Genomic DNA, 119,971 nt, shown 5'->3' with positions numbered 1-119,971 from the left:
CTAAGGCCACAGCAAACCGTTGGAGAGGCAGCACATGGACCTGTTTTCTAATAGGGAGTCTCCCGCTCTGGCCATCAGCCTCTAGTTTTTCCCCTCGCATGAATTTTCAGACACTTAGGGCCCTAATAAAGATGTTCAAGATCTTATAACGGGGGGGGGGGGGGGGGGGGGGCGGGGTTTCCGGTTTGAGGAAAGGGTACCAGTGCTGGGCGATTCCCCTGCGAGTAGGGATCCTGTCTGGGCGTGCCTCGTGTTCCCGGCAGTTCTGAGGCGTTTGACCTAAAGGGGCTCATCCCACGTGGACTTTTTCTTGGCCCTTTAATGGTTGGCGTTTTCCAAAGGCCACCAATCTGCTACAGACGCATTAGTTAATGGCGGCCTCATCTGCCAATCGCCCCTCAGAAGCAAGATTCCGCCGTCCAATAGTGATGCGCCGGTGGGTGGGTGGGTCTAGCAGTTGCGTGGTGACAGAGCGCTGCGGCGCGCCCCATTGGCTGGATCAAACCCAAGCGGGCCGCTGATTGGCCCGCGCTGCCGGAGAGTTACAATTCAAACGCGGGCGGCCGGGTCCGCAGCCCTGCAGTTGCAGCGGTGTTCTCCGAGTTCCTGTCTCCCCGCCAGCGCCGCGCGGATGGCCTCCCAGAACCGCGACCCAGCCGCCGCCAGCGTCGCCGCCGCCCGTAAAGGAGCCGAGCCCAGTGGGGGCGCCGCCCGTGGCCCTGTGGGCAAAAGGTGAGTGATGCAGGGGTCACAGCCTCCGGGCCTGGCACGACCTGAGCAGTGGGGCCCAGAGCGAAGACTTCCGGGACCCCCACCTCCTCCTGGAGCGGGTGAGATCTGGGAGGTGGGGGGACACGCCAAGCGCTTGGGCCGCTCTTAGAGACCCTGCCAAGGAGGACGGAAGGGGTAGTCATGCTGCCAGGATCCTCCTCGGGTGAGCCAACATGAAGATGCGCCGGGGACCCTCGGTGGCTTGGCGGGGGCCAGAGGAGAGGGAAAATTGAGATCCGGCACGGAGACAGACGCCAGAGGAGCAGTAGGGGTTAACAACACGCCAGAACCGTCCGGCGGGAGCCTGGAATCAGGGAGGGTGAGGACTCAATAAAATCCTCCTATGGAAATGGCCATGAGGAGTCCCCAGCTGAATCTGACCTCTCAGGGTAGAGAAATGTCCCCATGACAACTGCTCCAGAGAGACTGGGGTGGGAGGAGATGCATCCCCCGAAGCCTTGGCCCATCCAGACTCCCAGGTGACCCCAAATGCTCTTTTTGCAGGCTACAGCAGGAGCTGATGACTCTCATGGTGAGTGACTACCTGCCCAGATCCCCAAGTAGTTGGTCCACCCTCCCACCTTCCACTCACTTATCAGTAGCCTCCTTTCCTACGTCAGGCTCTTTGCCAGACATGGGGGTAAAAAGATGAGTCCAGTTTGCTCTTTTCTGGGTTGAAGTTAATATACCTCACCTACACCTTTTCTTCCAGCAGCCTCTACTCCCAATCCCATCCCCCCACAGTGAAGTTTTCTCCAATACAGTTCCCAGAAGCCATACAGGCCTCCCCGCTGTCCTGCCCTGGCCCTACTTCCCTGCCCTAAGATTTACCCACACCCAACTCTCCACCCTTCTTAGTATTTCTAGTCCTGTCATATCTTGGAATGACTCCTTCCTAGATGACCTTTTCTACATTAACCCTGAATATTCAACTCAAGTTGAATGCCCATATTGTATATCTCTCTAGTCTGTGAATAGTGTCTGGGCTTTGTACATAACGGGCACTCAATAGCATGCTGAATTGAATTCCCAGCAACCAACAAGATTATGGGTACATGATCCCAGTACTCCCCCCCAGAGGCACATGTACAGCCCCAAGAGTCTAACCACATCCTCAGAGAAGCCTACCAATTTGGTCTGGTTGCTTTATTTTGAATCAAAAAGTGATGAGATTAAGGGGAAGGGGTTCACCCACTGACCCCCATTGCTGTTCTCCAAAGTGTACTCTGCAGCCCAGCAGGTGTTGTGTTTCCTCCCCAGATGTCTGGCGACAAAGGAATTTCTGCCTTCCCTGAATCAGACAACCTTTTCAAATGGGTGGGGACCATCCATGGAGCAGCTGGCACAGTAAGTGTAGTGTTGGTGACTTTGCTGGGTCTGGGGAGAGGTAGGAGGTGAGATCCAAGCGCTAGATCTGCTTCTGTCTTTAGCCTGGCAGGACGCTCCCCTGCGTCTGTTCTCCTGCTCTGAGCCAGTGGCCCTGGTCTCTCCCTCTGTACAGTAAGAAGGTGGATTTAAAGCAGGGCTCTCCATCTTAGATGCATAGAGGGGGCCAGACAGCACGGAAAAGAATGGAAGACCAGTGAGGACTTTGGCCAATGGGAGGGCACAAGTCTCAAGATGGCAGCTTCCCATTGCTGCACATCTGGTTTAAGATGAGTCAGAAATCTAGATCTACGTCTCCTAATTTTTACATGTTAGCAACTAATGATCTAACTGGACTAAAGCACAGCTGTGGTAGCCCTCAGGATGCTAATTTACAACCTTAGACCAGGGATCACTGATGTCCCCCAGATAAGAGAGAGAGCACCAGAACCAGTGTAAGACTTTGTCTTCTGTCAAGTCCCAGACAAACTTCAAGGTCCTGGCCAAGCCCCTTATGCGGGCTTGGGTTGGGATATGAGCCTCAGGGTGGGGAAGCTTACTCCCCGCCTCTACTTCCCCACCGCCAGGTATACGAAGACCTGAGGTATAAGCTCTCCCTGGAGTTCCCCAGTGGCTACCCTTACAACGCGCCCACCGTGAAGTTCCTCACACCCTGCTACCACCCCAACGTGGACACCCAGGGTAACATCTGCCTGGACATCCTGAAGGACAAGTGGTCTGCCCTGTATGACGTCAGGACCATCCTGCTCTCCATCCAGAGCCTGCTAGGAGGTGACTTCTGAGACCAGCCCCTCCCCTGCAACCTAGGAACCTGTCAGGACTCCCGGGGCCAGCCTCTTCTACCCCCTGACCATTCTCTTTTTCTCCCCACCCACAGAACCCAACATTGATAGCCCTTTGAACACACATGCTGCTGAGCTCTGGAAAAACCCCACAGGTGGGTCCTTTGTCCTTCTCGGGCACAGGGTGATCCCTCCCCAGTCTTCAAGGCTCCCTCAAACAAAAGGATTCCAGTGACTTGGGAATGTGTCCTGAGGACTGGGTCTGGAGGGGGCTCGGGGTTGGGTGTCAAGCCACATAACCCAGTTCTTCCTCTGCCCTGGTGATTCTGGTTTGCCTGTGTGCTATAAAATCAGAAAATTATCCCTAATGTGGAAAACATTAAGGTAGGTTGAGGGGCTTTTTAAGCAGAAGGCAGCCTTGTGCAAATGACTTGCTACTAAGTCTCCCCAGTCTCACTGGCAGCAGGGCCCATCCAGGAGACCTGACCGAGTGGGCAGCAGAGGGGGAATCTGTTGTGCTGGGAACACCCCTCAGATTCCCCCCACCTGTGCATCCCTGGTCAAGCTGCCCTCTTGCCCACCTTAACTCCTGTCCCCAACGCTCACCAAGACCTGCCTGTTCTCTTCCAGCCTTTAAGAAGTACCTGCAAGAAACCTATTCAAAGCAGGTCTCCAGCCAAGAGCCCTGACCCGGGCTGCCCAGCCTCTCCTTGTGCTGTCTTTTTATTTTTTCCGTAGATGGTCTGTCTGTGCTTTCCTTGATTTCTCATAGGACTCTGTATCTTAAGCTGTGGTGTCATTTTTGTTTTGTTTCTGTTTTTTAAGTTAAGTCTCTGGTCGAGCCCTCGTGATGAATATATTAAATAAATACATTTTGTTTTTGTTTTTGTTTTTACAAATTGCCGCCTTGTAGTTACCCTAGGGTTGGAAGTGCTCAGGGTGGGCAGAGGTCAGGCTTAGCATCTGGGCTCTTGCCCTGCTCCTGTCTCCAGGGAGTAGAAGCAGCTGATAGGCTGTAGGGCCAAGCCAGTGGGGTGACTAGGATTTGTTCCCTTGTGATCTTACTTATTTTATGACTCTGCATCTGTTTCCTTGTCCATAAGATGGGTGTGACAATAATGCCTGTTTCTGTGGAGTTGTGACATGCACCAGGAATGTTAGAGAATATTGGAGCTGCCCCAGCTGTGTTGCAGATGAGGCTGAACCAGACCCTAGGCTGAAACCGCTATTGCTGTGGAAAGGGTGTGTGTGTGTGTGTTGGAGGAGGTTGGGAGGGGAGGACCAGCCACCCTTCTGACAGTAGATGTTCTGGCCCTGAAGGAGGACAAAGAAGGCACAGGTCACCCTGCACAGGCCCAGGGTCTGGGGTGACAACAGGAAAGCCCCTTCCTTGTCGGAGCCCTCAGGACTGAGCTCTCAACTCGCCCCTCATCCCAGGTCCCCCACAGATGGCTCCACACTCCAAGGGGGGTACATTCACCTGCTCCATCTCCACCAGCAGTGCCTCCAGTTGCTGCACCCACTGGCCCAGGCCCCCAGCCCCTGAAGCCATCTTTCCACTGGCCCCGACCTTTGGGCCCCTGGGAAGAAACCCTGTGCTGACCAACTGTGTCCCAGCTGGGGGAAGAGCAGGCTGAGGTGATGGGCTCGGCTCAGGTCCTGCAGGAAGACCTCCAAGGTGGACAAACAGCACCCAGGTGTGCGAGGAGGAGGTTAACTACTGTTATCAACAGCCTGGTGAGCAATGTGGTGGCCTGAGTTATGACCCTGAGTGGGCACGGAGAGGAGGGATGAAATGGTAAGGAGATGGGAAGAAAGCAGCAGGGCATGGTAGTAAATTAGAGTCGGAAAATGAGCCCCAGAATTCCTGACTTGGGCCCCGCCCCTCAGGGTACCATCTCTGAGATAAGTACACAGGAGAACAAAGATGGAGGGGAGGGGAGTTATCAGTTTAGGGCAGAGCTAGTTTGAAGCACTCAGGACGTCCAGGTAGAACTGTCAACAGGTGGATGGTTTCATGGTTAAGAGCCTTGTTCCTGTCTCCACCACAAAGCAATATCATCTAGGTTGTCATCGTGTACCTGGGCACTTCACCTCACTATACCTTCGTGTCCTCAACTGTAAAATGGAGATAAGGACAGCATCTGCCTCTACGAATACCTGCAGGGCATAGGGCCCAGCACACAGCAGGCACTCAATAGCGATGATTACTAAACTCCAGCACTGATCCTGGCTGGAAATACAATCTGGGAAACGCGAACGGGACACGGAGAGGAAAAGAGAACATGAAGACATTTGAGAGGGACGGCTGTCCCAGTGAGGAACAGTAGAGTTCAATGTTTCAAGATGATGATAATGATATTGATAGCATCTATTAAATGCTGACTATGTGCCCAGCACTTTGCACACATTAACTCCTTCTAAGCACTTTGTTCTAAGCACTAATGTTCTAAGCACTTTGCACACATTAACTCCTCCTCACAACCCTGTGAGGTGAGTACTATCACCATCCCCATTTTACAGATTAGGAAACTGAAACCCAGAGTGGTTTGTCACTGGCAGTGAGGATTCAAACTCGGGAGCCTGACGCTGAAGGTAAACCACAGCTGCACTTAGTTAGCTTTGATCCGACACCTGCTATAACTGAGGTGTGTACAAAGAGCCACGGGAGCTGGAGCACAGCCAGTGGGGGCAGAGATCACAGGAGGAGACGATGGTATCTAAGCTGGGTCCTGGAATCTTAGAGATGGTATCTGAGCTGGGTTGAAGAATTTGCCAGGCTTATAAGAAGAGGAAGGGCATTCCAAGGAGGGAGAACAGCATGTGCAAAGGCCCAAAGGCTTGAAAGTGCACCCAACATAAATAGCAAGAATGATAAATTGTTCAGTGTGGCTGGAGGGGAGGGGTGGCTGTGGGAAGCGAGTGAGGAAGGGAGGGAAAGGAATTTGGATTCGATTCTAGAAGCAGTAGGGAGCCTTGAAGGACTTTCAACAGGGGAGTGGCCAGGTCAGATTTCCGTTTAGCTAGATTATGCTGGTGGCCCTCTGTTGAGCGCACTGCAGGCGGCCGAAGGCAGGGTGACCAGGCATTGATCCCAGGTCAGTGAGGTCAGAACCTCCTTTGTGGCTGTGTGCCCCCACCCTCCCCTACCATCGCCAGTACGGAGCACCTATAAGTGCTCAGAAAAACAGACCAAGTAGAAAAGGTCAAGCAGGAGTAATACTGCCTGGGACGGATGGACAACCACTCCTTCCACCCCTAGCCGGGCAGCCTGCAGACAAGACCTAAAGGCTCCAGAAAGGAAGGACCGTGGGGACGGGAAGGGGCCTCACTCCCACTTCCCCCGGGTTCGCGGCGCCCTCGCCCTACCAGCCGTCCCGGGCACCCTCCGCGGGCCGCCGCTCACCCTGACTCAGCCCTGACTCCGGCTCCCGGGACCCGGCGCCCTTTCGCATCCCGCTGCTCGGGTCGCCTTTCCTCGGAGGCCGGGGGGCGCTCGGGGTCGCCCTGGACGGTGGCTCAGCCTGGCGGCCCCTGAGACCGGCTCCCTCGGTGTTCCCCTCACTCAGGCTAGGCGCTTTGCAATGTTTGCTTTTATTCCTTCTAACTACAGACCCAGAAGGGGTCGCGCCTCCCTCCCAGGCGGGGAATGGGACCAGGCGGGGCGGCGCCGCCCACGCCCGAGGGACACGCGGTCTGGCGGAGGCGAGGGCCAACTTCTTACTGCACGCCCTCCATCATCTTCAGGAACTCTGCGGGGAGGGAGAGGGAGAGGCGGTCAGGGGGCCCCCTCGGGACGGACGCGGAGGCCTGTGCCAGGGGCGCAGTGTCAGGCGAGTGAAGCCTGGCCCGGGCTCCAGCCACGCGGAGGGGGTCCCTGTCTTTAACTGATAAATTACACAAAACCGCCCGGAGCTCCCAGCCCCGCCCGCAAGGCAAAGGACCGCGGCGTGGGTGCGGGCGGCACGAGTGCCAGGCCCCGGGCGCGCCCGCGTGGCTCGGTCCCCCGCTCCCCACGCTCCCGCGGCGCTCACCGTCGAAGTCGATGCGGCCGTCGTTGTTTTTGTCCCCGTCCTTCATCAGGGATTCGAGCTCCTCGTCTGTCACGTGCTCCCCAGAGGCCCTGAAGATCTCAGCCAGCTCCTCGGCGTCGATGTAGCCGTCTGCGTTCCTTCGGGGCGGAGGCACAGGATAGGGCTCAGGGCAGGCCGAGGCGAGCCGCTCTGGCCACGCTCAACGCCCCCTCGCGCACCCCCACCCCGAGAACATTCGTGCCCTGCCGGCCTTCCCTGGCTCCCGGGCACCCTGTGCACCTGTCGAAGATGCGGAAACACTCGGCCAGCTCCTCCTCGCTCTTCCCCTTTGCGTCCTCTTTCATCTGGCGCACCATCATGACCAAGAACTCCTCGAAGTCGATGGTGCCGCTGCCTGAGGGGAGCCGTGGTGAGTGAGCCTGAGCCCTGGATGGCAGCCCCTCCCCACCACCATCACACCCCTGCCTCAAGAGCTACCCACTCACCATCCTCATCCACCTCCTCGATGATGGCGTCCAACTCCTCTTTGGTGGGTGTCTGGCCCAGCATCCTCATCACCGTGCCCAACTCCTTGACGCTGATGTCCCCACCACCATCAGCGTCAAACATGTCAAAGGCGGCCTTGAACTCTGCAAGGGAAAAGAGGGCAGAGGGCTGAGGTGAGCCTGGCTGACTGACAGCCTCACATCTACCCTCCCACCCTGCCCAGACCCCAAACATTCCCCAGCACACACCTGCCCAACAGCCAGCCCTCCTGCCCCACTCACCAGCGATCATCTCCTCGCTGAGGTAGGACCGGGCCTCAGCCTGCTGGTCCGTCTGCAGAAGACACAGAGTCAGAGAGCAGAAGGGGCAGCCCTAGAGCATTCTTATCTTAACCCCATTCTCCTCAACCCCCACTTCTGGAAGTGCCATGTGGTCCTCCGGAAGAACCACTCCAAGCTTGCCACACCTTCTGCGTGCCCCACAGCACCCAACCCCAGTTGTGAAGAACTAGGGAGGAAACACAGGCTGTGCCCAAGACCTTCTCTCTTGTCAATCGGACGTCAGGTCAGGAAGCCCCAGTAACCTTGGGCAAGTCACTTAAGGTACCCTCATCTCTTAGCAACAGCTTTTCAGGGATGAGAGGAAATCAGGGGTGTGAAAAGGTTCTGTAAAGTGCCAGCACCATTCCAGTGTGATTTTCCAGTTTTCCCGAGCTCTTGATGGTGCTCCTTTAATAGGTGCTCAATAAATGTTTGTTCTCAAAATAAATGATAATGCAACACACCTACTAATGCGCACCTACTAAGTGTCAGGCTATAGGCTGAGCACTGGGACAACCAAGAAGAGTCAGACATCATCCCTCCCCTCTCAAGAACTTGCAGAGATGGAGATTTTAAGCTTCCTTCTAATGATTCAGTCATTGGAGTAAATACCACTCATGCTGGGCAGAACATGATGGAGGCCTTGTGGGGATGAAAATAAGATTTCTATAGGAGTTTCTGGGTCACATCCAAGCCAAGCTATGTGGGTAGGTGGCCAGCGGGGAGGAAGGGCTGAGGTGTCCAAGGGGTTCTTCAGCCAGCTGGCCACTGGGCCTCCTCCTTGTCCCCTCCCTCCTCCCTTCATGCCCTCCTCCCCTCCTCCTTGCTGTGCCAGGAGGGCAGGCTATTTTTAGTCCGGCATGGGCAACAGCAGCTGGCCTCTGGGGTCTAGTTACTCCTTGAAGTGAAGTAGGAAGGGGATCTCAGAGGAAAATGACAGCCCCAAATCAGAACCCCTCTCTGGGAGGCTGGGGACTCTCTAACTCTGGTCTCTCATCTTCTGCCCCTTCTCATCACCCTCGGAACCCTTGGGGTCCTGCACCCAAGCTGGCTTGAGGCTCTGCAGGCCTCCTATCTTCCAGAGGAGCCATTTTTCTCTCACTGGCAGTAGGAAGGTTTGGCCAGGCTTCTGGCCCATCCCTGCCACTGGTTTGCTGGGCGACTCAGTCTGGCCCTAAGGTCCCCATCTCTACCAAGCTAAGGCAGACACAAGCTAAGACCCCCTCACAGTTCTATGACCGACATTGCCGGAAGTCCCAGAAGGTCTACAGGGAATCGGCAAGCCTTGAGCATCAATCCCTGGAACATCCTGGCCCTCCCCTTCCAAGAGAAGTCCAAGGCCTTCTTCCCAGACTTCCTCCTAGCCACCTGGGTTCCAGGAATCTTCATGCTGCATCTTCAAACATCCAAGTTACTGCCCCATAGAGCACCCAGATCTGGCCTGAAGGAGGCCCAGAAGTATTTGAACAAGCAAAGGAATGAAGTCCTTTCTTGTCCTTACCATGGTTGCTAGTCACAGGGACTCCTCTGCTGCAGGTCACCTCCTCTGCACACTCCACCACCCAAAGATGCTCTGGCCTGCTCCAGCCCCTGGGATTTGTAGGAGCACCCTCTCCCCACCTCCCTGCTCCCCAGGACTGGATACCGTGGCCAATCGGATCCTGGGGTCAGCAAGCCCCCCCTCCCAGAGTCCTAGCCCATTACCTAATTTAGCCAAGGGCCCTTGCAGAGAAATTGAAGCCTCTGAGCAGGTGGCAGGCCTTGACGTCCTAGATTCTTGTGAGGAGAACCCGCCCCGCTCCACCGCCTTAGCGAGCCCCCCCTCAGGAAGCATAACTGCTCCAAGATGGGTCAGGACAATCAGAATAGAGAAAAGTGAGGCAGCATGGTGGAAAGGGAAGAGCACAAGCTTAGAAGTCCGAAACCCAAGATCCAAGTCCTGTCTCTGCAAGCTGTGCAACCTTGGGCAGGTGGCAATGCCACTCTGAGCTTCAGTCTCCTTATCTGTGAGAGGGGGATAGTCATAACCTCCCTCACAGAGAGACTGTGGTCAGCAGAGCCCAGGTATAAGTCACCTAGCTACATAGGCTTGGTGTTTGGCAAGTGGAATGTCCTGTCTTTGAACTATGATAAGGGGCAGGGGACAGGGGGAGGGGAAAGTGACAGCCACAGTTATTGAACCTCTACGACGTGCCACACACTGTGCTAAGCATTTTAACCACATGACCTCAACTAGTGGTCATCCTATGAGGTAGCAACCATTATCATCATTCCCTTTTTCCTGGGGAGCTTTGTAAATCATAAAGATCTATAGTCGTGTTGGTGATTCTTTTTAATCTTGATTGAGGGGAAGTTGAGACAGACAGTCCTCCGGGGACCTGTTCAGGAGAAATATATGGCAGGGTCCAGGAGACAGGGTGCATTTGGAGAAGAAATAAACATTGAAAGCTGATTCCTCTCTCAAGCTTACCTTCTCCAGGAAAAGGGTGTTTGGGATTCACTTTTTTGGGGGGAGGGGGACAAGGGGAAGCTTCTCTAAGTAGGAAGGGGCAGCTGGCCCCCTGTTAGAGCTTAGAGAAGTCTGGAGGAGCTCAGCTGCCACCTGGAGAGTGAAGGGGTGCGCAGATCAAGTCAAGTCTGAAAGGGAGCCCAGCCTGAGAATCCACAGGGTCCAGGCTGGGTGTTGAGGGGGTAGGCAACATTCATGGACATTGGCTAAGTCAACAGTAAGAGCACCGAGACGACTGAGCACAGAGTCCGGGGCCAGCGAAAGGGGGCTGGACACCAAGGAAGGCAGATGGACAGTGGCAACTGGGCTGCCCTCCTCCTCTATATATAGACATTCTCAAGGAAAGCTCGGTGGAGCCAGGCCAGGCTAAATAAGGCCTCCCCCAGCCAGGCAGAGGGCCAAGGGGCAGCAACACCCAGAGGATTCCAATTTGGACACAAACATTGGAACCACTTGATCTCTTTGGAACAGAAGGTGTGGAAGTCTCAGCAATCATTTGTTCATTAATCTGTTCTTTCATTTAAGTCCAAACTCAGTGTGGCCGCGCAAGATGCCACAGACCCCTGCAATCTCACTCCCCTTCCCTCCCCACCTTGTATGCTGCTCTGCTCTGGTTAGACTAAAATACAGCTCCAAACACCACCCTTTATAGCCTCCAGGAACTCCCATCTTCCCCCTTTTCACCTGCCTACTTCCCTATCATCTTTCTCAGCTTTAACATCACTTCCTCCAGGATCCCTTCTCCCCTACACCCAGGCCAAAGGAGTCTGAGGTGGTCTCCAGCAGTGTCCTGAGCCATGGCACTAAGCATGCCACATGATCATGACTTGTTCTGAGTTCCACGGACCAGAGACCGTTTCCTATTTACTACTGCATTCCACAGCACCCAGCACTTAGCTAGCAAGTGTCCAAAAATATCGTGTTCTTTGTAAGAATAACTGAACTGAATGTCACCTGGTTCAATATAAAGAGGAACTTCCTAACAGTCACAGTTGAACAATAATGGGAATAGACAGCCTTATAAGATGATGAGCTCCCTGTCACTGAATGTATGCAAGCAGGAATTTGATGACCATCTCTCAGGGAGGCTGTAGGGAGATATCCAAACAGAGTCTAAGAGTAGTGGAGACAAGACATCAGGACATCTCCTAGTTCTGGCCCTGTCTGTATGAGCCAGGGTAAGCCTCTTCCCCTCACTGAGCCTCAGACTACCCATCTGTAAAATGGAAGCTCGAGACCAGACTTCTGAGTGACCTCCTGCTCTAACAACCCACGGTTTTAGGAACACCTGCTCTGTGCCCAGACTTGTGAGGAATATGCCAGAGTTAATATTCAGCCAATGTTTGAGTGAATGAGTGAGTGTTGAATAAATGAGTGAACGAATGAAGCCAGTAAGCTGAATGAAGAGTAGTTAGAGCTTTAAAATTACACAGACTTTTGGCCTTAAATCCCAGCTCCCCTATTTCCCAGCTGTGGATTTTGGGAAAGCCAATATGCCTGTTTTTTCATCTTGAAAACAGACCATTACTGCCTAATCATGCCTTCCTCCCAGGGATGCTGTGAGGGTGAGATGTGACCCCACATAAAGTGCCTGGAACAGGATGCAGAACACAGTGGAACCTCAAGAAGTGAGAGCCCCACCCCTTCTGTACATGGGGGGGTGGGGGTGGGGGGCTGGAAGTGTGTTTTCTATTCTAAGCTATTTCCCCCCACCCCCTCTCCTGTGCCATTCAAAAAGGGTGGGACCTATGTCAGAGAGATTTTGTTTGTTTGTTAACTAGCAACATCTGTCCAGCTAGGGACTGATATCTAGGCCTTCTGACAAAGAGCGACAATAAATCCTTCTTGACCTACTGCTGCCCTCCAGATAGAAGATAAAGCACAGCCCTCCAGAGGAGTGGCTGAGATTACAGGCCTGCTTCATGGGAAAAGAACAGGCAGTAGAGCCCAGGAGACCTGGGCTGCAAGGACCCACTCCCAGAAACCTCTGGCAAGCTTTGTGACTTTGGGCAAGTAACTCAGCCTCTCTAGGTCACAGTTTCAACGTTTACCTACATCCTATGTGTGCCTACTTCTTATGAGGCTCAAATGAGATTGTAAAAGCCTGTGAAAACTGTAGAAACAATAATCATTATGTAACTGATCATTTTGTCAGCCCCTGCTCTGTGCCAGGCACTGGACCAGGGTCCTTACCAGAGCGGCAAAGTTAGTACTAATATTAATTGTTCCTATTTTACATACGAGAAAACCTAGGCCGAGCGAGGTCAGATTCCAACCCAGATCACACGTCTTCTCCCGGCCTCAGTTTCCTCACCAGAGAGATCGGCTTCCTACTGTCACTTAATGACTGAAATGTTAAAGAGTGCTGGGTGGAAAAAGGGGACAGATTGGGGCCAGCCTGGGTCTCCGGGCAGGGACGGGTAGGAGGATTCAAGGAGGCTGTGAGGCCCTCCGGATTGGGGACGACCCCGCAGGAGGACGACCCCGCAGGAGGCCTGGGGCTCATCCAGGCCTACCCAGGATTCCCAAGTCCCTCCTGGAGCCAAGGGCCCGGGATTCCCGGGCGGCTCCGGGAGCGGGCGGGGCCGGAGGCGGGGCGGCGGCAGGAAGCGGCCGGAGCGGCGTTCGGAGCGGCCTGGGCCCTGCGGAGCCCGGCAGAGCCCGGCAGGCCGTCGTAGTCCGCTGGGAGCTGCACCGGGACCCCTGGAGGGCGGCGCGCACCTGAGTGCACGGCAAGGCGCAAGAGGTAGAGACGCGGGGAGGATCCCAGGCCCTTCCGGGGAAGAGCGCGGCCCTAAGCTGCGTGGGTGAGAGGAGGCCACACCTGCGGAATCCCCGGGCTCGCAAGACCCCCAACCGGCGGGGGCGGGGCCTCCGCTGCGCCCCTCCCTCCCCCGCCCTGGGCCCCGCCCCTGCTCCTCCCCGCGCTGGGCCGGGGTCTTTCTCCGCCCCCGCCCGGGCCCCAGCGTCGCGCTCCCCCCAGGCTGCCATGGCCTCGCGGCTCCTGCACCGGCTGCGGCACGCCCTGGCCGGCGACGGCCCGGGGGAGGCGGCGGCCGGCCCCGAGGCCGAGCAGTTCCCGGAGAGCTCGGAGCTGGAGGACGACGACGCCGAGGGCCTGTCCTCCCGGCTCAGCGGCACTCTCAGCTTCACCAGCGCCGAGGAAGATGAGGAGGACGAGGAGGAAGACGAGGAGGGCGGCCCCGACCCGCTGCCCGCCGGGGACGGGGCGTCGGGAGAAGACGCAGGCGAGTGCGGGAGGATGGAGGCGCGAACCCTGGGCCCGATTAGGCCTCCACCCAGCCGCGTTCCCAAGAGCATCGAGAGCTTCGGGGGCTCTGAGTTGATCCAGCCGAAACTCCGATACTTCTTAAGTGCCCCAGCCACCTCTTGGCTTTGTGACCTTGAGAGAGTCACAACACCTCTCTGAGCCAAGTTTTCCCTTGTGTCAAATGGGGAAAATCACTCCCACCTCAGGGTTGTTGGGGGCATTAAATGTAGAGAGTCTGGTATACACGTGGTAATAACGTGCTAGGGGTTTTCGGGCGGAGATGTTTATTTAGCGCCTACAGTCTGCCAGGCACGGTGTTTGGCACCCGGCCCCTCTCTGGCCCTCAGTTTCCATTTATGTCAAATGGTGACAAAGCCTCTGTCACCTGTTGGGAGGACGAGCGAAGTCATGGCACGTGGTTTATGTTGACCCTGGCCCCTGGCCCACTGATGTGGCTGACTGGTCGTGTGCTCATGCAGAACGGAGCCCCCCACCTGATGCGCAGCGGGGCAGTCAGCTCCTGGCACGGCAGTTGCAGGATTTCTGGAAGAAGTCCCGGAACACCCTGGTACCCCAGCGGCTGCTCTTCGAGGTGACCAGTGCCACCGTGGTCAAGGACCCACCCTCCAAGTACGTGGTGAGTGATGGTCCAGGAACCCCTGGGCTGTGAGTCTAGAAGTCCAGCTAAGAGAAAGTAGGGAATACTCCAATTTCCTGGGGGGTCTGGCTATGTAGTAATAAATGGCTGCCCCATTTTACAGAGGGGGAAACTGAGGCCAGAAAGGGGATGTAACTTGAGCAAGTCCTCAGGCAAATGCTTTAGCTTCTCTGAGACTGAATAAAGAAGGGATTATGGACCTGCCTCCTCTCCTGATTTTGAGACTAAGAGACTTGGTGTGTGTGTTCCCCTCCCCCATCCCCAGGGTTTTGCAAATTGTAGCAAGATATATAGGAAAGATTATAAGATTATAAAATTATCTGTGTCAGACTTGAGACCCAAATTGCATTGGTTAGTGGTTAAAAAAAAAAAAGGGTTTTCGGGCCAGCCCGGTGGCGCAGCGGTTAAGTGCACGTGCGCTCGGCTTCAGCTGCCCGGGGTTCGCAGGTTCGGATCCCAGCGCGCAGGGACGCATCACTTGTGAAGCCATCACTTGTGAAGCCATGCTGTGGCAGCGTCCCATGTAAAGTAGAGGAAGATGGGCACAAATGTCAGCCCAGGGCCCATCTTCCTCAGCAAAAAGAGGAGGATTGGCATCAGATGTTAGCTTAGGGCTGATCTTCCTCACACACACACAAAAAAAATGGGTTTTGGATCAGACCCTAATTCAAATCCCACTTATTACCAGTTTTTTAGCCTTGGGTGAGTTGTGTAACCTTGATGAGCCTGTTTCCTCATCTAAGCAATGGGAATAGTGCAGAGGATTGTAGCAGGAATTCAGTAACAGTGCACAGAAAGCCCTCAGCATTGTACCTGGCATTATGAAGTGCTCAGTAAAATGGTAGCTATATCATTATTACTTAACTTTGGATTGTAAATGTGTGGCATTTAAGGCCTGTTGTGGCCTCCTTACAACCCAGGTGAATCAGTTCTTGAGCATCCAGAATCATCTTGTCCTAAGGGCTAGATATAGGGGGTTGGTGGGGCTGGGGTGAAGGGCAGTGTGGGGAGGGCCTTGGAGTTTCTGTTTTTCTCCCTGTGAAAAGGAGAAACTAGGGGCCGTCCCAGTGCCACAAGTGGTTAAGTGCACGCGCCCCGCTGCGGCGGCCCGGGGTTCATCGGTTCGGATCCCGGGTGTGCACCGACACACCGCTTGTTAAGCCATGCTGTGGCGGTGACCCATATAAAGTAGAGGAAGATGGGCACGGATGTTAGCTCAGGGCCAATCTTCCTCAAGGAAAAAAGGGGAAGATTGGCATCAGATGTTAGCTGAGGGCTAGTCCTCCTCACAAAAAAAGGAGAAACTGACACGGTGAATGTGGTCAGCCAGGTCCTGCTCCCGGCCAGGCCTGAAACAGCCTGACCTAGCTAGTCCTGGCAGTGGCAGCTCCCTGCCTCTCACTTCCCCCCACTTCCCCACCCTCCTCCCTTTCTGACTCAGCAGGAAGGGGGCCTGGAGCCCTGTCCTACATCTGGGCCTCTCCACCCCTCTCTGCTGCTGTTAGTAAACAAGGGCCACGCCCATGGGGTGATTGCTCCAATTTAAGCAGGGATTGAGTCTGATGATCAAGTCTTTTTTTTCTTTTTTGTGAGATCAGCCCTGTGCTAACATCTGCCAATCCTTTTTTTTTTTTTTTTTTTTTGCTGAGGAAGACTGGCCCTGGGCTAACATCCGTGCCCATCTTCCTCCACTTTATATGGGATGTCACCACAGCATGGCCTGCCAAGCAGTGCGTTGGTGTGCACCCGGGATCCGAACCGGCAAACCCTCTGCCGCAGCAGCAGAGTGCACACACTTAACCACTTGCGACACCGGTCCGGCCCAAAGATGATCAAGTCTTAAGTGGCAAAAGTCCTGGCCAGGGGTCATGCACAAGAAGGGGACCCCCAGGAGCAGTTATCACCTCCTTTGTCCAATAGAGACCCTAAATCCCAATTTAACTTCTTCTGTGGGTTAAGAGCAAAGGCTTTGGCATTAGATCAGCCTGGGTTTGAATGCCAGCTGGGCCATTTACCAGCTAGCTCTGTGACTTGGGGGAAGTCTTTGAGCCCTTTGCCCCTCTTTGAGCCTGCTTCCTCAGCTGTCAGAAGGACACCTTGCTTGCAGTGCTGTTGTGATGATTAAATGAAATAGATGTACAGTGCTCAGCACAGCCCGTGGCACAGGGTAGGTGCTCAGTTAATGGAGCTATTACTATCATTATTCCTTGCCTCGGTCGGACGCTAAAGGATCAGATGAGATAATGGATATAAAGTGGTTCTGTTGTCAAAAAATAAAAATTAAAGCGAGATGAACATAAGGGGTCCTTATAGACCAGTGCTTCCTGAAGTGTGTTCTGCAGAAAACTGGTTCCCTGGAATGTTAATAACTGTTCTTTTAAAAAAAAGCTTTTGCAGTCAATGTTCTGGGAATGCAGTTGAACGAGAGTAAAATAAGTTTCTCTATTGTTTAACTTTTTAATCCTTAATATTAATGTACACTGTGAATCTTCGAGAGGATAGAGCAGGCAAACCTAATTGACCAGGGTGGCTATGATATTGGCAGTTTCACAGGGCAAATTCAAGAGAAAAATCTGGGTTTGGTGTTAGTATGCCTTTAACATATAATGCTTGTTAATCCCCCTTTTAAACCTGTTGGCTCAGCATTATTATAGATTAATCCATATCCGGGTTCTCAGACCTTGGGGAAGCTTAGTGGTCATCGTGGTCAGTGTTTCCCAAACCTCAGTCATTCCAGTACCACCTTCACAATTCTTGTCCTATCCAGATGCTACTTGTACCTTTCTTTGCTTAACATTTTTCTTTAAATAGACCTATATTTTGAAAATAAGTTTAAAAGATAACTCTATACCCCTGCTGTATGTGGAAAGCCTCTCTTGCCATAAAGAAAAACTAACTGTAAAAATAAAAGCAGTGAAAATGAACCCATGTCATTAAACCCTGCCTGGATGCCGTTGCCTGAAGAAGGCCCTGACCTGAGATTCGCTTTCTGGCTCTTTTCTAAAACTGGAGCTGAGAAGTGTTGGAGAAGTGTTTTTTTAAAACCAAATTGAGAGCTTCTAAATTTGTACTCATAAAGATTCAAAGAGAATTAGGGGGAATCACCTCCGGCCTCTGATTTAGTGTTGTTTACTCTAGTACATACCACCCAAAAATCTCGGGTACCAACATTTGTACACGGCCCATACTTGAGTAAACAATGACCCGGGCCAACACGTCATTCACTAGAGAAGGTAGCGACCCCAAGAGGGGGACTGACTTGCCTGACATCACACAGTGAGGGAGTAGCTGACCTGGGGTTAGAACTTGAGTCCCAGTCTAATGCACTTTCCACAAAGATCACTACTAGGGCTGTCTGCAGACCTGTCCTCCAGGTCTGGATTGGAATAACCTGGCTAGGGATGTGGGGACTCTGTGTCCAGAGTGGAACAAAGCTCCAAGCTGGTCCTAAAGGTTGGCTCAGAAGCCCAAAAGAGGGGCCTGGGTTTCAGCTCAGCCCTGGTTTTCCAGAGGGGCTGTCAAAAGAGCAAACTACTCTACGGGAAGGGGGTACTCCTTAAGGGGCAGAAGGGGCAGCAGTTGCAGGCACTGAAGCTCACCTCTCTTTCTCTCCCCGTGCTGTCTTGGGCCTGGGTCATTTCAGACAAGCCTCAGGTAAGATGCGACCGGGTCCCTAGCTGCCGTCCCAGCAGCTCCCACCCTCCTGAGCCCAGTGTCAGGGGTGAAGGGAAGAGGTGGGGGAACAGAGCTGGAAGTGTGGGTGTGGGGAGGGAAGGGGCCCATGGACAACTTGCACCTGCCCTCACCCCCACCCTCCCTACAGCTCTACACCCTCGCCGTGATGGGTCCAGGGCCACCAGATCGCCAGCCAGCCCAGATCTCTCGCCGCTACTCGGACTTTGAGCGGTTGCACCGAAACCTACAGCGGCAGTTCCGGGGCCCCATGGCTGCCATCTCCTTCCCCCGTAAGCGCCTGCGCCGGAATTTCACTGCAGAGACCATTGCCCGCCGCAGCCGGGCCTTCGAGCAGTTTTTGGGCCACCTGCAGGCAGTGCCCGAACTGCGCCATGCCCTGGACCTGCAAGACTTCTTCGTGCTGCCCGAGCTGCGGCGGGCACAGAGTCTCACCTGCACTGGCCTCTATCGTGAGGCTCTGGCGCTCTGGGCCAATGCCTGGCAACTGCAGGCCCAGCTGGGCATCCCCTCTGGCCCAGACCGCCCTCTGCTGACCCTGGCTGGGCTGGCTGTGTGCCACCAGGAGTTGGAGGACCCTGGGGAGGCCCGGGCATGCTGTGAGAGGGCCCTACATCTACTGGGAGACAAGAGCCTCCACACTTTGTTGGCACCCTTTCTAGAAGCCCATGTTCGGCTCTCCTGGCGCCTGGGCCTGGACAAACGCCAGTCGGAGTCCCGGCTCCACGCCCTCCAGGAGGCAGGCCTGACCCCCACTCCACCCCCTAGTCTCAAAGAATTGCTTATCAAGGAGATACTGGACTAACCTTGCCTAGACTTAAGGCCACTGGGGGAAGAGGCACTGCCCTAGGGTGTGTGTGCGTGGGGCGGAGTGCTGATGAGGACATGGACAGCAGTTGGGAGGCTGTAGGGGGTGCTGGAAACCCCTAGAAGTTCCACAAAGAATTTGTAGCAGACCAAGGAAACATGGTTCTTCTGTTGAGCTGGACTCAGGACAAGCTTTGGCTGCGATGCTCGGGATGGGGCAGGAAGTCTGATGCAGATGCTCCAGCTTATGAACAGCTAGGGGCTGTGCCCCAGGTCAGGGTCACTGGTCCCTTTTCCGTGGGTCTCCAAGCCAGCAAGCCAGCCTGGCTGAAGGGCCAGGGACTCTGCCTCTGAAGTCCTAGAGTCGATGGCTAGAGGGAGGGCTGCAGTTCTGGCCCAAGGGAATTAAAGGCCAGCAGCTCCAGTGGTATCAGTCTCTTTATTAGACGCAAGGGACAGCAGGCCCAGCCCTCAACTGTAACTCCTGCTTCAGGAGTGGGGGAGAATGGCGATCCCTGTAGCCCTAGGCCAAGCTGGTACCTCTGGCTACAGCTTGCTCTTTGAGACCCGACGGTTCACTCGGATCACGCCCTCCTGGGCACAGGACACAGCCAGGACCCCGTCCTGACGCCACAGCCGCCCTTGGACCAGCCCCCGAGAGCCACCTGTGGGTGAGGAGAAGAGTGAGAATGGCCTTCTCTCCTTCAGCACAGCCAAACACACTCCTTGACAAGGGCCCAGGCCAGGTCAGGCTGCCCCGTACAAGGGCACACTGACGCTACGGTCACTCCAGATCTCCACATGCCCCTTTATGAGCCTATTATGGTCAGTCATTGGGGGGTAATGCCTCCCATGGGAACCTCACTTGACAGTTTAAAAGCACTTTCACATATCCACCGGGCTCCTCAAAAAGATCACAGCAGGAGGAATTCTGAGCAAAATCCCGGTCAGTAGCTTGGCTCAGCAGATCCGCCCTACCTCTGGCCACTTATGTTAGGAAACCCTTCAGTTCCTCTCATAATAAATCAAACCAGGCCCTCCAGGCTGGTAATTCATTAAAAACACCCTTCCCTCCAAGGGGAAATACGGGATCAGTGGGGAGGACGGGGGCCAAGAGGTCTGGCCACCCCTCCCTCCCACCTGGAGATTCTCTCTCTCTGCTAGCCTTGGGCCTCATTTTGATGTTTATGAAGGGAACTGCTGGTTTCCCTTACACATAATAGAGCTCACTTAGTTCTCACAGCAGCCAAGTGAAGCAGGCATTGTCCTTTCATTTTCCAGATGATGACAATGAAGTCCAGAGAGGCTCAGGAACTTAGCCTTAAGGATCAGGGCAAACTCAGACCCAAGTGTCCTAACTTCAAGGTTGTTGCTCCTGTACTGTGATGCTATTGGTACTTGAGAGTCCCCCTTCCCTGAGTATAAAGAATCCCTTGAGCGTTGTCCCTGTTGCACAGAGCAAGGCTTTTCTTCATTTGAAATGTACTCCTTGGAAAGGAACCCAGGACTCGGGGACTAGACGTTGCTGGAGGAGTCTGGGTTTCTCTCTGTCCACCACCAGGAGTGTCCAAGGAGTGGGGGCCTTAGAGGCTGTTGAGTGCCCTGAGCCCCAACCAGCTTAATCGTCAGAGTCACTTAGGGAGCTTCTTAAAAATAGTTTCCTGGACCTCATCCAAGACCTGCTGAGTCAGAATCTTGGGGGTGGAATCTGAGAATCTATTTTGAAAAAGCTCCCCCAAGTGGCAGTCTGATGGGCCACCAGGTTTGGATACCACTGTTCTAACGTGACCTTATTTGCTTAGATAGGGAAACAGGCTTAGAGAGGAGATGGGACTTGTCGGAGATCATATGGAGAATCTGAACTGGGTCTCTGAGATCAAGTAAATCTTCTTCCCAGCATGTAACAGAAATTAAGAGCTGAGTAGGTGTCCTGTCCTGCCTCTCACTCTCATTTTGAAGACAAGGATGTCAAAGCCTAGGAGGGCAGGAGAGGAAATGACCTGTGAAGTGCCCCACAGGAAGTGGAGGCTGCCTGCCACCCCAAGGTCAGTGCCCTTGTCCCACGTGGCCCCACACTCACCAGCCCAGGGGCTCTCGCACTCATAGAGCATCCAGTGGTCAGCTCGGAAAGGGGCGTGGAACCACATGGAGTGGTCCAAGGAGACCATGAAGTGCACCTTATGCTGCCACCGGTGGGGCAGCATCGCTGTGCCCAGGAAGGCATAGTCCGAGATGTAGGCAGCCACGCAGCAGTGCATCTTGATGTCGCCCTCCCCTGCAACAGGTTCCGGCCCCGTCAGCCCTGGGCTCCTGGGCTTTACAGCTCAGGACCTGCAGGGAGGCGGGAGAGAAAGGGGCTGCCGTGCACAGAGGTGCAGACTGTTCACTGCACGAGAGCACCTGGCCCAACGTACGTGAGGGGGGTAAGGGAGGTGGGGCAGGAGGGAGTGAGGACTGAAATCCAGTCTTCACTCCCCAAGTTTCCCACCCTGGACCCTGGAAGTGTCTTCTTCCAGTTTGCACAAAGGCACCTAATGGTTAGCACTGGACCTGGAGAAGAATCTCAGCAAGGTGCCTTGCCTTCCCCAGAAAGGGCCTATGTTAGGATTATAGTCACCTCCCCATTCTCTCCATGCAAAGAGCTGAGAGGGCCCTGCTGAGAAGTTGAGCCACCTTCCCCATCATGCAGGCCCAGAGAGGGGAAGTAACATGCCCAAGGCCACACAGGGCAAATGAGGCACAGGCCTAGACCCCTGGAGAGTGTTTTCTTCCAGTCCATGGGGTCCTCTTACCAATATAGCCCCGGGCTCGCACCCAGAACATCTGTTTGGGCTCCATGCTCTCCAGCTGGCTCAGGGTGGGTGGTTTTACCAGCTTGATCTCAACGGGCACCTCCCGGGCAGCAATTCGGTTCAGCCCCACTCGGTACTTCTCTTGGAGGTTAGGGTCCCTGAAAGTAAAGGGGAGAGGGACTGGGGGATACAGGGAGAGGCGGAGCCTCTCCTCTGAGCTGCCTCTCCTGACTCCCCTCATTCCTCCACAAGGACTCCTGACTTATCCTCCAAAGCTCCCCTCCCCTCTGGCAGGCAGGAGTGTAGAGTATTTGAATCCTTTCTTTGCCACTTATGAGCCATGTGGCCTTGTAGTAACCTACCTCATAATAAACATTGTGGAGAAGACAAGATAAGGCATATTAAAGCCAACACATCATAGTCATAGGCATACCCTATAATATGCACCGTTCTAAGCATTTCACACGCATTAACTCACTCCTCACAACAACCCCTGGGATAGGTGCTATTATCACCCTGAGCTGATGAATGAAATCAGCAGAGTCCAAGTAGCTTGCTCAGGAGGTGGAGGAGGCAGGATTCGGACCCAGGCAGCCTGGCTCCATGGTTCCTACTTTTAACTTCACTCTTCTACACATTCAGGAAATAGGCTGCCCAACTTGGACTGAGTTCCCTAACCCTAAGCAATTGGGAACACTGTGTCCCCCGGGGGAGGAGTCCATTTCCAGAGAAGCCCCTTCACCATGGCAACAACTACCCCTAGTGCTCTTCACTGGTATTTCCATTTTCATCCCTATCCTCTCAAGCACTGTCCGATAAAACTGTGATGATGGAATGTTCTGTATCTGTCCACCATGGTAGCCACTAGCCACACGTGGCTACTGAGTGCTTGAAATGTGGCTAGTGTGACTGAGGAACAGAACTGTTGATTCTGTTTAATGTTAATTAATTTAATATAGCCACACATGGCTAGTGCCCGCCTTATTGGACAGCACAGCTCTAGATTTAGGGAGCTTTAAGAACAATGTCTTCCTTTCATTTCAGCAAACTTCTGGGCTCCAACTGCATAAGCTCCATGCTTATTCAATAGCGGTATAACTACAATACCCACTGAGTGCCTTATTCTCTCTTAGCTCATTTAATCCTTAGCAGCGTTATGAGGTAGGAATTATGATCAGCACCATTTTATAACCGAGGGCACGGCTCAGAGTGCGAAAGCAACTTGCCCAAACTCACAGAGCTAGCAGAGATGGAGTCTAGATTTGAACCCAGGCCTTTTCCAGGTTCAAACCCACATCTGTCCCATCCCACCCTGCCGCCTCCCCTGCATGCAGCACAAGACAGGAGCTGTCCTTATGAGGACAGGAGCTGAGATCAGGCAGGGAAGAAACAACCATTCCCATTTTTCAGGTGATAAAGCAGGGCTCTGAGAGGCTGGGGAGTTGGGCAAAGTCACAGCAGGTGGGCACTAATGGAGGTACAGCCCCGGCCAGAATCCATGTGTCTGTCCTATGTCGGGACCCAGAGCTCTTTTCCCTGCCCCAGCATTTTCCCAACTTTATTAGCTGGGATCCAAGTAAATATATTTTACCAGGTGACATTCAAAACATCTAACACGGGCCGGCCCCATGGCTTAGCGGTTGAGTGTGCGCGCTCCGCTACTGGCGGCCCGGGTTCAGATCCCGGGCGCACACCGACGCACCGCTTCTCCAGCCATGCTGAGGCTGCGTCCCACATACAGCCACTAGAAGGATGTGCAACTATGACATACAACTATCTACTGGGGCTTTGGGGAAAAAAAAGGAGGAGGATTGGCAATAGATGTTAGCTCAGAGCCGGTCTTCCTCAGCAAAAAAAAAAAGAGGATTAGCATGGATGTTAGCTCAGGGCTGATCTTCCTCACAACAAACAAACAAAAAACATCCAACACACGCAAGGCAAGGGCAGCGAGGCCATAGCTCTGCAGCAGGGACCCTGCCCCCTGCCAGGCATTAATTCCTAGGCTGCTGGATCACGGGTGACCCCAAAGGAGGAAGGGGACCACTCAGGGACTGGGGAGGTATTTACCAAGGGGTTATAAAAGTATTTCAATATTTTAACAACCAGTAAAGCTGTAATAGTACCTGAACTGGCTGAATCATAAGCCCTGCACCTCACAGCCCGACACAATACACTTGCACATGCACACATGCCCACGCACACAACTGCAACTAAAGTTTCACAAAAGGATTCTTACTCTTGCTACATCAATACACTTCAATATCTTCTTTTGTAGTCTATATTTTTCAAATGCTGGTGAAGACCCACTGAAGGATCCCATGACCCACTAACAGGTGGCAAGTGCAGTCTGAACGCTGTCCTGGAGCCTCCAGGCCTCTCACCTTAGATACTGGTCAACGAGGGCCTCATAGTCAAGCAGCTCTTCCGGTGGAGGCACAGTGGGCATGGAGAACTGGTGCTGCACGGGGCTGGGCTGCGTCTGCTGGAAGGAGGCCTGGCAGATGAAGATGGGCTTGCCATGTTGCACGGCCTTCACAGAGCGCACAGAGAAGCTTGCCCCTGTTCGCGTCCGCTCCACCTGGTACAGCACTGGCACCTTCGGGTCCCCTGCAGCGGGCACAAGGGACAGAGTAAGCCCAAGTGAGCCCCATAGGCCCGGTCACCATCACAATAGCTGGACAGGCACCTCTGCTATTCATTCTCCATTCCTTTTCTGCTTGGTAGCTACTGACTGAGAGGCCTACTAAGGGGATAGAGAGAGAACACCAGATGCTATCATCCTGATGCCCCCAGTGCAGGTGGAGCTCCTCTCTGTCAACAGCACAGAACAGAAGCAACATTGCCAGATTCCCTGCATTCAAATCCCAGCTCTGCCACTCACCAGCTGTGTGCCCTTAGGAAAGTCACTTAACCTCTCCGAGCAATTTACTCATTTGTAAAATGAGGGTCATCATAGTGTTCATACCTCTCAGGATTTTAATGAGAATTAAATTAGTTCATAGTTGTAAAGTGTTTAGAATATCTGGCACATAGTAAGTGCTCTACAAGTGTTTGTTACATAAAGTAAATACTCCTAGCTTTTTCTTTTTAATTTATAAATTATTTCTAGAATTTTCCATTTAATATTTTTGGACTGTGGTTGACCACAGGTAACTGAAACACCAGAAAGCAAAACCACAGATAAGGGGGGGACTACTATATTTAGTTTAACATTTTTATATTAATTTTTTTTGTGTGTGTGTGAGGAAGATCAGCCCTGAGCTAACATCCATGCCAATCCTCCTCTTTTTGCTGAAGAAGACCAGCCCTGAGCTAACATCTATTGCCAATCCTCTTCCTTTTTTTTTCCCTTTTTCTCCCCAAAGCCCCAGTAGATAGTTGTAGTTGCACATCTTTCTGGTTGCTGTATGTGGGACACCGTCTCAGCACGGCCAGACAAGCGGTGTGTCAGTGCGCGCCCGGGATCCGAACCGGCGCCGCCAGTAGCGGAGCACATGCACTCAACCACTAAGCCACAGGGCTGGCCCCAGAAAAGAATTTTTTTTAATTAATTAATTATTTTATTTTTTTTCAGTGAGGAAGATTAGCCTTGAGCTAACATCCATTGCCAATCCTCCTCTTTTTGCTGAAGACCGGCCCTGAGCTAACATCTGTGCTTATCTTCCTCTATTTTATATGTGGGACGCCTGCTACAGCATGGCTTGCTAAGCGGTGCGTAGGTCCCAGCCTGGGATCCGAACCTGCAAACCCCGGGCCACCGAAGCAGAGCAGGCGAACTTAACCACTATGCCACCAGGCTGGCCCCTAATTAATTTACTTTTAATAGTCTAGTTTTAATCCGTCACCATATATACGTGCCCCTTTACCCCTTTCACCCACCCCCCACCCCCTTCCCCTCTGGTAACCACTAATCTGTTCTCTTTGTCCATGTGTTTATCTTGACATGTGAGTGAAATGATACAGTGTTTGTCTTTCTCTGTCTGGCTTATTTCACTTAACATAATACTCTCAAGGTCCATCCATGTTGTTGCAAATGGGACAATTTTGTCTTTTTTTTAGGGTGAGTAGTATTCCATTGTGTATATATGCCACATCTTTATCCATTCATCAGTTGATGGGCACTTGGGTTGCTTCCACACCTTGCTTATTGTAAATAATGCTGCAATGAGCATAGGGGTGCACAGATCTCTTTGTATTGTTGATTTCATGTTCTTTGGATCAATATCCAGTAGTGGGCTAGCTGGATTGTATGGTATTTCTATTTTTAAGTTTTTGAGAAATCTCCATACTGTTTTCTATAGTGGCTGCACCAGTTTGCATTCCCACCAGCAGTGTATGTGGGTTCCCTTTTCTCCACATCCTCCCCAACACTTATTATTTCTCGTCTTGTTAATTATAGCCATTCTGATGGGTGTGAGGTGATATCTCATTGTAGTTTTGATTTACATTTCTAAAGAAAATTTTAAAAGAGAGGATGGTCTAGCCGGATGGCATAGTGCTTAAGTTCACGTGCTCTGCCTTGGCGATCCGGGGTTTGCAGGTTCAGATCCCAGGCGTGGACCTACACACCACTTATCAAGCCATGCTGTGGCAGGTGTCCCACATATAAAATAGAGGAAGATGGGCACAGATGTTAGTTCAGGGCCAATCTTCCTCAGTAAAAAGAGTAAGATTGGCAACAGACATTAGTTCAGGGCCAATCTTCTTCATCAAAAAAACAAAATAAAAGGAAAATAAAATTAAATGGAGGATAAAATCTGTTTGCATCTGTCTCTGTGTTCATGTGTGTGTCTATGTATATGTTATAAACATGTGATATTTTCCTATCTCTGGATGGTATTATCAAGACTAGTTTATAAGAGCTCTATTTAATTGGCTTAAAAACAAACAACTGCTATATAAATTGAGTATACTCTTAAAAAAAATAACAGAAACTAACCCAAATGAATTTCAGGATCACATATTCTAAAGAAACTATTCAGTATTAGAGCTAATTTACGTTTGTTGGGTTAATTAATATGGGCACATCTTTAGCGTTATCAGCATTAAAAATAAAATTTTTATTCTACCTAGGTTTACGAAAAAGCCAAACAAATTCATCTTATCTCTCTTATAAAATTTGTCAGAAAAAAATTGATGGCTGACTTTGTCTAACGTCTCACGATGTTTTTGTAGGTAATCTAAACAGAATTATTGAGAACAGGTAAATTAAATAGATATAAGTAAGATAAAAAGGTTTTGCATGAACTTTTTAACAATAATTATGTGTTATGGTATATGTACTAATTTTAAAATCTTTTGGTAAAATCTTTTAGAAACCTTAGAGTTCAGCTAAATTAAGTAAAATGATAAAAATTTATTGAGTATTTCCAAATAAGATAAAATATTAAATATTAATTACTAAACATAAGTTTATCTACTTTTGCCTTCTTATTATAGAAAAGCTAAAAGATATGTTTGGGTCTATTAGTAAACATATCTTGTGCCACATTGTTCACTGCAGCATTATTCACTATAGCCAAGAAGTGGAAGCAACCTAAGTGTCCCTCGACTGATGACTGGATCAAGAAGATGTGGTATATATATACAATGGAATACTACTCAGCCACAAAAAGGATAAAATCGTCCCATTTACAACAACATGGGATGTGCAACTATGACGTACAACTATCTACTGGGGCTTTGGGGGAAAAATAAATAAATAAAATTATAAAAAAAAAAATATTACAACAACATAGATGGGCCTGGAGGGTATTATGTTAAGTGAAATAAGCCAGAAAGAGAAAGAAAAACACTGTATGATCTCACTCATATGTGGAATATAAACCAACACATGGACAGAGAAAACTGTATTGTGGTTACCAGGGGCAATGGGGGTGGGGAGTAGGCACAAGGGGTGAAGGGAGACATATATATGGTGATGGACAAACAAAAATGTACAACCAAAATTTCACAATGTTATAAACTGTTAAAATATCAATAAAAAAAATTTTATGCTGTGAGAAAATGTATGTTTTCAGTAAAAGAAAGTATAAGAAATGGAGATATTTTTGTTAAGAAAGTAAATTTGTCCTAAAGCAAAACTGGTTATGGGAAAAAAGAAAGGACAAATTCTAAATGTAAAAATAGAAGGTTTGTGGAAGAGGAACCCTGAGAAAAAAATTTTGTGCATGGTCAACTGGCTAAGATTGGAATAAATTTAATTAAGTAAAGGAGTCTTAATATCCAAAGTAAGCTGGTGCAAAATTAGAATTTGGTTTTCTCTTTCTTAAAAGGACAGTTTTCTTTGACTGTTGGTCTCCTCTTGATAAGAGACTGTAAAAGTGTTTTGTTTTTTTTTTTTGAGTGGGCTGCCTGGAAAATAGAAATTCTATGTTTTTTTTTGGTAAGGAAGATTTGCTCTAAGCTAACATCCGTTGGCAATCTTCCTCTTTTTTTTTTTTTTTTTTTTGCTTGAGGAAGATTAGCCCTGAGCTAACATATGTGCCAATCTTCCTCTATTTTGTATGTGGGATGCCTCCACAGCATAGCTGACAAGTGGAGTAGGTCCACACCGGGGATCCAAACCCGTGAACCCAGGCCACCGAAGCAGAGCATGTGGAACTTTAACCACTCGGCCATGGGGTTGGCCCCAGAAATTCTATGTTTTGTCAAAATAATTTCCTATGCTCAAAAAGCTGAGACGTCTCTATTAAGACAGCTAAGGTTTTTGTTTTTTTTCAACTGTGTAACTTTCTGTATTTGCCTGAAAGTCTTTGTTACTTTGGTTAAATGGATAACCAAGTACTGTTTCACAGTGACCTATGATCCTATTTAACCAAGTGTTTTATAACCTTTTGATATTTTTCACAAACCTCCCAAAATTCAAATCCTAAATAAAGTCTTTTTTTTTTTTTTTTTACCTGAAAAGTAACTTTGAGAATTTCCAGAGGGCCGCTAGAACTTCTCAAAGAATTTGTTCTCTCTTCTTATAAAAAGGGAGATATTGGGGCCGGTCCAGTGGCACAACCGGTTAAGTGCGCACGCTCCGCTGTGGCGGCCCAGGGTTCGCCAGTTTGGATCCCAGGCACGCACTGACGCACTGCTTGGCAAGCCATGCTGTGGCAGCGTCCCATATAAAGTGGAGGAAGATGGGCACAGATGTTAGCCCAGGGCCAGTCTTCCTCAGCAAAAAAAGAGGAGGACTGGCAGATGTTAGCACAGGGCTGATCTCCTCACAAAAAAAAAAAAGGGAGATATTAAATTAATCAGGCTTATTTGATATGTTAAATTACATGTGAAGCATTGTCAAATAAATGATGCTAAACCTTCTTAGGTTATATTGGATGGGTAAATGTTACTAATATAAGTGTTCTAAAAATTATATAAAATTCTATGTCCTGGTATAATGTTAGTCATAATTCTAGTCACTATCTTAAAATGTGTGTTACAGATATAACCAGATTTCCTTGTCAATCTCATTGTAATCAGATCCTTAACCATGCCAATTTAAGTCTTTTGTCATTTACAGACAGTTAGTTTTACTCTGATGCTTCTGCAAATATGTTTCATCTTCAGAGAGATTCATGGAAAGAACTCTGACACTTACTCTAGAATACAGGTTTCTGATAAACTTTCAATCATAAAACTGAACTGGGTAAGCAATTATAGAACTCTTAACAGAGACACTCACTGGTAACTTCATAAAACTGCTAACAAAGATCAAGAGCAAATATTAATTACATGGGACTACATGAACCAAGGAAAATGCTCTAATGTTTGTTTTTCCAGATTTAAAGAAATCTTTTCCCTTCAGCTATCATCAATTTGGTAAGATATACCTTTATGAACAAAAATGAAACATTTACTTTATCTCCCTACCCGATCCCTCCAGAATTCAGACAATCTCAGTGAGTATTCTTATTTTCACTTATATATATAATCAGGCCAAGTTTTTAATATAAACAAATTAGTTTTACTGTGATTATCTTTGGTAAAAAAATGAAGGTAATTGTAGAGAGAAAAATTATGTTTGCACCTTTGTAGAGATTAGATTCTAGTCCTATTAATTGTCTTCGAGGTTTTTTTATATACCCAAAAACTGGACTCACCAACTGTTTGCAGTACCCTCTTTGGAAAACAAACTCACTCCACGTGAGACAGTCACCAACAGATCAGTGTCTGTTGGTATACAACCTTCTGCTGATCCCTTGTTGTCTAATGCTAGCATGACCAGCTACTGTCTCTAATGTCTTATACTCAAGCTTATCATCAACAGGTTAAAGAAGCTCTCCCAGATTCCACTTTAAAGGATCCTGTTGGTCACAGTCTAGAGCCTGCTGACTGGGTATTCTGGAAGCATCATCAGAGGAAGACAGCCCTTGACCCCCACTGGAAATGACCTTACCAAGTGCTCCTAACCACTGACAATGCTGCAGAACTAGAATGCATTTAACCTTGGAGATACATCTCACAGCTAAAGAAGGCTCCAGGGCCAGCCCCTGTGGCCTGGTGGTTAAGTTCAGCGTGCTCCACTTTGGTGGCCTGGGTTTGGTTCCTGGGTGTGGACCTACACCACTCATCAGTGGCCATGCTGTGACGGCAGCTCACATACAAAATAGAGGAAGACTGGCAACAGATGTTAGCTCAGGGTGAATCTTCCTCAGCAAAAAACAGAAAAAAAGAAAGAAAGAAGAAAGGACACATTTGCTCCCACCTAGCATAAAGGTAAGAAAGGGACTGGGCCCACAGTAAGTATTCAAATGTTTTAGTAGTGCCTGTCAGGGAGCGCCAGGCAATAAAAAGATGGTGGGGAGGGGCTTGGGAATGTAGTATGAAAATGTATATTTACTATATAACTATTTTATATTTGTAAAATGAAGGGGAAAACCCCACTATTGTTTTCCTTATACAATTCACGTATTATAAAGTTCCATAAATTCTTCTCAGCTGATGGGACCATGTAGAAGACAGGGACTCTTAATGTTGGGGGCATCTGCTTTAGGAGTGAGGGGAAAGGAGGGAAAGCGAGTGCGATTTTTATAGTTTCTCAAAAGAGAGCATGGGTTTTAGAAGACTACTCTCTTGCTCCTTTATTGATCCCAAAGCTGTAAGCAGCTGTAGAAATCATCTCATTAAAATACCCTTGGTCCCACCCCTCTGCCATTTTTCGGGAGGGATGAACCAAGCCTCAGGGAGGGGAGGTAACCTCACTCAAGGTCACAGGGCAAATTAGCTGCAAAGCAAAAACTAGACCCAAGATCTCTTGATTCCCAGGCTGGTGCTCTGCCTACCTCCAAACTCCTAGCAGAGGTTACAGCATCTCTCTGAGGATCCAGCACAGTACTTGGCAACAGAAGGTGTGTAAAGGATGAAGAACAAAAGACTCCCGGGAGCAGTTAAACCACAAATCTTGTGTCATTATGGGCCAGATAACAAGTACTCAGAGAGTCTCAGCGGGAGTGAGGTACAAGGCTCTTCTCCACCCCAGGCTTAGTTCCCAGGCTCCCCGGAGGGGGAGCAGCTAACTCTCTTTCCTCTCCCACTGCCCCTCCCCTTCCTCCTCTCTCCCTCTTTCTCCTCAGTCAGCCCCCCAAGGCCAGGAAAGAAGTGGCTGCTGGGGCCCCGGATGGGCTGGGGGCAGGGGGGGGCCGCTTACCTGCCCTAACAAAGTAGCAGTGCAGAGAGTGCACGTGGTCGTCTTCATTCACGGACTTGGCTGCAGCCACCAGGGCCTGGCCCACAATCTGACCCCCAAACAGCCGCTGGGTTGTGGGTACCCAGTAATGCCTTCCTCTGCAGGGAGAGGGAGAAAGCAGGAGAGACTTAGGGGCTGGGTCGAATCCTATGATTATCAATGAGCCTCTTGTGCAAGATCCCTCAACGTTATTGAGTTTGGGATCCTTTTAAGAACCTGGACCATGGACCCTTTCCCCAGGCAAATATCATAATATCACTCTGCACACAACTTCAAGGCCTTCAGGACTGCCCAACTCTTCTGTGGACTTCAGTTACGGATAACGGAACAATCCCCTTATTTTACACTAAGAGAACAGGGATCAGAGAGGGAAAGTGACTTGAGCAAAGTCACACAGCTTAAAACATTGTCATCCTGGGCAGTATCTGGGTCTTCTGACCCCAAGTCTAGTGTTTCTTCCACTGCCCATACTAAAGTAAAGCAGAAGCCTCTCAAGACCTTGAGTGGACCAAGATGAACCCCAAGAGGTGGGGGTGGACTGCATTAAGACCTGCCACTTACACCCCTTAACTTCAACAGCCCAGTTCTTCCAAGAACTAGACTTAGAGCTTGAAGGGCCCTCAGACTTCAAGTCTAACCCCCTCAGTGTACGGATGAGGAAACTGAGGCCTCAGAGGTGAAACATCTTGCCCAGTGTGTGAGCCCTGCGAAGGCTGAAGAATTTAGGTCTCCAGCTTTCCCGCACTCAGCCCAGTTCAGCCCAGAGTTTAGCATTTTTCATATAATGCATTGCAAACAGCCCTCCAGGAAGTTATTTGTAACTCGGTAAGTGGGGGTAAAGGAAATTAACGCCTAAGACAGCTTTCAATATGCCAGTAGGAGCCTTAGAGGCCAAAACGGTTAAATCCCTAGCTGCAGTCAAGAATTTAAGTGGTATCTATCGGGAAGGAGACTGGCTCAGGCGTCAGAATCAGTAATGAGCTACCAGATCCCACCTGGTGTGGATGGTGTATGTAAGAGGAAAAGGACAGTGAATATGCACGGAGCTGTGGATAAGTTTTAAACCTGATCAGCTGTGTGCCCTTGGACAAATCACTGCCCTTTCTGGGCTGGCTCCCCAAACGCATGACCCCTCAAGGGAGGCTGCTAAGAAGGATATCTCAAGTCAAGACTTTACCGGCCCAGTTTGCCAGGACCTCCTAGGGGTGGGGCTGCGCAGACCCCCGCGCCGAGAGGGAGGAAGCCGGGGCAGCTACGTCAGGGACAAGTTCTCTCCCATTCTCGGCAGAGCCTGCATCCGGCGCAGAGCCCATCCTCGTCCAGGGAGCTATGGGCTTGCAGCAGTGGAGATCAGGAGCCTCTGTCCCAATGGGGGGATGCAGGCCAGAAGCGGCCGGATACCTGAAGAGATCTTCGTCCAGCGGCTCGAGGTTGAGCACGCTCGTGACCAGGACGCTGCGGAGGTCCCCGGGGGGATCGCCGGCATCCTGCCCGTCCTGCGGGGCCTGCAAGGCCGACATGTCGATGACCTGCTGCCGGCCCGAGGCACTGCGCTGAGCCGGACACGCGGAGATCCTCTCAGAACGCGCAGCTTCTGAGGTTGACCTAGTAACCGGAAGTCCCCTGCGGGCCCTGAGAAAACGGGGATGCAGGTTATTATTGGTCGGTGCTCGTGTCAGTCTTCGGGAGTGTGGAGCTTTCTCTAGCGATTGGAGAGAGTGAGTGCCAGTCTGGGAATCCCATAGGTGATTGGATGTGATAGTGATGGGGCGGAGCCCCGGGGAATGATAATATGGGCTGAGTGTCATTTCCCCTCTGTCACATAGCAAAGACGCCCCCAGCCCCTTGTAACCGTCTCAGGCCTAGGGCCTCTCCTGAGCTCCATGACAGGCCACCCAATTAGGCCGACCCTTAAGGCATCCTGGGCCCACGCCAGTCAACAGACCCTCATAGTGTGACCTTTGACTCCCGGCGTTCATCTTGGAGCCAGCCCCTGGTGTGGGCTGAGGGGGCGGCCATGGAGCTAGGGAGCTGCTTCAAGACCTACGAGGACTTCAAGGAGTGTTTCAGCGCCTACAAAAAGGAGAACAAGTGCTCCTTCGTTCTCAGGGACTGCGTCTCCGTCTGCTTCCACAACCTCAACCACGGCACCTCCATCCGCGAGGACATCCTGTAAGGGCGGGCCGGGGGCGGGGCACGGGCGTGGGGAGGAGGCTGGACAGTCCCCAGGAGGGCAGCCTGGAGGGGGCGGGAGTGCATTTGGGCCGTGTCTTTGAGCATTCGCCAGGCACTCGTTGAGCCCCTGTGTGCCAGGTGAAACGAGAGCAAAACCTCCAGAGGCATAGCTTTCTGACCGCCCGCTTCACCTTCACTCCTCGCTCCTTCCTTCACAGCTTTTCAGGCATTCCTAATAACTGCAGTTTGTCCCGTGTTTTGAGCACCTGCAGTATCCCCGACACAAAGTATGGCCCTCACAAATGGATAAAAACGCCCTGGCAGTAATTTCCATCAGTCTCCTCTTTACAAAACAATAACGTGGTCAATTGTTGGTTATTCGTTCATTCATTCGTTTTGTGAATGGTTCTTGAGCTCTTGAGATTAACGACCGTCGTTCAAACACTTTCCAAGTCCCAGGCAGTGTTCTCTATTCTGTGCATGCTTTCTGTAGGGCTGTATTGAGAATTATAGATAAATGTTATTTTTCCCATTTGGCAATGAGAAAACAGGCTTAGAGGCTAAGGTAAGGGCTCAAATGCCTTCAGGGCTCAGGTGAAATAGTCCTGTGTAAAAAAGTTTAGCTTTTAATTTGACTATAAGAAAAAGAATGGCGAACTAACAGCCGACACCAGGTCTCTGTGCCCTGTGGGACAACAGAAGTGTGGACTGGGCGAAATGGAGAGCAGGCTCTATCTAGTCAACTCCAGCTGATGGCAGCCATTTGAAAATGAAGATCCAGTGTTGCTAGAATTTGGCGCAAGAGGCGTCAGAAATCCAGGCTTTATGTGAATTTGTCTATTTTTTAAAAATTGAAAATCAATTCAAATTTGAGCACATACCATGTGGGCGAATTCTGAGAGTCAAAGCATTTCTAAGTTTGAGACCTCTGGGTTGAGAAGTTTGGCCAAAGCTCTCCATCTAGGAGGTAGACTGTGTTCTCTCCTCTACTCCGAAGTCCAGTGCTATGCTGGGGCCAGATAACATAAAGATGAATAAGTAACCAAACCTACCCTCAAAGAGCTTGAGGTGGGATAGGGTTGTACTCAGGTAAACTGACTAGTATGTGATAAATGCTTTAAAAGAGATGTGCAGAGGAGGAAGTGGTTAATGCCTGGGAAGTGGAGAAAGGCATGATGCTGGAAGTAACGGTTTCTACTGGGCCGTGAATGAATACAAAGGGCCAAAGTCCGAGTTCAGTGGTTAATTGCCGTGTAGCATGGAGGAGTTTGACCAGAAGGAGCTGCGGAGCAAAGGCACGGAAATGTGAAAGAAGGTGGCATGTTTGAGAAAATGTGGGATGCCATGCTTGGCAGAAGTCAGTTGCAGGGTCTTCAGGTACCATTGTGGCATGTTTGGACTTTATCCTATGCTGGTAGCATCTTTCTAAGCAGTGACAAGAATACAATAATGCCCTGCTCTCAAAGAACAGATTAGTGGTTACCAGAGGGGAAGGGGGTGGGGGGAGGGCGAAAGGGATAAAGGGGCACGTATGCTGACGGATAAAAATCAGACAATTGGTGGTGAGCACGATGCAGTCTATACAGAAACTGATATATTAATGTACACCTGAAATTACACAATGTTATAAACCAATATGACCTCAATAAAATAATTGGGGGAAAAAAATAGCCTGCTTTCAAGCTGCTTACAAGCTAGGTCAGATAAAGTGCAGTCGCCTCCTGTTGCCTTCAGATTAAGGGCAGGACCATTAACCTGGCTCGCCAGACCATCTGACCTTTCTGATCTCCCCATCTTGCATTGTGCGCTCCATCCAGACTGGGTCCACTCCACACAGCCTCTGTCCCAAACCCACACCTTCCTGGTCCTTGCATTTACCATGTCTGCTGGTTGGAATAACCTTGCCTATCCACTTATCTTAGCTCACTTTTCCTCAAATATCAGTCACTTTGTATACTATCATTGCAGTACTTACTATATATCCTATATTACAGTTTACTTAACATTTTTCTTTAAATTCAGTTTTGATATTCAAAGAAACCTGTTTTAGAACCAATCTAAGCAATAATATATAAGAAGTAACAGTATAATGGCAAAAAAATAGTATATATTTATAAATAAGTATTCTTGTGTAATCTGAGGTCATTTTGGACCACTTATGGAAAACTCTGTCTTAGCTAATTGTTACTTTTCCTTCAGATCTCAACATATTTTCCAAGAAGCCTTTCTTAACTCCCTAAAGATTAGGTTAGATGCTCCTCCTCTGTGTTCTGACAGCACCTGTTACAGCTCTTAGCACATTGTTTTGAACTATAGTTTACAGAGGTTTCCCGGGTTAGGCTGAGCTCTCCCAGGGAGGGACTCTGGTTTTCCACCTTTTGTAGTCTCACTGATTGGCACAGTGCCAGCTGTGTAGGATTAAGTCCAGATACCTCATAATTGCACCTAAACACCCTTCAGGTTAACTATCCCCATGGTCTAGCACAGGGCTGGGCCCATAGCAGGCATTAAGTAATTGGTTTTTTTTTTGTTTTTTTGTTTTTTAATTTTTTGTTTATTGCAGTAACATTGGTTTATAACATTGTATAAATTTCAGGTGTACATCACTATACTTCTATTTCTGCATAGATTACATCATGTTCACCACCCAAATACTAATTACAACCCATCACCACACACTTGTGCTGAATTATCCCTTTCACCCTCCTCCCTCCCCCCTTCCCCTCTGGTAACCACCAATCCAATCTCTGTCTCTATGTGTTTGTTTATTGTTGTTATTATCTACTACTTAATGAAGGAAATCATACGGTATTTGACCTTCTCCCTCTGACTTATTTCACTTTGCATAATACCCTCAATGTCCATCCGTGTTGTCACAAATGGCTGGATTTCATCGTTTCTTATGGCTGAGTAGTATTCCATTGTGTATATATACCACATCCTCTTTATCCGTTCGTCCCTTAATGGGCACTTAGGGTGCTTCCAAGTCTTGGCTATTGTGAATAACGCTGCAGTGAACACAGGGGTGCTAAGTAATTGTTGCATGAATGAGTCATCAAGTGTTAAACGTGTGATTCAGGGACATAGGTGCTGCAGGGACTCAGAGAAATCACGATGGGCTGGAGAAGTAAGAGAGAAAGGGGGGCTTAAGCTGGGCCCCTAAGATGGGGAGGTGTCAGGAGGTGTATTAGTTTTCTATTTGCTGTCTAACAAATTACCACAAACATAGTGGTTTAAACAACATAGTTTATTATCTTACAGTTCTGTAGGTTAGAAGGCAGACACAGGTCTCACTGGGCTAAAATCAAGGGCTGCATTTCTTTCTGGAATCCCTAGAGAAGAATCCGTTTCCTTGTCTTTTCCTTGGCTCATGGTCCCCTTCCTCCATCTTCAAAGTCAACAGTGGCTGGTTGAGTCCTCACGTTGCATCACTCTGACTGGCTGCTGTCATCCCATCTCCCTCTCTGGCTCCCCTCTTCTGCCTCCCTCTTCCACTTTTAAGAACCCTGTGGTTATATTGGGCCAACCCAGATAATCTAGGATAATTTCTCTTTAAAAAGTCAGCTAGGGGGCCGGACCCATGGCTTAGCGGTTAAGTGCGCACACTCCGCTGCTGGTGGCCTGGGTTCGGAACCCCGGGCGCGCACCGACGCACCACTTCTCCGGCCATACTGAGGCCGTGTCCCACATACAGCAACTAGAAGGAAGTGCAGCTATGACATACAACTATCTACTGGGGCTTTGGGGGAAAAAAATAAATAAAATTAAAAAAAAAAAAAAGTCAGCTAGGGCTGGCCCCGTGGCTTAGTGGTTAAGTGCGCGCGCTCCGCTACTGGCGGCCTGGGTTCGGATCCCGGGCGCGCACCGACGCACCACTTCTCCGGCCATGCTGAGGCCACATCCCACATACAGCAACAGGAAGGATGTGCAGCTAGGACATACAACTATCTACTGGGGCTTTGGGGAAAAAAAAAGGAGGAGGATTGGCAATAGATGTTAGCTCAGAGCCGGTCTTCCTCAGCAAAAAGAGGAGGATTAGCATGGATGTTAGCTCAGGGCTGATCTTCCTCACAAAAAAAAAAAAAAAGTCAGCTAATTAGCAACGTAATTTCATCTGCAATCTTAATTCCCCTTTGCCATGTAACCTAACATAGTCACAGGTTCTAGAGATTAGGAAGTGGACATCTTTGGGGGACCATTCTGCCTACCACAGGAGGATTAATGTCCTGGAGGGAGAAATGGTGTGAGTTAGTGCAGATGTTAACATGATGTACTTAGAAGGCAGTGAGGGGATCTGCTTAGCTAGGAGGAAGATTTATGCTGGAGCAGTGGGAAAGAAAATTGGAGGAACTCAAACAACAGATTGGAGGGTTGGAATTAGTTTCATTTATTTTTGTTTTTGAAGGTTGAACAGTTTAAAAAATGAATTTGTTTTTTCTGTTTTTTTGTGAGGAAGATTAGCCCCCTCTTTTTGCTGAAGAATATTGGCCCCGGGCTAACATCCGTGCCCATCTTCCTGCACATTCTATGTGGGATGCCACCACAGTATGGCTTGTGAGCGGCGCATACGTCCGCACCGGGGATCCGAACCCGCAAACCCCAGGCCACCGAAGCAGAACGTGCGAACTTAACCACTGTGCCACCTGGCCGGCCCCTGAATTTGTTTTTGAATGGTTAATATAGTCATTTAATTTAAAAAAATTTCAAACCATAGAGTCTAAAAGCCAGTGTCTCCCCTTCCACTGTGTTATCTAGAGGCAACCACTGGAACCTTCCTGAGATACGCAGAGCTTGAACAAGCGTATCGTTACCAGCATATGCGTCTTCTTTTTAACACAAGCAGCGGCATACTATTTATACACATCATTCTACACCCTGCTTTTCTCACTTATCAATGTATTTTGGAGATTATTGCACAACACTTATTCCAGGATGTGGCCGCTTAATTCACTGATTTTAGCAATTGTTTACTGAAAACTTACTCCATGCTAGTGTCTGGACATACATTGTTGAGAAAGATAAATTGAGTCCCTGCCTTCGTGGAGCTTCCCCTCCAGTCAGGGAGGCAAATATTAAGCTATAATCACAGAAATAATTATTTCCTTAAAATAGTGGTTAGGGCCGGCCCGTGGCTTAGTGGTTAAGCGCGCGCGCTCTGCCCCTGGCAGCCCCGGGGTCAGATCCCTTGCGAGGACCGACCCACTGCTTGTCAGGCCATGCTGTGGTGGCGTCCCACATAAAGTGGAGGAAGATGGGCACGGACATGAGCCCAGGGCCAGTCTTCCTCAGCAAAAAGAGGAAAATTGGCATGGTTGTTAGCTCAGGGCTGATCTTCCTCACAAAAAAATAAAAAATAAAAAAAATAGTGGTAAGAGCTCCAAAGGAAAAGTCTTGGGTGCTGGGTGGGGGATGACAGTGAATCCTAATCTGGTGTGTAGGGTGAGGGCATAGGGGTGCTAGTTGACACTTGGTACCAGTGAGGCTCTTGATTAGAAAGAACAGACGGGGGCCAGCCCCCTGGCACAGCGGTTAAGAGCGTGCGCTCCACTGCAGCAGCCTGGGGTTCACCGGTTCAGATCCCGGGCGCGCACCGACGCACCGCTTGTCAAGCCATGCTGTGGCGGCGTCTCATGTAAAATGGAGGAAGATGGACACGGATGTTAGCCCAGGGCCAGTCTTCCTCAGCAAAAAAGAGGAGGATTGGCATCAGATGTTAGCTCAGGACTGATCTTTCTCACAAATAAAAATAAATAAAGAAAAAGGAAAAAAAAGGAAAAGAAAAAAACAGTCGTCCCTGACATTTTGCAGAGGTAATTCACAAAGTACATCCGACTTCATTATCCGAGCTGGTCCTCTGAATAACCTTGTTAGAAGTGGGTTCTGTTATTTCCATTAAATGAGTTAATACATGTGAAGTGCTTACCACAGTGCCTGGTACATAGAAAAATTTCCATAAATAATAATATAGTAATATTATTATTATGCAGATGAGGAAACATTTAGGAGACATTTAGGAGAAGCTAAATGTCAAGAGGACTGATCGTTTCTACCTCTCTCCTTTGCGTTAAAGCTCGGAGTGTCATTAGTAACTCTTTGGAGGCTGTGTTACCCGAGTTCCAGGTGCTTGAGCAAAAGCAAGGAGGAGGGTTGATTCAGTAGAGGGAGGCCAGCAGCAGGGGCTGAGGTAGTCAAGACTTGGGAGAGGACGGTAATAAGAGAACCTATGACAAAAAGCACCCTCACCCCCGGATCACCTGGTGTGAGCCAGGGCTGTCTGAATTTGGTACAGTTACAGCCAAGAAAAAGGGGAGAGGCAGAAAGGAGGAGGCAGGTTGGAGCAAGGGGTAGGGGAAGATTTCAAAACACTATAAGAAAGTGCTTAAGTGTTAAAACTGAGGGTCAGACCCAGCCTGTTTATTGCCAGAGCTCTTAACCTGCCCTACTTAACTACTGGGTTGTAACAACTTTCTGGTTCCACTTGTTCAATTATTCATTCAACAAACTTCTAGAAAGAGGTTAAATGTTTACCCCCAGACATTGAGCTGAGGTACAAAGATGAGTAAATTGTAGTCTCTAACCTTATGGACAATAGTGGACTAAGCTAGCTTATGAGGAAGTGACTTCACGAGCAGCCCAGGGCTTTAGCAGAGGCTGGTTACCTGCTTGTTGTGATGTTGTAAAGGATATTCTTGGATCGTTTGTTGGACACTGGCTCTGTGCAGAGCACACTGTGTTGGGCTTTTTGAGTGATGTATGGGTCTGTGGGATGAGCACTGCTCTTGGAGGACTGGAGGGTGGCAGTTGAAGGAAATATTTTTAGGAGATAATTTAGCAGAAAGTGATGTTTCCCATAGCCAGATATGCATACTACTGGTGGTCAGGCGAGATGATTTTAATAGTAGGTATTTATGTTACCCTTCAGACATAAAGATCCTATTGAATAGAGTAAAATGAGCTGATTTAAAGAAAATAATTTGAAAATTATAATGCAGATGTTACTTGGGTGGCTATGGCAGATATAAAGGTGGTTTGTGATTCCTTGAAGTTCAGGAAAAGCTGGCATAATGATTAAAAGTGAGAGCTCTGGAGTCAGAAAGACAGGCTTTATACCCTTGACCTTGGGTGAGTTTTTTATCCTCTGTGAAAAGTTTCATCTTCTGTAAAATGAGGATGTGGTGAAGATTAAATAGGAAAATGCATGTAGCGGCTAAAACATAGTGCTCAGTAAATATTTGCCAGAGTCGTAACTGTAGCACATGATAGAAAGTGGTAGGTATTTTAAAAGAGTCAAAGAAACGTACTGTGGGAGTTAACCACCAAAAGTCCCAATCAACAGGGAGATTCTATGATTTTTATGCCAGGTTTCCCCTCTCATATTTTTATACGTGGCTGCTGTGCTTTTCTTTTTGTTATGCCTTTTTGAGGATTGATAGTCTACAAACAGTCCATGAAGTATTCTGATGTCTCTCTCCATTGCTGTTCAGTTTAATAGCTACCTTTTTGGAACACTTTTTTGGAACACATTCCAGACACTCTGCTAAGAACTTTACAGGCATTGTTGTGTTTAATCTCATCACACCCTTTGAACTAGGCCCTTGTTATCTGAGTTTTCATTTTCCATGTATCCATAGTCACAAGGCTGTGTAGGAAAGCAAAAATCATAACACAAAAATCTTGCTAATAAACTAGCCACTTATAAATTAGTCACTACTTAATCATTCCTTCCTGCTTACCCCGACCAGTCCCATCAACATCTTTGGCAGCCAGTTTCTGGCTAATGAATAGATGTGGTAAACATTAGGATAATACGATGTAAGTAAAACTGATTGCAAACTGAAATTGCATCTCTCCCAAGAGCTGTATGATTTGGTGAAGTCCCTGAAAGTAATGATCAAGAACTCCTTACATCACCCTCAGCCTTACACCAGGTAACAGATGGAGAAGGGAGCCAACCAGGATGAAGATGTGATAGCAACTTGAGAAGCAAAGGATTTGCATAAGCAAAGAATTAAATTAGGCCCTTGGGAGACAGGGATAAAGTCCATGTATATTTTGGTAAAACTGACCTTTACATATTGCAAAAGTGAGATAGGAGATAAAGTATCATAGCGTTTGGGAAAATTATACCAGGAAAGAAAAACAGTTGATGCTTTAAGTTGTTCTTTGATTATTCTAAGAATTGGTGTATGGCTGCCATTATAACCTACATTTTGTTAAATATAATATTAACTTCATAATTTTAGTCTTACTTTTTAAGATAAAGCTCCACTCAAATCTTTTTTCCACTATTTACTGTGAAATATTTCTGAGGATGTTTTTGGCTGCAATTAACTGAAAACTCTGACTCAAAATGGCTTATTTCTTAGAAGCCCAGAGGTGGGCCTCTGCAAGTGATTGTTTCAGGGCTCAGGCTGTTTGCATCTTTCCCCTCTGCCATCCTCAGGATGGCTCCCAACATGGCACAAATGCAGGAGTCACATCCAGAAGAAACAGCCTTCCTTGGTTTCCTGCAGATTTCCTAGCATGTTTCTTTGTCCAGAATTGGGCCAGTATCCCTTCCCATTCCTGATGAGATTACCTTAATAGGCTTAGAGTAGCCCTGAAGCACTTAGCTATGTGGGAAAGGAATGGCAACCTTAATAAAATTGGCCTTTTAGGAAGGAAGAAGGGGGCTAAAGGGTGTTAGGTTGGCAACCCACAGATCCTGTCACAGCCTTTTAAATGAATTCACTTTTAGTGGTACTGATGATTCTTGGATCAGGTACTGATATTCATAGACCAGTACTCTTATTATTTCCATATTTATAGAAAAGGAATTGGAGGCTTAGAGGAAATGAAGTGACTTTTCCAAGTTCACACAGCTAATAAGTGGTAGAGCTGGAAATTAAACTCAGATCTTCTGGCTCTAAGTCTTGTTCCTAACTCAAGTTATATTGTCCAAAATGGCTTTACTCCACCTATAAAAATCCTATTCATTGCTCAAGGTGCAATTTACACACAACAAGGACACAAATCTTATGTAACATCAATCAAAAGCTTTAGTTAATCTGTACCAATCCCCATAGAGTGAATCACTCTTTATTCAGTTATAAGTATATTGTTTGTACCTCTGTTTAACCATTCATTTAATTTTGACTATACTGGCCACCTATGTGATAATCTCTCTGCTCACTAGACTTAAAGACTATCTAATTAGTCTCTGTAGCCTTTGGAGCAACAAGTATAGTGTTTGGTACATAGTAGGACTTAGTAAATGTTTGAAATGAAACAAAGGAGTTGTCCGAAGTTATAGTTAGAATAATACTGCTAGGACTAGAAGCGAAGTCATCTGACAAGTTCTCCCAAGGATCTTCCTAGTACACTACTCATACTATAAGAACTTTCTGTGCCGTATGGTCACTCATTTAAAGTTCATTTCATTGTGTGTGTTTAGAGCACCTAGTCTGTGCCAGGGGCCAGTGCCAGGCAGTGGGAGTACAGCAGTGGCACTGTCCAGTAGGAGAATACAAACACCTATAGAGTAGAGTGAAAGGAAGCAAGACTGGCTGACTCCCTTCCTCCAGATCCTGGTTGAGCGTTCTTAGATATAAGCAATAAGGGAAATTCAGAAAAGTATAAAACCTTATCCCTGTCTTAAAGGGAGTCTATGCTTTAACCTGGGAGACGGAAATAAGTACAGAGCTCAATGAATTCTTACAAAAGATTTGTGTACTTCACTGTGTGTAAGTTATATCTCAATAAAAAAGATTAAAGAAATCAGGAAAAAAAATGACAGAGGCTTCAGCCTAGTGCCCATTAAGCTTGAAATGATAATGCCAACAAGGACAGTATGTTTAGAGATCTTTAGGGAAGTTATTGAACCTGGCCAGTGTGTTGAAGGTCAACTCGAGGAGGGTAAAAATGAGAAGTAAGAGAAAGGAGAAATATTTTGAAAGAAGACAGGCGGCATAACGGTTAACTGTGCAGACTGTGGCCAAGCAGGCTTAGTTCAAATCCCAGGTCCTCCAGTTTTAGCTGGAGGATTAAATCCCAGATTCTCATCCTTAGAACCTTTTAAGCCTGTTTCCCCATCTGTAAAATGTGGATGATAATAGAACCCTTTTCCTGGTAGAAAATGATGCATGTAAGGGACTTAATATAGCCTGGCAGATAGTAATCCTTAACACGTGTCATAGTGGTAGGAACGATTGTAAAAGACTTGTTAACGTATTGAATGTAGACGTGGAGAAGGAGGAATTAAAAAGAACGCCAAGAGGGCCGGCCCGTGGCTTAGCGGTTAAGTGCACGCGCTCCGCTACCGGCGGCCCGGGTTCAGATCCCGGGCGCGCACCGATGTACCGCTTCTCCGGCCATGCTGAGGCCGCGTCCCACATACAGCAACTAGAAGGACGTGCAGCTATGACACACAACTATCTACTGGGGCTTTGGGGGGAAAAAAGGAGGAGGATTGGCAATAGATGTTAGCTCAGAGCCAGTCTTCCTCAGCAAAAAGAGGAGGATTGGCATGGATGTTAACTCAGGGCCGATCTTCCTCACAAAAAAAAAAAAAAGAATGCCAAGGTTTCCACCCTGGAAGGTGCAGTCATTAATGGAAACTAGAAAGGTAGAAAGAGCTTTATGGGGCCAGACCCAGTGGCCTAGTGGTTAAGTTCAGCATACTTGGCTTCGGCAGCCTGGGTCCAGTTCCCCAGGTGCAGACCTATGTCTGTTAGTGGCCATGCTGTGGTGGCAGCTCACATACAAAAAGAGGAAGATTGGCAGCTGATGTTAGCTCAGGGCGAATGTTCCTCAGCAAAAAAAACAGAAAGAACTTTATGGTTGGCACTTGCCAGTGTCTTTTCTTTGGACTAGCCTAACAAACTTGCACTAAGTGCACATAAAGTCAATATAATTTGATGAGCTAGAGCTATGCTAAGATGTTGAGCCAGAAGAAGGGTAGGGCCCAATCTAAGGGCTTGGGGAGGGCTTCCTAGAAAAGACTATGGTGGCACGTAGTCCTGAAGGATGACTAAGCTCTGAGATGAAGACAGGTGGGAAGGGCATCCCAGACGGAGACAAACGTGAGCAAAGGCATAGAGGTGAGATGGCACAGTGAACATGGGAAGCTGTAGACAGTCTTTTTAGGGCATAAAAAACAAGATGGTGGGGCCAGCCCCGTGGCTTAGTGGTTAAGTGCGTGCACTCCGCTGCTGGCGGCCCGGGTTCGGATCCCGGGCACACACCAACGCACTGCTTGTCCGGCCATGCTGAGGCCGCATCCCACATACAGCAACTAGAAGGATGTGCAGCCATGACATACAACTATCTACTGGGGCTTTGGGGGAAAAAATAAAATTATAAACAAAACAAAACAAGATGGTGAGGGGGTGGAAATGAGGCTGGAGAGAGAGGCAGAGGCCACACTACAGTCACCCCTCACTGGCCTTGCTATACTGCTGGGCTGCTCCAGCCCCCTCCTTGGCCCTGAGCTAGGGATGGCATTGCCGCCCCAGCACTGTGCACAGAACAGGTGCAGGCGTTTTCAGCCCCGGGCCCTTCCACCCTGTTATTGCGGCCCTGACATATCCTGTTTTGCTAAGCTTGCCCCACAGGGTGGGCAGACAGGACCAGCTGGCTTAGAATGTTTGGAAAGGGGTTGATAAGGTGCACAGGCTGTGTCATGTCATTCCAGGAGCTGAGATATTTTGCCCCTTCCCTGGTCTTTGGGCTGGGACTCCCTAAGGAGGCAGGCGCATGACCTGTCCCAGCCACCTGTGGTCCATGAGTCATTTATCCAGTACCTCTTTGATAAGCATCTGCTGAAGGAATAGCTTTGTGTTAGGTACTTAGAATACACTGAGGAATAATTCAGTCTTGCCCCTTGAAGACAGTCCCATCCAATTGGAAAGGTACTGCGTGAACACCCAAGAGATTGTCCCAAGGCGTAGGAGCTGTGGTAACAGTAGCTGACTTTTTTTTTTTTTTTTTTTTTTTTTTTTTTTGTGAGGAGATCAGCCCTGAGCTAACATCTGCCAATCCTCCTCTTTTTTTGCTGAGGAAGACGGCCCTGGGCTAACATCGGTGCCTATCTTCCTCCACTTTATATGGGACGCCGCCACAGCATGGCTTACCAAGCAGTACTTCGGTGCGCGCCCGGGATCCGAACCAGCGAACCCCGGGCCGCCGCAGCGGAGCGCGCGCACTTAACCGCTTGCGCCACCGGGCCGGCCCCTGACTTTTATTTAGAGTAAATAAAAGGCTGAACCAGGCTCTGGGTTAAATATTACATCTGTGGCTTATTTAATTCTCACAACAACCCTAAGATAGTTTCATTTTATGATGAGAAAACTGCACACAGAGAGGTGAAGTGACTTGCCCAATGTCAGACGGCTTCTGAGTGGTGGAGCTCAGATTCAAATCTAGGCAGTCAGCCTCCAGCATCCCCACTGTTAACCACTAGGGATACTGCCACCTAGAGAATCTGCTAATCCTTGTATTTTAAATAAATACTGTGAATTCAGAAAAAAGAGCAATATCTGTGGCTTGAGGGCATCCACAAAGGCTTCCTGGAGAAGGTGGGACCTTATTTGGGTCTTGAAACAGGGGTTGAATGGGGATAGGAAGAGAAAAACAGCCAATACTTGATTTAATTACCCTTCTCCTCTGAATCATCACTTCTGGCCTAGAATGGCAAAGCTGGCAGGGACCCTAAAGACCATCTAGCCCAGGGGTTCTCGAACTCGCTTAGGATTCAGATATTTTTCTTTACATGAAAGATGAACAGAGATCTTCCCTCTTAGAGAGGAGGCCCAGACATACTCTAACCTCTGAGGGCCGCTTTTATCTTTGCTGTCTGGAGGAGGAGGAAGAGGCAGTGATTCACAAAGGGTAGAATACAGGGGACATTCTAAACAGTGAGTAGCCAGCCAAGCACTCTGCTGTTGCCTCTTGTCCATTTTCCCTTGTGTCTTGCCTCATACTGAATTGTTTGTAGGGAGCTATACATGGGTAACAGAGAGTAAATGAAAGGAGTTGGGGCTTAGAACTGCTGTAGATAAAAATGAAGGGAGTTTTAGTTGGAGAGGGTCTTGAAGAAAAAGCGGAATACTTTGGGACTGGAGAGGGAGCGTAAATCTTTCTTCCCTACATCCTGCACTGCATTGTGGTCTCTAGGAAACATATCAGCCACTGTAAGACCCTACAGGGCCTTGTCTCATAAGAGAAAGGGGAAGGTCAGCACCTTTTTCATTGTCATTCTACCTTCCCTAGATATGTGCAGGTGAAATTTGTCTGTATTCGGACCCAGTCAAACAGGAAGAGAGCACCAGAGGTGGACATGTGCCCAGCATACTTGCTCCTGCGGTATAATGAGAAACTGGATAGACTATTTATCAGTGAACTCAACACCCAGCATATACATGTTGACTCTAAAACTGCGTGTCCTGGAGGAGACACCACTGGCAAATCGCAAAAGACAATGTGCCTGCAGAAACCCCAGCCTGCACAGCCCACAGGCAAGAAAGACCTTGACACAGCTGAGAAGTCCCCAGTTGAACCAGCATTTTGCTTAGATAAGGTCCAAGCACCCTCAAAACCAGAGCAGGAGGGTATCACTCCTTCTGACCTGGCCAAGATAGCAAAAGTAATAAAGAACTTTCTTAAGGGGGATGAAGGTTCCATGGCCTCCTTCAGTGTAGGCAACAGCCAAGACTTGGACCGGCTCAGCTTCCAGAGCAGCAAGATGAGCAACCTGTTCATCCGCTTCCCAGAGAATCTCTTGCTGCACCGGGTGGAGAACGCTCAGGGCCACATCCTCTACGCTTTCTTGGTGGAGAACAAGGAACGAGAGGGTCGAGTGGTACACTTTGCTGTGCTCAAGGCCGAGACAGCCACCTCTGTGGCCAAGATGTTGAGTATCTTCACAGAGTTCAACTCAGATTGGCCCAAGGTCAAGGTAGTCTTTGTGGACCCGTGCTTTCCTCATCGAGCCATCCTTCAGGAGATCTTCCCTGCTGCCCGCATCCTCCTTTCCATCTACCATACAGCCCGACTCTTGGAGAAGAAGTTGCATCGTAGTTCAGTAAATCCGTCCTTTAAAAGGCTCATGAAGGAAGCCCTGCGGGAGGCTGTGTTTGTCACTTCTGATGCCAGCCTGCAAAATCTCTGTCAGATGTCCCAAGCCCTTCTAGATGAGGAGCTTTTCAGCTTCCTGCAGGCCCACTGGTTCTCCTGTGAACTGCTGTGGTACATGCACGTCAGGAAGGGCCTGCACGCGTGTAACACCTACATGGACAGTCTAGACGTCGTCACTAGCAAGGTGTCAAGCCTCTTTCGGGAACAGCAGTCCCTGCTGGACTGCATCCTCCGCTTTGTGGATTACATAGACTTCTTTAATACGAAAGGCTTGAAGAACTTGCCCACGGCTCCTCCCAAGTTAAAGAGAGCCCGGCCAGCAAGCATGCCACCAAAGTCCAAGAAGGCTTTTGGAATTTGTGGAGGGAGCCTCACCAGGCTCCTTGTGGATGAGAGAAAGCCAGACCCACAGCAGTTGCAGCCCCAGCCGCAGGTGCAGCCCTCCCAGGGTGGCATGCTAGACACCTTGCACCAGAGTGGCTCCGAACTGGCCTATGAGCTGTGCCACAATGAGTGGGAGGTGGTGCAGAACTCCACCCACCTAGTGGACGTGGCCGGCTCCTCAGTGGACGTTCAGCTGCTAGAGGACTCTCACCAAGTTAGCAAAGATGGCTGTAGCTGTAGCTGTTCCTTTCAGCAGTGGTACCACCTGCCGTGCCGGCACATTTTGGCCCTGCTGCACACCAGCCAGAAGCCTGTGGGTGAAGCCATGGTGTGCCGTCGGTGGCAGAAGAGGTACCAGCACCTCCTCGGGCCCAGTGGGGAACTGCGGGAGCCTGTTGTGGTCCCAAACCCAGGCCAACCTGGGAAGCAAGGACGGAATGACATGATTCAGGACCTAAGAAGGGAGCTAGCAAACCTGCTAATGCAGAGTGAGGGGCCCGAGCTGGAGGAGCGCTGTTCTACCCTGCGCAAGATTGTGGACATCTGGGCTGACCCCTGCCAGCAGCCTGAGCCCAGTCACCAGCCAGGGAACTTCAAGGATGTGGGCCGCCTCCCTTTTCTTTGGGGAAAGCAGGAGGAAGGGGAGAGACTCCTTCCTGCTAGAGCCACGATTCATGATTAAAACACTTGCACTGGCACACTGGACCACAAACCCCTCTCCTTGGAAGTCTGAGAGCTCAAAATGGGCAGGGGTCCGCATTGTAACCAATGTCTTCCTAGGTAGGGCTAGGAAGATTGTTACAATAGGAAGAAGAGGAACCCCACTGTGTGACAGTCATTTGAATCTGCCCCTTTTCTGCCCTACCTTTGGCATTCCCAGGGAGCCTCATTCGTTGTTCAAGGCCAAAGTTATCTCCCTCCTGAAAGGTCATCCCTCTTTCTCTCCGACCCCTGAGATCAGATCTTATTCTCTTTACAGAGATGAACCCTTGCCCCAGGACAGGGTTAGACAAAATGAACCTGCTAAAAGGGCCTGTTTTTGGAGACAAAGGGAAGGAGGGTGATCCTTGGCTGTTGCTGCTCTTTACAAAGAATCTGTTATTTGTACCTATTTTTATTCATATTAAATAAAGGTTTTTGTAATAAAATCACATAAGCAGAGGAAATATGTGCTGCTTGAACAGGAAAGGAATCTAATGGGTGTTGTGGAGCCAAACACAATCTGATGCCTCAAATTCAGACTTAGCAATCCACCACTTAACTTCGTCCTCTTCCTACCAACCAAGCCTCAGCATTGATTTCAACTGCCTTGTATTCTAGTAGGAGGCCAATTAGACTGGGAGGGAAGAAACCTGAGTCCTAGATGTGACTGCCTGCAACTGCTGGGGGACTGTGGGCAAGTCCCTAATTTCTTTGACCCCACTTTCCTCATCTGCAAAAATTAGTGTGTTGGCCTATTCTAATCCCAATTTCCCCTCTAGATTTATATAAACAGAACATTTTCGTTGCAGTTATAAGCACCAACACTGACTTTTGTTGTTGTTAGTTTGTAATCTTAATCACCTAAAGCCTGGTAGTCACCCAGCTTTCCAAGATGCCATCTTCAGAGGAACTGAGGTCAAAAGATGGCAGTCATTCTTGGTTCTTGCACGAGTTCACCGTGACCTTCCGTTCTGGATCACTCTCTTCTCTAGAATACCGGAGGGGGTGGGGCTGGGCAACACCAAGGTTCAGCGCGCTCAAGGAGATCTGGATTTCCTCAACTCCAAGGGTTGGGCCCCTGACCTCTGAGGTAGAGACAGAATTTGAGACCTGCGCCTCAGTTTCCCCATAAGGCAGAAAACAGTACAAACTACATATGCACCCTTTCCTACCACGCCCCGTCCCACCCCACCCCCCGTCCCCGGGGCTTCGGAATTTGACCAGAAAAAAGAATCCGTAGAACACTGCTCTTTATTTTCCTTTTCGTTTTCGGCCTCTGAGGGAGTTTCCATAGTAGCATGCCCTTCCAGTCGTCTGTCTACCAGAATCCAGGCTCCAGAGTTCCAGCCTCAGGGCTCAGACTCGCGGGAATGCAAGCGTCCTCAGGCTTTCATTGGTTACCGCCAGCCGAGCCCCTCGTAACCCTGGTAACAGCACCGCCCACGAATTGCCAGGCTGCGATTGGTCCGTGCGCCTAAGACCGAAAACGAACTCTTCAGGCCATTGGCCCGAGTCACAGCGAAGCTGGCGCCGCAGTTAGTGATCCTAGAGATCAGTCAGTCAGAGGCAGGGTCAAATAGGGAGAAATGGCGACCGAGCCAGCCTGTGGGTGAGTGATTTCTGAAGTGGTGGTGTGAGGCAGCTGGTGACTGCGGTCAGCCATGACATGTCTCCCAAAGGGGCGGGAGGTTGACTGCTCTTCTGGCTCCAGCCGGACTCTGAATGGGGACGTCAGACGTCCACGTCCTCCCACCCGCGTTGGAGGTGAGAGAGGTCAGAGGCCGCGTCCTCTCTCAGTCCCTGGTTTTGGGCCTCAGGTGCTGTGGAAAGCAGTCAGGATACCCAGCCAAAGACTGAGCTTCCAACTACTTACAGAGCAATGGTGGGCAAGTCACTTAACCTCCTTGAGCCTCAGTTTCTCATTTGTAAAATGGAGACAATAACCCGATTTGGAGCCAATAAAGGAAACATTTGACTAGCACATTGCAGTTGAAGGATTTACATAGAGGCACGAGAAGCTATGTGCATTTGTTTTATAGTTGAAGGCATTGAGGCTCAGAAGGAATCACTGACTTGCCCAAGATCACACAGCAAGTTCAGGGCAATCGCAGTTCTCTTGTGTGTACCAGGACCAAATGAAAGAATGGATGCCAAGAAGTAATTTGTAAATATAAAGTGCTAGACAAATTTAAAATGCTATTTTAAAAAAACAACCGTATGCAGCTCTGGCCTTCACACTCATCTCATGGAACCAAATCTTTCCATGGCTGGCTTCTTAAAAATTTGGTCTCGACTCCACAGAGAGGGCTTCCCTGACCACCTTAGCCAAAGTATCCCTCCCTCCCCCAACTTACTATCTACCTGTTACCCAGTTTTTTGGTCTTTGTAACTTTCATTACTTCATATATCCTCATTTGTTTACATGTTTATTGTATATCTCCCCAGAACAGTGCTGATAGATAGTAAGTGTTCAATAAATATTGTCTGGATGAATAATTCAAGAGCTAAGCCCCTCCTCTCTCCTTAAACCTCTGTTCCTCTCCATAGGCCCATCTTTGGAACAAGATCTGGGAACTACAATCCAGCCTCAGGCCTCAACTTAGTTGGAGCCTGAGAGACTGAGAGCCTCCTGGACAGCAGCCTCACAGAGACAGTACTTTGACCTTGGCATCTAGACTTCTCCCATCTCCCCCATGTCCCTGACAATGCTGAATGAGCTCCTGATTGAGGACCCAAGCCCACCTATGCTGCTGTACCAGGGTAGCAAGACTGCCCAGTTAGATACCCTCAACTATCAGAGCTGCTTTATGCAGGGCGTCTTTGCCCATTTCCCTGAGATCTTATTTATCCACCGCACCTATAACCCAAAGGGCAAGGTGTTATATACCTTCCTGGTGGATGGACCTCAGGTGCAGCTGGAGGGTCATCTTGCCCGGGCAGTCTACTTCGCCATTCCTGCCAAGGAGGATGCTGAAGACTTGGCCCAGATGTTCCAGGTGTTCAAGAAGTTTAACCCAGCATGGGAGAGAGTTTGTACCCTCCTGGTGGATCCCCACTTCCTTCCCCTGCCCACCCTAGCCATGGAGTTCCCTGCAGCTGAGGTCCTGCTCTCAGCCTTCCACATCTGTAAGTTCCTCCAGGGTAAGTTCTATCAGCTGTCTCTTGAACAGCCTGTGGAGAGGGTGCTCCTGACCTCACTGCAGAGCACGATGTGCTCGGCCACAGCTGGCAACCTGAGGAAGTTGTATACACTCCTGAGTAACTGCATCCCCCCAGCCCAGCTGCCTGAGCTCCACTCACACTGGCTGCTCAATGACTGCATCTGGCTGGCCCACCGCTGGAGAAGCCGAGCCGAGAGCAGCCGCTACTTCCAGGGCCTGGAGGTCACCACCCATGTCCTCAGCCAGTTCTTTGGCACCGCCTCGTCTGTGGAACAAGGCATGACCTCCCTGCTCCGATACATGCAGCAGAACTCTGGAGACAAGGCAAGCTTCAGCCTGGGCCTGAGTCCCCAGAACAGTCATGCCCCCTCAGACGTCAGCCCTGAAAGCCCCAAAGTGGAGCAGTTGGTAGAAGCCCGCATCCAGCACTCCATTAATGCCATCTGCATGGGACCAGCAGCCCAGCTCTGCCTGGGTGAGCTTGCAGTGGTCCAGAAATCCGTGCACCTCATTGGCTCTGGCTCAGAAAAGGTGAATATACAGATCCTGGAGGACACCCATAGGGTGCAGCCACAGCCCCCTGCCAGCTGCAGCTGCTACTTCAACCAGGCCTTCCACCTGCCCTGCCGCCACATCCTGGCCATGCTCAGTGCCCGCTGCCAGGTGCTCCAGCCCGACATGCTGCCAGCTCAGTGGACAGCAGGCTGTGCTGCCAGTCTGGACAACATCCTGGGCACTAAGTGGAGTGAGACCCTGGATAAGCACTTGGCAGTGGCCCTCCTCACTGAGGAGGTGGGTCAGCTCTTGCAGCACTGCAGCCAGGAGGAGTTTGAGCGGCGGTACAGCACCCTGCGGGAACTGGCCGACAGTTGGATCGGCCCTTATGAGCAGGTCCAACTCTGATTACCCTCAACGCCCAGAGATGCTCATACACATGTACATGCTCACATCTACCCCTACACACACACACACTCACACTGTTTTACTTCCATGGGCCCTCCTTCCAGGAAAGGACAAGAGTTCTGTCTTATTGCAGCCTGCTACCTAAAATGTGTCTAGTTCCCTAAGACAAGAGTCAGCAAATCTTTTCTGTAAAGGGACCAATAGTAAATATCTTAGACTTTGCTGGCCACAGACAGTCTCTGTTGTATATTCTTTTTTTAGTTGTGGATTTTTAAAACCTCTTCACAAGGTAAAAACCATTCTTAGCTCAAGGGCCTTACAAAAACAGGTAACCCCTGCTCTAAGATAAGAGATAAGACACTGAGTGGAGATGGAGGGCTGGGCCTTGGTTACAGATGACTCACCTGACCCACAGAGGAAGAGGCCCCCTCAGGGGAGGTGGCTCAGCCAGGCTCCCAGCCTCTCCTCCTCCCCCGACTCACCCATCCTGAGTTCATTAAAGTTGAATGTTGCCTATTCCAGCACTTGTCTAGTTTTTTGTCTTGTAGAAGGCAGTTTAGGAAATATTGTGGAAAGAATAGACACTTCGGAGTCTGACACTACCTGCAAATCCTGGTTCCTTCCCTGCCTGATTTTTGAGGCCTGGTTCTCCTTTTTACCACCTATGAGACTGGGCAAGTTACCTCTGTAAGCCTCAATTTGTTCATCTGTAAAAAATGGGGATCCCCTCAGCATTGGAAAGTGTAAAGGAGAATGCACATGTAATGGGCCCAACGCCCAGTGGATGCTCAGATAAGTTAATTTTCCTTCCTTGCCTATGGTCCCATCACCTGCTCTCAGCAAGCTGGGAAATGTAAGGAGAGGAAAATTCACATGGCCTACGACTTGGTATAAGAAGTTTTGGTGGAATCCCAGAATAATACAAAAGAGGCTTCCACTCTCCAAGCAGGGCCTCCTACCTCAGGTAATTTTCATCATAACTACTCTGACAAGACCTGTCTCCCGGCTTAGTGGTATCTGGAGAAACTTCCCGGGGTCTGGGCTCTGAAGAAGGACTTGTGTTCATCAGAGAGGCTCAAACGACCCCCCTATCCCCATCCCTGCCATAGGCACCCCCAACCCTGTCTGCCCAAAAACCATACAGAGAAGCCACCCTATGTATCTGGTGCTATTTCATCCAGCTACAAGCAGGAGCCAGGATGCTGGCCCCTCCTGGATCTCACTAGGGGCATCTGCCCAGAGGCTGTGTGCGCATGCGCCTCCTCCCACCGCATCCCCTCCACAGCCCCCTCTGGCTCTGGATGGGCCATCATGAAAGCTTGAGCCGCCCGAATCAGATCCTCTTCCCGCAGGCCTGGGACAGGCACGGTGGGGATGCCAGCGATCATCATGGCCAGGGTAAGGATGCAGATGTCAGGCTGGGAGCTGGCTTCCTTCCCCCCTGCCTCAGAGGGGATCGGCAGAACCCCTGGTGACAGCCCACACAGCAGCAGGGGCCCAGGCCTGCTGGGGCCACCCAGGTGGGGAGCTCTGCTTCTGGAGCAGCCATCCTCCCAGCCCAGGCTCTCCGGCTGCCTCACGTGGGGGAATCTGTGGCAGTATCCGCCGTACTCCTTCCTCCGCAGTGTCTCCCAGCTAGCCCCCCCAGGGCAGCCCCTGGCTTCCGGCATTGCCAGGACCGGGCCCCAGGCCTGGGCAGCAGGTGCTACCTGCTCAGCTTTCTGGCTCGGAGGGCCTAGTCTGTTAGCAGCCACCACCACTGGCTCTGCAGGACTATAGAGGCCAAGGGATGAGCCTGGAGAAGCAGCCCCACCTGCAGAGACAGGAATGAGATGGAATGTTATTCTTGGTCCTTTGAGGAGGCCCTGAGGGGCAGGGCATAGGAGCAGAGCATTGGGAGCAGGAGCAATTAAGACCAGAGGGCTGTCTAGGAGTTGGGAACTAGGTTTTGCTCATATCCACACCCCCAGTCCCTAACACTGAGTAAGTGATGGAGAAGTGTTTGTTGAATGAATGAGCAAGTAGGTAGCTATTGGCAAGGACTTTTGGAATGGCTTTTCTTCAAAGAGAATTGACTCCAGGGCCAGCCCAAAAATGCCCAGCAGAACCTCTACCTCCCCAGAGCCAGGAAGTAAGTTCTCTGGGGAAATTGTCATACCCCCTCTGGTTCCAGGAACCCCTCTCTCACCTTGGCTGGAAGGCAGAAGACCCGGATGAGTTTGTGGAGACATGAAATAGGACATGGCTGCCCCAAAGCCCCTGTTTGTGAGGGAACAGTCATCTGCCTCCTGTCCTATCCTCTCCATCCTTCTAGAATGTTACCTCATAGTCCCTCCCCTTTACACCTGAAACCCACCTCACAGCATTGACCTGTTCATTCTAGAACCTGAATATGACAATGGGATGGGGTTAAAAGAGTGCTGGACCAGGAACTGGGCATTCTAGTTTCTTGCCTTTACCTTGGGCAAGTCACATGGACAGTTTTGTTCCTTCATATCCTCATCTGTAAAGTGGGGGTGATGACTGCCCACTACCTCACCAGAAGTTGTGAGAATTAGAGCCCCATGGCCTAGCGGTTAAAGTTCAGCGCACTCCACTTTGGCGGCCCAGGTCCAGTACCTGGGTGTAGAGCCACACCACTTGTCTGTCAGTAGCCATGCTGTGCTGGCAGCTCACACAGAAGAACCAAAAGAACTTACAACTATACACAACTATGTACTGGGGCTTTGTGGGGCGGTTGGGGGAAGAAGGAAAAAAAGGAGGAAGATTGGCAACAGATGTTAGCTTAGCGCGAATCTTCTTGTACAAAAAAAAAAAAAAGTTGTTGGGCCAGCCCCGTGGCTTAGTGGTTAAGTGCGCGCGCTCCGCTGCTGGCGGCCCAGGTTCAGATCCCAGGCGTGCACCGACGCACCACTTCTCCGGCCATGCTGAGGCCGCATCCCACATACAGCAGCTGGAAGGATGTGCAGCTATGACATACAACTATCTACTGGGGCTTTGGGGGAAAAAATAAATAAATAAATAAAAAGTTGTGAAGATTAAATGAGATCATTTGTATGGAAGCAAATGATCAGAGATACCACCAAAGGAGTCTAGTGCTTTGTGTCCTGTAGTGTGAGAGAAGGAATACTCTGCATTCATTCACTGCATGACCGTGACCTTAGACAAATACATTCCCATACATTCCCATCTCTTGGCCTCAGTTTCTCATCTGCAAAATGAAATAGTTGGTCTAGGGCACTGGTTCTCAGGCCGGGCTGCACATCAGAATCTCTTGGGAGCTTTTAAAAATACTGACGCCGGGCCGGCCCCGTGGCTTAGCGGTTAAGTGCGCGCGCTCCGCTGCTGGCGGCCCGGGTTCGGTTCCCGGGTGCGCACCAACGCACCGCTTCTCCGGCTATGCTGAGGCCGCGTCCCACATACAGCAACTAGAAGGATGTGCAGCTATGACATACAACTATCTACTGGGGCTTTGGGGGAAAAAAATAAATTAAAAAAATAAATAAATAAATAAATAAAAATACTGACGCCCAGCCTCAATCCAGACCAATTAAATTAGAATCCCAGGATCAGACCGAGTTATCAGTATTTTTCCAAGTTCTTCAAGTGGTCATATGTGCTGAAGTTGAGTCCTCTGATCTAGGGAAATGCTTCTCAACCCTGGCTGTGGTTTAGAATCTCCAGGGGAGCTTTTACAAAAACAGTGTCTAGGCCTAATCCTCCAACAAATCGAATGAGAATATCTGGAGACGGGGTCTGGGGCATCAGCACTCTAAGCACCCCAGATAACTCTAATGAGTAGCCAGGCTAGGAACCACTGGTCTAGGTGATGTCTAAAATGCTCTCCCTCTTGCTCTGACCTGCTCACCCACAGTGATTCTAAAAGAAGTGCCCCTCACAGGCTTCAGGGGCAAGGAGACAGTCCAGTGATCAATGTCAGCATCGGCTGTGTTTATTTCTGGTCCTGGCTGGCAGCAGCATGGCCAGCTTCAGACCAGCCACAGCCCTGGGGCCAGAACGCACTCCTGTGGCCCTGCTCCAGGTTGGCTGCAGGCCATCACTCACGCTTGCAGAAATCCTTAAGTCCTTTGGGCAGGTGGAGTCCATCAATGGCCAACCGGTGCACCACGCTCCTCTGGATCACCAGGCGGCACAGAGTCTGCAGGGACGGCACTGTGGAAAGAAGGCTGTCAAAGGCAAACTGAACTGGAGGGTGGATCTGTGGCTGAGACCCGGAAGATCTAGGTTTGGTCCCCCCTTTGTCGTTAACTTGGGCAAGTCCCTTCTGCTCTCCAGGCCCAGCCTGCTTCCTGGGGCTGTTCATGTGGTTGAGATAAGCGCCTCTATCACAATGTTGCAGCCCTATTTCTATTACAACACTCAGCACACTCCCTTCCCCCTCACTTAGCAGCTTCTGGGGGCAGGGTAGTGTCTGATTTACCTGTGCAACCCCAGCGTCCAGCAGAGGCCTGGCACAGAGTGGGTTCTAGTACACGGAATTCATAAAATGTGATCAGAGATATAAATAAAGGGCTTTACAGGACTATAATGAACCAGACCTCAGGATTAAGGTTTTAATCTGGGGTCTGTGATGCCATTAAACTAGTATGCCCAAATCTATGAGCATTTGTCTAATAAAAGGACACACAATTTTCAATGAGGCCCAGGATCTAAAATCAGTTTAGAATCCCTAGGTTAATACAGAAAATACTGTCAAAGCCAGAAGGAATTTGCAGGGCATCCTAACCAATCACCGCCAAGGTGGGTAAACTGAAGCTTGCTAGCTGCCTTGGGAGTCCTAGAAGGTTCCTGCCCCCTCACTGGGCCAGGAGGGGAGGCTGCCCAGGGGGTGGGATACCTACAGCCATACTCCAGCTGGACCAGGCGCACGCTCTTGGTGGAGGCAAACACGTCCACCACTGCGTAGAGGGGCTGGGTGGCTGGCAGCCCCCGGGCGCTGGGGCCCATGTCCTCGCCGTTGATGATGATGTGCATGTCGGCCGTGCCATCCGGGCGCGGGCAGAAGAGAACGCCCAGGCGGCTGCGGCGCGCAGTCGGAGGCAGCACGTTTAGCTCATAGAGCTGGTCCAAGAGGTGGCTGTAGAGCCCCGGCCTGCTGCGGCCCACCAGGCGATCGCGGGGGATTCGAAACTGCTCAATGCACAGATACGGTTCCACTAGAAGGGCTGGGGGTCGGCTGGGGGCCGCTGCCTCTGCCTCCGGGCGGCCCTCTCGGGGCACGCGGTTGTGATGGCGCGTGATGGCGAAGACCCAGGTGTGGCCGAGGCTGACCAGGTCCGGCAGTGAAAACTCGGGCACGGCGGCCAGACTAGCGGGGTCTAGCGCAGTCAGGCCGAGGCGCATGTGCCCACACCAGCCCAGCTCTTTCTCCTCGATCTCTACCAGGAATACCTGGCCCGGGGCCAGCGGCTCGCGACTGAAGCACACGCCGTGGGCGAAGCTCTCCACGCGTGTGGCCCGCGTCCCGGAGGGGTCCACGCGGATGTTGGCACCGTGCACCCGGTGGAAGCGGGTGGGAGGTGGCTCGGGGCGCGCGGGTCCCCGGGGCGCACCCAATTCCGCGGAGTCGGAGACAGCAGCCATCTCTCGGCCATGAGGCAGGCCAGCGGGCGCCAGGGGCTATTTTGGGCGGCGGGATCAGAAGGTGACCGCGGGGTAAGGTATTTCCCCCGAGATTCCCTTCCTCCAGGCTCTGCCCGGGGGTCCTAGCGCCGCTTGCTCAGCCATCCCGCCTAGAACAGGGTCCCCCAGGAGGCTGGGGATCTTAGCCGTCCAGACCTGGGTCATCTGATCGCCGGCCCACGGGGTACGACCTGCGAGGCCCGCGGACCCTGACCCGGCGTGGACCATCGTCGCCCCCGTCCCTTCCACCCCCAGGTCCACAGAGACCAGAGGAGGGGCCGAGGAAGACTGTCACGTGATGCCGGAGCACACGTGACTCCGAGTACACATGACCTCTGTCGCCGGGCACCTCCTGGAAAGCACGGACGCGGGGAGCAGGGGTGAGAGGACTCCGGAGGCTGGGAGGGATCGCGAAGCCCCCGGGCGGAGCGCGGCGCACGGTGCCGGGCGGAGGAGGCTCGGCGGGTGGGAGATGGGGCTGGGACCCCGGTTTCCTTCGCCGATGCGCCCCCAGCTCCTCCCCAGGGACGGCTGCACGGAAGCGCAGAGGAGTGCGGGCGCGAGTCAACAGCAGGCACCCGCTTCCTCCCACAGATGGTAAGAGCCGCGCTGTCGCCGCCGTTCTTCCTGCTGCTGCTGCTATCCTGGGCGCCCCGAGGCGAGGCAGCCCCTCAAGAGGATGAGATCCAGTGCCTGCCCGGGCTGGCCAAGCAGCCGTCCTTCCGCCAGTACTCCGGCTACCTCAGAGGCTCGGGCTCCAAGCACCTCCACTACTGGTCTGCGGCGCTCCCTCCCAGGGCGCGGTTGGGGGGGGGACCTGCGGCGCCCACCAGGGGAGATGACGTGGAGCGGGGGGGAGGGGTTCTAAAGACCCCTGGGGAGACTGGGAGCAGGAGGGCTGGAAGGAGTTCCCCCACCTGCACCCACCCTGCCCTGACTCCCCTCCCAGGTTTGTGGAATCCCAGAAGGATCCCAAGAGCAGCCCTGTGGTGCTTTGGCTCAACGGAGGGCCGGGCTGCAGCTCCCTAGATGGCCTCCTCACAGAGCATGGCCCCTTCCTGGTGAGTGGAAAGCAGCTCTCCCCTCTATAACCCAGGAAAGGGGAGTGGGGGTGGGGGGGGATAGTTCCCAAAGGAAAAGGCTGGGGAAGAGGGAGAAAAGGACTTGGTGATTTTCCAAAAATGTGCCCTTTTCCTGAGCCTCAGTTTCTTCATCTGTACCTTGCTCGACTTGACCGTCTATACCTCTCGGGTTTTGCCTGAATGTAAAGTGTCCAGTACGGTGGCCCTTTCCCTCCACCCAGTTGGCCTTTGGGACTTAATCAGCCATCTCTTTCCTCAGATCCAGCCAGACGGTACCACCCTGGAGTACAACCCCTATTCTTGGAACCTGGTATAGCCGGGGCTGTGGGTCCTGTGGGGAGTCTGGGTACTTGGATGGGGTGGGGAGCCCTCTTCAGCTCGGTTCCTCCCCCCCTAGATTGCCAACGTGTTGTACCTCGAGTCCCCAGCCGGAGTGGGCTTCTCCTACTCTGATGACAAGTATTACGTGACCAATGACACTGAGGTGAGTCTGGTGCCTGCCCAGGTGCCCCAGCCTCCCTGGTTCTCTAAAGGTGGCGTGATGTGGGGAGAGAAAGAGCATGGCCTTGGCGTCCATTTTTGGCTCCATCGCATGCTATGTGGTATAGTCTCGGCCATGTCACTTCCTCTTGCACAAACAGGGTGGGTGGGTGTCATTATCTCTGAGGTTCTTTCTAGGTCACATACCAGAGCCTTCCGATTCCCTCTATCCTACTGTCCCCAGGTCGCCCAGAGCAATTTTGAGGCCCTGAAAGATTTCTTCCGCCTTTTTCCGGAGTACAAGAACAACGAGCTTTTCCTGACGGGAGAGAGTTATGCTGGCATCTACATCCCCACCCTGGCTATGCTGGTCATGGAGGACCCCAGCATGAACCTTCAGGTGCAGGGCAGCTGCAGGAGGGAAGGGAGGCAATTTGTGGTCATAGCCTTGTGGTTAGCAAGGTCAGACAGGTCAACTCCTCCATCCAACCCAGTGTCCTTCATAACATCCTTGCCACTAGCCGGCCTGTCTCTGCTCGTGTGCCTCCCATGGCAGGAAGCTCACCTGTCAGGCTCTGTTCTTTATGTTCAGTGGTCTCCTCGCCCCACCCCCACAAACCACTCTGAGTTTCAGCTTCCAGATTGCTGATGATCTGGGTGTAGGTGAAGGGAGGCTCCTCCACCTCACCTTCCAGATGAGCTGAACGCCCTGGGTGTTTCACAGGGGCTGGCTGTGGGCAATGGACTCTCCTCCTATGAGCAGAATGACAACTCCCTGGTCTATTTCGCCTACTACCATGGCCTTCTGGGGAACAGGTATGGGGAGTAGGCAGTTGAGCAATCTCCAGGATGGGGCAGGTCATGAGATCTCAGTCTGTCCTCCAGGCACATGATATCCCAGGCCCTACCCTGGTTTATGAGCGGAAGGTGGGGGCTGGGGTTGCTGGAATGGTTTGGTGCTGAAAGGCCAAAGAATAGAGATCAGAATTTAAAGGGACTCAGGAGGGCTGGCAGTATGGCCTTGGGTTGGCTAGTTTTGGGACCTACATCCCCCGCTGTGATATATTTCCTACTCTCCTGGGGTCAGGTCGTGATGAGAGGTTGGAGGGAGAAGGTGGTGCTCGCCTTCTCTGTCCACCGAGGGCCTAAACACTTTCATCTCCTACAGGCTTTGGTCTTCCCTCCAGACCCACTGCTGCTCTCAAGACAAGTGTAACTTCTACGACAACAAAGACCCAGAATGCGTGACCAATGTGAAGTTCTGCCCCCACCTGTGTCACCCCGACACCCCCAATCCTAAGAATAGGACCACATCCCCTCCCTGGGGACGCCCTCTGCCCCATCCCCCATTGCTCTCCTATCCTGCGTCCTTCAGCAGTTTGGTGTTCTCTGGGATACATGTCTATGGATGTCTTCCCACCACCACTTCCTGTGCCTTTTGGGCAGATCCTATAACCCCTCAGAAAGGATTTCTCATTTATCAAACATCTATGATGTGCCAGGCACTGGACTGAACTATATCAATGTAGGTTATCTAATCTTCAAGATTCTCCTTCAAGGGAGATCATATCATCCCCATTTTCCAGATGAGGAAACTGAGGCCAAGAATGTTGAAATCACTTGCCTGAAGTCACAGTGCTAGGAAGTAGAGGCACTAGGATTTGGACCCAGGCCTGGCAGATTCCTTCTACTCAGCCTCAGTTTCCCTACGTGTGAAAAAAGTGGGGGGAGGGTAATGACAAGGTGAAGTAGGAGAGCAAGAAATCTGGGGACAAGTTGGTGAGGTCGTGGAGAGGCGAGGGTTCTATAAAGCATGGTGGCTCGGTGTGTCATTGCAGCTTCAGGAAGTGTCCCGCATCGTGGCCAGCTCCGGCCTCAACATCTACAACCTCTACGCCCCATGTGCTGGGGGGGTGCCCAGCCACTTAAGGTAGGCCCTGCCATGTGCCCCTCAGGCCAACCCCAGCCCCTTCTGGAGGCTCAGGCACCCATCCCCTCACTTCACTTGCAGGTATGAGGGGGGCACTATCGTGATCCAGGATTTGGGCAACATCTTCACTCACCTGCCACTCAAGTGGACGTGGTATCAGGTGTGCAAGGGCATGGGCTTCTTCCCGGCAGGGTGAGGATGGGCCGGGCAGGGAAGCGAAGACCCCGATGCTGTCTGTGCCCCCCAGGGACTGCTGCGTTCTGAGAAGAAGGTGCGCATGGATCCCCCCTGCACCAACACCACAGCTGCCTCCACCTACCTCAACAACCCTTACGTGCGGAAGGCCCTCCACATCCCCAAGCAGCTGCCCCAGTGGGACGTGTGCAAGTGAGGCTGTGCAGCCACTTGTGGCCTTGGGGGTGGCAGGCTTTTGGGGCTCGTGGCCATCAGAAAGGTTCCCGGGGATTCTTTGGCTAAGGTTTCTCAATGGGGGCACTACGGACATTCAGGGCATGACAATGAGTTGTTGTACTGGTTGTTCAACATCCCTGACCCCTACGTTGATTGATATTCAGCCAGTTCATTCTTTTTTGTGTGTGTGTAAGGAAGATCAGCCCTGAGCTAACATCATGCTGAATCTTCCTCTTTTTGCTGAGGAAGACTGGCTCTGAGCTCACATCTATTGCCAATCCTCCTCCTTTTTTTTTTTCCCCCCAAAGCCCCAGTAGATAGTTGTATGTCCTAGTTGCACATCCTTCTAGTTGCTGTATGTGGGACGCGGTCTCAGCATGGCCGGAGAAGCAGTGTGTCGGTGCGCGCCCGGGATCCGGACCGGGGCCGCCAGTAGCGGAGCGCGCGCACTTAACGGCTAAGCCACGGGGCCGGCCCAGCCAGTTCATTCTTAAATGGCCACCCTGGTTGTTAAAATATCAATTACTGCCACAGAACAGTTAGTAAACAGACACTCTCCCAACCCCCCTGCCCTCACCCCCGCTCCAATACCATCCCCAGCTGCCTCTATCACTTATGACCCTGCAAGTAAAAGAGTGACATCTGGCACAGCACAGGCCACTCAGGTCCATTCTGATTGGTCAGTGCCCAGGCCTTACTATTATATGCCATGGCTCTCACACCTGCTAGCCCCTACACATTAATGCCCGTTGCATCCCAGCCTTGAAACAACCAAAGTGTCCCTATACGTTTCTAAATGGGGGTGGGTTGAGGACTTCTGAATTCCAGCACCCCCATCTAGGTAAGTCCTAGAGAGGTGACACACCCAAGGGGAGGACTGAATCTCAGCTGTCTGCCTCCTAGGCTTGGAGCTTGGGGAAATGAGAGGCGTTTGATCTGTTGACTCTTTCTCCCGCTCCCTGTCTCCCTGCCCACGTGCTCCTGCAGCTTCCTGGTGAATGCACAGTACCGCCGTCTCTACCAAAGCATGTACTCCCAGTACCTTAAGCTGCTCACCACACAGGTGAGTGGGAGCAGCACAGCTGGGTCCACCAGCAGCCCCAGGACCCTGGGGCAGCATGGCAAGGCGGGGGCCCCTTTGGAGCACCACTCAGGACAAGGGAAGCTGGATCTCCAAGAGATGAAGTCACTGGCTCAAGGTCCTGGGGTTGGCAGGGTCAGGATTTGAACCTGGCTTTGTCCCCACCCCTGCTAGGAAGCTGAGGGGTTTGCATCAGCCAAGGAGCCTTTAGGGTAAGGAGAGTAGTTGGATCGTGTTACAAATGGGAGAGGGCCTTGTCCAAGGTCGCCTGGCAGGCACTGGCAGAGCCAGGTTAGGACCGGGTTCTGTACAGCACAGTGGTGAGAGCATGGCTTCTGGGGTCAGACTGCCTGGGTACAAATCCCTTTACTAGCCACGTGGCCCTGGGCAAGCTTCTCAAATATCTTGAGACTTGGTTTTCCCACCCGTAAAATGGGGTTAATAATGGTATCTACCTTCATAGGAAAAGCATTTAGTAGAGCACTGGACATGTAGGAAGCAGTCAGAACCCATGAGCATTTCCTGGTTCATGCTACTGAATCTCCTGAGGGTAGGGCTTGAACCAGGAAAGGGCTGGGGCCTGGGCTTGTTGCAGACCCTCCATTTTTCCCCATCCTGCTCCAGAAATACCGGATCCTTCTATACAACGGAGATGTGGACATGGCCTGCAACTTCATGGGGGACGAGTGGTTTGTGGATTCCCTCAACCAGAAGGTAAGGCAGGGATCCAGGCCCCTGGGTGAGGCTGGGTGCAGGGGTAGGGTGGGTGTGCTTGGCAGCCTGGCTCTGGCAAACCTGGGGAGTTCCCAGCCCCTGAGGGCTTGCTGGTGGCTGTGAGCAGAGATGATGGGGTGGCTGCAGGCTGCTAAGTCTTTCCTGGCGGGGCAGATGGAGGTACAGCGCCGGCCCTGGTTAGTGAACTACGGGGAGAGTGGGGAGCAACAGATTGCTGGCTTCGTGAAGGAGTTCTCCCACATAGCCTTTCTCACCATCAAGGTAAGGCCTGGGCCTGGCGAGGGCTAGAGGGAATGGGGCAGGATCCGCCCATCCTTTCCTACGGCCTCATTTTATGCTGGGTTACCATCTGGCCCCTGTAAGGGCAAGTTTTCTAGGGGCATGGGAAGTAGGGAGGGCTGGGGGAAGGGTTGGGGAGGAGGAAGGTCACAGGCTAGAGAGATCCAGTGGGATGAGGGGACAGCCCAGGGGCAGGGGTTATACAGGGAGGGAATCTCACAGAGCTCTTCTCCTCAGGGCGCCGGACACATGGTCCCCACCGATAAACCCCTGGCTGCCTTCACCATGTTCTCCCGTTTCTTGAATAAGCAGCCATACTGATGACCTGATGACCGCAGGGACCAGCCCTCCCAGCCTCTCTTGCTAGAAGGGATGTCTCCTTTATGCAAAATGCCCCTGCAGGGCTGATGTCTGCCACAGAACTGGCCCACCCTCTCCGCAGCCCTGTGCATCCCAGACTGGGCCCCAGTGCCTCATAGAGACAGTCTGGGGGAGTTAGCACTTTATTCCTGATGGGGGTGGGGCCTGGCCCCCTCTCTGCTTAAAGAACACCCTTAATGCACTGATCCCACCCCAGGAACACAAAAGAGCTCAGGACAGCCCACTGGGAGGGAATGGAGGGACTATAATTGATAGATTGACTGTGATTATGGAAATAAATTGTGTACAGCTTAAAACCCTGTCTTTTCTGTGGCACTGGGGGTTAGAGAGGACAGTGAGAGGTTCGTCACTATAGGCTGGGAGTGGGTGAGGGAGGGCCTGAGAGGCCTTAGAGTCCTGAATGTAGCTGCCAGGGTGGAGGTTGAGGGCTCAGACCGCTGCTGTGGAGGGTGGTGGGGCACTGGATGCCGTGGGGTCCCTGGTTTCAGTAGGCCTGTTCTTCTCAATCACCTCTCGCAGCCCTTTGGCAAAGTGGAGGTCGGCCCCAACAGTGAGGAAGCCCTGTGTGTCGGGGCAGAGAGCGGAGTCTATTCATTACATTACTGAGGCCAGAGTTTAGAGATAAGGGGACAGAGCGTCCTTGGCTTGGGTTCTCAATCTAGGGGAGCAGCAAAGTGGTTCTTATAACTCCACGTGAAGGGTGTTGAAATACAGGCAGCAGGAGCAGAGCCTGTGGGGGTCAAGGAAGGCTTCCTGGAGGAGGTGACCTCTTGGCTAAGACCTGAAAGATTAGTAGGCTTTGGGAGTGGAATCAAGGAAGAGTGTCCCAAGGAGAGGGCACAGCCTGTGCAAAGGGCTGGAGGAGTCTGATTAAGATCAAAATGGGAGGGGACAATTGATAAGGGAGGAGCTGAAGTCAAGTCGTGGAGGGCGCTGGGGAGCTGTAGAGGGAGGGTAAGCCTCTGCCCCCCTTGCCCATCACGCCCCCACTTACCGCATGGTTTGTCACCACTTCATGCACAAAGTCCATGCCCTCGGGCAGTGGGATCTGCACCCCCCGCCAGGTCCGCTCTGTGGGTGGGAAGAGCTGGCTCAATCTGGGCCCACCCAGCTCACCTCTCTCCTCCTCCCTCCCCCCCCCCAACCATACCGTTGAGCATGGGCATCACCCCAATCTGCAGCATGGTCTTCAGAGGGGCCTGTAGCGGGATCAGCTGGGAAGGAGGAGGGGTGAAGTCAGGGTGGGGAAGTAGGGGGCTTGCCTTCACTGCCCACCCTAACCCCAGACTCAGCCCACCCACTACTCCCAACTCACTGCCAGCGACTCCAGCGCAGACTGGTTGGAGTAGATGCGGAACCTGTGGGGGAGAAAGAAGCGCCCAGTGGGACGAGCCCTGGAAGCTCCCCCTTCCTCAGGCCACCCAGGCCAACCCACCAGAGGCCCCTGACGTTCAGTCTTAGATGTCCCCCCTGTACACCTTTCCAGGGGGTTCTACCACTTTGCAGGTGGATACTCTTGGGTGAGTCATTTCTCCCTCTGTGTGTCTCCTTTTCTCCAAGTCTCCTGCTTTTTGTTTGTTGAGCCCTTCCCATATGCCAGACTTCTGCTGATAGCTTTGCATGTGTTTATTTTTATTTAACAAGACTTACAGTGCTTACTCCCTGCCAGATACTAAATATGTTTGAAAAAGTTAAATATTATTAAGATATTTTAAAATGCCAACTGATGTAACCCGCATAACAACCCTAAGAAGTAGGGACTATAATGATTTGCGCTTTTTTGTGTGTGTGTGTGTGTGAGGAAGACCAGCCCTGAGCTAACACCCAATGCCAATCTTCCTCTTTTTGCTGAGGAAGATTAGCCCTGGGCTAACATCTGTGCCCATCTTCCTCCACTTTATATGGGATGCCGCCCACAGCATGGCTTGACAAGTGATGCGTTGGTGCGCGCCCAGGATCCGAACCCCGGGCCACTGAAGCGGAGCGTGCGCACATAACCACTGCGCCACTGGGCCGGCCCTGATTTGCACTTTTTAGATGAGGCAAACGAGGCCCAGAGAGGTTAAGTCATTTGCCTAAGGTCACATAGCTGGTAAAGGGCAGAACCTACCTCTAGAATCTAGGCTCTTAACCACTACCCTGCATTATCTCATTTAACCCCCTAGAAGAATGCTGTCCAAAAGAACTTTCCATAAAATGTTCTCTATCTGTGCTGTCCACGCAGCAGCCACTAGATACATGTGGCTAGTGCGACTGAGGAACTATTTAATTATAATTAATTTAAATGTAAATAGCCACCTGTGGCTAGTGTCTACCATATTGAATAGCACAGCCCTAGAAAGTAGATGCTACTATTATCTATATTTTAACACATGAAGAAAATGAGGCTTAGAAAGATGAAATGACTTAAGATCACAAAGCTAAGTTGTGCTGAAGTTTCTGCCAAAACCCATGTCGTTATGCTCTTTGCTGTGTGACTGTGGGCATGCACTTAACCTTGCTGGGCCTGTTTGGTCATCTCTTATAATACCTGCTCTGCCTGCCTCCGGGTCGTGAGAGAATGCAGAGAAGTTACACTCGAATAAAGCACATTTTACGCATTAACAAAGACAGACTCCAGTGGCTTATAGGTATGACTGAATTTTAGCTCCCCAGTTCTGTTGGGCAGGTGTGATATCCTGAAGACACTGAGGCTCAGAGAGGTTAAGGGCTTGCGGACATCTGCTTACCTGCGCAGGTCCAGCTGCGTGCGCAGCGCCTTCCCCCGGAGTGCCATCTTGGCGCTGAGACGGGCATCCTTCAGGAAAGTGGGGAAGGGGGTGTTACTGACCCAAAGGGTCCACAGCCCACTTCTCCCTGACCCTCGGCAGCCCCCACTCTGGTGCCCGCACCATGGTCATGCTGGACAGCTGGACCTCGGGCAGGTTGGGCGGGACCAGGGTGATGGTGACACTGGCAGTGACGGAGATGGTGGTACCCGAGGGCTTGATGGTGCAGCGCGGTGGAGCCACGACCTGCAGCTCCAGCTTCAGTGGGGAGTCGATCACTGCCGGGCTCTGGGGATAGGGCAGGGAGGGCGGGTCAGGTCCCACATCTGTTCCCTGGTGCGCCTCCGGGGAGGAGGGTGTGGCTCGCACTCTGCCCTCTGGAGCCCAGAGACTGACAAGTATGAAGACTGGTCTGGCTTCCTGAACCCTCCAGAACTGTGTCCAGCCTCTGTGCCTTTGCTCACACAAAGGACCGTCTCCTTCCTTCTCTTTCTGCTTTCCTAAGTTCTCAGTATTCAGGATGCATCTCCAATCCAGACTCCTGGGGACAGTCTCTTCGCATTAAATATGCCAGCCCCCTGCCATATCTCCTTTCTCTCAACAGCTATGCTATTTCTTCTCTAGGCAGTGACCAAGTGCTTACTCTTCACCAAACACTTCAGGTGTGTTAGCTCATTTAAACCTCACAATGACCAGGTGAGGCAGGTACTATTATACTAATTTTTGAGATGGGGAAATTGAGGCACAGAGAGGTTAAGGAACTTGTCTAAGGTTATGTAGTCATTCAGTCGCAGAACTGGGAATCAGACACAGGCAGTCTGGCAACAGAGTCCATGCTCCTAACAACGCTTGGCCATTAGTTTGATGATGATGATGATGACGATGATAATGACAGCAATAATAACAGCAGCTAGTGTTTACTGAGCACTTATTCTGTACCAGCTGCTGTTCTAATTGCTTACCTGTATTAATTCATTTAATCCTCGTGACAACCCTGGGAGGTTGTATAGTGTAGAGAGAGCCAATGTGACCTGGAGTCACAGATTCAAATCCAGGTTCAAATCCCAGCTCTAGCATTCACAAAACTGAACTGAGTACAAGGCCTTTAATGATCACTGAAATACTTCTTTTTAAATTTTTAACTCCCACTCCCTCTCCCCATTAAACACGCAAAAATAAGCAAAAAGAATAATACATCAGTCATTGTTAAACTGGCAGAGCTCGGGCTCTCAGCCCATCCTCACCATGGCTTCATGGAGAAGACAGGGTAGGCAGTAGCGAGCCCCCTTCACAGACTTGGAAACGGGCTTGGCAGGGTGAGGGGACTGGTCAGGCAAGAGGCCAGGCCTTCTGTCTACACCTTGGCTGCTGCTGGGGGCCTCCGCCTGCACACCTCACTGGTGTGCGCACCCACCCTGCCACCTTCCTACCTCCCGCCGACACTCACCAGTAGGAAGATGTTCCCAAAGTAGGAGGCTCTCAGTAGCATGTCCAGCTCTTGGGGCACCTGGACCGGGGAACTGGGGGTGAGGCAGGAGTTCCATCACAGGCCCCCTCTAGCCCATCCCACAAACAGACCCTGGCATACCTTGTCCCCCACCAGTGACAGCCGCAGGGCCCCCGCCCGGAAGTAGCTCTCCATGGCGGAGTCGAAGAAGAACTCAGAGAAGGCCACGTACACCATGCGCTCCTCCTCCTGCAGCTGGGGCTCCACCGCCCGGTTGGGCATGCTCCAGTTCCCCTCGGCCAGGGGAAAGAAGGCCCCCTGGGGTCGGGGGTCAGGGTCAGGGTCAAGGCAGACTGGCCCAGCACCCAGATGTCTCCAGGCCCTGGGCTAGGCACTAGGGGGCATGGTAGGGTATCGAACCCAGTTGTCATCCTTGGGGGACTCACAAGCATATTTCTTAAAAGGCATGGGAAGGAGGGCGGCTGGAGTGCTGCAAGGGAGCAGACCCAGCAGACTGGAGAAGGGAGGCTCCGGAAAGGGTTCAAGGAGCGGGTGGCATTTGAGTGGGCCTTAAAAGCTAGATGGCAGTGATGATAATCACTGCTGCGTACATGTACGTAGTAATTCTTCCGTGCCCTTTATATAGACCAACTCCTTTAATTCACATAACACCCCGTGAGATGTGTTTTCTTACTGTGCTATTTCTATTTACGTATCAGGAAACAGGCACAGAAAGGTTAAGCCACTTGCTTAAGGTCCCACAGCTGGCAAGTGGCAGAGCCAGGATCTGAACTTCAGACATCCTAGCTCCAGTCCATGCGCTGAAACTGCTACACTCCTCTCGGAGGAGCAAAGGGCTTGGCCACATACTTGCTGTGTGGCCTTGGGAAAGTGACGTCACCTCTCTGAGCAAGACTCCACATCCCTAAAATGAGTATGTTAGTACCGGACTGACAGGGTTGTGCGAGGATGAAATTATGTACATAGAGCTCTATGTCCAACTCCTTCAGGGAGGATGGGGAAAGGCGGTGCATGAGCAAAGGCCCTGAGGTAGGAAGCGAGGGGCATATTTGGGAAAGAGTAAGCTGCAGAGGAACAGGTTGAAGTTAGAAAAGTGGGGCCAGACAAGATTAACAAGGCTCGAATGCCAGACCCAGGAGTTGAACCTAATTCTGCAGGCAAGGGAGAGCCACGGCATTCTCAGCAATGGCGTGGCCTCATGAGAGCTATGCTTTAGGAAGACAAACCAGCAACCCAGGGGAGATGGACGGAGTCTGGTGAGGTCAGAGGTGACACACCAGCCGGGCAGCTCACCCGGAAGTCCATGTCCAGGCTGCTGGTGGAGGCTGCAGGATCCTTCAGGAGAGAGTAGTCAATGCCGACGAGCTCGTCCACAGAACTGCGCACTGTGGGGAGGGCCCAAGTCACTCAGGCTGTGTGACGCTGGGCAAGACGCTTACCCTTCTGGGCCCCATCAGATGGGGATTACAATACTTCCCGGATCAGGTTAGTTTTATGTGGACTTAATGCCTGGTGTGCAGTATGTGCTCAACAACGTTAGCTATTCTTATTAATATCGCTACTTCTACTACGACAAAGGTTTCACCAAATCACAGAACAAGATGGCAAGGGATTCCCTTCCCTCCTTGGCTTCCCTGGCTCCCCCCGCCCTTCCCATGCCCTGTGTGTGGGGCGTGATGGTCTCTGCCCCACAGCAGACAGAGGTCACAGCTTAGGAGAAGGGAATTCACGTTAACTGAGCACCTATTAAGTGCCAGGTGATGCACACAAAGGGGACTCCAAGGATCAGCAAGCACATATCAAGGACCGTGACAACCATCCCCTCGGTTAATCCTCACAGCAACCCCAGAGGAGGCATCACCAGCCAGTCGAGGAAACCAAGGCCCAGGGAGAAGTGAGTCCTTACCCACGGTCACACAGCAAGGCGGCCGCAGAGGCCGCATTTGAACCCAGGGCTGTTCCACAGCAGGGCTTGGAAAGGACCTGCTCGGAGGTGCTGCCCGACAGCTGCGCACCCAGCCTCCTCCTTGTCCCCCCTCCAGCCCCAGTGCTGGCCCAGAGCTCCCCGGCCCACCAGCGCCAACTCACCAGGCACAGTGTCCAGAAGGGAGTTGAGCAGCACCGTCCCTGTGTGGTAGAGCACAGGGCAGATCTGGGAGGTGGGGGCAGAGTCAGGGCCTTCAGAAGAGAGGGTATGCCCACTCCCACTGTCCCTCCCACTCCCACTCCCCACACCTGCTGGTTGAGGAGGAAGCGCATCCCTGAGGTGATGAACGTGGAAAGGATTTCATACACTTGCCTGTAAAGAGAGGAGAGGCCGGGTAAGCCCAGACCCTGCCTCAATCCAGGTCCAGAGGAAATCACAGTGACCAGAGAGATAGAGGGGACATCTCAACTTTGACCTGGATTACCAGCTCTTTAATGGAGGTTTTCCATCACTCGGGCCCAGATCCCCTCTCTAGGCTGATTCTCAAGACCTCCTGTTCTACCCCTGTCCCCCATCAGCCAAATGAATCTCCCCACAGTTCCTCAGACCTGTTCTGGCATCCCCACCTCCATATGTTTACTGCTGCCCTCCCTTCCACCCTCAATGCTCCAGTCCAATATATCCCCGTCTGGCTCCAATGCTCCCTCTTCCAGGCAGTCTTCCCAGATTACCCTCCTCTGAACCCCCAGAGTACTTGCTTAGTCCCTCTCTCAAGGCCCCAGTGACAAATGTTTTGTCCCTCCAGCCGGGCTCTGAGCCCCTTTCTGAATCCTCAGGGCCTGGCATACATTTTGTTTGTTGAATAAATAAAAAGTTGACAGGGTACCAATGCCAGATGATGAATCCACCATCTTCTCTCCCCCACCCTCTTCCAGAACCAGCACAAAGTCCCCTTCTCAGCCCCAAACCTGGAACTATGTTATTGTTTTTGTTATTGTTAGTAAGAGCTACCAATTACTGAGAACCCAGTGCACACTCACTAAGCACACTCATTCTCGTGATTACTCTTATCTAAGTGGCTAGCCACTTATTATATGCCAGATACTTTTCTAAATGTTTTATATGTTAGTAATATATTAATGCAAATAGTCCTCACAACATCTTCTAAAATAGGTTCTATTATCATTCCCATCTTACCAATGTGGCAATCGAGGCACAGAGCTTCAGTGACTTGGCCAAAGTCACACAGCCAGGAAGTGATGGCGCTGAGATTTGGACCCAATTGGTCTGACGCCTAAGCCTGTGCACTCTGCATTGGCTGTGGGGCTCAAAGTTGGGGCGCTGGGGTTGGGGATGGGGCTTACTTGAACGTTCCCTCGAAGGCTGCGTGCATTCTGGAGACAGAGGCCTGGCAGGAGACGTTGGACACTTTGATCCGGCCAGTGGGATCGCGGGAGAGCAGCAAAGCGGTGCGGATGGACACGCCCTCGGCGGAGGCGTTGATATAGCCCGCATCATAGCTGCCGGGGGGATTAATGTTCGCCCCAGCTCGGAGCTTGACAGAGCCTTCACTGCCCCATACGTCACGATACCTCTTAATAAGGCTTCACTTCTGCACGGTTTACCAGACATTCTACCAAACCCTATCAACTCGTACCACGTGGGTATGATTGTCCCTATTGTACAGATGAAGAAACTGAGACTCAGAAAGGCTAAGGGATTGCCCACAGCCCCAGAGCACCCCCAGCCCTTCTGACCCATCCTCCACTCCCCTGAGGGGGCCAGCTCCTCACAAGAACCAGTAGAGAAGCTGTCTCCGGAAGCGCAGCCCCAAGGAGGCGTCGGTGATTTGTAGCATCAGCTCCTGCTCTGGCTGGAAATGGAGCTCGGAGGATGTCAGCTGCAGCTCCGAGACCTTCACCCTGCGTGAGGCCTCGGGGTCAGATGCAGGACCATGAAGAGGGGACGCCCCCCACCCAACCACAGGAAATTCATTCCTTCCTCTTCCAGTCCAGGCCTGAGGACGCTGGGGTGGGTGGAATGACTTCCTCAATTGCTCCTCAAGTGCCCAACTTGAGCGGCTCAAACTTGCACTTGGGTGGCTCAGAGATGAGCTTCTCCTGACCCAGGTGTTAAAAGTGAGCTTCACCCCTTCTCCTGGAAGTCTTGTTGTCTGCACTCCCTTCCCTCCCACACACTGGGGTTGCTAGACCTGGTCTCTTAACCGAGTCCTTTGATTTTGTCTCCATCATCTAAGCTCTGCTTCATTTCCCAGTTCCTCTGTCCCCCACGTCCTAGGCCTTTATCTCTTGCTGCCCTGGACTTTCCACCTGGGTACCCTAGACCCCACTCTCATCCGTTGGCAAGTTTCTTGACTCCGCCTCTCTGGCGCTCTTCGGCCAAGCCTCAATTCCGCGGCCTCCGCTCCGCTTCTCTTGGTCCCGCCTACATCTTCTAGCCCACGCCCATCAGCTTGGTCCCGCCTATGTTGGCAGGCTTGGCCTTTATCTTTCCCGCCCCATCCTGTTGCTTAAGTCTTGACTCGCCGATTTGGCCCCGCCCACTTCACTCAGCCTTCCAGTCTCCCGAGACCCCGTAGTAGTTCCTAAGCCCCGCCCCCACAGTCGATGCCCCGCCCCCAGGCCCCAAGGCCCCGCCCCCGGGCCCCCACTTACTCAGAGATGTTGTAGTAGAAGCTGCCTTCTCTGCCCCGAAGGTCTGGAATGGTGATAGTCTCCAGCTCTTGCTCCAGAAAGCGAAGCCCCTCCTGCTTCACTGGGGCCACAGAGAGACCCTCAGCTCCTGCGCCCACTGTTGGGGTGACCCCACCCAGCCCCGCCCGCCCCCGCGCCTTACCCAGCTCCAGCGCCTTGGAGGTGATGCGGATCTTGCAGCCAGGGAGCTCGGCGTGAGCGCCCGCCAGCAGCGTTAGGAAGAGGGCCTCAAAGAGGGCCATGGCGAGGGGGCCTGGGGGTGGGGTGGGGTCGCAGAGTCATCCGGCCGCTAAAACCCACTCCTCGGATGTCCAGCCAGAAGAGGGGGCTGGGCCGGATCGTTACCCTCAGATAGCTCTTCGGGGAACTTGGAACCAATAATATTGCTTCCATTTGGCAGATGCGGAAACTGAGGCTCAGAGAGGCAATGCAACTTGCGCTCTGGCTCTCAGAGGATTGGGGGCACGCGGAGGGGGACGGGACATCGGTTCCCTCGTGCAACCGCCGCGTGACGAGTTTGGACCTCTGGGGACTACCCCCCCCACAATAATCTCCCCTTTCCTTTAGTGGAGGGCGAGCGCGGCTTGCACGTTACCATGGGAACGACTGCACGCGCATTCCTGGGGGGTGGCTTGCGGTCTCCCAGGCCCCGCGCTGGGGGAGGAGAGGGGACGGCCGGCCCGACCTCGGGCTCCTGGGTCTCCCAGCTCCTCCGGGTCCTAAATCTCTGCCATGGGGATTCTGCCTGGTGCCCCCATCTCAGCGCCCTCTTTCATGGGATCTCCTCCCCACTCCGGGTTCAGGGGGCCACGCCGTTCGGCGAGGGTCTGGGGGTGGATGGGGACGCGCCCCAACTCACTCTGCGGTGGAGCTGGGGGTCGGCGCGGTCACGTGGGGCGGCGGACAGAGCAGGGGATCCGGGCGGCGGGGTCTGGCAGGCAGCGCGGTTCCAACCGCCTTTATAAAGCGGGCCTCTCCGACCCCCCTCCTCTTTCCCGCTCTCCCCTCCTCCCCCGGGGGTTGGGAGGGGACGGGGCGGGACGCTGGCAGCCCGGAGGGTGGAGAGGGCTGTACGAAGCCCCGTGACAAGCCTGGCTGCTGTCAAGACAAGTGGGGGACCAAAGCCGGGCAGGAGGGAGGGAAATGCAGGAGTCGGCCCGCCCAGCAATCTCTGCTTCACTGGGACCTTGGTTCAAATTCCAATTATCCATCTCTTCCTGCGCGATCCTGGGCAAGTCACTTAGGTCACTGAGCCTCAGTTTCCTCATCCATCAAAATGTGTCTGATAATAGGTATTACCTCTTAGGTCTTTACTGCAGCCCGGGGCAAGCCACAAAGTCAATGCCTAAGGCACATTTTTTCCTTCCTTTCCCTCCACAACCATCTCAAGACCCCTCCTTGCCAGGCTTCACTATGGGACCCCCTAAATGTCTCCATGTCACTACCTGGGGACCTTAAGGGCCCAGAGGCCTCTCCCACTGGGGTCCAAGCAAGTGCTGCCAGCCCAGAAGTATACTGCACAGGCCGCAGAAGGAGGTTTGGTGTTTCCCCAGGGACCATAGATTTTTTTGGAGCTAGGTTATCCACACAGTACCCCCATCTACTGCCTACGGTGTCCCCAGCTCCTAAGACAGGCATAGAGTAGGTGCTTGCTACCTTTTTGTTGTCAAATGGGTGAAAGAGAAAAGGAGAAGCAGTAATGATTCGTGTCCCCTGAACACATAGCACCAAGTACTCATCTAGGCAGGATGACCAAGTCGTCCTGCTTTGCCCAGGACTTTCCCGGCTTTGAAACTGAAAGTCTCCCTTCCCGGAAGCCCCCTCAGTCCCAGGCAAACCAGGATGGTTGGTCACCCCAGATCTAGATTAACTTATTTAACCTTAACCTGGGAGGTCGGCACTATTATGAACCCACTTTAGCAGGAAACTAGAGGTAAGACCATATTGTGGCTGCTATGGGGGAACCCATAGAATGTTCGTGGAAGTGTGGGAGGTGAGTGCTTATAGCCCAGTAGTTAAGTGCTTAGACTCCTGTGTCTGACAGACCAGGGTTAAATCCTAGGCTGTCAATTCTTGCATCCAATTCTTAGACCCCTTACTTAAGCAGCCCTGAGCCTCAATTTCCTCATCCTAAATGGAAACAAGAAGATTATTGCAAGAATAAATTAAATTGATGTAGTATGTGGTGCATGGCACATCATTAGCATCCCAAAATGCTAGCTGTTATGATTAGGGGCACAAACCACAAGCGAACAAGGCAGAAAGGGTGTAGGAGAGGAACAGAGACAGTGCTAAGGATATCCACAGGAGGAAGTGCCTAAATGCCTTTGAACTCTAGTAACCCTCCCTGGAGTTGGCTCAAGCAGAAAACCTAGTGGATGTTTTCTCTCATTCTCTTAACTTAAATGCAAGCTCTGTCTTTATATCATTGTTGCCTCCGACAGGGTCTTGTCCCTGTAATTCACTGTCCCCACAGCAGCCCCAGGGAGCTTTAAATGTAGCTATGTGAACTTGGGCCAGTGGTTCAACCTCTCGGGGCCTCTGTTTCCTCGTCTGGATTGCTTGTGAGGATTAAAGAAGTTAATACATTGAAAGGGCTTAATAAGCACCTGGCATTTAATAAGGGCTCCTAAAATGTTAGCTACAATCATCAGTATCATTAGCCATCATCCAGTGGCTTTTCATCACACTTGGAATAAACTCCTGCCTCCAGGCCCTGATTTCCAGGCCTGCGATAGGGCCTACCCCTGTCTCATCTCCCACCACTCTCACCCTTTTTCATTCAGCAGGATGAAAGGCCACACTGGCCTTTTGGTTCCTTGTACACGCAAATTAAAGTCTTCCTCCTCAGGGCCTTTGCACTTACTGTTCCCTCTGCTTGGAATGCTTTTCCACCTGATCTTCCCACAGCTGGCTGCTTGTCATTTTGGTCTCAGCTTAAATGGCACTTCTCCAGAGAGCCCTTCACTGCCTACCTAGTAGATAGTCTCAATCACATCAGCCTGGTTTATTTTCTTTATAGATCTTATTACTATTTAATATTGGTTTATTAAGTTATTGGTTAATGGAGACATGGTCTGCCTCCATGAGAGCTGGGATCTGGTTCACCACTTATTCCCAGAGCCTGGCACAGTGTAGGTACTGAATACATGTTTGCTGAGTGACTGAACTGGTTAGGAGCCCTCAAATGTCCCTGGGGAGCATGCAATACCTACATCACCCAGGAGTCTTTATCCCCTTCTGCACCGTGTTAGTCTCAGTCCAGCTGACTCTAAATACAGCCCTGACCTGGGCTGGGGGACATGAATGTGCGATCGCTGGCCTTGATCGCTGGCCTTGATCGCAGGGACTTGCCCAGTCAGCCAGCCCCTCTCCGTCACATGGGTTTCCCCTTTCTCCCAAAACTTGTGCGCCCAACCCTCCCACCTCAGAGTGATACTGGCAGATGTGCAGCCCAGGAGGGGCTTTCGCAGCCTGCCCGAGTCCTCACCCTTGATTTGAAGGGCGGAGAGATTAGAATCCCCAAATCCATTTCCACTTTCACTTCTGGCTTTGAAGAGGGAAGCGGAGACTTCCCAGCACTCAAAGGGACAGGAAAAAAATGCTTTTCTAGTCTGTTGGGCACGTAGCACAGTGATATTGCCAAAAATCGGGATAGCAAAGCAGATAAGCGCTTCAGAATCGGACAGTCCTGGTTCAGATCCTGCTTCTGCCATTTTCTAGAGCAGCGGTCAGCAATCTGTTCCTGGAAAGGGCCAAATAGTACATATTTTAGGCTTTGCAGGCCCTACCGTCTCTGTCATAGCTGTTCAACTCTACCCTTGTAGCCTGGAAGCACCCATAAACAATACTTAAATGAACAGGCTGCTTGCTGAATTTGGCCCATGGATCATAGTTTGCCAACTCCTGTTCTAGAGGCAATCTCTTTATGAGCCTCAGTTTCCATATCTATAAAATGGGAATGATCTAGTACCTGCCTACCTCTCTGGGTGGCAGTGAGATTTTAATGTGCTAAAGTATATAAGGTGCTAAACCTAGTACTTGGCACACTGAAGGTCTCAATCAATGTCTCGGGTTATTTGTATTAGCTAGTTGTTTAACAAACAAAAAGTGCTTTACAAATACTAACTCACTTACACCTCATCACATCCTCTAAGATAGGCATCATCACCCCCATTTTACAGATGAGGAAACTGAGGCCCAGAGAGGTGAAGTAATTAGCTCAAGTCAGTCTGGCTCCCAAGCCCGTGCTCTTCACCACTCCACTCTATTGTCTCTCTTTCTGAATGATCCCATTTAATCCTCACAGCAATCCCTTGAGGTAGCTATTATTGCCCCTGTTTTGCAGATTGGGAAACTGAGGTAGAGCAGGGGGAAGTAACTGGTCCCAGTAAGTAAACACAGGCCCCACTGACCACAGGATACCAAGTTGGATTTCTGCCCAAGATGTCAACACGAGGAGCCTGGCTCCCCCCTTCCTCTCCCTGTCTCCAGCTGTGTTTTCCTTGGATCCTTGCGTGGCTTGGAGAAGCTGCATCAGCCCATCTCCCCTCCTGACCATTCCCCACCCCAACACCCCTCAAGCTACCCCTCAGGAAATGACCCCTCCCTCTCGCTCTGCCTGAGCCCATGAGCACTGCAGCGTGTGCCTGTGCTGGTCAACATGGGTGTGCCTGCGAACATGTGATGGGGACCCAGTTGGAATGAGGGGAGGGGTGGGGGTGGGGAAGAGACGTCAGACTAGGAGACTCTGATTACATCTCCCCAAACAGGTGGAAGGACCACCTGTTTCCAGAAAGCAGCTGGACAGAACCGCCCCCAGGGGGGCCAGACATTTACCAAGTGGGATGAAGAGAAATCAAGGCCTGGGGCTTTCTGAGTTCAGCCAGGGTGGAGCTGTTGACTGCCTTTCTGTAGATTCTAAAACTTGGAGGCCTGGTCTTTTAGTTTCTCCTTTTCTTTTCCATTTTCTCCTTGCAGACCAGTTCCTTTCTCTGCGGAAGGAGCCGGCCACCTGGTCCCTGAAGGCCCTTCTAGGTTTGAAACTCAAGGATTCCAAAGCTTCTCATGGGGTGTTACTTCCCCAGCTCCCGGGTCCTCTGCCCCCCTGTCCCTGGTCCCTCTCCAGCTCAGCTCAGATGTTGACCTCGAGCACCTCACTCGTCCTCTCTGGTTGCTTTCCTCTTTGTTTTCTTCACGCTTCACCCTCCTTTCCAGTTTCTTTGCCTTTTGCAATCTGCTAGCTGACTCTGACTCATGGGTGCCTTTTTCTCCACGGTCCTCTAAGCCTCCTGTCTTGCTTTCATTAGTCACTCAGCACAGGCTTCCCAGCCTCTCACTGTTTAGAGGAAGGAGTGGAGGAGCTGTAGCAGGGCTGTCTAGATGTCTGGAGTTCACAAACCAGTAATAAAATTTCAAAGTAACTGAAGGGAGGGGGCAACAAGAGGTAGTGACCTTTCCTTTTGATAATAAGATTGGGCCACCATCTTCAGCTTAACCTTGTCTCTTTTTTGCAGGGCCTTCCTAAAGGTTGCTAGAAGCACCCAACACATTCCAGCATCTTGCATTTTTCCGAGATGCTCTGATACACAGGCTTTGAGGGGGGCCCAACATACACAGGCTTTGATCTAACAAGGATTGCCGACTCCCCAGCTGGGAAAGGACATCACAGCCCTCCAGCCTCCCTCCGCTCTTCCTCCCAGTTCAATCTATATTTAGCACCCCCCACCTCTGGTAGCAAATTCTGCTCCTCTCTCAGTCTTCTCCGTCTCAGCTCATGGCACCATCCTTCACCCAGATGCTCAAGTCCAAAACGTAGGAGTCATCCTTTACTCGCTTTTCTCCCTCTACCCCATGTCAGCAAATCCTGGTGTCTCTAACGCCAAAAGATGTCCCACCTCTATACACTTCTCTCCATTTGCACCAACACTAGTCCAAGCCATTTCCATCTTTTACCTGGACAACTGGCCTCATCTCCCTGCCTCACTATGCCCCTATAGGTCTAGTCTCCCTGCACTAACCACAGTGATCTCTAAAAAACAGAAATCACAGCATTTTACTCTCCTGCTCAAAACCCTCCATTCGCTCCCCATTGCACACAGAATAAAACCCGGACTCTGGCGTTGATCCTCGAAAGATTCTCGGTGATCCAGCTCCTGCCTACCTTCCTCTCCAACTCCATCTTCTACCATGGTTTGGAACACACCAGCTCACTCAGCCTCAAGCTTTCCATGAACTCTTCCCTCTGCCAGATATGTCAGTGCACAGACCTTTGCATAGTTAGCTGCCCTCATTCACTCAGCTCTCTACTCAAATGTCACTCCCACTGAGAGGCCCCCTCCCCATCATTACCTGTCATTCTGTTTAATTCTTTACTGTGTGTTTCTTCCAGTAGACTATCAGCTCCATGGGGGTAGGAGCCTGACACTTATTCATGGCTGTATCCCCCGTGCCCAGCACAGGGAAAGTGGGTGGTTATCACCGCCTGCAGACCCTTCAAAAGGAGAAGACTGCATCCTGGACTGTGTGGCCCTGGCCTAATTCCCCCCCAGAGCCTTTGAGCTCCCAATGCCTCCTGCTGGCACCACCCATGTCCTCACATTTCCCCAGGGTTATCTGGAGCTGGTCTGCAGCCAGGAATGTCATACTTTCCTAATCTCTTCAGAGGCCTGGACAGTCCCTGAGGTCGTGGGAGGTGACCTCTCAGGATCTCAGCTGGCTGTGGTAAAATCCGGACTCCTTGACCCAATCCACTCCCAGGCCCTTTCGTCCAATAGTCCCATCTGCCCCCGGACTGTACGCGTGCTTTCCTGCGGGGCGGGGGCGTTTTGTTTCCCTCCCCCAAGCCCATGTTTCCTGGTGTGGCAGAGGCTGCTGGCCAGTTTGAGCTTCCTCCCAGGGCCCTGTGGGACAGAACGTCAGGCCTAAAGTTACACCACTGCTTCTCAACCCTTCTGCACGTTAGCAGCTTTTAAAGTAGGGAGGGTGTTGGGGCCGGCCCCGTGGCTTGGCGGTTAAGTGCGCACGCTCCGCTACTGACTGCCCGGGTTCGGATCCTGGGTGCGCACCGACGCACCGTTTCTCCGGCCATGCTGAGGCCGCGTCCCACATACAGCAACTAGAAGGATGTGCAGCTATGACATACAACTATCTACTGGGGCTTTGGGGAAAAAAAGGAGGAGGATTGGCAATAGATGTTAGCTCAAAGCCGGTCTTCCTCAGCAAAAAGAGGAGGATTAGCATGGATGTTAGCTCAGGGCCGATCTTCCTCACACACACACACAAAAAAGTAGGGAGGTTGTTGTTTTGTTTTGTTTTGCTTTAAATACCTATTTCTGGGCTCCAAACCCCAAGATTCTGATTTAGTTGGTTTGGGGTGGAGCCTAGGCATCGGTGGGTGTTTTCAAAGAAGATCCTTGGCAGAATATAATAAAAAAGACTGACAATAACAAGTAATGGCAAGGATATGGAGGAACTAGAACCCTCATACATTGCTGCTAGGAATGTAAAATGGTGCAGCCACCTTGGAAAACATTTGGCAGTTTCTTATAAAGTTAAACATACATTTGTTATACAGCAATGCCACTCCTAGACATTCATGTACGTTCACACCAACACTTGTACATGAATGTTCATAGCAGCACTATTCAGAATAGCCAAAAAGTGAAAACAATCTAAATGTCCAACAACTGATAAACAGATAAACAAAACGTGGTATATCTGTAAAATGGAATACTGTTCAGCAATAAAAAAAAGTGAACGACTTGGGGCTGGCCCAACAGCCTAGTAGTTAAGTTCGCACACTCTGCTTCGGCAGCCCAGGGTTCACAGATTTGGATCCCGGTGTGGACCTACACACCGCTTATCAAGCCATGCTGTGGCAGGTGTCCCACATATAAAGTAGAGGAAGATGGGCATGGATGTTAGCTCAGGGCGAATCTTTCTCAGCAAAAAGAGGAGGATTGGCAATAGATATTAGCTCAGGGCTAATCTTCCTCACACACACACACAAAAAAGAATGAACGACTGATACACACTACGACATGGATGAATCTCAAAAACATTATGCAAAGTGAAAGAACCAAGACATAAAGACTACATTTTGCATGATTCCATTTATGGGAAAGGTCCAGAAAAGGCAAATCTATATAGACAGAAGTAGAATAGTGGTTACCTAGAACTGCGGTGTGGGAAGAGGTGTTGACTGCAAACATGAGAGATCTCTTTGGGGTGATGAAATGTTCTAAAACTGAGTTGTGTGATGGTTGCACAACTGTGTAAATTTACTAAAAATCATTGAATTGTATATTTGAAACAGGTGAATCTTGTGGTATGTGAATTATACCCCAATAAAGCTGTGAAAAGTTTTTCCCAGCCAGGGTTGAGATCTCTGGGTTAGAAGCCAGGTGTCCTAGGAACCCCTCTGCTGGGCCCCGGGCTCAACTGGTGTCCTCCCCTCCTCCTCTCTAGGTCAAATTTTCCTCTGATCTCAGACTTACAGGAAGCTGCCAGCTGTCACCCCAGTTTCTTTTTTGGAGAAGTCTGGGATTTAGTTCTGCAGACTCAGCCCATACGGGGGTAAACATCCTGGCCCTTGGCCACTTTGCCCAAAGTCGAGAAATGGGCATCAGAGGAAATGGGTGGGAAGGTAGAGGGGACCACCACAGGTGCCCCCTCACCCCCATCCTGAGATGACCCAAATACCACCTGGGGATGCTGAGTGCTAACACAAAACAGGGACTGAATTGGGGTTCCAAGTCTCCGGTTCTGCCCGCATCTCCCCTGTTCCCTGGCAGGGCTCAGGCTGACTATTCTTCAAACATACCATACCTTTTGGCTGGCCCTGGTGGTCTAGTGGTTAAGATTTGGCGCGCTCACTTGCGATCCTAGGTTCGTTTCCCGGTCAGGGAACCACACCACCTGTCTTCCGTGGTCATACTGTGGCAGCTGCGTGTTGCTGTGATGCTAAAAGCTATGCCACCGGTATTTCAAATACCAGCAGAGTCACCCAGCTTCTAGACTAAGACAGACTAGGAAGAAGGACCTGGCCACCCACTCCTGAAAAAATTGGCCACGAAAACCCTATGAATAGCAGTGGAGCATTGTCTGATATAGCTCCAGAAGATGAGAGGATGGTGCAAACAGACCGGGCAGTGTTCCACTCTGCTGTACACAGGGTCACTAGGAGTCGGAATCAACTCGACGGCACTAACAACAAATTATACCTTTCCACACCACCAGGCATTGGCACAGGCTGTATCCTTCCTCTTTCCTTGCCCACCTAGAAAATCCTATTCTCCCAACAGGATTCAGCTCATTGTCATCTCTTCTGAAGACTTCTCCTTTGCACGCCCACCCCCTGGTCATCCCAATAGAGCCCCTGTCTCCCTGTAGCAGAGGGTTTTTTTTACGTGTCTGCCTCCCCCACTCCTCTGTGGGCTCCCTGAGGACAAAGAGCCTGTCTTATCGCTGGTTTTCAAGGTTCTAGGACAGCCCTCAACACATAATTGGGCCCAGCTGAGTGAAGAAATGGACGGGAGGATGACACCACATCAGACACTCACAGGGCCGGGAAGACCAGAGGAGACGCCCCATTCCCCTCATCTATTCCTGGCCTAAACGGCTTCTCTCATCTGGCCCCAGAATGGCAGAGAGCCACTCCCTGTGGAAACCACAGTTTGGGGTGGAAGCCTCCCTTCCATAGCTCTTCTGGGGCCAGGCCCATTCGCCTTGCAAATTGGCTTAGTGTTATTTAAACTGCAGAAGAGGGTCTAAGGGCAGCTCAGGCCCGGCCTGGCTTGGGGGCAACTTGGACCAGGATTGTGTTGGAGCCTCCCTTCCCCAACCGCCAGGACCTCAGGGGTTGAAATGTGTGGTCCCTTCTCAGCAGCTTCTTGCTGTAGCACAAAAAAAAAAACAAAGGGGTTAAGGTCTGTGGCAACCTGAGTCTGTAGGTTTACATTTCTGCTTTAACACGGAGGCAGGGCTTTGTTTGAGTTGAGGCTGGGGTCCTTAGAGGCCCTGACAGCAGGCTCCCAGCCAGGACCAGGTATGCTGGAGGCCCTACTTACGCCAGTCATGTCTGCCAACCCATCGCTGCTGTCTGTCAAGGTTTCTTCCTTCAGAAAAGTTGATGGCATGCCTGAAAGTCCCAGGATCTTTGCTCGACCTGCTCCCCCCAGGCTGGGAGCAGAGGACTCCAGGCTGCTGGCAGGGACTCTGCCACAGCATGCGGCTCATGCTTTTCTTGGCATCTCAAAGGGCGCTGCCTTGGTGTTCCCACCACAGAAACCAGAGCCCAGAATCGAAATGGGATACCTGAAAAAGTCACCCAGACTTCAACCCAGTGCGGTCTGTCGACAGTCAACAAATATTTACAGAGGGTCAGGCACAGCACTGGGCATAGGGACGACAGGGGTGAACAAGCCCCAGCCCTGCCCTTAAGCAGTCCGTAGCCTGGTGGATGAAGGAAACTGACAAACACTGAGCACAGGCTGCTGTGGGAATACAGAAGAGGGCACCTGACCTAGCCTGGGTGGAGGTGAGTTCAGGGAATGCTGCCTGGTGGAGGTGACATCTAAGCTAAGACTTGAAGGCTGAGTTAGGCAAAGAGGGGAGGAAGAGTGAGAGAAATGGCCCAGCTTCAAGAGGGAACCCAGCACAGTTAGGGAAATTACATGTAGTTCAAGATGGCTGGGCCCAGACGGGGAGATGGTTTGAAGGTCCAGATCATGAATAACATGAATGTACATAAATGTACACAAATGGATAACATGAACGCACAGCCCATAGTAAACGCTCTGCTATGGTAGCTCTCATTATAATTATGGTCTTACAAGCCAAGTAAAGGGTTTGGGACTTTATCCTGTAGCCAATGGGGAGACATTCATGGGTTTTACGCTCAGGGTGACTTGATCAGATTTGCGATATGACCAGACTTAAAGAGATCCCTGTGACTGCAGGGTGGATTACGGACTAGGAGACAAGCAAGCCTGGAGGACCAGAAGACCAGTTTGGAGACCACTGTAATAAATCAGAAAAGAGGTAGGGGGTGAGGGGCTGCAAATATCTCCCAACAGTGGAATAGATCCATATACACCGGAAGAGAGAATACAGCAATGAAAATGAACTAACCGTAGCTATATGCAACCACATGGATGAGTCTTCCGAGTGCAACGTGGAGCAAAAGAAGGCCAACCCGAAACAGGACTGCACAATTCCATTTATATAAAGTTCAAGGAACAGGGGCTGGCCTGGTGGTTAAATTTGCACGCTCCGCTCCAGCGGCCCAGGGTTTGTGGGTTTGGATCCCAGGCGCAGACCTATGCACCGCATATCAAGCCAGGCTGTGGTGGCGTCCCAAATATAAAGTAGAGGAAGATGGGCACAGACATTAGCCCAGGGCCAGTCTTCCTTAGCAAAAAGAGGATTGGCACCAGATGTCAGCTCAGGGCTAATCTTCCTCACACACACACAAAAAAAGTTCAAGGAATAGGCAAAACGAAACTACAGTGTTCAAGGATGCATGCTTAGGTGGTAAAACAATAAAAGCAATAAAGTGATTATCACAAATTAGTGGGAACAGTGATTACTCTGTCCTTGACAATACCTTGGCCTGAGTGATGTTTGCCCAGGTGTTCACTGCGACAAATCGTTTTACATTTCTGTTTTGTGCACTTTTCTGTATGTGTGCTATTCTTAACAATAAAAAGGTTTAAAAAATAACAGGGCTTGCTCTAAGGTAGTGGACATGAGGTTGGAGAAAAGAGGTTGGTTTTGACTACATGTGGAAAGTGAGAAGGAGGAGATGAGGAATATATTGGGAGGAACAGTTTTGGGGAGGCAGATGAAAAAGGTGAAGAGCAGGGGCCAGCCCTGGGGCACAAAGGTTAAGTGCACGTGCTCCGCTGCTGGCGGCCGGGGTTCGGATCCCAGGCGCGCACCGACACACCGCTTGTCAGCCCACGCTGTGGCAGCGTCCCACATAAAGTAGAGGAAGATGGGCACGGATGTTAGCCCAGGGCCAGTCTTCCTCAGCAAAAAGAGGATTGGCATGGATATTAGCTCAGAGCTGACCTTCCTCATAAAAAAAAAAAAAAAAAAAAAAGTGAAGCGCAGTGTTCAGCCCTCTGAGTTAGAGAAATCTGCAAGATATTGAAGTGGAAATGTCCAGGACCACCATGTGAGCTCAGACAAGTCACTCCCCCAGAGTCCAGATTCCCTTCTCCACAGGTGAGGGAAGCAGAGTGGTTTTCTGGAACCAGGCTTGGGTTTTGGCATTCGGAACCCTGGGCTTAAAATCCCAATTCTGTTACTTCATGGCTGTGTGAACCTGGACAATTACTCACCCCTGCCCCCTGCCCCCAGCCTCCGTGTAGACTTCAGAAAATTCCTACTCTCAGATTCTTGCAGAGCACTACACTGTAAAACAAGAAGGGCAGTTGGGATGCTTGGTGCTTTGGTCAATGAGAAGAACTGAACAACGAATGAGCAAATACTTTGAAAACACAAAAGCAAGAACAGATAACAATCACTACGTAGTTTTTACACTCCAGTGTTAAGAACTGGCTGGGGAGCTTGTAAAACTGGGCACTCTGTAAGTCTAGAGTGACTACATAATTTATTGTCCAAACCAGGGCATGTTTGAGAAAGGAGGCAACATTAATACTTATGCCAGGGCAACAGACATAAATCGAGACCGCCCTAGGCAAAGGGGGAAGCTAGCCCTCCTCCGCAGGTCTGAGGTGGGGACCAGGCATCCGACTTCTTGCCAAGCCTCCCAAGCGGACTGTGTGCTCTGCGGGCAGGATGGGCGGCACCTGCTGCGCCTGCGTGGAGCTGGTTCATTTCTGCAAGGCTCAGCCCTACCTGGAGCAATCCTCACACCCTGTGAGGTGGGAATAGCCCACATTTATTAAGCGCCAGGCACTTAAAGCGCCGAGTACTTGACAAGCATCATCCCAGTTAATTCTCACCAAACCTTTATGAGATAGGCGGACTTATCTTCCACTAGGGAAAACTAAAGCTTAAAGCGGCTGGAGGAGCAGGGGTTTGAACCTGGTCGGCCTGAAGAGAACCCTAGTTCTTAATTTACCGTTCCTACTCCTGCCTCCGGTTTGGGGACATTCCTCCACCCCCACCAAGCTGCACGGCGCCAGGCACCACGGACACCAGAGCCTCTGCCTCCACCCGGGACGCGCAGGTCCAACAGCAGGTGCCAAGCTTGCCTTCCTCTCCAGACGCCACTGCGAGGTCTGTTTACTCGGGAGGCCACAGGGAGGTGGAGCTAGTGAGTCGTCCCCTCCCAAGAATCCTGCAGGGAGTCGGGCACGGGGTTTGAGGTCTCAGTGATGCTGTGCACTGCAACTAGTAGCCATAGATATGTGAGTGTTGGAAAGCCCCTCTGATGCATTTCGTTTCCCAACTTTGCCAAAAGCCATCTTTACTGTATGTCTCCCACTACCGTTTTAAATTTCTTCTTCTCAAAAGCACTTATAGCTTGTGCAGCCTCATTACGGGAGACCGCTCAATTTGCATGCAGCCTGGATACGGGAAATGCCTGGGAAACATTCTAGACAGAGAGGCCCAGAGAGAGCAAGCGACTGGCCGAAAGTGGCACAGCGGCGCCAGGGGTAGGACCCAGGACCCCGCTACGTCCAGAGCCTACGTCACCAAGATTCCGCCCCAGGTCGGCGACGGAGCCGAGCTCCCGCAGGTTCCAAGCCCGCCCCGCGCCCCCTGGTGCGCACTCTCAGTGCGACCCTGCCGGCGCACCGCCCACCGAGGTCCTCCGGCCGCAGCGGGGGTGCTCGTGGGGGAAACTGAGGCAGGGAGCGTGCTTGTGAGTTCGTTCCTTCCTCAGTCCACACCCCAGGGCCCGCAAAACTGCCTCCCCCTTCTTACACTCGCATGGAACAACAAGGAAGGACGGGGGGAAGGGGAAGGGGCCGAAAGCAAGCAGGGTCTGAAGAGCCGGCCGCCCCTGCCACACTCAAGATGGCGGCACGGCAGCGGCACGATCCCTCAGAGGCGGTACCAGCGCATGCGCTGCGCGGAGTCCCGGCCCGGGACACAAGATGGCGGCAGCGGCGCTGGGGAGGGCGAGGCGGAGGCGGCAAAACGGGCGGTCGAGCAGAACGTGTGGCCGCGTCCCCTCAAGTCCGCTTCGGGCAGGTAAGAGCCCCAGGAAGCCACCGTCCCGCCGCGAGCCGCGCCAGGGTCCGGGGATCCGAAGCCAGGCGGCGGTAGCTCCTCTGGCGCTTTCCGCTCGGGGCCGCCGCTTGCCCCGTCTCTGCCGCCGCCGCCATCTTAGGCCCGCGGGTGGGCGGCCGGGCTGGTGGCCTGGGTGAGGGAGGTAGGCCCGGAGAGCGCGGGCGGAGCGGCCTCTAGGGCCGCTCCGCTGCTGCCGCCGCCACCGCCTTTGTGTCGGGCTCCGACTCTGAGTCGCCTCAGCCCGGGGGCGGGAGCGCGCGGCGGGGCGGGGGGCGGAGCCCGAGAGATGGGCCGGCGCGCGCGCGCCTAACAGCCCGCCCCTGCTGGGCTTGGGGGGAGGGGAAGGTGCGCGCGCTCCGGCTGTCGCTCTGCCTTCGCGCGCCCCCGCGCCTGCGCACTTCGCAAGTTCTTTGACTCCTCCCTACTGGGCTGGAGGATTCTGATTGGTGTATTACTGAGATGATCCCGCCCCGTTCTCCTCCAATCCCGGAATCGGACTCGCTTCCTTCTGGTGGGTTCTTCTGGTTGCGCAGATACAGGTTATCCTTAAGCTGTTCGGCGCTGTCAGACTGCGGTATGCGTGGGGGCCGGGAAGCGGCAGGATAAATAATGTCATCTTAATAATAGCAGTTATCTCTTACTGAGAGTACACTCTGCTAGACTCTACCGGAGAGACCGTAGAGGTTGAGTGATTGCGTTTGTAAGTCTGAAAGCAGCAGAAATTTCTGGAACCCAGGTCCATCCAGACCCAGAGCTGATACTTACGTAGCTGACCTCCTGCATACCTGGGGAATTAAAAAAATTGTTTTAATCGTAAAAAATTGGTAAAGGTTTGAAACGGTGTAAAGTGAAAAAAATTAGTCATCCCATTTCCCAATCCCATTATTGGGGTGTGTTTAAAAAGGACCATTTCTTGTGTATCTCCCCTCCCCATTTCTGACTCAACATGTGGAGCGAGGGACAGGAGTCTGAAGGTTTATTTATTTTTTTTAGCTTTTGTTTTGGTTAGGAAGATTCACCCTGGGCTAATATCCATGCCCATCTTCCTCTACTTTATGTGGGATGCTGCCACAGCATGGCTTCACAAGCAGTGTGTAGGTACACGCCTGGGATCTGAACCTGTGAACCCCGCTGGCCACTGAAGTGGAGCAAGTGAACTTAACCACTACACCATTGGGGCAGCACCTGAATTTTTTTTTGCAACCCCCCCCCCCATGGTTCTGATGCACACCTGGTTTGGGAAGCGCTGCAGCCTCCCTGTTTGGCCTCACTAAGCCCTGCTGCTTGTGATTCCTGTGCAGTATCTGCCTGGTGCGTCAGTATCGCACACTATTTCTTGGGGAAAGTATTTTCCAATAAGGATGAAAACACTGTTACATAATGCATTTGCAAGGTTTTTTTTTTTTTTTAAAGACCTGATTTAGAAGAAGTATGTTTTTCACTCACTGTTAGTGGCTTGGGATTGTGGCCCCCCTCAATCTGTGATATATATATTTGTTCACTTTTCTGTTATCTTAGGGATACTTTGGTTGGCAGCACCAGCTACACGATTTGCAGGGTCCAGTGTGCAAGGTGAAAATGTGGGCACCTTATTAGAAATATTAAAAATTACAAGACGTTGACAGCAGAGCATTAAACCATGCTTAGGGCCCTGCTCAACACTGGGCCCTGTGTGGCTGTGCAGGCTGCAAGTCCTTGAAGGTGAACTCGTTGGTTGGAAAGCTTGAGAAGTACCATTTTCATCCCCTGAGTCCACAGATCTCCCACAGTGTGTACTGCCTTGTCCTGAGGGCTCCCATCTTGCTCTGTCTCATTGCCCTTATTGCTGTTGTCCTGCTTTGCAGCATTTCACAGGTCTATGACTCTCTTTTCTGTTTGCTCTGCAGTTGCTGATGCAAGGAATCCCCTGGGGCCCAGTCCACTCCACTGCTGACCAGCCCACCCACCTGTGCTGAGCCTTCCTGCGGGCTTCCCCCTGCCTCTGTGGGACCCTGTGACGTGGGGTCCCTCCGGCTGGAGAAGAAAACCCTCTCATGCTAGCGTTGCAGACCCCAGAGGGTGAGAAAAAGAGGGACCTCGTTCAGCCTTGAGACCTATGAGCTCAGCCCCCAAGGCACCAAGAATCCCTTCTCCCCAGAGAACCAAGGCAGCTACAGTTTTTTCTCTCCTTGGTCAGTGGTTCCAAACGGTTCTGTTATCCTGGTCCCCTTTTGTTGTGTGTGTCCTCTTGCTTCCCGCATTTTTAGCTGCCAGACTGTACCGATGAAGTAACCATTCACTTTTCCTTTTCTAAGTTAACAAAGACGTCTATGAGTGTACAATAAAATCAGTGTCCCGATGATTCCTATGATGTCATCAACAGCCAGTCAGAGCTTCTGATCAGCATGGGATAATCACTGTGACCACAATGAGTTGATAAAATATCAGCAAGCAAAGATAACTGATGTTATGGTGCCTTTGTGGTCTTTTTGTGGGTAAATGTTTGGTTTCTTTTGCGTGTTGTGACATATTGGAAACAACTTCAGGGTCACCAATCCGATCTTGTTTGGCACCCTAGGAGTCTGATAGCCAGGTTGGGAACCACTTTGGCCACTGAGGCGTGTGCTGGGTGTGCTTTGGGTTGGGGTATAGGGAATACAGAGCTGAAGGAACTCTCTTTCCTGGTATTTAAAGTAAATTTTCACCTGGGGATTAGGATAGACTGAATTAGCTATTCCTATTTTAGTATGTGTGCTGCCGAAGGCAGCACTAGACATTCCTTTTCAGTCCCATTGGTTCTTTTAGCACCAGATTGCTTCCTGCTCTGTAGTATAGAATGAAGCATCCAATTAGATGACATGTCCCTTCCTGGGCAGTGGTTTGTTCCTGTTAGATTTTCCTGGGTAGGAACAGGAAGGAGGAGGAGTTACTATTCCTTATTGTGGGAATGGCATCTCAAGGGCAGACCCTGTTCTGTCTCGTTTGTCACTCTTGGCGCTTTGTAAACATTTTCAGAATGAATAGAGCACCTGTTGGGTCCAGGTACCATACTGAGCACTGGAGAGTGCCGAACTGGACACTCTTCCTAGTCCTGGGAGTTCTGACAGTCTAACGGAGACAAACTGAGGTGGTAGGCCAGACTGAGTGCTACAGTGAGGTGTTCATGGCTTGAGGAGGGGCTCTGACCACCTAGCTTGGGGAGAGTCGAAGGTGGCTTCCTGGAGGATGGGAACCTAGTGGCCTGTCAGGCAGAGAATTGGAGGAGTATTTTAGGCAGAAGGAGCAACAGGAGTGCACCCATTTTACTGTTGAGGGGCCTGCAACTGAGATCCCAGGGTCCCTTCTTTGGTGGCATGCCGACCCTCCAGGACAGGACTGGATGGATTTCTCCACGTCTGCAAGTGGTCACTGAGGCCCTCTGTGGATTGTAATTGGTGGTGGGGGGTGGGGGCTGGAGCTGACCTCCTGCCTTGCTCGCCCTGACACCCTTTGGTCCTCTGTGTGGCAGGTCCTTTGTGGGTGCTGAGATGGCCAATGAGAATCACGGCAGCCCCCGGGAGGAAGCGTCTCTGCTGAGTCACTCCCCGGGCACCTCCAGTCAGAGCCAGCCCTGCTCTCCAAAGCCCATCCGCCTGGTGCAGGACCTCCCAGGTACTGGCGAGGGGCAGTGGTGGGGTGGTGGGGCAGGAAGGGTGCCCCAGGAGCAGCCCTGACCCTGGCTGGGTTCTACGCTTGTTTGCAGAGGAGCTGGTGCATGCGGGCTGGGAGAAGTGCTGGAGCAGGAGGGAAAACCGCCCCTACTACTTCAACCGATTCACCAACCAGTCCCTCTGGGAGATGCCTGTGCTGGGCCAGCATGATGTGATTGTGAGTGCTGGACTAGGGCGGGGGTCTCGGAGCAGCTTCTGGCATCTGGGCCTTCCCCAAATGTACCCTGAGCAGCTGTCAGGTGCCTAGCCTTGCGTCAGGACCTGGGGGTACTGTGACAAGCAAGACAGACAAAATCCCTGCCCTCATGGAACCTACGCTCAAATAGGGAAGATTGACACGTAAACAGACGATTATAATAGCGTGTGGTATTGAACTTGTACTACGTTTTGGGCACTGTGCTTGAGATGCAGTTGTGAGCAAGATAGACCTGGTCCTGCCCTTGCCCTCTCGTGGGCACACGGTCTACTGGAGGGGGCCAGTGGGATCACAGTGTGGCACCTGCCCACACAGTGGGGTTAGAGTGCAGCAGGGATCCTGACCAGGCTGGGGAACTGGTGGGGACAGGGACAGTTTCTCTGTGAGTTAGCGTTTAAGGTGAGAAGGTTAGCCAAGTGAAAGTGGTAAGAGGGGAGGAGAAGCGCATTCTAGGGACTGGAATGTCACTGTGATAGGGGAAGCACAAGCACAGGTGGCTGTCGGGAACTGGGCTTTTGGATCCTGTCAGTTGGGGCAGACTTTTTTTTCTGGGTGCAGTCCCCATCTTGCAGACGAAGATGCTGAGGCTCAGAGAGGGGAAATGACTGGCCCAAGACCTCAGGCCAGTAAGAGGCAGAGCAGGACTTGCACTGATGTGATATTAGGGCCACACTGCTTACCATCACACTCATACTCTGTGTCACCAAAGGAGTTCCCTTCACAGGGCCTTGCTCTTTAAAAAACAAGCATTCTTGAGTTTTTCCTTTATTCCTGACTTACTTTCTGGTACTTAAGGAAAAGACATTAACGTGCACTGAGTGCTGATCTCATGCCAGATGTCGTGTTAAGTTGGTCATATTCATTGACTCATTTAATAATCTTCTCAATGGTGAGGTAGGGCTTAGCCGTTTTGAAGGTGAGGGTTAGGAAGGGAAGTAACTCCTCCCAAAGTCCCACAGTTGCAAGTAGCAGGCAGGAGTGGAGCCCAGTGTTCTTTCTGCATCCCAGCTCCCTCTGCTCTTCTCCAAGGAGTAGGAGCAGGGGGTGGGAGGGCATCAGGATTCTGCAGTACTGGGACTCCTGAGCCGCTGGCCCTGGTTGCAACTCTGCTGGTCTCCCTCCACCAGTCGGACCCTTTGGGGCTGAATGCAACCCCACTGCCCCAAGACTCAAGTTTGGTGGAAACCCCCCCAGCTGAGAACAAGCCCCGAAAGCGGCAGCTCTTGGAAGAGCAGCCAAGCGGCAATGGTGTGAAGAAGCCCAAGGTGAGTGTCTGTGGGTTCTCAGGAACTGGCTGGTAAGCGGCCAGCCCAGGCAGGCAGCCAGCAGGTTCCCTGCAAGGGCTGGGCATCGGCAGGTTGGTCAGGAGGGGGCCTGGGGCACAGATCATCAGGTGCACATGGTGTTGGAACCATACGCCAGCTGTCCTGACCTGATGCCTTTGACTCTGTTGCTCTAGATTGAAATCCCCGTGACACCCATGGGCCCATCGGTGCCCAGCTCCCCCAGCATCCCAGGAACCCCAACGCTGAAGATTTGGGGGACGTCCCCTGAAGATAAACAGCAGGCAGCTCTCCTCCGACCCACTGAGTGAGTCCCTGGTGACTGGCTTGGGGGCCCATGGTTGATCGGACTGTGGGATGTGGTGGCAGGCAGGGCACCCCTCCTTCCCTTTTCTTTACTTTTCTCATTGCTCCATCTGTGCTCCAAGGGTCTACTGGGACCTGGACATCCAGACCAATGCTGTCATCAAGCACCGGGGACCTTCAGAGGTGCTGCCCCCACATCCTGAGGTGGAACTGCTCCGCTCCCAGCTCATCCTGAAGCTTCGGCAGCACTACCGGGAGCTGTGCCAGCAGCGAGAGGGTAACAGCCTCCTGGCCTCGGCCTCCTTTATTTCCATCCACCTTTAGCAAGAGCCAGGGTTGGCCAGGTGGACTTGAGGAATGGCACAGTGGAGCCCAGTGGTTGAGAGCGTGCACTGTGGAGGGGACAGGCCTCTTGGAGTCCCATCTCCACTAAGTGCTGGCTCTGTGATCTTGGGCTCATGGCTTAACCTCTCTGCACTTAAGTTTCCTCATCTTTAAGATAGGGACGATAACAGTGCCTACGTAAAAGATGGCTGGGATCAGTAACAACAGAACCACGAAAATAATCATTAACACTTCCAGAGTGCTTCCTATTCCCAAGCACTGTTGGAGCTTTTTTATGTATCATGAAAGGACATAAAAAGGAAATTACCTGTACCTCACAGGATTACTACAAGGAGTAAGTGGGATGGAAAGTGCTCAATAAACTACAGCTTTTATTAATTTAGTTAGTAAATAAACCTGCTTAACTTTGCTGAAATATAGAATCCCTCCGTCTCCCTTTTTTACCCTTTGTAACGCTTATTAACACACCTTTTATAAAACTAGCGCTTCTCAGAATGGGCTGTCTTGTTGACTGTGTACCTCTAATGCCCACGTGATGCCTCCTGGTGCCAGGCCTGTGGGGAGTCCACTAACTAAATCCAGACCTTCATCAGCTCTCCTGTCCTGCAGGTATTGAGCCACCTCGGGAATCTTTCAACCGCTGGATGCTGGAGCGCAAGGTCGTGGACAAAGGCTCTGACCCTCTGTTGCCGAGCAACTGCGAACCAGTCGTGTCGCCTTCCATGTTTCGTGAAATCATGAATGACATTCCCATCAGGTGCAACCTCGCAGCTGGGCTGACCCAGGGCCATTTGCTTTGTGTGTCCAGTCCTGTGTAGAAGGTTCTAACTCTGCCCACTCTGTAACCCAGGTTGTCCCGAATCAAGTTCCGGGAGGAAGCCAAGCGCCTGCTTTTTAAATATGCAGAGGCTGCCAGGCGGCTCATCGAATCCAGGTTTGTCTCTCTCCTGCACCTAGCAAGATGAGTCTGTGATCAGAGTGTGGGAGGTCATAGGCCATCTGGCCCACTCTTCAGGGCTCTGTCATTGCTTTTGGTGACAGAAGTGGGGCCGGCTCCCAAAGGTGGAACAAGGGCTGCGATGTATACCCAGGGGTTGATCCCAGATGCCAGTGGAAGTAGGATGGGAGGAGGGTGGAGCAGACACTTAAACAGCCTACCCTTTCTGTGCCTCAACTGGCAGGAGTGCATCCCCCGACAGCAGGAAGGTGGTTAAGTGGAATGTGGAGGACACCTTCAGCTGGCTGCGGAAGGACCACTCAGCCTCCAAGGAGGACTACATGGTGAGTAGCCCTGGTCAAGGAGGCCAGTGGAAAAGCTCTGTGGCCACTTCCTCCATGAGGCCCACTCTGCCTGCCCAGGCTGGGCAGGGCCCCACAGCAGCCTGTTCTTGTGCAGTACAGCAGACCTCTGACACTTATCGGTCCCCAAACTGGAGATGTTTGTCTAGGCTCCTGGCTTTCTCCCAAGGAACATTTCCAATAAGGTTCTTAATGGAATCTTGTGCTTGGCCACACACCATTAAGTAGCTGCCCTTTCAACTTAATGGATGTTCAACATCTCCCTTGAGTAGATTTTTGGAAACAGATTGACAACTGCCTTTTCTTGGGTGTGTGTGCTTATATCACAGTTAAGAGCTACCACCAGATCCAGTTCCCTACTTGAATGTGTCCAAAACAGTTCTGTTCTCTGGCCCAAACCCATCACTTCCTTTAACTCTCCACCAGCACTAGCAATGGGCTTTCTTTTCAGGACCATTTTTCACAAGAGACAAGGTTTCGCACTTCACGCTAGTAACTGTGTACTTGACACGTAGAGAGTGACAAAGGTAGGTGTACTCACTAGCCAGAGTGACTCATTTTCACTCATCACTTTCACACTGTGATTCAACAAAATTACAAATGCCTACAGTTATCCTTGCAAGTCGCTAAAAGCTCAGATTTCAAATCTGCAATGACCAAGGACCCCACTTTGTAATGGTCTGTCTCCCTAATAGACTATAAATGCTTTATAAGCGAGGACTGTGCCTGGTTTGTCTGTTTCCCCAGCAAGTATCATGGGATCTGGCACAGTGTAACTCTGACAGTAAGTGCTGGCATTTATGGGATACTTATTCTACGTCAGGGGCTTGGTAAGCCCTTAACGGGACTGATCACAGTTAGTAATCAAACTGCCTTGTTAGGTAAGTATTTTGTGTTCCCTTAACAGTCGAGGAATAAGATTCAGGACACCAAGGGATTTGTCCAAGTGACACAGTTAGTAAGTAGCAGAGCCAGTTTCAAAATGAGGACTGCTGGAATCCAGCCCTTGAGAGCCCTGATCAGGAGTGTCTCCTCCAGGATCGCCTGGAGCATCTGCGGAGGCAGTGTGGCCCCCACGTCTCAGCCGCGGCCAAAGACTCTGTGGAAGGCATCTGCAGTAAGATCTACCACATCTCCCTGGAGTACGTCAAACGGATCCGAGAGAAGCACCTTGCCATCCTCAAGGAGAACAACATCCCAGGTAGGGGGCCAGGTGGCAGGGGGCCAGCTGTGATGCCTTCACCTCTGTCTACCCAGCCCTGATTGAAAGGACAAGTGTGGCTAAGCCTCAAGGCCACAGGCTGGTTTGGGGAAGCCCATTTTTCCCAGCAGTGTCTGGGGCAGGACCTGCTCTGTCCTTTGGCTAGGGGTTCTCAGCACTCCTCTAGGAAACAGGGAGAAGTGATGAGGGGGAGAGCCAGAAGGTGGGAGAGAAAGACAGGCCAGGGGGTGAGTAGTTAGGTAGACCTGCGTTTACATCCAGTCTCTGCAAGCCTCAGTTTCCCCAGACTGAGGTATGATACCTGGCCATAGGATCAGATGAGGATTCAGTGGTAACTCAAAGTGCTTGGCCTAAAAAGGATCTCTAAATAAGATACTGTAACTATGATGATGAAGGCGGTGCAGCTCTCATACTTCTGCACGGCAGCAAGACCCACAGATTGGAGTCTGCGTACCTACCAGGCCCTGAGGCATGGCACAATGGGGCCTGTGTGAGTACAGAGCATGTCAACACAGGCCACCAGTTCTTGCCACCGCCAATTGCCAGGCTGTTTGCTTTGTTACTGAACTGAGCTGCAGTTTACTGCTCCATGGGATGAGACTTACCTCCTTGGTTACTGGGATGCGTGTGTGAAGCACCCGGCATGTAGTAGGCATGGAGGCTGTCCGGGGTGAGAACTGGCAGAGCCGGGCAGGGTGGCCCCTCACTGCTCTCTGTGCCCACAGAGGAGGGGGAGGCCCCCGAGGTGGAGCCCCGCCTGGTGTACTGCTACCCAGTACGGCTGGCCGTGTCTGCACCCCCCATGCCCAGCGTGGAGATGCATATGGAGAATAACGTGGTCTGCATCCGGTATAAGGGAGAGATGGTCAAGGTCAGCCGGAACTACTTCAGCAAGCTGGTAAGAGCTGGGGGCAGGGGGAGGCAGGTCCCCACAATGGGAGGAGTGAGGGCCAGATCTTTCTTGACCCAGAGGCCGCCAGTGATGAGGGAGTGAGGGAGCACTGCTGAAGCCCACTGCTTTCTGTCCCACAGTGGCTCCTTTACCGCTACAGCTGCATCGATGACTCTGCCTTTGAGAGGTTCCTGCCCCGGGTCTGGTGTCTTCTCCGACGGTACCAGGTACAGGCCCGGAACAGTGGTGGGGGCTCCTCTGGAGGGAGTGGGGAGGCCGAGCCCCTGACGCTGTGGCCACTCTGCAGATGATGTTTGGCGTGGGCCTCTACGAGGGGACAGGCCTGCAGGGATCGCTGCCCGTGCACGTCTTCGAGGCCCTCCACCGTCTCTTTGGTGTCAGTTTTGAGTGCTTCGCCTCACCCCTCAACTGCTACTTCCGCCAGTACTGCTCTGCCTTCCCCGACACAGATGGCTACTTTGGCTCCCGCGGGTGAGAGCCAGGGGCTGCTGGGCCCCCTCCAGCCCAGGCCCGGGAAGCTGTTCTCCAGAGCACAGGTCCCACCTTGGCCAGCTGCTTCCTAATGCTTTAGGGCTTTGGAGTCGGGCAGTCTTGGGTGTAGTCTCTGCCTTCACCCCTCAGCAGCTTGGACGTGTCGCTGAACCTCTGGGAGCCTGTGTGTTTCTCAGTGAATTAGCCCAGGTTTGGAGTAGAAACACCTACTCCACCTAATGGAGTAGGAACCTGGAATAGGTTCCAGGCCCTGAGAGGAATGAAAGGTGGTAATACAGATCTGAGACTTCACAGACTAAATGGGAGTGGTGGGGGAGAGGAGCACGGATGAAAAATGATGCTGTCTCCAGTAGGAAGATGTGGCCAGGCCAGCAGGAGGGAAGGCTCCGCAGCTGGAGACTTCCTAGGGGTGGCTTCTGCTGAGGTGGCAGCGGGTCAGAACTCGATTTGAGCTCCAGTTCCTCCACTAACCAGCTCGGTGGACTTGAGCCAGCAAGCCTGAGCCTTTCTGTGCTTATCCATTCAACCTTGTCCTAGCACAAATTAAGGGTAAAGGGTGGCTTCTGGCCTGACCGGGGCCACCTCTTCAACGTGGCTGCCTAGTGGTGGGGGTGGCACCTGTTTTTGGTTGAAGGACTGGGTCCTGGTGGGACTTCGAATGCTCACCTCTGTCCCCAGTCCCTGCCTGGACTTCTCCCCACTGAGTGGTTCCTTTGAGGCCAACCCTCCGTTCTGCGAGGAGCTCATGGATGCCATGGTCTCTCACTTCGAGGTAGGTGTGCTGCTGGGGGTGCGGGGGTGGCAAGCAAGATTGCCAGCCACCCGGAGGGCAGGCCCTGACGTCCACCCTATGCCCCCTCTCACAGAAACTGCTCGAGAGCTCACCAGAGCCCCTGTCCTTCATCGTGTTCATCCCTGAGTGGCGGGAACCCCCAACACCGGCGCTCACCCGCATGGAGCAGAGCCGCTTCAAACGCCACCAGCTGGTCCTGCCTGCCTTCGAGCATGAGTACCGCAGTGGCTCCCAGCACATCTGCAAGAAGTGGGTGCCCGGGGAGGGCTGGGGTAGGATTGCTGGGCTGATGAGGCCAGGCCGAGCCCCACCCTGAGCCGCTGCCTTTGCCCGCAGGGAGGAAATGCACTACAAGGCCGTCCACAACACGGCGGTGCTCTTCCTACAGAATGACCCTGGCTTTGCCAAGTGGGGGCCGACGCCTGAGCGGCTACAGGAGCTGAGCACCGCCTACCGGCAGTCAGGCCGCAGCCATGGCTCTGGCTCCTCTTCATCGTCCTCCTCAGAGGCCAAAGACCGGGACTCAGGCCGTGAGCAGGGCCCCAGCCGCGAGCCTCACCCTACTTAACACACCCTGCGGGGAGGAGGAGCCCCAGGGTGCTGGTATGGACTGCTGGGACTCAGGCCTTTTGGGGCTGAGCAGACCCCAGGATCCTCCCCCTGGGGTGGCAGTAGGACTCAGGCTGCCAAAGACATAGGAAGGTAATGGCTCTGCCAGGGCTCCCCCTCCCTGCCCCCAGCCCTGGACTTCCCACCTCAGACTCTCTCCAAGTCCCCTGTAAATAGGCCCCATGCCCTCCCTCCTTTTCCTCCATCCTGTTGCCACCTTGTTGCATTTGTAAAAGGAAATACAGAAACCCCCCCAAGAATGTGTGAGGGTCTTAAGGACAGAGAAGGCTGAGGAACCTGGAGCTGTTTCTGGGGCCACACCCCTCTACATCCAGGCTCACCGTCTCATGAACCCTGGGCCTTCACACCGCAACCCAGGGCTCTGGTGTCTCACGTTACCCTGCTGTTCCCACAGTTGGGTCCCTAGGGGGTCTGTGCCTGGGCCCAGCAGGTCTGAAGAGTGCAGAGCCGTGTGTCATCTATCTGCAAGCCCCAGATTCCCACAGCCAGGCCTGTGCTGATACCTCTGGGGAGCAGAGGGCTGGTGGCTGTACCCTGGTAGAAAGCTAGATGCCTGCTGGCCCTGGAGCCATCACAGTGGGCGGGCAGCCAGGTGTGTTTTAGTCAGGAGAAAGAGCAGCTCGGAGCCACCACAAACCTCAGGGTATGGCCCCGTGTAGATAAGCACCTGGCTGTGCTGCCCTCTGAGGATCTCTAGGCCAGGGGAGGAAGCAGGGTCTGACAGTGCTCTGTGGGGCTCTCACTGGCTCAGCCATCTCTTCTGGTATCAGGCGTCTGCCCTGCTGGTGGGCCACTGTACTTACAGAGGCAGGGCAAGAGGCCCTGTGGGGCTAGGCAGCCGCCACCTTATTCCCCCTTGTGGGTGTAACAGGCGGCTCCTTCCGTCTGCTTCCTAAGGCTTTGCATGGTTCTGTAGCAGCAAGTGGACAAAGTGAGCTGGCCAGGGCTGGACTCTGGTCCCTTTATTGAGACTGAGGGGCCAGTGGGTCCATCCAAACAAAAATAAATTTCTCTCCCAAAGCCTGCCTGCAGGCTGGGGCGCCCAGCAGGTCCTGGCTGGGGCCCATAGCTGTCCCCTAACCCCAGCAGCACAGGTCCGGCTCCCCTGGAGTGACAGGATGCTGGCTGCCCAGTATCTGGAAACCCTAGGTGGAGCAGGGAGGTGAGTCCCGAGGGGTCCCTCCCACCCCCAGCAGGGCTGGCCCCAATATCCACGGTCTGCGTTGCGCTCTTGGGGCTCAGTCATCAGCCAGAGTGATGACGTCGTACTCGATGCCCTGGTGTTGCAGCTGCTGGATGTGTTCAGGCACTGCCTCCTCTGTGCCAAACAGGCCCTGGGCTTGGGCCATGGCAGCATCAGCCACCGCTGCCGGGGCGGGAAGGATGGTGAGCCTGAGGCCCCAGGAGCTAGGCCTGGGCCCCAGGCCCCCCCTGGTCCTCAGGGTCCAGCCCCATACCTGTGACAGCTGAGTGTGCTGCAGCCTCAAGCTGGGCCTGTGTGACCAGCTGCTGGCCTGGGGACACAGGCACATACTGGATCTGGAAGGAAGAAGCCAATGAGATGTGGCCTTAGAGGAGTCCTGCCCATGCCCCCTCTTTACCTGGTCCCCCAAGGACCCCACCTGAGACTCCTGAAGGAACGGGGCTCCTTGTTCATACTGGATGTGTGTGATCTGGCCCTCTTGTACCTGGAGAGAGGAAGCCAGCAAGCTGATGATCCCAGAAGGAGGTCATATGTCCCTCCCCTCACTCGCTACCCTTGCCCCAGGCCTGGCCTACCTGGATGTGATGGCCCTCTGGGACCACGACATATTCCTGGGGGAGCAGGTGCTGGACGCCGTCCTGGGAGATTATGTACTGTACCTGGAGAAGGGTAGTGAGGAGGCAGGTGCTGGGGCCCCGCTCACCAGGAGCTCAGCGAGAAAGGCAGAGCAGGGGGCCAGGGACACCCCCATCAACAATGGCAGTTGCAAGCATGGCCCTTGGGAGGGGTGGTTTGTAAAGTACTTTTCCTCCCCAAAGTGGGCCTTGAGGGGAAGGGGCCACTTGTGGCCGAGGTGGTTGGCAGCAGCTCACCTGGTTGTCAGAGGTCACTAGATGCTGTACTGTCTGGCCGTCTGCTGTGGTGATCTCTTGGATGTAGGTGGCTTCCTCCTGCCAGGGCCAAGCTAGTTTTAGCCTCAGTGCTCTGTGTGTCCCCACCCCTGCCTGTGACCTGCCAGCAAGGCCCCCAACCCAGGCTCTCACCTGATTGGTCACTGTTTGCTCCTGGGCCACGATGATGTGTTCCTGGCCCAGTGCTTGCTGTAGCCGCTCAGGGCCCAGGACCCCGTGATTGGACTGGAGTGCGGCTGGGCAGAGAGGGGAGGATGCTCACTTGGGCTGCAGGGAAACCTGAAATGCCCTGGCCCCAACCCTGGCCAAGGGGTGCTCTCTGAGGCAGTGGCTCAAGTCCCTGGTCCACCCTGGGGCCCCAGGGGCAGCTCACTGTGCAGTGTGGCCAGTGTCTCGTCATCACTGTTCAGGATGATGGTTTGGGTGGGGGTCCGGGCTGGGGCCCGGGCAGTAGGGCTCCCTGCCTTTGTGCCTTCAGGACTGTGCAGCCGCTGGATATGGAACTTGAGGTGCCCATTCCGGTTGAAACTGAGGGGGAGGGAACAAGGCTCAGGGGGGGCCCCACCATGCATGCCCAGCAGCCCCTGCCCCCCGGTACCCCGCCTCACCGCTGCCCGCAGAGGTGGCATGCGAAAGGCTTCTCGTTGGTGTGGGTCAGCGTGTGCCGTCGCAGATCTTTCTTGTTCTTGGAGGCGAAGCTACACTGGCTGCACTGGTGGGGCCGCAGGCTCGAGTGCTGGGCCATGTGGGCCTGCAGGAGGGGCAGAGCCGGGGGCACCGCTGGGTCAGGACAGACGGCTCCCCACAGACACAGCTGTCAGGGAACCTGTTCTCAGGTGAAGTGCATCTGGGAGGAGCTGGTAAAAAGTACAGACCAGACCAAGATCTGGTGCTGAGAGGGACAGATAGCCACAGGCTCTGTCATTAAGTCACTTGGAAAATCCTGTCCTTGCTCAGACTCAGTTTACCCCATGCAACTTATAGGTTCAGATGAGGGGACCTCTGAAGGTCTCTTCCAGCCCTGACTTTCTAAGGTTCTGGGCCCTGCTCCCCTCACTGAGCTGCTGTGAGGATTCAGCGCGTGGTTGGATCTGAAAACTGGTAATCCTCCGGTGAACGGAGGGAGCCCCCCAAAACTATGTGAACCTGCCCCAGAACCAACCTCCCTCGCCTTCTCTACACTATCTCCCTGCCTCCCTTGAACTGTGCCCTCATGTTCTAGACCACCAGGATTTCCCCGAGCAGGCCTCACGCTGCCACACCTGTGTCTGCTCCTGCAGGCCCAGCTCAGCCATCACCTCCTCTGTGACGTCTCCCCCAGTACCCCATGTCCACGTGACCTGTTCCCTGTCTGTGCCCTGCCCACTCTGGGGACACTGTTGGGCGTTAGTCACATCGTCTGGTTTGCCTCCCCACCAGACTGAGCTCCCTGAGAGCTGGGGCCTTGCTGAGTCATCTCTGACCCTAGAGTGGGGAGAGGGCCTGGCTTGGGGAGTACTCAGTCAAGGTTCGTTACACAAATGAGTGTCAGCAGAAGCACAGGGGCAACACCTACCCGGACTTCAGGCCACTGGCGAGCGCTGAAGGGGCAGTCGGGGCACTTGAAGGCAGTAGGCCCGGCGTGGGCCCGTTTGTGGCTCTCCATCTCAGCTCGGCCGGGGAAGGCCTCGGCGCAGATCTTGCAGGAAAACTTCTTGGACAATACAGTGGGTGCAGAAGGTGGCGAGGGGGACACTACCCGGCCCAGGGCTTTGCTAGCTGTAGGAGGTGGGGAGGCAGAGCCCCGGGGGTCCCCCAGCCGGTGGGTCCTAGCTGGACATGGAAGCTCAGGGCCGTCTCTGGGCAGCCCCCCACACTGCAGCAGGGGCCACTTGGCTCCGGAGGCCAGGGTTTCTGGACTTGGGAAGGAGATGGAGCCATCTGCAGTCAGCTGTGGAGAGATGGGATCGAGGAGCATGAGGTACTGAGGAGGAAGAGAAGGAAAGCAGGGAAAAGGGGTAGGGGCTCACTACCCTAAGTCTCACTTCAATGTGGTGCAGCTGGGTCCCATCAGCTGCCATGATGTAGTGGGTGCCACCTTCTTTCAGGGAGTCGCTCACAACCACTGCTTGGGCTGCCTCCCCTGGGGGCTCCTCGCTGTGGGCAGAGAGGAGGGGAAGGGTGAGGTAGGGCTCTGGGAGGGTATGGAGGGCCACAAGAGTCCCCTTCCCCAAGAAAGTCATCAACTGAGAGGTGACTGCCACAAGTGGACCCGCCCTTTATCAGCTGAACCTCCACTCTCTCTTCTGTAAGTGGGGACCACGTGTCCAGCGTATCATCTTGCTCACATGTGTTAATCCCTGCCCCCTTGATGGGGATGGGGGGGGCGGTGAGGTGAAGGGCACCAGGGGTCCAGCCCAGGTCTGGGCAAGTGGGGCAGGAGAAGAGGACCAGTGGGGGAGACAGGGCTGACAAGCACCCGCAGCCCAAGAGGAGAGGGCAGATGCCGAGAGACTGGGCTGTCTGGGTGCTGGCCCAGGGATCCTGACTCCCATCCCAGCTCAACACCTGGATTCAGGGCTTCCTCAGATGGCGCAGGGGCTCAGTAAACATACACAATGTAAACATTTCTGCCCCAAACTCGGTCAGTGCAGAGGAAGTGAAGTGGAGCTGCCGGGCCTCCAATGCCGGCAAGGAGCCTGAGCTCGTCCGAAGGTCAGAGCTGGAAACCCCTCAGGGATCATCCAGAACAAATAGCACATGGGCTTTGGAAACCAAAGGGACCAGGGTTCAAATTCCCGCCTATTGCACGTCTGACCTCAGGCAAGTTACTAAATCTCCCAGGCCTACTGCCTCATTTGTAAAATGAGGGAAATGTGGATCTCACAGGAATGGTTTAGGTGAGTTCATGAACGTCAAGTGCCTGGAACATCTAAGTGGCCAAAAAATAGTAGCTCCTGACCTCCTAAGAAGGCTACGACTTTCCTACGGCCCCATCACTTCACATGTATTAGAATTTTGCCTCCTGCCAACTAGGCTCTGGTGGGCAAGGTCCTCATCTGACTCCCAGCACGCCTACAAACAGCTGAAGGGGGCCTTGCAGGCGGCAGGTCTCACCTGTAAGGTGTGCCAGGAGCTGATGTCCCCTCCTCCACAGGGGGTGCCGTGATGACACTGTAGCCAGCCCCACCAAATGGACCGGGTGCCAGAGTGATCTGCCGTAGGTCAGGGGGGCCCAGCTGGCTTTCAGCTGCCACATTGCCCCCCGGCTCTGCCACGTGGAGGGTGACCACTTGTGGAGCACCTGCTGAGGAGGGCTGCCCAGCAGGGGAGGCTAACTGTGCTTCCACATCCTCCGACTTCACCACGGCCACCTGCAACAACAGCACCAGGGGGCGTTATGAGCAGGGTCTGTTGCGGAGGAGCTGGGGTTTAAGGCCCTTCTCTACCTCAGGGCCTCACAGCTCAGCCACGCTCGTTTGCACAACCCTAACTGTGTGTTCTTTCTAAGATGCACTCTAAATAGACCACACAAGAATAGGGTAGAGTGATACTGGCCCCCAGGGGCATTGGGCAATGTCTGGCAACATTTTCTGGTTGTTACCGTTGGGGGTGGGGTGCTACTGGCATCCAGGGGGTAGAGGGCAGGATGCTGCTAAACATCCCACAATGCACAGGACAGCCCCACAGCAGAGAATCATCTGGCCCAAAGCGCCAAGGCTGAGAAATCTTGGGGTAGAGGGACAAGTGGCAAACTGTTTAAGAAAAACAAGTCAGAGCTTGACCTCACACTTTAGTCCCAAGTCTGCTTCAAGTGGATTAAAGACGAAAATGTAATAAATGAAACTCTAAACATATTAACAGAAAATGTGGATAAGTATTTTTATAATCCTGGGGTGGGAAGATATTTCTAATCATAAGAGAAAAAGATGCTAAAACCGACAGCGAAACAAACCATAAAATGAAATCAGAAAACAAAGAAATGGGGTGGGTATGTTAATTCATATGAAATGAAAGGTGGACTTCCCTCATATACAAAGAGCTCTCGCAAAGCAATAATAATAACAGAAAAATAAATACAGAACACACAGAGGTAAGTCAGAGAAGAAACCAAATGGTCTAGGAACATACAGCAAGAAGCTCAATCTCATATGTGATCACAAAATTATAAATTAAGACCATGAAATATGCTCTGTCACATGGAAGAGATTTATAAAGACAAACGACACCAGTGTTGGCAAGAGTGTAGGGAAATATATTCCAGTGGTGGTCATATAAATTGACATATCTTTTTATGAGGCTTGCCTTCATACCTTCGGATCCACCAATTCTACTTCCAGGAGGCATTTTTTTTAACTAAAAAAATGTTTACGAGCACCTGAAAATATATGTGGATGGAAGCACTGCCTTAATTAAAAACTGGAAACAACCCAACGCATAAAGGACTGATTAAATAAACTTGAGAACATCTACATGAAGGAATGAAGTGGAGATGTGGTACAGAGATACTAAGGGGGAGGAGGTCGGTCTGTGCTGGCCAGGCCCTGGCTCACTGCTGAGTGAAGAAAAGGTAGGCTGTCAATGAGCATGAACGGTAAGATCCTACTTTTTAAGGAACAAAAGGTCTCTGTGTTAGTGTGCACATGGACAGAACTGGAGAAACGCTACTAATCTGTTAACGGTGGTTATCTGAAGGAGGGGAGGAATGTTACTTTCACTTTCTGTATAGAACATTTCTTAATGTTCATTTTGATTTTTTACAAGCTTTTTTTTTTTTTTTTTTTTGGTGAGGCCCTGAGCTAACATCTGATGCCAATCCTCCCCTTTTTTGCTGAGGAAGACTGGCCCTGGGCTAACATCTGTGCCCATCCTCCTCCACTTTATATGGGACGCTGCCACAGCACGGCTTGACCAGTGGTGCATCGGTGCGCGCCTGGGATCTGAACCCAGGCGGCCAGCAGCAGAGCGCACGCGCTTAACTGCTACGCCACAGGGCTGGCCCCACAAGCATATGTTTTTGTAATCAGGAAAAAAAAAACCCCAAAATGCATGATACTGGTATGAAAACAGCAGACAGATCAATAGAATAGAACTTGTCTACAAACAGACTCCGACACATGTGGGAACCCAGTACATGAACAAGGGGACCTTTCGAACCACTGGGGAAGATTATTCAATATACTGCGTTGGACAACTTTTGGAAAAAAAATAAACTTAATCCCCATACCATTCTCCACACGCCAAAAATAAATTCCAGGTGAAGTAAAGATTTAAGTGTAAAAAAATGAAACTCTAAGAAGAAAATACAAATGAATGTTTATATAACCTTGGGGTGAAGGAGGCCTTTCTAGGGATGATACCAAAGGCAAAAACTACAAACAATGGTACATTTAACTAAAAATGTAGGGGCTGGCCCTGTGGCTTAGCGGTTAAGTGCGCGCGCTCCGCTGCTGGCGGCTCGGGTTCGGATCCCGGGCGGGCACCGATGTACCGCTTCTCTGGCCGTGCTGAGGCCGCGTCCCACATACAGCAACTAGCAGGATGTGCAACTATGACATACAACTATCTACTGGGGCTTTGGGGAGAAAAAGGGAGAAGAAAAGGACGAGGACTAGCAACAGATGTTAGCACAGGGCCGGTCTTCCTCAGCAAAAAAAGGAGGATTGGCATGGATGTTAGCTCAGGGCTAATCTTCCTCACAAAAAAGAAGAAAAGAAAAAAAACTAAAACTTCCATACAACCCCAAATGCCACAAACTAAATACGATGAAGACTTCCAGGTGCAATCCCAGGCTCCCTCCCCCATGGAGTTTTCTCTGTCCCCAGCCCCCAGCAGCATGTTACTGCTCCAAGTTCTTGGAATTTATGATCTCAAACACACACACCTTTTCAAGAGGCTGGGAGACAGGAGGCGCTCACAAGCTTCTCCCTGCCTTGGAGAAGCGCAGGGATGCGCAGGGGGAGGGGGAGGGAGGTTTGACGGTGACCCCAGGCGGCTGGGTGGAGGAGGAGCAGTAAAGATGATGGACTCAGGGGAGGGTGTGCTGGGCTTGAGGGGCATGGAAGGAGAGAGACGCCTGAGCTGGAGAGAGCCTGGCAGTCTTCAGGCTGGAGGAAGTGTCATGGAATGAGGGCACTAGGCTAGACAGGAAGCCAGTTCAGATCCACAGGCACAGGATGGCCACAGAGCTAGAGGAAAACCAACTGAGAACAGGGCCCCAGAAGCCACGGAGGCGTTGCATACCACTCAGCATGGCAGAGATCTCTGGCGACCCTGGAGAGTGCAGTGAGAGATCCTCTGACCTCCTTGGCACAGCTGGTCCCCCTCCTCTGCGTCTGCCCCCTGGATTTTAGTGGATCTGCACCCCGCCCCCCCAACTGGGAGCTCCCTGAGGGCAGGGCATGTCTGATTCATCGCTTTCCTCTACTCCCAGTGTCCAGTGCAGAGCTGGGCACCTAAGGTCACTGGGCAGGGGAGGAGGTCCCCAGGTGGCTCACCTGCAGGGCTGTGCCCCCCAGCTCCCGCTGAGCGCTCATGTTCAGCAGCAGATCCAAGGCTGTCTGCGTGGCCATCGCAGTTGACTCCTCAGCTCCTGGGTCGGGTGGGACCTGAGCCTTAGGAAGGGCTGGAAAACTGGCAAGCAACGCCACCCTCCCCATCCTTCAGCCCCCACCGGCATGAGTCCTGACCCTGCCCAGCACCCTGGGCTCCCACAGTCCCTCAGAGCTCACCTTGCTGGTAGATGATGGTGGCGCCACCCAGCGTGTCAGAACAGAGCAGTGAGGGGGGTTCAGGTGACTGGAAAGGTGCTGCCTCTGGGGGCATCTGTGGCATGGGGATATGGCCATGCCTGAGGGGGCTGCTCAGCTTCAAGTGCCATTTACCAAGCACCTCCTATGTGTCAGGCACTTTACATCTGTTGGCTTGTTTCATCTTCACAACCACTTTTCAAGGTATTTTCCAGCTCAAAGCCACAAATGAATTGATTGAGGCTCGAGGTGAACTACCTGGCCTAAGATCCCACAGCTAGTGAGTAGCAGGACTGGGACCTGAACACAAAACTGGCTGACTCCAGAGCAGCGGTCCATCTTTCGGGGTGGGTGGGGGGAGGCAACGTACTCAGCTACCAGACTGTATTTCTCAGCCTCCCTTGTAGCTAGGTAAAGTGTGGCCATGTGGCTAAGCAGGAGCTTCTGGTAAAGTTATCGAGGAAGAGAGATGGATAGATGGCAGGCATCCTTTTTACCCTTCTCCTAGCTTCTTGCCTGGGATGTGGCTAGAAAGGCTGGAGCTCCTGCAGCTACACTAGACCATGAGGCAACCACAAAGATGGAAGTCATATGCCTAGGATGGCTGGGAAAAAATAACTGAGAGAGCTTGGTCCCCGATGACTGACATGGAGCCACTACACAAACCCTGGACCGCTGACCTTTGGACTTCTTTCATATGAGAAAATAATAAACTATTATCACAATTAAGCTACTGATATTTCCATTCTCCATTACTGGCACTGGAGAGCCACCCTACTCTGCACTTAGGGCTGGCATATCTGTGACCTCAGCTGCTCTTTACCACAATCCAGAAAGGCAAGGGTCATTCTATTGTCCCTAACGTGCAAATGAGAACGCTTGGGCTGGGAGAGGTGACGCCACACTGCCACCCCGGCCCGTGCTCCCCAGCCCCTGCTGTCTGCTGCCTGCTTAGCTGAGCTCACCTCGGGAGGTCCTGCGGAGCTGGGGGGTGGTCCGGGGGCAGCACTGTGCTGCTGCTTCAGCTCCTCGATCTGCTGCGTCGAGAAGAAGGGGCGGCGGCGGGAGGGGGGCTCCTCGGGGTGGCGCCGCCCCCACTCCTCGAAGCTGCTGGCGTGTCGGCACCGCACGTGCAGGCGCAGATTCTTCTTGTGCCGCGTGCTGAAGTGGCAGTACTCGCAGGCAAAGGGCTTGGCCCCTGCAGGCACACGAGTGGACGCTTGCACCTGCCCACCTCTCGCCCGCCCCCTCCAGGAAGCCTTCCGCCACCCCAAGGACCTCTGCACTGACTCGCCCCCAGGGAGTCATTCCCAGGCTCAGGCAAATGCGTGCCGGTGTCCCTTCCGCTGGGCCGGGGCAGAAATGAAGCAGGTCGGCCCTCCGCACCCACAGCCTTCCTGTGAGCACCTGTTTCCAAGGTCACAAGACCACACAATCCTCTTATGACTCATCTCCCCCCAGGCAGACAGGAATCGGGCTAAGGGCGCCCCGGGCTCCCTGTCTCTAATCTCCCCTAGTGTGCCGATCAGAGGGCTGGGCCCCAAGGAAGAGAGAGAACCAACGTCTGTTTGAGGCCTTCCGTGGGCCAAGCACATGTCGCTGCCCCTGCCGCTTCATCGGCCAAGGGCGGGGCTATCCAAGCGCCGCGTCCAGTCCCAGCACCCCGCACAGACAGGGCTCCGGGAACTAACGGCACTCACTCATGTAACAACCACAAGGTAGGGCTTTCTGACTCCCCCACTTCATGGCTAGAGAAGGCTCAGAGAGAGCAAGGGAGGCCCAGGGCCACCTGCAGAGAAGCTGGAATCTGAGCTGAGGCTGGAGGGTGAACAGCCCCAGAGGGATTCCCGGACAACTGAAAGGCTCCAGATGCTCCCACAGCTGGGGCTGCCGGGGGGAGGAACAGAAAGGAGCCAGGCCTCCGACCGGGGGCATGGGGGCGGGGGGTCAGGCTGGCCTGACCTGTGTGCTTGACGGCCACATGGGACAGCAGAAAGTCCTCACGAAAGGTGCGATAGGGGCAAAAGCTGCACTTGAAGGGCTTGTCACTGACGTGGGACAGCTGGTGGTTCAGCAGCGCCTTCTTGTCCTCACAAACAAACTCACAAAACTCACACTTGAACCTGGAGGTGACCAGAGGGAGGGAAGCTCAGCGGCTGGGTGGGCTGGGGGTGCTCCAGCCACGGGGGCCTCCTCAGGGATATACCTGCGGTTGGCGACGGCCTGGATGTGCGTGAGCAGGTGCATCTTGAAGGTGTAGCGCTTCTTAAAGGACTTTCCACACTGGGAGGGGTCGGGTGAGTTAGATGGGGATCACCCAGGGAGGCCCCTCACCCCCGCCCTTGGCCCCACCCACCTTGTCACACATATGGGGCTTCTCAGTGCTGTGTGTCTTCATGTGCTGCGTGAGTCTCTTCTGCATGGGGTAGACACGGCCACACACAGGGCAGGGGAAGGAGCTCAGCTTCGGGGCCTGGGGAGGGACATGAACGGGCAGGATGGAGAGAGAAGGGGAAGGGGGAGGGTGAGACCTCACCTCCCACCTCAACCCCCCCCAAGCAGCCCTCAAGCAGGCTCCCTCCCCAGCCTGGGCCCCAGACTCACCGGATCCGGCCTTTTCTTCCTGGGAGAGAAAGGCACAGGGGTTACACCATTGCTTCCCCAAGGCCCCCCAGACCCTCTCGCAACCAGACCAAGGCTCAGCCCTGAGTGTCCCTACTCCCTACCCAAGCCCCTTTCTCTTAGAACGGTATTTCCCCAACTGGAGTTCGCTGGGGAAAATGCCAAGAGGCTGCTGTAAATAAGTTCTGCACTCAACGATGTCTGGGAATGGTACATTCTTTCTCTCTCTCAGTCACAAAATACATTTGCATTTTAAAGGCTCTGAGAAGTCCTGCAGGGAAGAGAGCTGTTGAACCCAGTGTTCAACCTGGTGTCCCTAATCTTATGTGGACACAGAACTCTTCCCTTTCTTTTTTTTAAGAAAACCTACGACCATCTTGGCTTTCCCACAAACACAGTTTGAGAGTAACTGTCCTCGTGGATCCCGTATCCAGCCTCTGCTCACACAGCACCCCTGTCACGCTAACTCCTTCCTGAAGCTACAGATCTAATCACATTCACTGAGCAGTCACTAGGCCCCAAGGATTTCTGTTTCTCCACCCACTTGTCCTAAGACTGCTCTCCTGGCGTGGGGAGAGATGGAGTCTGGAAGCTCTTCAGATCATTTACTGAGCCCCTTTAGGTACACAATTTCCTTTAATCCCCTCAACAACGACTGTCCCTATTTTACAAAGCTCACAGCAGGAAAGAGACTGAAGAGGGACCTCAAGCCCCGCTACTGGCCTGTTCTGAGCCAAGTGACCTGGGATGAATACGTGCTGCGAATGGGGCTGGCCCAGCGCAGGTGCTGGGTAGATGGGAACCATGGTCACCCCGCCCCTCCCACGCCCACAGACCGGTCCCGCCTGTGCACGGCCGCGTGCCGGATGACGTCCTTCCGGTAGACGCTGGTGTAGCTGCATTCGTCACACTTGTAGGGCTTGCTGCCCACGTGGTTGAACATGTGCTCCTGGGAGAGAGGCAGGAGGGCAGTGGGCTGGGGCTCGGCCTCGCCTCCCGCCCCACCTGCGCCCCAGCCTTAGAGCTGCCGCGGGAGCAGACTCACAGAACGAGGGAGGGCTGCAAGGGTTGGAGCCCAGGAAGGCTGGGGACTCTCCCAACGAGAGCACCCACTCTGCGCAGGGCCCCGTCCTGCCCACCATTTGACAGAGGAGGAAACTGAGGCTCAGAGTCAAGTGACTTGCCGAGGTCCCACAGTGACCTTGTGAACGGCAGCGCAGCTCCACAGCCTGCGCCCTCCCCACTGCACTCTGGGACACCCACTCCGGGGTTCCAGAGAACTCCCAGGTCACAGGGCCCTGTCTGAGGGAGAAAGCATTATGTGCAGAAAGCACAGGGGCTCTGGCCATCTGTGCTTGAGGGACCCCCACCCCCAACGTTGGCCAAGTTGCTGCCTCACTTTGGCCAAGCTAAGCTGTAGTCCTGGGTCAGTAAAGAGGACTCTGGACACCTACGATCTCCCTGGACTGTGTGAGGACACAATGAGCGCACCTACAAGGCCTGCGTACTGGACAGAAGGGCTCAGCGCTGCCGCAGGCCCTCATGGCATGTCCAGGTTAACAAGAAAAAGGAGCCCCTTTCTTGAGACACATTACTGCCACCTGCTGGAAAACTTTCTAACATACTAGATGACACCAGTTTTACTGCCTGTGCCGGCCTGTGGCGGCGAACAAGCAAATCTACGATGCCCACAAAGTGCAGAGCTCCCCCGGAGAAGTGATGCCACCGTGCAGTGCACGGCCTGCCAAAGCACCCACGGCGGCCCACAGTCGAGATCCTTCAGGGCACCAGCAACCCAGACGTGTGCCTGGGACTGCCCCCTGAACTCCACGGCCTCTCGCTGCCACCAGTCTGCTTTTGCTGCTTCTCCCACCCAGCCTCCCCCGCGTGCCCGGCGCCCTGCCCTCCTTGGCCGCCGCACCTTGAGCGAGGACCAGCGGCGGGAGCGATAGCTGCACTGCAGGCACTTGAAGAGCTGGGGGTCTCCCGCCTCGTGGGAGTTGACGTGGAAGCGTAGGTCCTCGTGGGACAGGAAGCGGGAGCCGCAGACGCGGCACAGGAAGGGCCTCAGAAGCGGCTTGGGCGACTTGTAGTAATACCTGCCAGGAGGGCGTTGGCAGAGGTGCGGCTGGGCTGGCGCCGCCCCGCTGCCTCCCTGACCCTCATCTCTCTGCTCCACGTACTTGCGGTATTTCTTGCCTAGGAAGCGCCTGGAGGGTCGGCCCCGGCGGCGGGGTGGGGCGTCGGGCTCGTCCTGGCAGGAGGGTGCCGCGTTGTCTGCATCTGACTGGCTCACACCGGGGTCCACGGGGGCCCTGTCGGCCTTGCCCATGGCCACCAGGCGTCCTGGGCCTGAGGAGCTGGGCGCCTCGGGGTCCTGTGGCTCCGAAGGGCTCTGTCCACTCTGGGAGCTCACCAGAGGCCCTCCTTCCACACCTGCCACGGACACGCCAGGTCATAGGTCAGCCATGGCCACACCAGGACAGATGTGGACAAGTGTGTACAGGCCAACCAAAATACTTGCCCCACACACTGTCTCACACCACTGATGGGCACGTCAGGTCACGGACAGACAGCCTGTGGCTAGAGGGCAGTGTGGACGCGACCCCTCCTGCAGCTGACATGCTGTTAGCACAGACTTAAATGACGTAAACATGACAGTCTGGAGCAGCAGTGACAGAGCTGGGCATCTCCTAGGCTCAGCTCCATCACCGATTTGCTGTGTGTCCTCAGGCAAAGCCACTCCTCTCTCTGCGTCTCATTTCCCCCATTTGCCAAACGGAGATGACAATCGCTGCTCTAGCGACCTCGCGGGAACATTCTAAGGCCTGGGGAGCAACAGTAGCACTTTACTGTTGGTTTTCCTAGCGAGGCTGGGTGGCTGGAGGGCAGACGGGAGGAGGGAGAAGATGGCACTCTACACACTCACAGACCTTTTCAAGTCTGAACAATCTGAACGTCTTACCTATTCAAAAACATCAATAGTATTTCAATATAACGTTTTAAAAACTAAAAACGATCCAGACAATGCTGGTAACATTCTGTCTTGATAGGGGTGCTAAGTCACACAGGTGTGTTCACCTTGTAAGAATTCACCGAGCTGTGCACTTAGGATAGGTGTGCTTTTCTATACACATAGCTCAGTAAAAAGTTATTTTAAAAAGGAGAGTAGGGGCCGAGCCGGTGGCACAAGCGGTTAAGCGCACGTGCTCCGATGCGGTGGCCCGGGGTTCACTGGTTCGGATCTCGGGCGCGCACCGACGCACCGCTTGGCAAGCCATGCTGTGGCGGCGTCCCATATAAAGTGGAGGAAGATGGGCATGGATGTTAGCCCAGAGCCAGTCTTCCTCAGCAAAAAAAAGAGGAGGATTAGCAGATGTTAGCACAGGGCTGATCTTCCTCACACAAAAAAAAATAAAATAAAAAGGAAAGTAAAAAATGTAATGATCCCCACAAATTGCATGTACAAAAAAAGCCACCATGCTTTTTTGTGTATATTTGAGCCTTAAAACAATTCTAGAAGGCAGGTGCTACTACCGCCTCCATTCATAAAAAGGGAACGGAAGGGTCAAGAGGCAAAGTAACACGCTCCAGGTCACATAGGTGGTAGGCAGCAGAGCTGGCACTCACACCCACGACTGGGTCTTTCCTGTCCCCAGCCTGTAGTGTTCCAACCCAGTGCACAGCCCCTCCCGCAACCAAGTCTCACCATCTGGGACATCCAAGGTCTCTAGGCGAGGCAGCTTCCGGGGCCGACCAGGTCTCCTTCGGGGTCTTGGTGTACTGGGAGTCGGGCGCTGGGGCCGCAGCTGCCGGCCCCGGGGCTCATCCTCGGCTGGATTGTAGTCGCTGTCCTCTGTGGGGACAGCAAGAGAAGGTGGGCATCAGTGCTGGACCCGCCCTTTCGGCCCTGACACCTTGCCCAGCTTCCCCGGGAAGAGGCCCACTTCCCCATCCCCGCCTACTCCTCCTTCAAGCCCACCAGTGATGCCTCCTCCAGAAAGCCCTCCTTATGTCCCCCTGGCTGACTGTGAGCATCCCTCTCTAAGCCCCTGCAATCCTTTCTCTGCACCTTTCCTGACACCTACCATTAGCTCATACAGCACCTTTACATGAATCAGTAAAAGGCACCCCTTCCTCAAGACACTAACAGCCACTGTTAGAAAACAGTTGTAATAAACACTCAAGCCTACAAACTCTATGACTATGCAAGATACAGTCTATGACACAGCGTCTGTGACAGTGCAGGAGCCACTAGTTCTATGCGGCTATCTGAGCACTTGAAATGTGCCTAGTCTAAACTGAGACATAACTAATGGGAAATACACATTGGATTTCCAAAAATTGGTATAAAAAATAAAGTAAAATAACCCACTAATAATTTTTTATAATGATTGTATATTGAAATAACATTTTAGATATATTGGATAAATAAAATATACAATTAAACTTAATTTCATCTTTTTCTTTTTTTTTTAAAATACGGCTACAAAAAAAGAGAAAAGTGCATCTGTGGCTTGCATTCTACCTCTGTTGGACAAATGTGAATGCAGCCCTCTTAGATGTGGTGCTCTTTTTCAGTGCACAGCCTGCCCAACTGCACACAGAGGTCCTGGTCCCAGAGCCCCAACTCCTCTGTCTTATACTGGAGGCACCCGTGGCTGTGTCTGTGCCAGTTCCTCTTCCTGGCTCTCCATGTAGGCCAGAGGAGCTCAGTATTTGTAGACGGGGTGGGGGTGGCAGGCCTGGGAGCCACAGTGGCCTACCCTCCAGATCATCAATGGCACCGGCATCTATGATGTCATCATCGTCTTCCTCCTCTGGCCCCTCTTCCTCCTGGGTCTTGGTCGAGGTGCCCCACTTCCGCAGACGTCCCTTCTTACCAGCTGCTGCTGCTGCTGCTGGGGCGGTAAGACAAGCTTGCCAGGTCTAGCTTTGAGTACCACACCGCACCTGCGCAGTCCCAGCCCGGCAGACTGCTGTCAACGCACCTGGGCGGAAGTGCCGCTCCCGCATGTGGCGCAACAGCGTGGCCTTGGTGCTACTCCGATACTGGCACATCTTGCATTTGAACTGCTGCACCACCACCACTTCCATCATGGCCTCCAGGCTCTGCAGGTCTGGCTCCTCAGCACCAGAACCCGGGGGCAGCTGCGCTGGGGAGCTGGGCCCACCCCGCGCCTCCTCAGGCGGCTCTAGGCACGTGGATGTGGACGTGGGGCCGTCAGCCAGGGCCTCGATGGCTGCCAGGCTGCGGGCCAGGGTGGAACTGCACATTGGTGAAGCCATGGGGGCACCTGGAGGCGGGTCAGGGAATCAGAGGGGAGGGAAGTGCAGGAGGAGGGTGGCCATGAGCTACAGCTGTTCCTGCCAGGCAGGCCAGGGGATCCTAGAACCCACCTCCCCATCAGAGGGACAGTGGGGACACTGAGGCCCAGAGCGGTAGACTGCCCGCCAAGATCACACAGGAAGTTTGTGGCAGAGCCTCCTCGCCTACTTCCCTGCCAAGTGCAGGGCTCCCTGGTCTAGCGCCTGCAATCTTACCATCGTCCGGTCCCTGCAGGATCAGGTACCGTGTGGTCTCGGCCCCACCATCCTCTGCACTGGTCACGGTGATGCAGCCTACGCAGAGATGTGGGGAGGGGATTCCCAGATGACAACGACAGCTGTCATTGCCCACACTCATTCTGGCTCACCCATGTGACTGAACCAGCCTCGTCGCTCCTCTGAGCCTCAGTTACCTCCCTCCTCACACCCACCCAGGGCAAGGCTGTTGGGAGGTCTGGTGTGTGCGATACACGGGCCCAGTAGCCAGCCCACAGTCACACAGATGCCATGGCCACCCCCGCTGCCCCACCTTTGATCACTATACCCGGACAGTCCCTTTCCTTCCTCTCTAAATTCCCCAAGGTTAAGGCCCAGCTCCTACAGCACTTTCTTAGGGTTGGCTTTCCAGATCATCCCAGGGCTTTTCCAGGTGTTATGGCCTTTATGTGCATCATTAATAATAGAAGGTACAGCGTGAGCTCGGGAGTCAGACCGTCTGAGCCCGTGGCCCAACACTTGCTGGTGACAGTGGCTAAGTTATCATACATCCCCTGTGCCTCAGATTTCTCACCTAGACTGTGAGGACAATAACAGCACCTACCTTTTGGGGTTACTGGGAGGATTAACGAGGTACCGTATGCAAAGTATTTAGAACAGACCCCAGTACAAAGTCAGGTATTACTGTTTCTGTATTTATTGAGTACTTATCACGTCAGGCACTATGCTAAGATCTTTACTGCATTGTCTCATTAAAGCCTCAGGTCATTTACCACTACGAGACATGGGTTGGTGTTCTCATGGCACACATTCAGAGTGGTAAGGTTATCTGCCTGAGTTTGCACCGCTGGTTCTGCTGAACTCCACAGGGAAACCCCTGTGAGGTGACTCTTGCCACCCTCTGCCTGACTCACTCTGGATGAGGTCGGGCCCGATGGTGGACTCGATGATCTTGTCGATGGCCGAGCCCAGGTCCGAGGAGGAAGCCGTGCAGTCAGACACCAGCATGTTGGGGTCTGGGAGTGCGCTGGAGTGTACCAGGGCTCGGGGGCAGCCTGTCACCCCTGCCACTGGCCCATGGGACACAGAAGATGAATCAGGGAGGTAGCCATGGGGCAGGGGGTCCGTGCTGGAGCTGCTCTCAGATACCTCCTCCTGGGGTACAGGAAACAGGGAAGGCGGGAGTTTAGGAGCCGAGGATGGGGCAGGGCAGGCTGCCACCCGCTAGACATAGCTCCTCGGCCCAAGGACATGGTGAGTGGAGTCACTCACACCCTCAGTCCCAGTGAGGACCAGTGGGAGAAGCCCTTTAGTCACAGAGCCCCCTAAGTCCCAGGATCCCTGGATTTGGTCAGGTAGGGGCCCCACATCTCCCACAACGGCCAGGCAGAGCTATTTTCACTGGGCTCTTGTATAAGCTATTCCCTCCGCCTGAAATGCCTCCCAGTATCGCACCATAGCTAACTCCTACCCAGTCTTCTCACTGCCATTTAGCTGGTACCTCTTCTAGGAAGCTGGTGCCCAAGTTAGGACCTCTCTGTCCTCAGTGCTGCAGTCGCCTGTGTCCCCCATCACAGCACCATTTACTCTGCAGTGTAACATCTCCCAGGTCTGACTGTACCCTCCATAAGGGCTGGGACCACATCTGTCTTGTCCCCTGCTATACCCCCAGTGTCCAGCACAAGCAGGGCACATGGTAGACCCATCTCTGCTGAATTAATGAAACCCATGGACCCCAAAGTAGGGGCCATTGTTGTGTACCTCTACAATGTGATATCTGGAAAATGATCACTATCTTCCAGATAATAACAATGCTAATGGCTAATACTTAGTGCTTATTATATGACGAGCACTGTTTTAATTGCTTTGCATATATTAATTCATTTAATCCTCACAAAAACCCTAATGAGGTATATTTATCATTGCTACTTTACAGATGAGAAAACAGAGCTAGAAGTTGGGTAGCTTGTCCAAGATCAGAGCCAGGAGGAGATGGTTTTAAAAAGCATTTCCAAGAGAATGTCTGCACAACAGAGACCCTCAGAAGCAGGTATCCCTGTTCCATTTTACAGACGGAAAGACTGAGGCTCAGAGTGGTCTCCCAGTGAATCAGAGGCAGACCCAAGAATTGAACCAGGACACCTGCAACTCAAAGAGTGTGGACAGCGGGTAAGACCACAGCCTAGATTTGAATCCTGGCTCTGTCAGCCCTCTGTGCATCGGTTTCCTTTTCTGTAAGATGTGGAAAACAGTGGTATGTGCTTTACACAGTATGAGGCTTAAACGAGAAAATCTATGTTAGGGGCTTGGCATGGTGCCTGGCTCACAGCAAACCAAAAACAAATATTAGTTATAAGCGAGCCTTGCTGGCTGCCTCCCCTTGGCTGCCAGGCACTGCTGCCTGCGGTCCCCGCCTCCACCCACGCCGGCCAGCACGGTCCATACCAGAGAGCTCCTGCCGCGGTCCGAGCTTTGCCCCACGCCGGAGTCGTCGGCCTCCGCTGGCCCCGGGGCGGCCGCGGCGTCGCTGCTGTCGGCCGACACGGCTTCCGAGGTGCCCACACCCAAGCCACTCTCAGAGGGCTCCTCGGGCCGCCCAGGCCCAGGGGCCGCGTCGCTACTACTCTCCACCTCGTTCTCCTCCATCGGCTCAGGGGGCCGCCAGACAGGGGAGCGCGGGGTCTGGGGCCTTCACTCTGCGAGAAGTGACGGCGGCTGGTACAGGTGGGCCACCTCCCCGGCCCCGAAAACCACGGCCCACCCAGCTGCACCCGTGTGCCCATTTCGCAGATGCAAACACTAAGTCTCCGACAAGGCAGGGCTTTCTCGTGTACAGAAAGGGGAGCTGCGGGAAAACGGGACCGAGAAGCCTTGCCTCCCAGTCTAGGGCCCTTTCCCATCCCCGGCAGGGTGGTCAATGGCCGGTACGACCCTTTCCTCCTCCCTTCCATGATTCCCGCAGAGTGGTTCGCTCTAAGGGCCCCGTCCGGGCTCAGTGGTTCAGCCCTTCGGCCCCCCGAGTCCCCCCGGGTGCAGGGTCGGTGGTACAGCCCACAGGCCCCCTGGGTCAGTGGCTCGCTCCCCCCTCCCCTGGTTCCCATGCGGAGGGGGCTGACAGCGACGGTCCCGGGGCCTGGCGACTCGGGGCTGTCCCCGGCGCTGCCTGCGCTCCAGGCCCGACGCCATCTTGCGGCGGCGCCGGTTTCCGCTCAGGCAAGTGCGAGAGCGACTAAAGGGCCTGGGACCCCGGGGCCCTGTTCGGACAGCCCCGCCGGCCCGGGACCTCGCCGCCAGGTATCCCCGCAGTGTGTCCCCACTCCATGACAGTGTGCAGGGGGGGCGACCTGACTCTATCCGACGCTCACCTGACGCTTTCGTAGCCGCGTTCCTCTCCGACTCCGGCATCGACGAGGTCGCCATCCTCTTTCCCCCGCTGCGGAGGGACCCATCGGCCTACCGTAAGCCGGAACTACTTCCTACGCCAACCCGGAGAAAGACAGATTTCTAGTGTGCCGAAGGTCGCTCCGAGGCCTTAAAACCATAACAGAGTCCGGAGAGAGTCTAGGATTTTATATGTCGCCTAGTATGGGTGACAGAGTCCGCTAAGGGTTGGGGACTACTTTCTCTCATGGCGGAGGGCTATCCGGGGGCGTGGTTACGTGACGTCACTGTTGGGTCCCTTCCCTGGGCCGCAGGGTTGGGCGCGGCGAAGGCCGCCCTACTGCCCGGGGCGTGGCTCCCAGTGGCCTGGCCACGCCCCTCCCGGAACAGCTCAGGGAAGCGCGCCGCGACTGGGAGGTTTTGAGTTCGGGGGAGAGAAATAAATATTGTCATGGGTTTCGCCTGGCTGTTAATCGATTACTAAACGCTCTCTTCGAACCCTTCTCGGTTAGGTTTGATGTGTCCTGGGAGGAGGGGAGCATATAATCCTTGTACAGATGGGGAAACTGAGGCTGGGAGGTGGGAGGTGGCGGGTCCAAGGTCACGTCAAGTAAGGGAACTCGGGAGGCAAGGTCGGATGGCTGGGGTTGGGGAAATGGAGAGGAGTCAATGCCCGGCCCT

General features: G+C 52.4%; 12 protein-coding genes across 21 annotated transcripts; 6 read left to right on the top strand and 6 right to left on the bottom strand.

Annotated features, from left to right (window-relative positions):
- The first annotated feature begins 577 nt into the window (after positions 1-577).
- UBE2C (ubiquitin conjugating enzyme E2 C) lies at positions 578-3,822 on the top strand. 2 transcript variants are annotated; one of them, XM_058562607.1, is made up of 6 exons: positions 578-732; positions 1,276-1,303; positions 2,032-2,127; positions 2,577-2,674; positions 2,991-3,094; positions 3,570-3,822. In XM_058562607.1, exons 1-6 carry the CDS (start codon positions 632-634, stop codon positions 3,626-3,628), a joined length of 486 nt encoding a protein of 161 aa, XP_058418590.1. In that variant the 5' UTR covers positions 578-631; the 3' UTR covers positions 3,629-3,822. The 2 variants fall into 2 exon arrangements, with proteins under 2 accessions (XP_058418590.1, XP_058418588.1); XM_058562605.1 differs by lacking the exon at positions 2,577-2,674 and adding an exon at positions 2,724-2,928 and having other exon boundaries at positions 587-732; positions 2,032-2,118; positions 3,035-3,094.
- Positions 3,823-6,509: 2,687 nt separating this feature from the next.
- On the bottom strand, positions 6,510-13,279 carry TNNC2 (troponin C2, fast skeletal type). Its single transcript, XM_058563412.1, has 7 exons — positions 13,113-13,279; positions 12,805-13,009; positions 7,741-7,792; positions 7,459-7,602; positions 7,253-7,367; positions 6,974-7,110; positions 6,510-6,691 (listed from the first exon to the last, which is right to left on the bottom strand). Exons 1-7 carry the CDS (start codon positions 13,277-13,279, stop codon positions 6,660-6,662), a joined length of 852 nt encoding a protein of 283 aa, XP_058419395.1. The 3' UTR covers positions 6,510-6,659.
- SNX21 (sorting nexin family member 21) lies at positions 12,915-19,113 on the top strand. Its single transcript, XM_058562602.1, has 4 exons — positions 12,915-13,034; positions 13,272-13,536; positions 14,039-14,196; positions 18,041-19,113. The coding sequence occupies exons 2-4, from the start codon at positions 13,278-13,280 to the stop codon at positions 18,713-18,715; spliced, it is 1,092 nt and encodes a 363-aa protein (XP_058418585.1). The 5' UTR covers positions 12,915-13,034; positions 13,272-13,277; the 3' UTR covers positions 18,716-19,113.
- A 24-nt stretch (positions 19,114-19,137) lies between these two features.
- Positions 19,138-32,753, bottom strand: ACOT8 (acyl-CoA thioesterase 8). Its single transcript, XM_058562603.1, has 6 exons — positions 32,587-32,753; positions 31,147-31,283; positions 23,891-24,116; positions 21,510-21,667; positions 20,798-20,992; positions 19,138-19,382 (listed from the first exon to the last, which is right to left on the bottom strand). The coding sequence occupies exons 1-6, from the start codon at positions 32,703-32,705 to the stop codon at positions 19,264-19,266; spliced, it is 954 nt and encodes a 317-aa protein (XP_058418586.1). The 5' UTR covers positions 32,706-32,753; the 3' UTR covers positions 19,138-19,263.
- An 11-nt stretch (positions 32,754-32,764) lies between these two features.
- On the top strand, positions 32,765-49,376 carry ZSWIM3 (zinc finger SWIM-type containing 3). The gene is made up of 2 exons (XM_058562598.1): positions 32,765-33,357; positions 46,609-49,376. Exons 1-2 carry the CDS (start codon positions 33,203-33,205, stop codon positions 48,536-48,538), a joined length of 2,085 nt encoding a protein of 694 aa, XP_058418581.1. The 5' UTR covers positions 32,765-33,202; the 3' UTR covers positions 48,539-49,376.
- Positions 33,273-53,138, top strand: ZSWIM1 (zinc finger SWIM-type containing 1). 3 transcript variants are annotated; one of them, XM_058562599.1, is made up of 2 exons: positions 33,273-33,357; positions 51,106-53,138. In XM_058562599.1, the coding sequence occupies exon 2, from the start codon at positions 51,252-51,254 to the stop codon at positions 52,620-52,622; it is 1,371 nt and encodes a 456-aa protein (XP_058418582.1). In that variant the 5' UTR covers positions 33,273-33,357; positions 51,106-51,251; the 3' UTR covers positions 52,623-53,138. The 3 variants fall into 3 exon arrangements, with proteins under 3 accessions (XP_058418582.1, XP_058418584.1, XP_058418583.1); XM_058562601.1 differs by lacking the exon at positions 33,273-33,357 and adding an exon at positions 49,583-50,167; XM_058562600.1 differs by lacking the exon at positions 33,273-33,357 and adding an exon at positions 50,176-50,322.
- Positions 53,139-53,720: 582 nt separating this feature from the next.
- Positions 53,721-55,922, bottom strand: SPATA25 (spermatogenesis associated 25). The gene is made up of 2 exons (XM_058562604.1): positions 54,811-55,922; positions 53,721-54,435 (listed from the first exon to the last, which is right to left on the bottom strand). Exons 1-2 carry the CDS (start codon positions 54,926-54,928, stop codon positions 53,804-53,806), a joined length of 750 nt encoding a protein of 249 aa, XP_058418587.1. The 5' UTR covers positions 54,929-55,922; the 3' UTR covers positions 53,721-53,803.
- Positions 55,923-56,156: 234 nt separating this feature from the next.
- Positions 56,157-58,475, bottom strand: NEURL2 (neuralized E3 ubiquitin protein ligase 2). Its single transcript, XM_058562596.1, has 2 exons — positions 57,485-58,475; positions 56,157-56,795 (listed from the first exon to the last, which is right to left on the bottom strand). Exons 1-2 carry the CDS (start codon positions 58,224-58,226, stop codon positions 56,680-56,682), a joined length of 858 nt encoding a protein of 285 aa, XP_058418579.1. The 5' UTR covers positions 58,227-58,475; the 3' UTR covers positions 56,157-56,679.
- Positions 58,476-58,579: 104 nt separating this feature from the next.
- Positions 58,580-64,941, top strand: CTSA (cathepsin A). Its single transcript, XM_058562595.1, has 15 exons — positions 58,580-58,645; positions 58,860-59,041; positions 59,215-59,326; positions 59,607-59,657; positions 59,745-59,831; positions 60,072-60,227; positions 60,552-60,643; positions 60,996-61,080; positions 61,666-61,757; positions 61,839-61,917; positions 62,005-62,144; positions 63,156-63,231; positions 63,874-63,963; positions 64,138-64,245; positions 64,501-64,941. The coding sequence occupies exons 2-15, from the start codon at positions 58,860-58,862 to the stop codon at positions 64,582-64,584; spliced, it is 1,434 nt and encodes a 477-aa protein (XP_058418578.1). The 5' UTR covers positions 58,580-58,645; the 3' UTR covers positions 64,585-64,941.
- PLTP (phospholipid transfer protein) lies at positions 64,869-74,475 on the bottom strand. Of its 3 annotated transcripts, XM_058562592.1 has the most exons (16): positions 74,381-74,475; positions 73,664-73,774; positions 73,483-73,582; positions 72,601-72,729; positions 72,172-72,327; positions 71,116-71,179; positions 70,969-71,032; positions 70,174-70,265; positions 69,001-69,177; positions 68,860-68,919; positions 67,536-67,700; positions 67,374-67,441; positions 65,960-66,002; positions 65,795-65,858; positions 65,639-65,715; positions 64,869-65,205 (listed from the first exon to the last, which is right to left on the bottom strand). In XM_058562592.1, exons 2-16 carry the CDS (start codon positions 73,761-73,763, stop codon positions 65,074-65,076), a joined length of 1,491 nt encoding a protein of 496 aa, XP_058418575.1. In that variant the 5' UTR covers positions 73,764-73,774; positions 74,381-74,475; the 3' UTR covers positions 64,869-65,073. The 3 variants fall into 3 exon arrangements, with proteins under 3 accessions (XP_058418575.1, XP_058418577.1, XP_058418576.1); XM_058562594.1 differs by lacking the exon at positions 67,536-67,700; XM_058562593.1 differs by lacking the exon at positions 72,172-72,327.
- A 12,871-nt stretch (positions 74,476-87,346) lies between these two features.
- PCIF1 (phosphorylated CTD interacting factor 1) lies at positions 87,347-99,848 on the top strand. Of its 3 annotated transcripts, none has more exons than XM_058562590.1 (17): positions 87,604-87,693; positions 89,619-89,790; positions 91,220-91,362; positions 91,454-91,578; positions 92,745-92,882; positions 93,077-93,207; positions 93,329-93,483; positions 94,161-94,308; positions 94,402-94,485; positions 94,733-94,832; positions 95,889-96,051; positions 96,798-96,970; positions 97,105-97,191; positions 97,272-97,456; positions 98,156-98,249; positions 98,344-98,519; positions 98,607-99,848. In XM_058562590.1, exons 3-17 carry the CDS (start codon positions 91,239-91,241, stop codon positions 98,836-98,838), a joined length of 2,115 nt encoding a protein of 704 aa, XP_058418573.1. In that variant the 5' UTR covers positions 87,604-87,693; positions 89,619-89,790; positions 91,220-91,238; the 3' UTR covers positions 98,839-99,848. The 3 variants fall into 3 exon arrangements, with proteins under 3 accessions (XP_058418572.1, XP_058418573.1, XP_058418574.1); XM_058562591.1 differs by having other exon boundaries at positions 89,619-89,903; XM_058562589.1 differs by lacking the exon at positions 89,619-89,790 and having other exon boundaries at positions 87,347-87,693.
- On the bottom strand, positions 99,842-119,497 carry ZNF335 (zinc finger protein 335). 3 transcript variants are annotated; one of them, XM_058562586.1, is made up of 28 exons: positions 119,275-119,497; positions 118,355-118,605; positions 116,824-117,064; positions 115,910-115,987; positions 115,357-115,662; positions 115,132-115,266; positions 114,075-114,221; positions 112,549-112,801; positions 112,287-112,464; positions 111,202-111,314; positions 110,348-110,366; positions 110,100-110,216; positions 109,950-110,026; positions 109,706-109,866; positions 108,709-108,941; positions 107,726-107,819; positions 107,492-107,586; positions 104,112-104,368; positions 103,040-103,151; positions 102,571-102,945; positions 101,624-101,766; positions 101,389-101,543; positions 101,148-101,251; positions 100,977-101,054; positions 100,680-100,763; positions 100,523-100,588; positions 100,358-100,439; positions 99,842-100,266 (listed from the first exon to the last, which is right to left on the bottom strand). In XM_058562586.1, exons 2-28 carry the CDS (start codon positions 118,553-118,555, stop codon positions 100,139-100,141), a joined length of 4,032 nt encoding a protein of 1,343 aa, XP_058418569.1. In that variant the 5' UTR covers positions 118,556-118,605; positions 119,275-119,497; the 3' UTR covers positions 99,842-100,138. The 3 variants fall into 3 exon arrangements, with proteins under 3 accessions (XP_058418569.1, XP_058418568.1, XP_058418570.1); XM_058562585.1 differs by lacking the exon at positions 119,275-119,497 and having other exon boundaries at positions 118,355-119,248; XM_058562587.1 differs by lacking the exon at positions 119,275-119,497 and having other exon boundaries at positions 115,132-115,263; positions 118,355-119,248.
- Between the last annotated feature and the right edge of the window lie 474 nt (positions 119,498-119,971).

This window comes from Diceros bicornis, chromosome 19 (assembly GCF_020826845.1).
Source record: "Diceros bicornis minor isolate mBicDic1 chromosome 19, mDicBic1.mat.cur, whole genome shotgun sequence".
Taxonomy (NCBI): Eukaryota; Metazoa; Chordata; class Mammalia; order Perissodactyla; family Rhinocerotidae; genus Diceros; species Diceros bicornis.
This window is presented reverse-complemented; position numbering and strand designations above follow the sequence as displayed.

Excerpts from the sequence above, each read along its gene's own strand:
- ZNF335 (XM_058562586.1), bottom strand. The coding sequence starts at position 118,555 with ATGGAGGAGAACGAGGTGGAGAGTAGTAGCGACGCGGCCCCTGGGCCT. Across the intron at positions 115,663-115,909 it reads CCTGCAGGGACCGGACGATG|GTGCCCCCATGGCTTCACCA; the intron begins GTAAGATTGCAG and ends ACCCGCCTCCAG. Across the intron at positions 109,867-109,949 it reads CAGGCCGTCGCCAACCGCAG|GTTCAAGTGTGAGTTTTGTG; the intron begins GTATATCCCTGA and ends GGTCACCTCCAG.
- TNNC2 (XM_058563412.1), bottom strand. The coding sequence starts at position 13,279 with ATGGCAGCCTGGGGGGAGCGCGACGCTGGGGCCCGGGCGGGGGCGGAG. Across the intron at positions 7,793-12,804 it reads GAGGGACTTGGGAATCCTGG|ACGGACCAGCAGGCTGAGGC; the intron begins GTAGGCCTGGAT and ends TGTCTTCTGCAG. Across the intron at positions 7,368-7,458 it reads CGAGGAGGTGGATGAGGATG|GCAGCGGCACCATCGACTTC; the intron begins GTGAGTGGGTAG and ends GGCTCCCCTCAG.
- UBE2C (XM_058562605.1), top strand. The coding sequence starts at position 632 with ATGGCCTCCCAGAACCGCGACCCAGCCGCCGCCAGCGTCGCCGCCGCC. Across the intron at positions 2,929-3,034 it reads CATCCAGAGCCTGCTAGGAG|AACCCAACATTGATAGCCCT; the intron begins GTGACTTCTGAG and ends CCCCACCCACAG. Across the intron at positions 3,095-3,569 it reads GCTCTGGAAAAACCCCACAG|CCTTTAAGAAGTACCTGCAA; the intron begins GTGGGTCCTTTG and ends GTTCTCTTCCAG.
- NEURL2 (XM_058562596.1), bottom strand. The coding sequence starts at position 58,226 with ATGGCTGCTGTCTCCGACTCCGCGGAATTGGGTGCGCCCCGGGGACCC. Across the intron at positions 56,796-57,484 it reads GGTCCAGCTGGAGTATGGCT|TGCCGTCCCTGCAGACTCTG; the intron begins GTAGGTATCCCA and ends TTCTTTCCACAG.
- ZSWIM1 (XM_058562599.1), top strand. The coding sequence starts at position 51,252 with ATGTCCCTGACAATGCTGAATGAGCTCCTGATTGAGGACCCAAGCCCA.
- PCIF1 (XM_058562589.1), top strand. The coding sequence starts at position 87,563 with ATGCGCTGCGCGGAGTCCCGGCCCGGGACACAAGATGGCGGCAGCGGC. Across the intron at positions 94,486-94,732 it reads AGGCGGCTCATCGAATCCAG|GAGTGCATCCCCCGACAGCA; the intron begins GTTTGTCTCTCT and ends CTCAACTGGCAG. Across the intron at positions 94,833-95,888 it reads CCTCCAAGGAGGACTACATG|GATCGCCTGGAGCATCTGCG; the intron begins GTGAGTAGCCCT and ends TGTCTCCTCCAG.
- SPATA25 (XM_058562604.1), bottom strand. The coding sequence starts at position 54,928 with ATGGAGAGGATAGGACAGGAGGCAGATGACTGTTCCCTCACAAACAGG. Across the intron at positions 54,436-54,810 it reads TCTTCTGCCTTCCAGCCAAG|GTGGGGCTGCTTCTCCAGGC; the intron begins GTGAGAGAGGGG and ends CTGTCTCTGCAG.
- CTSA (XM_058562595.1), top strand. The coding sequence starts at position 58,860 with ATGGTAAGAGCCGCGCTGTCGCCGCCGTTCTTCCTGCTGCTGCTGCTA. Across the intron at positions 61,081-61,665 it reads ACCCAGAATGCGTGACCAAT|CTTCAGGAAGTGTCCCGCAT; the intron begins GTGAAGTTCTGC and ends GTGTCATTGCAG. Across the intron at positions 61,918-62,004 it reads TCAAGTGGACGTGGTATCAG|GGACTGCTGCGTTCTGAGAA; the intron begins GTGTGCAAGGGC and ends TGTGCCCCCCAG.
- SNX21 (XM_058562602.1), top strand. The coding sequence starts at position 13,278 with ATGGCCTCGCGGCTCCTGCACCGGCTGCGGCACGCCCTGGCCGGCGAC. Across the intron at positions 13,537-14,038 it reads GGCGTCGGGAGAAGACGCAG|AACGGAGCCCCCCACCTGAT; the intron begins GCGAGTGCGGGA and ends GTGCTCATGCAG. Across the intron at positions 14,197-18,040 it reads ACCCACCCTCCAAGTACGTG|CTCTACACCCTCGCCGTGAT; the intron begins GTGAGTGATGGT and ends CCCTCCCTACAG.
- ZSWIM3 (XM_058562598.1), top strand. The coding sequence starts at position 33,203 with ATGGAGCTAGGGAGCTGCTTCAAGACCTACGAGGACTTCAAGGAGTGT. Across the intron at positions 33,358-46,608 it reads TCCATCCGCGAGGACATCCT|ATATGTGCAGGTGAAATTTG; the intron begins GTAAGGGCGGGC and ends TACCTTCCCTAG.
- PLTP (XM_058562592.1), bottom strand. The coding sequence starts at position 73,763 with ATGGCCCTCTTTGAGGCCCTCTTCCTAACGCTGCTGGCGGGCGCTCAC. Across the intron at positions 71,180-72,171 it reads GCCTTCGAGGGAACGTTCAA|GCAAGTGTATGAAATCCTTT; the intron begins GTAAGCCCCATC and ends CTCTCTTTACAG. Across the intron at positions 68,920-69,000 it reads TGTCACTGGTGGGGGACAAG|GTGCCCCAAGAGCTGGACAT; the intron begins GTATGCCAGGGT and ends TCCCCGGTCCAG.
- ACOT8 (XM_058562603.1), bottom strand. The coding sequence starts at position 32,705 with ATGTCGGCCTTGCAGGCCCCGCAGGACGGGCAGGATGCCGGCGATCCC. Across the intron at positions 24,117-31,146 it reads CTGCTACTTTGTTAGGGCAG|GGGACCCGAAGGTGCCAGTG; the intron begins GTAAGCGGCCCC and ends TGCCCGCTGCAG. Across the intron at positions 21,668-23,890 it reads CTCGTTGACCAGTATCTAAG|GGACCCTAACCTCCAAGAGA; the intron begins GTGAGAGGCCTG and ends CTTTACTTTCAG.